Source organism: Panthera tigris, chromosome B2 (genome assembly GCF_018350195.1).
Source record: "Panthera tigris isolate Pti1 chromosome B2, P.tigris_Pti1_mat1.1, whole genome shotgun sequence".
Lineage (NCBI taxonomy): Eukaryota > Metazoa > Chordata > Mammalia > Carnivora > Felidae > Panthera > Panthera tigris.
Genome location: NC_056664.1, coordinates 89,465,712 through 89,609,890, shown reverse-complemented (window position 1 = coordinate 89,609,890; position 144,179 = coordinate 89,465,712). Strand labels below are relative to the sequence as shown.

General features: G+C 38.1%; 1 long non-coding RNA gene across 10 annotated transcripts; it reads right to left on the bottom strand.

Annotated features, from left to right (window-relative positions):
- Nucleotides 1-41,165: 41,165 nt before the first annotated feature.
- Nucleotides 41,166-124,707, bottom strand: LOC122238695. 10 transcript variants are annotated; one of them, XR_006217762.1, is made up of 9 exons: nucleotides 124,568-124,707; nucleotides 123,266-123,323; nucleotides 90,128-90,278; nucleotides 82,843-83,208; nucleotides 81,150-81,311; nucleotides 76,235-76,287; nucleotides 69,237-69,281; nucleotides 67,102-67,235; nucleotides 41,166-41,398 (listed from the first exon to the last, which is right to left on the bottom strand). It is a non-coding gene; the product is annotated as an uncharacterized LOC122238695 (long non-coding RNA). The 10 variants fall into 10 exon arrangements; XR_006217764.1 differs by lacking the exon at nucleotides 69,237-69,281; XR_006217770.1 differs by lacking the exons at nucleotides 81,150-81,311; nucleotides 82,843-83,208.
- Nucleotides 124,708-144,179: the final 19,472 nt, after the last annotated feature.

The window sequence follows — 144,179 nt, the reverse complement described above, 5'->3', positions numbered from 1 at the left end:
GAGATGTCTTCCATTTTCAAACTTTTCAGAGCTTGTCACTATTAGATGATTCTATAAGAGCAAAAAGCCGCAAAGTAGAGCTTTCCTTCTCCCTTGCTGTCCCCATGATTAGGTGAACCATTTATTTCATTGATTGTACTCTTTCTGATTCCCTAAGTGGAGACCAGGCAAGCCTTTGCTCACTTTCCCTCTTAATCCTTTTCCTTTTAAGAAACCTTTTTTTTTTTTTTTTTCCTTTGCCTCAGGGAAGCTGAACCGATTAGTCGGAATTCTCCAGTGTTCTCTGCCGGATAGAAGGTCTCCCTGGGCCCAGGGCAGAGTGGCAGCCGGCAGCCAGAGCAGCAGCGGTGAGGCAGGCAGGTCCCATGGCCTGGAGCCTCCAGCAGCCTGACAGGCTGCCTGCGCCAGCCCCAGGCTGGAGGCAGCGACAAAATAGGTGGCCTGGCCCGCCAGAGCTGGGGGAGGCAGGGGGGGGGGGGCAGGGGCAAGGCTGTCAGTCAGTATCCCAGAAGTGCAGACAGGGTAAATATGATATCTGATGGAACTCTGTCACTTCCAAGAATTTAAGGTGAACCATGGGTGGTCGCCTGAGGCTGAAATGCCTAGTACCTCAGGATTGTGAGTTTGGACACTAGGAGCTATAGGTAGATTCTCCCATTTGAGGTGCATTTGGTGGATTTCAATTTTTATACCTTTACCGATTAGTTTCTATGCCCAAGTAGCTAATTCAGTGCCATCAAGAATGTCTCTTGACATTTTTATGAGCACTGTTTTTCCTTTTGTATAAAATTGTTGATATGCCGTGATCACAGTGATGACAATCCTCTTAGATCCCTTCCTTCATGGTGCTGTCTTGTGTGGAAAGCCCTGTTCGGTGTTTTAAAATACTTTTTTTTTTTTCTGGTGCCTACCAAAGCGTAACTTATAGGAAGATAGCAACATACAGTTAAAGAACTTAACTCTCTTTTCATACAGCAGTACATGAAACTCTGAAGCCATTACATCTGGTATTGATGGATTCTCACCCAACACTTTACCACAGAGTGAGATTTTGTGGATAAATGACAAATCTTTGGGATCTGACAAAGCCTATGCTACAGTGACATATGGTATAATGATATAATAGTCTGTGCTACAAAATTAATTCTCTTAGTCATCAAAAATTACATCCATGGTAAGGAGCAAATACTTTGAACCAGCAGTAAAAGCCCATCTAATTAAACTCCATGTTCATCAAAAATCTTATAACAGAGCAGTTAAAGAATATCCCACATCTCATAAATGCAAAACAGGTGACTATAATTCTATAAACCCCTTATTGTAGTGTTGCTGCTTAATGCTTCTCACATTATTCTACTCTTCTCCTTCTGCAGTGTTATAAATTTGAAGCTTTAAGTGATAGCGTAATAGCTATTTCTGCAGGAAGACCCAGCTGCATGGTTCTGGGTAATAATGATTACTTAAGATAGAAACCATTGGAGGCCAAGCTTGCTTGTCACTGTGTCTGATTTTTGTAAAATGTTGGTTTGCAGGAAGAACTGAGATGGAAAAGTGAACGGTAACAGGAAAAACAAACAAACAAACAAACAAAAACCAATGTGCTGATATTCAGTAACTCATTTAGGAATCTGTGACTATTTCACTTGAGGGAAAAAACACTAAATCTTAAGTGACTGGATAAATATGATCAACAGAATATATTACACTTTGCCCATCACCTAAAATACATACATCTAATCAATACTTTCTTTTTACAAAATTGTTTGGTTTCTAAACTGTGTCATTTTCCCTATTGCCATGTTAAGTTTAATGACAGTCAACACTGAATATTGAATGTGTTGTTTTCTATCCATCTGAAGATTACCGCGTTTCAGAATCTTATAGTTTTATTTGGCTTTAGCTAAATCATGTAGAGCCTGATGTGTATCAGTGTGGGGATGAAAGACCTGTTCCTTTTCCTGCTTTCACCCCCAGAGGATTCGTCTTCCCCAGACATGAGGGGTTGCATTCTTGAAAGGTCCAAAAGGCTGGACTCTGACTTGGTTCCAGTAGATAGCTCAAGTGTTTTCCTGTGAAGGACTGGTAATTATCAAGGTGAAAAGGCAAGGATGGATGGTTAGCTGAAGCATATGAGCGAAGTGGTTTACAGGAAAGGAAATGGTTCTAAGAAAATGCTACAAAATACTAGTTAGGGGCCTTCACACCCAGTAGGCGGTTATTATTTAAAAAAAAAAGACTAACCACTTCGCACCCATGAGATGGCTGCTAAAAATATAGCAGACAATGACAGGTGTTGGCAAGGATACGGAGAAACTGGAACTCTTATGTACTGCTGGTAGGAATGTAAAATGGTGCAGTCACTATAGAAAACAGTATGATGGTTCCTCAAAAAAAAAAAAAAATAGAATTACCACATGATCCAGCAATTCCACTTCTGGGTGTATACTCAAAATAATTAAAGGCAAGGACTTGAACAGGTATTTGTATACCCATGTTCATAGCAGCACTATTCCACCAATAGCCAAAAGTTGTAAGTAACCCAAGTGCATATTGATGGATGCATCGATAAACAAAATGTGACATATACACAAAATGGGGTGTTATTCAGCCGTAAAAAGTAAGGTATTTTGACACATGTTACAACATGGATCAACCTTGAGGGCATCAGGCTAAGTGGAATAAACCAGTCACAAAAGGACAAATACTATATGATTTTACTTTTATGAGGCATGTAGAGTAGTCAAATTCTTAGAGACAAAAAGTAGAAGAATGATGGTGCCAGGTGCTCAAAAGAGAGGGGCATAGAGTATTATTGTTTAATGGGTACTGAATTTCAGTTTGGGAATATGAAAAAAGTTTCGGAGATGGATGGTGATAATGGATGCACAACAGTGTGAATGTACTTAATGTCATTCAACTGTGCAGTTAACAATGGTTAAAATGGTTAGAGTTGACCTCAGTTAAAACATACTAGCTAGGAGATAACCCACAGAGACATCTATGACCTTCATACATCTCCTCCCTGCGTTTTGAGAAGAGGAAAGTAGCAGTCACCTGCCAAAGTACATGCTGCATTTTTCCTTTTTATTAGGAGCTCAGGCTAGAGGAAAATAGTTTTCATTCTTGTGCTGCTCCTGATTGCCAGGGAGTGGGGTTTGAAGGTATGCCGAACAAGGAGTTGAATTAGTCATGCTTACCTTGGTCAGCTTTCTGGAGTAAGGTTTACAATTCACACAGGTGGACTTTGCCTACTAAAAGCTTCCTCTACTGCCTTGGGGGATCACAGTAAGAAGACTTGCAACTTTCACTGTTCTACTTTATTCAGCAAATATTTACCAAGTGATAATGTGCCAGGCTCTGTTATAGGTCTCACTTTACCCAAGACCAAGTCCTACATCCTCAATATGAGTCACGGTCATGCCCACCCTTGCCCAACACTCTCTATACAGATTGCCATGATAATGCTTTTTGTCTGTCTCAGCAGTTAAGGCTGTAACCACAACAAACCAGTGTCCTTTAAACACATGTCATTGGTCAGTTAGTGCCGAGATTTCTAATTTTTTTTGAAATCTCATTTATGTTTTTTTTCTTGGCCTTATAGGGGACCAAAGTTTCACTTGTTCATGAATATTATTGAGTGATCATGGCGAATATTACTTCTTCAATGTGTATAGCACCTGGAGTTTATATAGACTAATATCCTAAACTGACCATCCGGTAGTCTTACATTTTGAGATTTGTGTTTCTTATTCATATATTATGTGACAGACTTTGGGTCCAGTCTTTATACACTGGAATTACTTGCTTTTTATCCTCATTTAAAAATAATAAAGTATGTGATATGTTCAAAAGAATTTATGCAATGTATGTGTAAATTATGAAGCATAATAATGAAATGAGTACCTGTGAACTGACCATCCAAGTTAAGGCATAGAACTACATCAATATTGTTTAAAACAACCTTCTTACTTCTCCTGGATCCCATGAATCCTTTCAAGAGTAATTCTAACATAATTTTAAAAACTATCCTCTTCCTTTTCTACTATATAAGTATATATCCTTAAGCAATGTATTACTTTTCTTTTGTTGTGAATATTTAAAGCGGTACTATTACATACATGGTCTGCGACTTGCTTTTCTCATTCATTATTATGTTTCTGAAATTCATCTCTCTGACCTGGTATCTATAATTCCATTCATTTTCACTGATGTAATAGTATTCTATTGTATGAATACACCAGAATGTGTTTATCCAATCTCCTATTGTTGGATATTTAGTATGTCTCCAGTTTTTGTTTCTATTCTACTGTGAACATTGATACTATGAACAGTATTGTGCATACCATCTGGTGCACAAGTTTTTCTAAAAGTTTTTCTCTGCAAAACTTTTTTCTAAGATGCAAAGTTTTTTCCAAGGTCAGGAGAGAAAATGCTGGATTATAGCCCATGTTAGTATCAGTTACCTATTTTTTTTTTTTTTTGCTAGAGATAAAACAAGTGGAAACTGACCTCTAATTCTCACCACATATGCACCACTTCTAATCTGTTTCCCTAGGTTTTTTTAAATTTATGTCCCCTTTAATTTGCCTTTTATAAACTGTGGTGCCTCCCCTTACTCCAAGGAAATACTTTTCCATCCTAATCTTTGTTTTTCCCATAAATGAGCTCTGCCTCCTCAGATTGTATGTTTCTGGCTGATCTTTAAGCCCAACTGAAAGCAATTCCTATCCTCTGTGCCTAACCTCCAACTATCCCAAAGCTTGTCAATAGAATATGTCCAGTTTTTAAAGGAAGTAATTAATTGCAATTGTTATGCACTACTTTAGTACTTATATTGAATTTAATTAATACCTGGAAAAAGAAATAATTTAGAAATATGCAAGTAAATTAAATGCAAGCTGCTAATATTCTAGCCAAGAGTTTAAAGCATCTGTACTTCAGTTAGGTTTTTTATTCGTTTAATCAACTCAGCTTGCTCTAGGATGGGCGCTGCAGTAACTACTGAGGTCATAGCAATGAACAACACAGACATGATTTAGAAGACAGGTAATAACTAAATGTGATTGGTTTCATGAGGAAGAGAAGTGCAACGTGTTTTAAGACAGTGGGATGGGGGACCAACCATGTCTGCAGGTATAAGGAGTGGGGGCCTGGGAGTTCTTCCCAAGAGAAAGGTCACTCAGATGAGATGAGCAGCAGGATGTGGGATGGTCATCCAGGTTAGAGGGGCTTGGGGCAGCTGGTGGTAGAAGCAGTTTCCCAAAGCCCTAAAAAGCTGTAGGAGTTGGGGGTGAGAGGGATTTGAGATTGTAACCTAAAGAGGTAAGCAGGGGTTAGATCACACATGTGTTCAAGAACAATGACATACTTTGGCTTTTTTCCCCCAAAGGTTAGCAGAATGATCTGATGGAGTTAATGTTTTAAATCTGTTGTCTGGTAGCTATATGAAAAGTGTATTAAAGGCAGGTGCCGTTGTTAGGAGTGGAGAATCTATTAAGAGATCTCTTGCAATGAGAGAAGATGGCACTTGGGCTGAAAGGGTGGGTGAGGGAATGAAGAAGACTGGATATATTTGAGAGAGTTTTACTTTTTTTTTTTTTTAAAGTAGGCGTCATGCCCAGCATGGAGTCCAACACGGGGCTCAAACTCACAACCGTGAGATCCAAACCTAAGCTGAGATCAAGACGCTGGTGCTCAACCTACTGAGCCACCAGGCACCCTGCGAGTTTTAGAAGCTGAAATCAGCAGGGCCAGAAGATGACGATGCAGAAAAAGTTAAGGAAACTTTCAGATTTCTGGCTTGAGTATTTATTGCCTTATAACTAAACACAAAGCAAGCAAAAGTAACATTTTAGGATTCTACTCTGGCACGAGTGGAAAAGAAACATTTATACTACTGGTGCAACAAGGAGAGAGGAAATTGCTGACATGTTTCACAGTGGAAATCATGCTAGAAATCAGTATCTGTCTTTGAACACTTTGCTTCATCTTTTTCTGAACTTGCTTCACAATCCCCACCTGTTTCAGTCTAAACCCTTCCCTCCGCCAGGGCTGTTCCTCCAACACCACCTCCTCAGCAGAATGGGTCCTAATCTCTCCACAGACAAATCTCTCTCCACAAACCCCTCAGCAGAAGGAGCTGAGCTTTCCTGGCGTTTGCTGCCTCCTCTTGCTGACACGACTCATCATTACTAAACTGGTTTATTCACCTGACCTGACTGTAAGCCCTTTGAGGCAGAGACCATGTTTTACAAGCATTTCGCAGCTATCATATTCTCTGCTTCCTCCTACCTCTCTCTAGTCTGGAACCCTGTGCCTCCTGATGGAATTGCCATCAACATTGGGGATTAATCTGGAGACCCGTGATCTCTTGTTTTGTAATCTTCATGGTCACCCACAAAGAGATAGATTTTGAATGTAAGGTTAGCAATATAATAATATTATCTCCCCAAAATAAGCCCATTTTATTGCTATCTGTAAAGTAAAAGAATAATCGCATTTCAAAGTATCTAAATAACTAAACACCAACCACTTAAACCACTTTATGGTTGACTCTTTGCTCAGGGTAAAAATACAGCAAATATTCATATCTATTTGGTTGTGGGCAAAAGTTTCTGGAGAAATTTGAACAGTTTGCATTTCAAAATAGCGCACATGAACCATGTATTTTTCTAAGAAATATTTTGTAAATATGATTCACATTGCAATGAAGAATTATATGTCAATAGTCCTGGTAGTTTTCTTTAAATTAAAATGAAATAACACACATGCACACACACAAACACACACACACACATAAACACACATACACATGCATACACACATTCATGTTTTGTTCAAAGATAAAAGGCAAGAGGTAATTTAAAGTAGTGATGTGATGTGTAATTTAAAATTTAGATTTATAATCTAAGTTTTAAAATTCAAATCTACAGGGCCACCTGGGTGGTTCAGTCGGTTGAGGGTTGGACTTTTGGTTTTGGGTCAGGTCATGATCTCACGGTTCATGGGTTTAAGCCCCATGTCAGGCTCTGCTCGACAGTGCGGAGGCTGCTTAGGATTCTTTCTCTCTTCCTCCTTCAAAATAAATAAACAAATTTTAAAACATAAAAATAAAATTCAAATCTACAGCTTTAGGTTATTTTCTTCCCCCACTTAGCAGAAAAAGTGTACCCGCAATTTTATAATGCGTTTTTGTATTAATAGTCAGTTTATGCATAGCCAACAGAGTCTTGAAGGAGAAATATTCTGAGGTGTTTATGATACCCATGCTTCATAATAATGTAGTGTTTTGATTTAAATTTGTGGTTAAGACCTTGTGAAGGAAGAAGCCACAGTTTTACCAGCTTTTTGGTTTATACAAGAACAGCTAAGATAATGAAGGTTCAAGCCACATTCTTAAATAAACTTGGAGAAGGACTGTAACGTCTTCCCTTTCAGGCCAGTAATGCTTTTTCCCACTACATTTCACTACTGCCTCCCTAATCTGTCTTGGACTTATGTTTCTAGAGTCAGATAGAACTTAGGGATGACTCACTGAATCAAATTTTTTATGAAGACTTAGAAATGGAAACCATTCTAGATTTTGGTCTAGCCCCAGATTGAATTGGATAAAATAAATGCTGGTTCCATTCAAGTTGGTTTTTCAGAATGGCAAAAACTTTTAAGATATCAAATTGTTTTCTTTTGAAACAATAGCATGAAATCCAGTAGGATTTTATAGTTTGAAAACCAAGGAAGACATTAATTTAGTTAAAAAGAAAATACAGGGGTGCCTGGGTGGCTTGGTCGGTTAAGTGTCGGACTTCGGCTCAGGTCATGATCTCACGGTCCGTGAGTTCGAGCCCCGTGTCGGGCTCTGTGCTGACAGCTCAGAGCCTAGAGCCTGTTTCAGATTCTGTGTCTCCCTCTCTCTCTGCCCGTCCCCTGTTCATGCTCTGTCTCTCTCTGTCTCAAAAATAAATAAACGTTAAAAAAAAGAAAAGAAAAAAAAAAGAAAATACAAAAATATTTTCATTATCTAGAAAGTGAATGTTAAGTATTGTATTACTTTCAAAGAAATAATTTCACATTATTTATATTAATACATTAGTAGTAATGACAGTTTCTTAGTAAATACAAATTTTTGTGAAACTTATTGTAATAGAAATACACAGGGGCGCCTGGGTGGCTCAGTCAGTTAAATGGTTGGACTCTTGATTTTGGCTCAGGTCACTATCTCATGGTTTGTGAGTCTGAGACCATGCTGAGGGCACGGAGCCTGCTTAGGGATTCTCTCTCCCCCTCACTCCCTGCCCCTGCCCCACTTGCTTGCTATCTCTCTCTCTCAAAATGAATAAATAAATAGTATTTTTTTAAATATAGAATAATAGTACCAATAAAAAAGTAAAAATCTCAAGTGATGCCCAGGAGCAACGTATACTTGTGTTTTGTTTTAATTAACTAGAGTTATATAGGAATATCTCTAAACTTCTTTTACACCTTCCTGAAGCATCAAGATTCTTTGATAGTATGCCAGAAAAAGTGCATGTATTTCATATATTAGGTGTTATCTACCTATAAAAACCTTATGTCATCCTAGCTAAGTTATGTATTTGTATATTGAAAGTGTTAATATTACTACTTAATGTTAACACACATTAGAAGAAATGATTTTTTTTAGTGTCCATATTTATTTTATTTTTTACATATTTATTTTTTGTGTGTGATCTCTCCACCCAACATGGGGCTCAAACTCATGACCTGGAGATCAAGAGTCACATGCTCTTCCAACGGAGTCAGACCAGGTGCCTCAGAAACTACACAGGCATTTACGTATGCATCTTGTGTTGATAGGGCAAAATATGTCCTTGGATATGCCTTCAAACAACCTAAAAGCAGCCTTTTTAGCAACATTCGAGTCACTTAGCATCTGCCCCTAACTGCAGTGTATATGGCATCGTGCACTCTGACCATAACATTCCAACCAGCCAAGGAGAGCAACAAAAATGGGCATGATGTGAAGGGCAGAGATCCAATGGCATCTGAGTGGTATGGTCCTCTGCAGCTGGATTCCGTTCTCACACCGAAAGGGCTATTAGAGAAATATGGCCACCAGTGGCTTTATCCAGCATAAAAACTACAGAGCTATTCATAAGGAGATTTTGAAGCATAAAATACATATTAATTTGTAGAAACAAAAGATATAAAAGAGAAAAGACTGATAGCCATCAATGGATAAAATATATTAATATTACAAAAAATACATATTTTTGATGAAATGTATCTTTTAGCAATTGTGTCAATGTAATTTCAATAGTTCAGCTTAATATATACTCCAGTCATTATGAAAGATAAAGTGCTATACCAACAACCCAGTTTTTCTTTGATTTAGCTTTTATTTATCTCCCTTTTTTTTAGTATATAAAATATATACATTTTAACATTTATATAATGTCATCAATAAAATACCGGTTTTATCTTCACTCCTGGGTATGAATACTCCTTGACTCATTTAAGGATATGAATTATACAAGCCACGGACTCTTCCTTCCCTGTTACATAGGATGCTGGCTTGCCTTTTGTATTTTCAATCTGTATGCTGAATAAATTGGTGTGTTTCTTTCCCTTGAAGAGGCTACATATTTCATACATATGTGGCAGTTGTAGGTACATATGTCTGCTGTAGGTACAACTCCCATTCATCGCAAGTAATTACATAGAAAGGGTTATAGTGAGCAAAGTGAGTTGATAAAAATGATAATGCAAGGCTCTATATTTATTCATTTGCAATGATTTCCACATCAACTTCACTCAGTTTATAAATCTAAACATTAGTTCTCTTGCTGTCAGCACTTCAAACTCCACCTGGGATCAGTCAGCCAAGCTGTGCTTTCTGCCTCCTAGAATCATCATGCAAAATAAAGATTCTGCATTTGGAATGTAGCTGACAGGTTGGTTGATGATGCACCAGACAAAAAGGAATGCACTTTTCCTCCTCAGCTGTATAAGCTCCTCTGTTCCACGGGCTTATTTCTTTAGTAAGGAAAGCAGATGTGACTTAAGGAGCAGGGACCACGGGGTGGTGGGGAAGGAGCTACCCTTTCATAAGCACATTTTTAATTGCAACACATTTTTTTCAGCTCACCTTATAAGATATTAAAATTTCCTGGTGACCAATAGCTAATTAGGGCTGATATTTTTATTCCTGAAAGATAAAAAATATATGCAAGTTTTGCATATTTAAATGAAGGGCATGATAACAAAGTTACCAAATAATCAATTTTGTCCAGGGTGTAATTCTTCTCCTTTGAAATTTCTTTTTCTTTCTTTCTTTCTTTCTTTCTCTCTTTCTTTCTTTCTTTCTTTCTTTTTTTTTTACATTCTAAGTTTTGTTTTTTGTTGTTTTTTTTTCCTGCAGCACTGACTGTGGTGGAATTTATCAAGCTGTTTATCTTAAACATGCTAGTCATGTGTTACCTATCTCTGGGGCCAAGAATATTAAATTCATGTATTCTTCTTGACTTGAGGCTTTGATGACCATTCGTTTGTACATTTTTTCTTTTCTGATGAATATTTATATTTCACAAAAAGAATTACCATTAAAACATGGTGTTTATCTTGCACTAAGCAAATACGAGATCTCAAAAAAATAAACTTCAAAAGTAAAGAATTATTCAGAATTAGGTTGCTAGTTGCTTCTATGTCAAAGAGGTAGACTTTATTAAGCAGAAATCTGGCCTATATGGGGTTTTGTTGGGTATCTGCAAATGTTACAGGTATAACAAACCAGTAAGTTGACTGCATACATAGCAGCTAGAAACTCATATGAAATTTTAGGTATCTTTGCCCATGGGCTTTAGCAAGCTATGAATGGAAATGTTTCCATAAAGGAACTATCCCATTTGTATATTTAAAGCTTACTTTTGAATCATTCTCTCTGCTGTCTCTCCATCTCCTCTTTTCTCAAATACAAGTTAATCTGTTTATTTAGATTAGACAGTCGATCAAATAAAGTACCAAATAAGAGTCTGAATAGCCAAGGAGAGTTGAAAATTACCCTGCAGTCGAAGGTAGGAAAATAGACTAATAAAAGTAATGCCTTGGCAATATGTAATTCTATTTCCTTTTCATATTTTGCCTACTACATCAAACATAAAATTGTCTTGGATACACTGTATTGTTTTTTTAACTCAGTAAATTTGTTATTAGGTTGGTATTTACCTATATAATTTTTATGTTACTAATGAAAATATTTTTATAGCATTCGATTGTATCTTAAAAATATCTTTCTCGCCCAAGAAAGGCATCTCCATTTACAAATGGAATGCAATGTATACCTCTAAATGTGTCTTACAGGGCCTATTGTTCTTGTACTGACCCTTTGGAAAGTCAGTTCATTAAACAATTATTCTGTGCTGTGTTCTGAGCTTCTAATAGAGCAAATTTAAAGAATCTAAAGCAAAGATAATAGTTCTGACACAGAGTCAATGAGTTGTGCATTAGGAGGGGTTCACTGACTATGCATTGCAGTGGGTTATCTCCATCCCGGGTTTCTCATGCCATTGGGGTTCATATGATAGCACCCAGGGGAGATCTTGTTTCATCCTTTCTTTCCTTTTGAACAGCCAAGATTAGGGATGATTTCATTGCTTCTCCTAACAACTGCACATTGACAAAATCCACAAACTGATCTTTCCTTGGAACCATAACATTAATGGAAAGCAAAACAAAATAAAAACAGATCCTGACTGCTTTGGTAAAAGAATTAGGTAGCGATTGGTGGATGGGATGGCCTGGTACAAATTGGTACTCAATAAATATGTGTTGAATGAGTGGAACTTACCAATAACATCAGCAACTTTTAGAAACGGCCCTGTGATTCATGTTTTATCCCCAAAGGGGTTATTTAGTCATTCAACAATTATTTCCTAGGTACCTATCCCATGTAAAGCTGTAATATCCATTCTAGGGAATATAAACATGGATAAATCATAATATAATACATACTGATAAGTGAATTATCATAAAATTTGCATAAGGACAAATGTAAAGTGGAAAGAAAATGCTATGAAAGAAAGCCAGATAAAGTTAGTGTAAAGATAATTATTAGTTATTCCCTGCTGTGGTTAATGCACATCTCCCGCATGGTAACTATCAGTATACCCCCTTAATAAAAGTTACTACTGGGGACTCTGGTGGCTCAGTGGGCTAAGCGTGTGACTCTTGATTTTGGCTCAGGTCATGACCTCACGAACCATAATTTCAAGCTCCATGTCAGTCTCCATGCTGGCAGTGCAGGGCCTGCTTGGGATTCTTTCTCTCTCCTTCTCTCTTTGCCCTCCCCCCTCCCCACTCAAAATAAATAAGTAAACTTTAAAAAAATAAAAAATAAAAGCTACTATTTATTTAGTGCCATCATGAATTGCCTTCTCGATGTCAGATACTTTGCTTCTATTTTCTAATTCACACAACAATCCAGCATGGAAAGCATTGCTGTCCTCATTTTATAAACAGGGTAATGGCAGCTCAGAGAGGCTAAGAAGAACATTTTCTTGAAGTCACAGAGCTAATCAGCTCCAGATCCAGTGCCTCTCACTGCTGCAAAGGAAAGACCTACTGAGTTCCTGCCTCTGTTTCCCTCTTCTTTCTGCAGCCCAGACCCTTCACTTTTAACGGCTCAACATGTTCCCTCTGACCACTCACCCCCTGCTCCTGCCTGCCAACTCCTCTCTCTAGAAGAGAGAGTTAAGAAACACTAGTTCAGCATTCTGAAACTCTGCTCCAAGTTACCTCCAATGCTTGTTTGGGAGAAACAGAAGAGTTCTGGATTTCTTTCTTGTCCCTCAAATCAGTCCCCACAGGATAATCTCTGCCCTCTTATAGCCAGTGCCCAAGTCGTGCCTGGATTGTCTAATAGATTAGGACCTACTAGGACGAGGGTCGTGACTTGCCTGGGTTATTTCTTTCTGTGGACTGGAATCCTATCCTTGAATTCCAGCCAGGAGTCTGAGGCCCTGCCACCTGGCAACAGAGTTCCCTGAGAGTCTCCTGGCATTTCCTGCTCGGATCCCTTGGGGCTGCAGATTACCTAACATGGAACACAAGGCCTTTGATGATGGGGCTCCTGGTCACCTGTCCAACCTCACCTTCATACCACCTCTCAGTCATGCTGAACTACTGCAAATCTCTGAATTTGGCCCATCCATTTTCCCACCTAAGATTTGGCATAGATTGCTCCCTCTATCAGGTTACTTTTCCTCACTCTTCTGTTTTCTGCTTTGCTCTTATTCAGAGCTTAACGAAGATATCACCTCCTCCAGGAAGTTGTCCTAGGCTTTCCCAAGGCACTCTGACTTAACTTCTCAGTCTCCTTACTAGGATAAGAATGATTTGACTCCATCATCATTGTATTTACAGAAACTAAGCCAGGACTGACACACTACAGACACTTAACAAATATTTTTTCATTGATATAAATCTATTCACGAGGCAATTTATAAGGACCGTAAAAATCAGACTAGTAGCACTTGGATGACACTGATTTTCAGTTCCCTATTCTTTGATACTGTAATTTCCCCCTTGATGTGATATTCTGATATACTACCTGACTCTTGTGAATCTTTCAGGCAACCATGAGAATTGCACTTCTAGTAAGTACATGAGAATTCTAAGTCCCTCCTGCTGGGAGAATTATTTCCACTCATTGTTGTTGCAAGGACTTACTGGGTACAATAGTGTGATTTCCAGGTGAGGAAGCTGGGACTTAGAAAAGTGTGCCATGCTGTCGTGATGAGCCTCATTAATGGAAGATTTGAACTTTTGTTCAAATTATACTTCTACTGAGATACAATGTCAACATCTCAGCTATGGTGTTAATTAAGATGATTCTATGCCTGTGAGTTTTATGTATGACAAAGCACTTGGAAATTTTAGAAATTAAGTAGCTATATTCCTAGGAAAAATGTCAGTCTTGCCAACTCTCTGTGTCTGCAGTGTGGGTAGTCTGCTCCGTCTCCGAGCAATGCCATCTGAGGAGGGAAAGGATCTTTGTCTGGGAGGGGTGATGGCAAACTCGGGAGATGGAATGAGCATCTTACGTGGCATGGAACTATTGCAAAAGGACTGGGACGCTGGCTGAAATGTGGTAAGACTTTTCTGGCCACATTCTCAAGTGATTAGGAACCTGTCATGCCTTTTTATGCTTTGTGGAAATCTACTGTGTTGTTGTCATCCTTTAAATATAAATTGCCTCTCTTTGCGTGGAAGGAAAGGATTTCTCTGTTTTACATTGAATTGTGTTCCTTGAGGTTGCATTTGCACACAATGCTTCCTTCAATAAGCAGTTCCTGACTGTACCATTGGAAGAAAACAAAGAGAAAGGTCAAGTTTTCTGGCACACATTAGCTAGCACTAACATTCATTTCACATTCATTAATTTAGTGATGTTCTAGAAACCTAGATGATGCCAGGCACTGTGCTGGACACAAGACATCTGGGTGATACTGTGGTGAGCAGTGAGCAAGGGACCATCACTGCCTCCAAAGGGCATTGGGGTCCTGGCAGTGGGGAGTGAAGAGGATTGGCTGTCATTAACCAGGATGTGTTTTTCCTTTTGACCCAAGGTTTTGGTTTTGGTTTTTGTTTTTTTCCCCGGATTCAGAAGGCAAAATGGCCCATCAAGAACAATACAAGGAATAAAATCCTTTGTTCACCTAGCTCTAATTTCCTTCTTAAATAAACTGGTAACTCTCAGGTTGTTCTGCAGATTCTTGATCATTGGTGAGGGAAGATTCATAAATTGCCACCCTGCCAGGAAGAGTTGGGCACATGAGTCTACTTTCCACTCTGCTTGCATTCTCCGTGAGACTTCTGTGCTTGGGTGAATTTCTGTACAGAGCAGAGAGACACTTCATTCTTGCATGAACTCGGGAGAAGTGAATTAGCCTCCACATTTTAGATATATGAATTATTCTTTAGTCTTCTTTATAACATAAAGGGAAATACATTTCATCCCATGCAAATACATATTCAACCTTTTTTATTTAATTGAGTGCATGAGTCAGTCTCCCATTCTATTTTTATTTACTTATTTGGTAGTTTTGAGGAAATTCTCCATTTTCTAACCACTTTAAAATCCTTCTTCAGATTAAGATCAACATCCGAGGCTAGAATTTAAACCCCAGAAAAGGTAGTAAGTAAAGAATCTTTAATTTATGAAACTGAACAAGTTGACTTATCCAAACATCTCTAGGGCTTTAATGGGGGATATCTATAATTCTCTGAATTGTATTCCTTTCACAGTGATATTGTGTAATTCCATTCTATTACCCTTGCTTAACATTAATGAGATAAAAAGATCACATTATGGCGATTGATGTTCTTCAAATTGAATGCACGTTTCCATGTACAAAGCTGGCTGCTAATTTAAAAAACATAGCATGTAACATAGAATCATGACCATGGTCATCACTCAGCTGGGACCAGATAGCATTTTTTATCTATTCATTGGATTTAACAAGGCATGAGATGGAAGCAGAATACAAAGTGTGGGTAGATTATCCCATATCCCTCCTTTTGGCCAATTCTTGGCAATCTCAGCAAGGAAACTGAGGCTTCATGTTTCCATGGAAATAAACCTCAAGGTCAAAGGGGCATATGGAAGGTCAGACAATGACAAAGGAACATCTGAGAGGCCATCTGGATGAGTGACCTGACATAATTAGTCATTAATCCCACTCTGGGGAACAATAGAGCTGGCAGAGAGTGTGTTTGGGCTTTGATCGTGGTCTGGGTGATCTCATGGGGAAGAGGGAAAAAAGCTCCACTTGGTAACTAAGCAGATTACCCCGGCATGCTATTAACTAAAGACGGGGTGGCCGAGGAGGCCAGTGGGATACGCATTTTACATATTAGACTACATTTCCCTTTACTTACCACAGGCCCCTCTAGGGCCATGTGGCTTTCGGATTAGCTTCTGGGTAGCATTTTTTACAGTTTACAATGGAAAGAGAGCAAGAGTCCCAAAATGCGTTGCTTAAAATTCTCAGGCAACAGATGGGAAGATAGCTGGAGAGCCAACGGCATTAGCCAGCTTGGTTTACAGGTGTCAATATTTACTAAGCAAAGTTTGCCAGGGTGCCTTTTGGGAAAAAGCAGAGAGAATAGTTAATCAGTAAAACAATAGCAATCAGTCCGTTGTCTGTTTTTAGCAGAATGGTTAGAATTATAAGTTGTCTTAAATGGTAAGAAGTACTCATCGGCATCTGTCTTTCTCTTTGGCTCTTCTTTTTCATGTTTATTAGTCTTAGCTGACTGTGATCAGTTACCCCTCACATGTAGCTGGAATCCTCCTATTTGAAGAGTTGGTGATGTTTTGAGATTGATTGTGTGCATTTTTGTAGGATGTGAACATGCTAGCAGTCTTTATAAATGCATGTATTTCGGCACCTGCTGAAATCACCCTCTGCCCCCCAGGGATAACTGATTATACTTGCTGTGTAAAGAATGGTGGCCAGATGAGGTAGTAAATATATTGGACCAAAGTCTCTTTATTAGAACAGCTTTCTGAATAATGAAATTTAAAAGTCATTGTGAGGATTTTAATTTTGAAACCAGAATCTGCTTAGTCATTTGGGTGTTATATTCTGGTAAACTACATGGGGCAGTGGAAAGAGCACTGGGCTGAGAGCTGGGGAGCCGACACAGAATGTTATACGCAGTCTGCCACTAATTTGTCATGCATTTTGTGAGCATTTCTTCGTCTGTGAAAGGATGGGTTGTGCTATATCAAGGATAGCAAATATTCTCTTTCTTGTAATGCCAACGATGATAGGTGGGTAGTGGCTGCCTACACATCCACTGAAAGTTGAGAAAGACCCTGAGGGGTGTCTATGCTTAGTGGGAAAGAGTGATTAGTAATGTCTGCCATTTGGTGGGGAAAGACAAATGGCATGAGTGTTAAACATGTATATCTCCAGATTTGAGTATCTTATATATCGCTCTCAGCTCTATTTTAGAGAACTTAGGGGAGGAGGCTATTTACATAAATACTTTAACAACTATTGAAAGTTGTGGCACACATTACTGTTATCATTATTCCCAGCAGTGGTAGTAGCAGTAATGGGAACTGCAACCCAGACTCTTGCATTAGGTCCGGTCCAGAAGTGACAAGGATGAAAAAGTCAAATGAGTTTGGTTACCAATATTTAACTGTATTTTCTCAAGCAGAATGTGGGTGCCTGAGTCACAGAATGTACTGACAGAATTAAGATGTCAAATCAAGGCTGAATGTAACTAATGACAGAAAATAGCTCTTATATAGTGACATGGACAATTGTTTTTTGGTCATGTTTCTTCTTTCCGTGTGAAAGGTGAATTTTGAACGTACATCTTGAAAACTCTAATTGTGCATTCAGCTGTGTTTTGAGTTAACACTAATCCTCAAAGGCTGCTCAGAGTGGCTAGACATAGATAACACAGGTACGTGTCCATGGACGTTTTAAGTTTGATGTGAAGTGTGGCATACAGAGCTTTCTAGATTTCTTTCTAGATTGCTTTCACTGAGGATAAAATGGAACTGAGCATCCAAGATTTTGTTCTCCCTGCTTGTCCCTTTAATCTATTATATCAGGAGTCTGTTTCTCTGCTGACATGTTAATTCACATGAATGATTTACTTAGGCATTCTTGCTGATGCAAAAGATTTCTGAATTCCCCTCTATGATTAGAAAGTACCTAAAATCAGCATGAAATATAACTCGAGTTATATCATCATAATGGCTTGAGTTATTCAAGGGAGTATCCTAATATCTTTTATTTATGGAATGTCTACATGTGGGAATTTTTACAGAGTTTCAGGTGTTTAAAAAATTTTAATACTCAGGGTGCCTGGATGGCTCAGTCGGGTAAGCTTTCAACCTCGGCTCAGGTCATGATTTCACAGTTGGGGAGTTCGAGCCCTGGGTCAGGCTCTGTGCTAACAGATCAGAGCCTGGAGTCTGCTTCAGATTCTGTGTCTCCCTCTCTCTCTGCCCCGCCCCTGCTCACACTCTGTCTCTCTCACTCTCTCAAAAATGAACATTAGATTTTTTTCAAATTTCAATACTCAATTTTCACTGAAACTCTCTTAGGAGGTCACCTAATCACTCTCATGTTTGAGTCTATAAGTTCTAGGAAAGTTGTCTGAAGATACCCACACATGGAAAGTGCTGGGGTTTGCTTCCTTGGCCCATGTTTCCTGGTGTGCACCTGCTTCAGCTCTTTACTAGAGAAGTTCACAAGTAGATAGAAATGTGCCTCATATTCTCTTTTTTCCCCCAAATTATCGTGGTGTAATTGACAAATAACATGGTAAAATATTTAAAGTTCACATCAGGGTGATTTGATGTACAAATACATCATGAAAAGATTTGCACCATCTCAATAATACATCCATCATCTCACATATTTATCTTTCTTTCTTCCTTTCTTTCTTTCTTCTTTTTGTTTTTGTCTTTGTTTGGTGAGAACATTAATGTTTTACTCTCTTAGCAAATTTCAATTATATAATACAGTGTTGTCAATCATGTTTTTTTTTTCTTTGACCTTTTGTCATTTAATATTCAAAACCTTTAAGTAATACTCCCCCAGTACAGGTATGTAACCCTGTGTAGCTATCATGTTTTGGGTTTTTTTTAAGTAGTCTTTACACCCAACATGAGGCTCAAATCCACCACCCTGAGATCCAGAGTCACCTGCTCTCCCAACTGAGCCAGCCAGGTGCCCTTATTGTCATTATGTTTTACATCAGGTCTTCAGAACTTATTCATCTTACAGCTGGAAGTTTATATACCCTTTTACCAACCTCTCCCTATTTCCTTAACCACCCCCAGCCCTTGGCAACCACTTTTCTGTCTTCTGATTCTATGAGTTTAACTTTTTTTCTTTTAATTCCACATGTAAGTGATACGATGCAGTATATGTCTTTCTCTGTCTGGCTTATTACACTTCACATATTGCTTTTAAGTTCCATCCATGTTGTTGCAAATGGTAGGATTTCCTTCTTTCTCATGGCTGAAAAATATTCCTCTGTGTGTGTTGCGGGGGTGTATGAAAAGTCTTAAAAATATGTTCGGCAGAGATTCACAAAAATCCCAGAAAAAATTCACAATTATCACACAAAAATTCATCATAAATTCCAGAAATTGCATTACTACCCATATTTTTATTTCTTTAACATTGATTCAAATAGTTTTCAAATGTCTCTATAATTGCAAACATCCACTAAAATATTTTCATCACAAAACTGATAAAAAAAATTCTGTCACTCTTGGTAAAAGCTCCCAGAGTTTTTCCTCTATGAAAGTCAGAGAAAATGGCTGGCATTATTTGATCCATTTTTAGAATGAGTGTCCAGGTCTTGGTAAAAATAATTGAAACATTCAAACATGGCCCTTTGATTTCTTCTGATAATGAAATGCCGTCATCTTTTGTCATTTGTCCTGCCACTCTTCTTTAAAATTGGATTCTTTTTTCTATGAAATAGTTAATGGCTTATTTCATAATTTCTGTGGACCAATCAAGGAGTGATTGTAAAGCTTGATGTTTTTATTGTTCATTGTTCAAAGTGAATGTCAGCTCTTTGTAAACATTTCTTTGCATCTGATTAACCTCATTTATAACTTTATGACTGAAAAAGATCTTTCAGAAAAGAAAAATTTATATAGTCATCGCTGTTTATTTCATATTTACTGTTTAGTTAGAGGACTATGTAGCACCCTAGGGGTTGCAGAGACAAATTACACCCAAAGTGAGGTCAAAGCATTTCAACCTGTTAAGAACTTTTGCATGTAAGTTGAGCTTACATGTATAACTGAGTCTGTGTATGTTAAAGGATAGCTCGGGGGCGCCTGGGTGGCTCAATCGGTTAAGCGGCCGACTTCGGCTCAGGTCATGATCTCGCGGTCCGTGAGTTCGAGCTCCACGTCGGGCTCTGTGCTGACAGCTCAGAGCCTGGAGCCTGTTTCGGATTCTGTGTCTCCCTCTCTCTGACCCTCCCCCGTTCATGCTCTGTCTCTCTCTGTCTCAAAAATAAATAAACGTTAAAAAAAAAAAAAAAAAAAAAAAGGATAGCTCAAAAACTGGGAACTCTCTAGGCCAACTTCCACGTAGGAAACAATGCTTATGAAAAGCTAAGTGACAAAAATATGCTCATTTAAAGCTTTCACATAGGGGTGTCTGGTCAGCTCAGTCTGTTAAGCGTCCAGCTCTTGATTTCAGCTCAGGTCATGGTCTTGCCGTTCATGAGTTCAAGCCCCATGTTGGGCTCTGTGCTGACAGCACAGAGCCTGCTTAGTATTCTCTCTCTCCCCCTCTCTCTCTGTCCCTCCCTCCAATCACACTCTTTCACTCTCTCTCTCAAAATATATAAATAAACCTAAAAAAATAAAGCTTTCACATATATCATTGAAAGTCAATGGCAGCCACACTAATTGTTTGGAACTTAAACAAATAACAGATTTGAGGGAGAAGTGTTTTATCACAGATGCTGTTAAGAATTGTCCATTTGAGGTGATAATGAAAAGTGGACTAATTTTTCATCAATGTTATTATTTTTAAAAAATTCTTTACAATACACCCCCACCATATGTGTCTTTACTGCCGGTAAAGCCCCTGCCCCCCATACTGAGTATGAGAAAGAAATGGGTGACTCCATCACAGGGCAGTTTTTTCCCACCATACTCCTGACGTGTGAAAGGTCTCTTGGCCCAATCGGCAGGAAGATTATGGGGATTTTAATATAGTGAGATGCACATTGTTTCCCAAATTATTGGGACATAATTGGTATCAAGATCTCCACTTTCTCAATTCTTCTTGCTTCTTGTTGGACCTTACCCGATTGGGTAGTAAGGCCAGCTACCCCTTTTACCTATGGTTCTCACCATCGTGTCTCTTTCCCAGCACAGCACAGATGCTCTTCCTACTTCATTATACTTTGTCACAGGACCTCCTCTCTTCAGTTCTTAACTTTTGCAGCTCGCTCGAATGTATTTTCTATTGCTCCATTTGACTGTGGTATTCTGTATTTATCATTTACATTGACTTCTTAGTAAATTAAAAAAATCCAAACACATCCAAGTTTTATCAAACAAATTCAAATTTCTCACTCTACTTTTCAGAGAAGCCTGCCCAGAACCCTGGCTAGAATTATCTCCTTCCTGGACTGAGATCTGAAACTGTTTTTTCTGACATCTCTAATGTAGGTCTTACCACAAATATTGTAATGATTTCTTATATATAAGTTTTTATTTTCCCCTTAGTATGTGAATTCTAGGGGAAGAAACAATTTTTTTCTCTTTCTAACATCTTGTACAGCTTGAGACATAACCAGTGATTAATAAATTATTTTGAAAGTAATGAATAAATGAAGATTTTAGTTGGTGTTGTCTAAGAATAACTCACTGCAATCTTCTTGTTCTGTAGATTTTTTTCCCCAAATATATTCCCCTTCTTTTCCTCAAAAAATCATACATTGACTTATATATAATTAATGCTGTTATATTTCCCCGGCAATAATTTTTGTCCGATCATGTAAACATTCCACACCTTTCCCTTCACTTGGGTCAGAATCGTCAAGTCCCAGACAATCAGACCTTGGTTGTCAGAGGTGTTGTGTAGAGAACCCAACACAATACTAACTGACACAAGCTATTTCATGCTTTTGAAACCAAATAATAGCAACTGGTGGCTTAAGTAAGAATCAGGGAGAGGCTAATGAACCAGAACACAGAAGCCCATATTGTTGGTTTACCTAAGAAAACATATTTTTTCTCAACATACATAAGACAAAATGTACTTGAATGCACGATCATATTTTTTAATGAATATTCTTTATTAAGAAGCTTTGCTTGTTTCATTGGCAGAGATTTTGGATTTCTCTGGTAATACACTTCAGGAGAAAGTGCCGAGCTAGATAATTCTTCATGATATACTTGAGTGATTATCATCATTGAACAATTTCCTGCAAAAAAACAACTATGAACATAGTACTCAGTTCAGTGTTAGGAAATATAGAAATAATATAAGATGTAGCCTTCTCATGAGGCTAATAATCTTTTGAGGGGAGACGTAGCACATGTAGGAAATGATTTGAAAACAATGCAGGGGGATAGAGTAGTATTAAATCATGTAATACAAGCACTTAGTACTAGCTTGGACTACAGAGTATTGGAAGAAGATTCTCTAAGGATCTGTGAAGTTTCTGCCTGTCTTGCAAGCAGAGGCACTGACTGCCTTTGTTCTAAATTATCTTTTCAAAGATGTTTGTATAGTGAACAGACTTGGAAGATAAAGATAGGGTCTTCGTAGGGGCAAAGAACACACTTGCTTACAGCCATTATTGAAAAGCAAAAAAAAGATTTGGGTCCCTAAGCACAGGATTTCTCTCATGTAATACAATCCACTGTATGTTTAGGCACCAATTTCTTTCTCCGTGGAACTTGGGAAGAAGAAAATTTAATGCAACTATAATGATACTCAGGATTCTTGGCTTTGTCTTGAGTAATGCAGTCCTTTATCTCTGAACCCTGAGTCTCATGTCCTCTGCTAGCATCTATGAAGTTATAGCAGGCTAATTTGTAAGCTTGCAAGTAGGGTAATGTCTTGGGACTTTAATAGCTCCTGACAGAGAATAGGAATAAAGCTTTATGGAATAAATAGGATTAAAGATGTACCTGAAAAATGAGCATGGTTTGGTAGTGAAAGAATGTTATTCCCAAACAGTGCACTATGTAAAATGGGCTCAGATTTTGGAGGTTCTTAAACTAAGTGACGTGGTTGGATTTGTTCTTACATACTGTATATTTTTGAAGAGGGTGATAAGATGAAAGAAATATTTTAGTAACAGTCTGTGTGTTAGAAAGGAGGAGAGAGAATCTAAAATCATGGAGGTCCTTTAGGAATTGTAGCAATCTTCTAAGAATAAGAGTATAGGGAGTGAACATGGTAAAATCGGTATCGTAAGAGAAAGAATATGAGAAAAGACAAAAAAAAAAAAAGAGTAATGGGAGACCGTAGCTTCTTATTTCAGGTTAAGCCTTTTAGTGACTAATGGTGAGATGAGTTTTAAAATCAGATAATACTAGCAGTGTGATCTTAATCTAATTAGTTAACCTTTCTGAAACTTAGTCATGAACAAAATCTATCTCACACCAGTTATTTGTACAGATTAACAAAAATAATGTAGGTGAAAGTGAAGAGTCTTCATTCTGCAGTAGTCTTAATTACATAATATAATGCAAATAAAGGGTAGGATAGGAAATAGGATATTTTTGTAAAAGTTGCTGATTTTAAACTAGGTGCTTTTATCAAGTCATTCCTAGATAAAGGGTTTGATTATTTCAAGGTAAGGAAAATAAGGAATAAATTTATATTTAAGAAAATTTTACTAACAATCATATAACCAATTAAAATATAACAGAAGAAAAGTCTTTATTGGAGGGGGGCGGCACAGACAATTGCTTTGGATGACCTTGACTAAGATTTTCAGTTGCAAATCACAAAGGTTTTTTTTTTTTTCCCCAGTTACTCAGGAAGAAAAGGGGAAAGAATGGAAAAACCATTGGACCACTATGTGTCAAGGTGACCCTAAACTGGTGCTTTGCCAAGTTCTCCCAGAGATGACTATGATGATTTCATGGGATTTCTAGACTGTTCCTTTTATTGTTTACATCTCATTTTTATGCCTATTTCCATTTCTCCATGTCCACCACATAGCCATTGGAAAAGGAGAGAGCATCAAGTACACATCAAGCTGTTTTGTTACTACGTAGCACCCTTAACAAAAGCTTTGCTTGTTAAGAGTCAGAATGAGATCAGGCAAAAGGCTCCTGGGTTTCAAAATCCTATCCATCCCTACCACCCAGTTCTCTATACCAAGCACCATGACCAGGTACTGTGCTCTTTGGCATAAGAACTCCCTGTAGCCTCCACTTTAATTTTGCATCTCTGTTTTCACAGACTTAGGTCAGGTCATGTGTTCAATATGCTCATAGTAGATATCACTGAAAAACAGGTGACTAGTGATTACTGAACAGAGATGCAAGAGAATATGAAAAAGTTGAAATACTGCATGTTAAACACTTGCAAAAATTAGTTATTTCTCATTCTGAGAAAAATTGATATTGGCTTTCAAATTCTAGAAAGAATGAATAATGGGATAGATTTATGGAAATTTCACTTATACCCTTGGACTTGTCAAATAACTAGGAAGCAGCCCCCACTAGATCGTACAGCCTGGGAGTACTGGGGAGTATGTTCCCTAATCCCAGCACATGCTCTCACTCACCTCTGCTGGATTTCTCTTCATAGTACTTACCACTTTCCAAAATATCATTCACTTATTTGTTATATTGTCTGTATCTTTCAGTGGAATCTAAGCTCCACGAGGGTAAGCATGAGCCAGGGCACAAACTTTTGTTTTTGTCTCCTTTGTTCTTCACTTTATCTCCGGCACTCCCTGGCCCAGAGTATGCCCAAGGAAACAGTTGTGGAACAACTGCAAATATGGAGACCAAAACATGGAGAAAACAAAAGGATACAAATTATGCGTGCTATCGGTGTTTTTCCTCAAGTTAGCAAAATTCTTATGTTTCTTAGGAAGAAAAAGATGCAAAGAAGGACGAAATGGGTAACTGAGTTAGAGTTATAGCAGAGTTGAGAATGTGCTATCAGGACTGGTCTCTAACATCTGTGACTTCTGCTTTCTGGCTCACGTACTAAGGAAGGACCTCTTAGAACAAATTGTGAGAACTCAATAAGTGTCAGCAGGACAGTTTTGCTGCAGCTCCACTTGGATACATCCCACTGTCCAATCTCCACCACTAGTGCCCCTCCTGCCAGGCTTTAGCACATCCCCAGGCACATTCAGTGCAGAGGATTCTGGAAAGCTAAAAATTCCCTGTGCTTGTTTTTATTTTTATTTATTTATTTATTTTTTTAAAGATGGGTTTTTTTTTATTTTTTTTAACGTTTTTTATTTTATTTTTGAGACAGAGAGAGACAGAGTATGAACAGGGGAGGGGCAGAGAGAGAGGGAGACACAGAATCTGAAATGGGCTCCAGGCTCTGAGCTGTCAGCACAGAGCCCGACGCGGGGCTCGAACTCACGGACTGTGAGATCATGACCTTGAGCCGAAGTCGGACGCTTAACCGACTGAGCCACCCAGGTGCCCCAGTCCCTGTGCTTGTTTTTAAAGGGGAGTCTCTCTTGTTCTCTTTCTCTCTTGCTGTTGATGTTACATTTTTTTTTTACCTATTACTTAGGACCTGTCTCCCTTATTGTTATTTGACCAGTGATTATTTCTTCTTTTGCTCTTATCAGACACAGTTAATCTTCCACTAAAACCTGATTATATCTCTTTAACATATCTTGCACAGGACTCTCCAAGATATGACTCTTTCCTATGGCCTCAGTTCTGACCTCTTACTACTATATCATGTTCTGGATCTAGGACCTCAAACTGCATAATTCAGCCAGAAAATGTATTTTACCTGGTTTTGGAGACTTTTAAGCATCGGGAGGTTTCATAGAAAGCTGTGGATTTCCAGTGACTTCTGCAAAACCCAAGTTGGCCATACTTTGTCTCCTTTATCACAGACAACATTCAGCTGAAGTTCTGTCATTACTATGACACAGAGTGGACATGTTCATTTCACCAGCTGCCCTTCCTTTCTGCCCCAGCTGGTGCTGATTATCCAGTTTACTGTTAAGACCAAAAGACATTGCAAAATGAAGAGGGCCAGGGATGTGCCAGGCCACATTCCCAATGACCTTATTACTAATATTTACCCATTTTGAAAGACTTAGATCAAAAAACTTCTACTCTATGACATTGCCCTGCTCTTCTCCATGCAAAAATGTATTCACTCATTTGAAACATTTATGGAGGATCTACTAGATAGCAGTGAGGATTCAGCAGTGAAAAGTTTGGAAAAGTGTACAGACTAGGGATATGAATTTGGCAGTCATCAGCATCAGAGGGTATTTAAGCCACACGATGGGGTACTGTCACAAAGAGACAGAGTAGGCATTGGGGGAAAATGGGAAAAGGCTTCCCAATGTTTTTCTCATGTAATTTTCATGATATGTGGCAATTATTCATTTTTCTTTTTCCAATAATTACAAAAGTCCTCAAATATTTATTTCAAAATAATTCAAACCTATGGAAAGGTTGCCAACTGGTACAATGGATAGCCATATGCCCTTCCCCTACATTTGTGGATGGTTAGTGCTTCATCGTATTTGCTTTCTCTCTCCCTCTACCCCCATCTCTCTCTCTCTCTCTCTCTCTCTCTCTCTCTCAATCATCTGAGAATTATTTGTGAACAACACTGTGTTTCACTCCTAGATATTTCAACACATCTCCTAATGAGAATTTTTACAACCAAGATCACAAAATTTAATATTGACACTATTATCTAATATGCATGTCCCTATTCAAATACTCTCCCATTGTGTAATAATTTCATTTATAGTTTTGTCGATTGGTTGGTTGGTTGGTTGGTTGGTTTTAGTATCTGATCAACAATCACTTGTTGTATTTGGTTGTTATATATATTTTTTTGTCTTTAATTTCAAACAATTTCCTGGACTTTTGGTGAGGGGGGATGAGGATGGATAGAGAGGAATCTTTTGTGTTGACATGTTTTTGATTTTTTTTTTTTTTTTGAATCCTGGACAGTTGTTTTCAGAATGTCTGTCGATTTGATTCTATCTGAACTTAATGTTTTTTTATGATTAAATGTTTACTTATTTTTGAGAGAGAAAGAAAGAGCAAAAGTGGGGGAGGGTCAGAAAGAGGGGGACAGAGGATCTGAAGCAGGCTCTTTGCTGACAACAGCGAGCCTGATGTGGGGCTCAAACTCACAAACCGCGAGATCATGACCTGAGCTGAAGTTGGACACTTAAGTGACTAAGCCTCCCAGATGCCCCTCTTTATGATTAATTTAGGTTAAGAATTTTTGGCAAGAATAATATCACATATATGATATTATATGTGCCTTATTGAATCACATCAAGGGTACATGGTGTCAGTTTTTCCTATTATTGTTAAATTTTGTAATCTAGTAAGATAATGTTTCCAATTCCATTTGCCTGTATACTGCTCCTAACAAGGTTTCATCCAATAATTCTAGCATCTGAGGATGACCCTAACTGAATAAATTATTTTTATAGTGCTAGCAAAATGATGACTTTCTATTTCTATCATTCCTTCTGTATTTATTAGCTGACTTGTAATAAAGCAAGCATTTCCTTTTCTCCCTCGTTCTCTCTCTCTCTCTCAAATTAAAAAAAAAGCTTTTAAAGTATCACTTGGGATTCATAAACTTTTAAGAAACATTTCATTTCTTTCTTCCATTCCTGTCATTCTTCGCTTTGATTCTCAGAAGTAATTATTTACAAGCTGTCTCCCATTTAACTGTGAGCCTTTTGAATGTAATAGAATCATGTCGCAATGGATCTTTTCCCCTAACACACATGGAAACCTATAGATGTTTATCAAATGAATGAATGAATGTAACTACCAAATCATCTATCAAATTTGCTCATAGTCTTTAGCAATTAAAGCAACGAGATATATATATTATTTATTAATTTGACAAATATTAAAACATGTATCCATATTTTATATTAACATGTGTTAGGGTTTTAAAAAGGATATTCATCATATGCTCCTGGAGGATAATTTAGTAACATGTATTATAAGTATTTAATGAATAGTGGATAAGATTACAATGGAAATGATTAGAGTTAAAACACCTTTATAGTTTATAAAGAACAGATAAAAAACACATTTCCTTCAACTCAACAATTCTATTTCTAGTGGTTGGTACCAGAGACACATTTTTGAAACATCAAACCAATGTTTTATGTGGCAATCCCCTTTTTAGAGTAGACCTATGCAATGGATCAGTGGAATTCATTGCCTTGTGGAAGTGGGGTGGGGAGCTGCCAAGACCAAGGGAATCATTGCTTGACTGTATATTTCACAACAGAGGTTGTTGAATCCATTCTTAATTAAAAGGCTAAAACAAGTACTTTTGATTTTCAAAAGCCAGACTTTAGTGACAAATGGGAAAAGTTTGTATGTTTCAAATGAGTCAGAGCCTGAAAGACTGATCACAGAATAGATAATAAAGCAGGGAAAAATCTAGACTATTATGCAAGCCTTTCCTGGGGCACGAGAGGAGAAGCCAGAGAGAAGGGGATGGAAGTCTTGGAGTCAAATGCCAATGTCCGTTTGAACATCACGGAAAGGAGGTGGTTTGAATGGGAAGCCAATGCATGTGCTCTGTTTTTCATTTGCTATCCTTTCAGGACACTTGCAGAATGCCCTGTGCCAAGAGGAGAGTAGAAATGGCAACACGGCTAGCTTAAAACAGAGAAGGGTTAGGTCTCCATGGGCTGCCCATAGCTGTCAATAAGCCAGAGGTCGTCATAGGCCCAAGGAAGAATTCTGGGCACAACTGAGAATTAAAATTGTGCATCTTCCAGGGTATCATGATGGTAGCAGGCAAAGGGAGGACCCAAAAGTGGACTGACTCAGAGGGTGACCACCAGGGTGTGGAGAGTGGGATGTGGACAAGCTCCCAGACCTAGCATTTGTCCTAAAATAATTTTTAAATGATATTTTTAAATGTTTAATGGACTGCAAATACTTTTAACATGTATAGTAAAATTTTTGGCCTTAAAACTTTTTTATATACATTATTTAAAAAATATAGGGACAGTTAGTGTTAGGTCTCACATTTAATCCTTTACCAAGAACATCTATGATTATTAGATCCTAAAGGTTGAGTCATGAAACATTGGCAATTATATTCTTTATATTTAAAAAAGATTCAACTGACTTGTATATTTTATACCCCTGTATTTGTTTCTTTGTCCAGATTCACTTAAGGGCCAAACTATAAGATGTTCCTCCCATTTGTAACAGGTCACAAAAGACCTGTTAGTCAGGCCCATCTACTATGAAGTCCCATGCTTAGTGAAGTTAATACTTTCTACTTTGTTTCATTTAGTTTAAAGGAAAGAGCAAGTTAATTTTTACTACATAGCTGTTTGGGAAAATTTAATTCTGCTCTGTCAGAAATTTCCTATTCTTATTGCACCGGTCTGAGATCACAGCCAGGTCTGTAGGGAGTTTTGTGGTTGTTTGGGGGTGGGGAATGGATCAGTCATAGCAGCTGTTGGCATTTAACAGGAAGTTTCCGTTCCATGCCCTACCCATCAAATTATAAATGAGTGGATGAGATGCGATTGGCTAGAAAGCCACACCTGCATCAAAACTTAGAGAATTGCTGATGTGCACAGTTCTCAAATGACTATATTTTTTCCTTTGGGAATGCTGTGAACAATTTGAGAAAGTTCAGTTGTGAAATATTTTCATCATGCTAATGAATGGCTTTTGCGTTTGCTGCTTTGTTTTTTCTTTATTTGATTGTTAAAGTAGATGTGCCTTCAAGTTTTGTTTACCCTTACAATAGATATTTTTGCTTTAAAGAAACAAAGTTTATAAAAATCTTACAAGATATTTTGATATCAAATGGCTCTTACAAATGACTAGCTAATTCTTAGCTAATCAGGACATGTGGGCTAAATTTCTCCTCCTTAATACCTATTGGTTTAATATCGTAAGAGACCTCAGGATACCTCAGCATTTTGTGTTACTTATTGTATTGACTTTCCAAATAGCAATAAAGTCATGGAGGAAATACTAATTTAAGATTTAGGTCCCTCTCCCCAATTATCCCAAACTTTTTGAAGAATAGTTTATATGTAGACATTTATACATAGGCATAAATAGCAGTTAATAGGACAAAATTTTCCTAGTAAAATGCTTTATTTAAAAATGCCCTTTCTGGAAAAGATGCTCTACATCATCTTCAGGAAAATGCAAATCAAAACCACAATGAGATCACCTCATACCTCTCAGAATGGCTAAAATAAAAAAGACACAAGGAAAAAAAAACAAAAAAACAAGTGTTGGCAAGGATGTGGAGAAAAAAGAGCTCTTGTGTACTGCTGGTGAGAATGCAAACTGGTGCAGCCACTCTGGAAAACAGTATGGAGGTTCCTCAAAAATGTAAAAATAGAACTACTCTGTGATTCAGTAATCATACGACTATGTATTTACCCAAAGAATTGGAAAATGCTGATTTGAAAGGATATATACACCCTTATGTTTGCTGTAGCAGTATTTACAATAGGCAAACTATGGAAGCAGTCCAAGTATCCATCGATAGATGAATGGATAAAGAAGATGTGGTATATATATATATACTATATATACATACATACATATATATGTATTATATGTATATATATGTATATGTACATATATGTATATATGTATACATATATATAAATTGTTGAATCACTGTATTGTATACCTGAAAGTAACATAACACTGTATGTTAACTATACTGGAATTAAAATAAACACTTACTGAAAAAAAAAATGCCCCTTCTGTTAGAATAGTTGACATAATGACTTACTCTTCTGAGGAGATAACTTCACCAGGCTTTCTTGGTTAGAGTACCTCCTGGCATTACCTGCTAGTATACTTTTTTTCAGTGATATTGATGTGCAGTGCTTGCTTAAGTGAAATTCTCGTCTCACATGACACATTTTGTAGGAATCATGTTTCCATATACCAGTCCATAGACTGATGCACATAACCTTGATCCTGAAAAACTAAAGTGTGTTATCTTTGTGTCAGAACAAAGCACTGAGAACCAATACAATTCATTTCTATTTTTCTCTTGTTTTTTTTTTTTTAATTCTGTACGAGTATCAGCTGGTTTGTGTCTAGAATTAGTCCCTTATACATTTTCTAGAAGCTGCTAATGTGTGGCCATTCCTCAGTTTGACAGTTGGCTCCACTGTGGCATTAGCACACAATGGTACATGAGTCACACTAGCAAACTCTATTTTCAAATGAATTCATGATATAAACACACAGATTTTGATGAATGTGTTTTCTTTTACACTAGTGTGAAGTAAGAGCTGAAAACCAAACCACCTGCCATGACCTGCTGGGCCCTGCATGATCTTGCCTGGACCCACGCTCTGACCTCATTCTGCACCCCTCTCTGCCTCACTATTCTCCAGCTACACAAATTTACCTTCAGTTTTCCACACACAGCAAGTGCATTGCCACCTGCCTTCCCCAGGCTGCAGCACTAGTGGGGCTCAGAGATGCCTTCCCTGTGTACCTACCCTGTCCACCTTCCTTTCCCTGCCCAATGCCTTCCCTATGGAAAGATGTCACAGGTCTCCTCTCTCACTGATCTCCATCCACACTTAGATTTGTTTCCTACATTGCACATAGACTACTGAAATTAATTTAATGTGTTTCCGATCTGCCTCTCTTTGTTAGAAAATCAGCTTTAGAGGAGAGGTCATGTTCATTCATCCTATTCAATGGCATGAGCAAGGGCTTGGCACATAGTAGATTCTACATAAATAATGTATAAACAATGAGTGAATGAATGAATGAATGAATGAATAATACTCTGATATAACCCTTGCAGAAAACTGTATAAATTTCTTAGGCAAATTATTTGCTATAAAAAAATAGAATAAAAAAAGTTTTAATGCTGGGGACTCTATGAAACTGAAGGCTCTCAGCTTCTGCATGTTCTCTGGTCAAGAAAATTTTACTGCTGGGTAGGGAAAGGCCCTGTCCCCACCTCAGCATGATGCCCAACAGAAAGGAAAGGTCTCTAGGACCATTCCTAGAGAGATGGATTAAAATTATCAATGACCAAAGGGCAATGTCACAAGATGAACAGGATGTTGATGAAGAGGTGATGGCCAGGAAAGCCACACCATAAGTCCCCGAAGCATCTAAGGGAGGGAGTTACTCACAAGAAAGGCAGGCATGGGAGGTCTGAAGCCTTAGTGATTTCACTTGTGGGACTGACAAGCATGGAAATTATTACAAGTTTTGAAAATCATTATTATTGTGCCATTTCTTAATTTTATTCCCCATCTTGGTATATTCTGGCAAACTCCACTGCATATTTTCAGAAGACAACTGCCCACCCCGCCCCCACAACACTGCTTCAAAGCACAAATATCTCCAGGGTTGCTACAATTACCCTCCTCTCTGTGTGAATTCAGTACTCCACTTTTAAATATATACTCCTCTCTCATCTTTTAAAACATTTCAAAAATAAACTGACCATTTTTAGGGGTGTGATGGGTCCTCCCTTTGTGTCTCTGAAAGAATTAAATTTGGGCAGCAAAAGTAATACTGTTTCACAAAGTTTTTCTTTGCACTTACAATTAGAAAGTTTTCAGAGTCTGTGGATTATGAAGATTTTTGCCACTACTAATTTCTATTTGAGGGGTTAAATGTATTTGTATTTGGGAATAATAAAGCTAATAATAAGCAAAGTTCTTGCCCCCCCCCCAAATAATGGGCAAAAGAATGAAGAATGTACGTTTTCTCTGTTTGTCTTTCTCTTTGTTATAGACAAAATGACTTACAGATGGTAACACAAAGTGAAAGACGCATTTCCTCGTTCAATTTAACTTAAAACAAATCACGAATCATTAATTAAAAAGATACAATTTAGCAAAATTAAGATTTAAACACTTAGCAGTCTGTCTGTGAAAACAAGTGTGCTAATTTCCATGACCATATAACATAATTTGGTGATTGAAACTGACCTTATTTGGTGGGCAGTCCAACATCAGACAACAGATCAGGGAAGAATCCAAGTACAGAATAAAGACAAATGAGAAAAATCTAGATGCTGTTGGAATAATCCAAATTGTCACTTTTCTTTGGTTTAGAGGATACTAATGGGTAGCATTGCATGAAATGAAAAGTTTGATGAAAGTGGCGATTATGGCACTGTTCTAAATGTTTTATTTCTTGAATTAGTGGGTCATGTAAAAGAGAATGAAAGAGAAGGGATGATGGTGGCAGTGGAGGACCAGTCATCATGGAAATGAATGATTACAACAAAGGGACTAGGGAAGATCTCTCACCTGTGTTGATGAAGGTAAGAGCTGTTATTTGAGCCAAGCATTCCTTCCTCAGACTCCATTTCCATTTTATTTCCAAAATGCTAGAGGAAACAGCACAGGTGGCTGTGGCTCCAATAGGGCACAAATCCGGCTTGCCAGAACCCAGGATAGTTGAAGCAGCAAATCCTTCTGAAGCTCTGATATTTGTATCATTAATTAGTCACTCTTCTAAGGTCAGTGGAGCAGCCGACCAACTGCATGATCAGTTCCAAGGTCAGGGGCTCTCCTGTAGGCCACCATCTTAGATCTACAAGTTATATTACGTATTTTTAAACAATAGCATAATCATAGTGTATCACAGCTGGATAATTCTGAGATGTGTGATATGTTAAATGTATTCAATTATGACTTTAAACCTATTAAGGTATCAAATTGTTTTACATCAAAATCTATTGTTTTAAAATACATTTTTGAAATCCAGATAATGGCATGCTTGTTTCAAATAATGTTTCCTGTCATATTTCTACAAAAGGTCTTTGGACAGTAGCTTAGAGCTTTTTGCAGTGAGGTTTGAATTACCCATAAAAATCCTATGCAGTTGACATGAAGCTACTGGTGAGGAAAAGTTGCTATGGAGTCGGTAGCAAAAATAATGTTTCAACTTTCTATTTTTACACAAATAATTCTTTGAACTTATAATTAGAAGAAAGTCTAATAATCAGACTAGTAGTAAAATTTTTATGTGAACTGTCCAGGTAAGTCCATTCCTAATATGCATACATTTCTCTATTGGCATTTACACAGAAAGAATATATGTAGACAATGAGGAACATTCTTCATGTACTCAGTTTTAGACCTGCTTTGCCACATTAACTCTGGCTTTCTTCTCTTTTTAAGGAAAATAAAAGGAACCTGAAGGCATAGAAACAAATATAGAAGGGGAAAAAAACCTTTCTTTAACTAAAAGGAATAAATAACTTTCTAGATGACAATAATGACATTGTTTTGCTTTTTTTTTAATTTTGTTTTTGTTTCTGTCTGAAAAGATAATATCTGTCTTCAAGTCACATTTCTGTAAAGGTTTGCATTGAAAAAGGCTTTATATGCAAGGAAAGTTTGGTCAAGGAACACAGAGGACCATTGAGGCCTCTCTACTCTGTCAGTACAATGGAAGACTGAGAGCCCAATATCCTCATAAAGGTGCTTGTCAACTGGAGTAGGGCTCACTCACACAGGGTCACCTTTGGTGCTTAGTCCTGCCTCCACTGCATTCTTTTTTTTTTTTTAATGTTTATTTACTTTTGAGAGAGAGAGAGAGAGAGAGAGAGAGAGAGCAAGCATGACTGGGGGTGGGACAGAGAGAGAGGGGGACACAGGACTTGAAGTGGATTCCAGGCTCTGCGCTGTCAACACAGAGCCCAACACGGGTCTTGAATTCACAAACCCCTCAGGACAAACCTTGAGATCATGACCTGAGATCATGAGTCTGACTGAGCCACCCAGGTGCCCCCTGCCTCCACTGCATTCTCATTGATCTACCACGTGCTGTTTTTCTATACTTTCCACCCTGGTGTTACATTGGCCCAAACACAGAATGCAGTTCGTTTCCTTGTTTCCACACACGTGCACGTGCACACACCGCATATACCATCTACTGACAAAAGACCCTTTTGGAATTAGCAGACTTTATTGAAGATTTGGGGCAGAAAGAGAGTGGCTTATATAACAGAAACTCAAACAACTTCACCTTAACATTTAGATGTCATAAACCCTTTGCCGTGCCCTGCCTATTTGCTTGCTTGTCTCTTATTTATACTCTCCCCTCTTCTCCTATTTTTCTGTCTTTCCATTGCTCCAAATTTCAAATGCAGAGCAGTTTAATCCTTTTGTTGTTTGTCTTCTGCCAGCTCTTGCTGACATGGTTATACTTTTCAATTCAATCAGTTTATAAAATATTGTTTTCCAAAGCACTCACATCCTTCAAAGGAATTCTAACACTATTTTAAGGGATTGTTTTCTCAGTCTGCTATAGTTAGAAATAAGATGAATATATTCACATGTTAAGATAATTAAGTGTAAAACAGACTGCCAAATGAGAAAATATATAGAAGATCCTTGAAATAGAAATGCACTAATTTGTTCATTCACCCAAGAAAATTTATGTGCTGGGTTATTCTGAAAATTGAAGAGATAGCAGGGAAAAGGAAAGCAAAGAAAGACCTTGCTGTCGTGGAGAGAAGACAAGCAATAAATCTACAAATAAATTAATACAGAGAATATGTCAGATAGCGACACATGTTATGAAACAAATGAAGGTGTGTACCAGAGAGTAATGGGGATATGTGGGTGGATATATGTGTGATATTTTATATGGGGTTCAGCAAAGCTCTGAAGGAAGTGAAGATGTAAGCCATGCCAACATCTGGCAGAAGATTCTGGGAAATGGAAATCGCAAATGCAAAGATCTAGAAGCAGGAGCATAATGGTTTTGTGTTCAAAGAATAGCAAGAAATTCAGAGTGACCAAAGCAGAGTAAGTGACAGATAAAATCAAAGTGTCCAATAGCCCCTTATCACATAGAGCCTTGTAGAGAAAGATTTTAGATTTTATTCCACATGAGATAGAAGCCATTGAAAGATTTTGAGCAGAGAAATGTCATGATATTAATTTTGTTTTGGTGTGGCTGCTGTGTGGAGACTAGATTGAAGGGGGTGGATAGGTGCAAGAGTGCAGAAACAGGGAGACAAGTTAAAATATCACTGCAATAATGTGGCAAGAGATAAGACCAGCTTGGGCCAAGTCAACAGTGACGAAAGCATGAGAAGTGATCAAAACATAAGGCTGGGATTTTTCACTACATCGACTGGAAGGATGGAGTTGTTATACTGCAAGAAAAGCAGGTTTGGGGAAGAAGATGAAGAGTTCAGTTTGGGACACGTTAAATTTCAGAAGTCTGGAACACCAGTCAAAAGCTGTCAAGTGAGCAACTGTATACACACTTCCAGAACTAAACAGGGAGGCTGGAACTGGATATATAGACTTGGGAATCATCACCATTTAAATGTTATTTAAAGGCACAGAAGACTAGATGAGATCACCCAAAGTGTGGTTCTAAGGATTGAGCCCACAAGAGACTCAAAAGATGTGGCCAGTATTGAACACAATCACCCATCATTCCACCAAATGAGACAGAGAAAAATATTCTTTAAGAACATTTTTCAGCAGTAATTCTTTAATTTACCCTATTTTACAAGTGAAGAAATTTATGGTTGGGAATCTGGGAATATTTTTCTAAAAAAGATGCCGAGAAAAGGATTCTCTGAAAAAAAATGGTTGAATTTATGAGAGAGGGTATAATTGGTAATGTAAATTTCTGAGGGGTTAGAAAAGATCAAATCCAAAGTGCAAGTACAGGGACTGGCTTTAGGATCAGAAGAGCTCCTCTACTGTTAGATTTAAATGCTAGAATAATAGTCCATTGGATAGATACACCATCCTTCCCCTATTGTTAAATGAACCTTCCTTCCCCACTTCTTATGCAGTGATAAGTGCTACAGTAGAGCTGGGCATAAAATCAATTAAAATTAATTAGAATGTATCCATTAGGATATTGCTGTAACAAATTCCAGAACAACAGCAACTTAAGCCAACTGGTTTATTGTCTCTTACTTAATAGTCTGAGCATCGACAGCCTGGGGCTGCTATGGCAGCTCCACAGGGTTTAAGACTGGAGCTCTTTCCATCCCACTGCTTGCCAGTCTCACATGTTGCTTCTCTTTTTGTGGTTTGAGATGGCCATTTCATCTCTATAATGACTAAAATCCAGAGAGCAAGAGGTGAGGGGTTGGGGGAGGGGAGGACATAAGCCACCTTTAAACAACCAGAAAGTGGCTCCAAGCATTGGGATCACATATCATTGGTCAGAACTTTGTTCCACAGGCACAGTATGGAGGCCAGAGATGTAACCTCCAGCTGAGTGGCTTATGTGCACAGCTCCATTCGGCATGGTGCTGCTGAAGAAGGAAGGATCCATGCCAGCCTGGGTGAAAGAAAAGGTCCAAGAAGTTATTGGCAAGACTGAGGTCTGAGCTGAGAACTTACTTTGAGAAAACAGCCTTGGATTTAAATAGTATTTTATTAATGACAAGTGATTTAATGGCAAGTGATTATTCAATACTATACCCATAGCAGCCCTGTTAGGTAAGCAGGGCAAATGCAATGATTCCTGTATTACAAATCAGGAAACAGAGGCGGGTTAAATGATTTGATGAAGGTCATATGTTTAATACATGATCCTAAAATAAACCTATGTTTTCTGACTTCTCAAATCCAATGTTATTGCAGAGAACACAGCAAAATCTGACTAGTATCCAAATGGAATGGTGCTTAAGCAGAATTATGTCTTATTTCCAGATATTTTCTGCTTGGGAATTTTAGTTGCTTCAGCAATGTGGCATCCAAAATAACAGTCTCTTAAGCGTAAGTGGACTGAATGATAGAAATAAAAATAAATATCTATCTTTTGAGTTTAATTCATACTGAGAAAACATCCAGTCTTTTCCAAATGGTTTGCCTTGGGAGGGGAAGAAGGAGATTGGGGCAGCTGAGAGGTCCCGGTGATGAGTCATGGCTCCCTGCCCTGGCTGACTGCTTCTGTTCAGTGTGAGTCACTTCTTTGCACAGATGACTCTTGCTGCCAACCGCTGTCCTCTAGGGAGGCTATGGCTGTGGGTACCAATGTGTGAGCATCGCTTTCACACCTTCCATAAGCAGAGACTCAGTGGCAGCTGCTATGTGCAATATAACATTGGCTCTGACTGCTTTCGTAAACTCTTTATTTCAGTAGTGTCTTGGGTCCTGAAAACCTTGCAGGCAAAAGAGTTTTTTTAAGCAGGTATCATTTATCCTCTTTTTTGAGGTGGGGTTTCAGTGTGCAGAGTTTCTACCTTCTTGTGGGGTCCTCACTTCATATGACACATCAGTGTATGGGTGGCCTTTTGTAGCCCACACTTAGTATTTTTTATGAGTACTATTGCTTCCAAAATAAAAGACAAACTTTTACCCAGTTTCACAATTTTTTTTGTAATAATCAAAAAGAATGAAACCCAAATCTATCTTGGGATGTGTATGCTTCAGCTTCCTTTAGAAGAATGTACAATAATAGCCTTACTCCTGGACCCCAAATTCTCCATGTGCTTTTTTTCATCTTCTGCTTAAGAGTTTACAGTTTAGAAAGTCCTTTCTTTGTGATATGATATATATCAGAGAATATTTATTCAAATGGATAGAGAGATCCATGAAAATGGATTCAAAACACGGTAAAATGTGGCCGATGCTATGATTAATTCATGATTGAGAAGTGATGGAGAAGATGACAAGGAAAAACAGAATGTAAGTCTGAGTTAACAGTCAGAATATCTTTTCGTCTGACACCTTATGGAGTTGAGAGAGAGCGTACCCCGAGAGTGGACTTTCCTTTTACTCAGTATAATTTTTGCATTATGGTAACATCTGCCAAACTCTCTTCTCCCCTATGCTTTTCTTTTCTTAATATAGGGATATGGTATATTTTCACAGAGGGAAGGGAAGAGCTGCCAGTGTATGGGTGCCCCCTCCCCATCATCTCCAGTACAAAGAATCTTAAAGAAAATCCCATGCGCATCCCCTAACTTTTGTTCTAACCAAGGGATATGATGGGAAGGGACACCGTTGTAATCTAGGAGAGGCATGGGTTTCCTGTCAAAAGAACTTGAAATCAAATGAAGGCTTTCCATCTGCTGCAAAATGCTCATTTCCTTGTGGGTATGTTTTTCCTCCCCTTCACTTTGGTGTCACACTCTAGGGACTGCTGTGGTCATTATTACCGTCATCATCATTGCGGGACATGCAAGACTTCACAGATCCCTTGATCTTTATACCTTGTCCCCAAGGGAGGATATGGTTTTCCTCCTTTCTGTCATTGGCCAGCTCTCCTCCTCAGGTAATAAATAAGGTCACAAAGCTGGTCAGCAGCTGCTCTCTCTCTATTTGTCACAACTAGTTGGGTTCTTTCTTCTGTCCCATTTGGCTGGAGACCTTCGCTCACCCCTCACTTCCTTTCTTATCAGACTTCACTGCTTCAAAATTCTCTTGGCCAATACAGAAATTCTCCCAGATTCTACAGTGTTTTATTATTTTTGACTCAAAGCTCAGAAAAAGTAGGTGATTTTTAGATTAAATTTGCTAAAGATGATGATAATGAAAGTATTTTTCAGAAAAATGAAAAACATTTTCAGAAACTTCATTCGTTTTTCATCATCCGTTTCCTAGTGATTTTTAATAAATCATAAGGCCTAAATTTTCAAAGCAATTGACCAATTACGTCTTACATCCAGAAATAGTAGTATTTAGTTTGATTACCAAATCCAACATGTAGGTCTGCTGAGTTAGCACTTATTGGAATTTTAAAAATTACCAATTCATGATTTTGTGTTATTATCCAAAGACAGTTTTCAAGAGTTCTCCTTAGGAAGAAAATACCATATGATTTCACTTATATGTGGAATCTAAAAAAACAAAACAAATGAACAAACAACCGAAGAAACAGACGCATAAATACAGAGAACAAACCAGAGGTTGCCAGAGGGGAAGGACATGGGGTGGGGGATGGGTGAAATAGGTGAAAGGGATTAGAAGGTACAAAGTAAATAAGTCACAGAGATGAAAAGTGCAGCATGGGAAATATACTCAAAAAATAATAATTTTCTTTAGTTACTAGATCGATAGCTTGCAACTTTCTACGGATTTATGTATATGTCCCTAATACTTATAAATGGAAATATTTTTTTCTTCATTTAATATAGGAACAGAGTGTTAATCACATAAGGTATTTTAACTCTGTTGCAATCTCATATTTTATTCACCCCTATATTTTCCTTCAATTCAACTCACCATCTTAAATGTTGGCCTCTCAGAAGTATTTTTCAATGATTTATATATTTGACATATATATTTATATATATAGCTGGTCTGAAGAAGGCAGGTAATTGATGTTCTTTGCAGCCTGTGTCTGATGCTATCTCAGGTACATACAGTCTTCTCATGGCTGTTGTTTCTTGTCACCTAGGACTCAGCTCAGACATTACCTGCTCGAGGAGGCCTTCCCTCTGCATCCAATCCAGCTAAAGGAGTCTCTGGTCCCCTGCCTCCATGTGCTCTTTGTTATCATTCTGATTTATTTTCTTCATGATCCTAATTTCTTTCTGATAGTATCTTGCTTCTTGTTATTTATGGGAAGCTCTCAGCTACAGTGAGCTATATTATCCATTTAATTATCTGTTTTGTCATCATTATGTCCTCAGTGCCTATAATGGTGCCTGACACCAAGAGGGTGTGCAATAAAGAAGTATTGAAAGAATATGTATTCTAAGTTGCTGTTAGGACCAAGGTCACAGAAAAAAAATATAGAACTGGCACAAAATTAGAAGAGAGGGAACCTCTCCCAGGCTAATGATATTGGATAATTCTTTACAAGCCACACTATTGTGCACCACAAGGGCAAAATCATTTCCTGTCCTATCTGTAGTCACCACTTTTAAAGGAAAATGGGACACTAATTAAAATTGTTATGCCTGAAAAGAAGTGGAGAAAAATCACTTTTAAAATAACAATTTTTTAGTTTATTTATTTTTTATTTTTGAGAAAGAGCACAAACAGGAGAGCAGTAGTGAGAAGGAGAGACAGAATCTCCAGCAGGCTCCATGCTATCAGTGCAGAACCTGATGTGAGGCTTGAATTCATGAACTGTGAGATCGTGACCTGAGCTGAGATCAAGAGTCCGATGCTTAACCGACTGAGCCACCCAGGTGTTCCCAAATAACAATTTTTACAAAGAGGAGAGGGGCACCTGTATGACAGTCAGTTGAGTGTCCACCTCTTGATTTCAGCTCAGGTCATGATCCCAGGGTCATGAGATCAAGCCCCTCATCAGTCTCTGCACTGAGTGCGAGCCTGTTTGGGATTCTCTGTCTCTCCCTCTGGCCCTCTCCCACACTCACATGCTATCTCTCTCTCAAATCAATCAATCAATAGAGAAGAAAATGAGGAGGAGATGGTATTCCTGAAGTGGTAAAAGAGTTGACATAAGTATTTTAAGAAGACTATAAATGATTTTTTTAAGTAAAGATTATTTTTATCCTTTTAACTTTCACTGGGGGAAATTTCATTTTGAAGCAGATCCTCACAAATCATAATTTAAATCCTACACACACAAGGACCTTTCTGTTTCCTTTGTCAGGTCCCATTAACCCTTTGGAGGGCTGGGGAGACCTTCACACTTGGTCGTGGCTCTCTTTTCTCCTTTCCCAATGGCACTGCCCTCTTCCTGGGACAGAGATGGCCATGCTGAGCAGGCAAGTACCACCTGGAAAGAGAACACACACTGAGTAGCGCCAGGTCCAAGTATAAAGGAAGTTGGAGAAGACTAGGACCCAGTCTGAAGGAGGGCTAGAAGACAGAGAAAGCCAGCAGGAGACTATACCTCATTTTTGTTCTTAACCTTTTACTCAAGGGTAATATTATCAGAGAAAGTCCTAAGTCATGTGTATAAGAAGATCAACTTTTACAGACAGAGCACCCCTATACCATGCCTGGAAACAGAGCATGCATGACCAGTGTCCCGGAAGTTCTCCTTATGGCCCCTTCCTGTCACTAACCCTCCTCACCAAGGGTAACCACTCTCCTGTTTTGCTTAGTTTTATACTTTAAATAAATGGAATTATGCAGGATGTATTATTTGGTGTCTGGCTTCTTTCATTCTCTATCACGTTTATGAGATTCATTCACATTTGTCATGTATTATGTTTGTTCCTTCTTGCTGCTGTGCAGTGTTCCGTTGATGAACACAGCACATCTCATTCATTCTGCTGCTGACAGGCAATTGAATAGTTTCCTTCCTTGGAGAAGGGGGTGGGGGGCTATTCTGAATAGTCTGTTATAAACATTCTAGTACATCTCTTTTGATGAAAGTATGCACATACACACATACATTCCTGCTGGAGATAGAGCTAAGAGCAGGATTTCTGGGTCATAGGGTGTGCATATGTTCAGATTTAGCAGATGAGCCAGTTTCCAGAGTGGTTATAAGTATTTACACTCACACCAGTAACACACGAGCATTTTAGTTCCTCTACCTCCTCCCAATATTTGGCATTTTCTGTTTGTTTTCATTTTTAACCATTGTGGTGGATATTCAGTGAATGTGTTTTAATTTCTATTTCCTTGAGGTTACCTTGTTTTTAATTGCTCCAGTCACAAAGTTTTGGTATTATGTCCTATACTGAACCCAAAAGTGAGCTACCCAGGAGATTATACACAGAATGAGACAGGCCAAATTCATTCCAAGACAGAAAGGTTAAAGGTTCTTGGACTCAGAACCAAAAAGAAAAAATAAAAGAGGGCAGCAAGGTTACTTCTGAATCAACTTCACTTTTCCCCAGCAGTTCATCAGACAAGGCAGAACCCATCTTTTCAGATAAAGTAACTCTCTATTCTAAGAAAAAGAAGAGTCGACTAAAAAAATCTTCAGTCTTCACTAGAGAAATGGCTACATAAATACTAGACTATAAAATTCAGAAGAATAGTTTCATGATGGACAGATATGCGACAGACTTTGTCCTCACGCTTATGACCATTCTAAAGTACCCAGAAATTCACAAATTAATGTCCTTGATAAGCCTCAGAAATCACAGTTCTCATTAACATCTCTCCAGGAGTAAAGCGAAGAGATATTTAATCACCACTGCTTGTTTGTTCCTGCCTTTCTCTTTGGCTAATGTGTCAAATTATGGGCCGAACTCATTTGAGGAAGCCAGATGGAAATACAGAACATTGTAGCCGAAATTCTGAGGCTACCCAAAGAATCACGACATTTGGTTTCTGCTTCTTAGAGACAAGCAGTGGGGCTGGATTTTGTGTCTTTGTAAGGGTCCTGCCTCAGAAGTCACGGGCTGGTCAAAAGTCTTTTCACTTTAAAAATCCATTAAAGTGGTGCAATTATACAAGTTTTTTCCATGGGAGAAGCTGGGCAAAGCATACACAGGGCCTCTCTATTTTGGCAACTTCTTGTGGGCAACAGATATTTCAAAATGAAATTTAAACATCCTAAATGTCCGTCTTCTAAGACAGAGAATCCATAAAAATGAATCTCTTTAGATTTCCAACAGATATAAAAGTGTTCTGCAATTTTAACAGCAATCACGTGCATTCCTTTAGTGTAGACATAGTAGAGAAACTCCCGTCCAAAATGCCTCTTAAAAGATTTTTACACAAGTTGGAAGCATTGGTGCACTAAGCTGTGATAATACTGGAGCACGATGTCGCAAGTGCTCTGGTTTAATGATGGATATATGATAGTGATTTTCACCGCTTTATTTCTCCAACATGAAATTGCCACTTAGCTTTCATAAAAATTTTAATGAAAAAAATAAGAACATAATCAAATAGTCTGCAAACAAATCAGCAAACTAGTTGGATATAATGGCTTGCGGTAGGTCAACTATGTTAGCCTCACATAAGAAAGATAAATAGAATTATTTCTAAACTCCCATGAGATGCTGATTGAACAGGAAAATACAACCAAATTATTCATCCACCTCCTTTAGCTTCTAAATTATTGCAATTTTAGTCGTTCCGACTTAACTTTAAAAATAAATGACCAGATTTTTAAGTGTGAAATAGGAAGCAATTAAACACTTAACAACTTTAATTGCTTCAATTAAAACTGAAAATAAAATAATGAAGATTATGCATTTAGATTTCCCTGTGACCATAATATGAGAGTTTTCTTTTTATAAGCTGTAAAGGAAAACAGAAAACTTTTGAGAAATTAATTATTCTTTACTGATTTTTAACACATGAATTTTTCTTCAGGAATAATCTGCTATGTCTCTTTGTAGAGCTTGCTTTCCTGGAGACTCTCACACATCTTTTTTTTTTCCCCCCCAACAGATACTTGTTTTCAGTGAGGAAAGGCAAAAAGGAAATAAACAAAGAACGAGTGATTAAGTAAATGCCTCAGTGTAGATAAGCACCTCATAAAAAGTGATAAATATACCAGACATCAGGATGATTTAGTGGAAATGCTATGCATATTGTAAAACATATGTGAATTTATCCATAGGATAAAATAGAGTGAACGAAAGCTAAATATTCCCACCAGGTAAATAATACATGTGAAGTTGGATAATGCAAACAAATTCTAAATATGCATAAAACATAACCAACTAAATACATATTTACTTAAGAGGTCCCATAGAAATGTATGCTATTCACTAATATTCATATAATATTAGTATGGAACATATTAAAGGGCATTTGGTCACACATACCAAACATGCAAAGACTATGATGAGTGTTATATATCAGCTAATGTTAGCTTTTCACAAAGGAATGTGAGACCCCAAGAGAGGTAATTAGACATCATGGTAGAAGGAGGTGACTGGAGCATTATCTTACAAAGGAAGTAATACTTGTGGCAATATGATAAAGTTATGAACACACTTGCTCTCAGAGTCAAACAGTAGGAGCCTCAATCAATACAGTGACCTTGAAGCACTGATGGAAGCAAATTATTTTTAGGTAAGACTGAAAGAACCACGATGTGTATTTAATGTCACTTTCGTTAGAGGAAACTTGCATTTCTTTGCTTTGAATGCTGCATATGTAACTAAATTTAAGGCTCACTTACTCTTTTATTCATTCATTCACACATTTGCTCATTCACTCAACAGCAGTGAACAAAATGACAGAAATCCCTGTACTGTGAGGACAGTAAACAAGTGGATAGTAAGTCCTACAACATAGTATGTCAGATGGGGAAAATAAAGCAGGCGGGAAAGTGGAAAGGGGATGGTTTGCAATTAAAATAAGGTCAAGGAAGTTGCAATCTGTGAGGCAAATGGAAGAAGAGGGAGGGAGCCTGGCAGCTCTCTCAGAGAGTAATGTTCTAGGTAGAGGGAACAGCAAGTGCAAAGAGCTTGTGATGGGAGAAACCTGATGTGTGTGAGGAACGGCACTGGGGGTGGGGGGCAGTGGGGCTGGAGTAGACTGAGAAGCAGAGATACGGAGGACAGAAGAGTAATGCTTATATGGTATAGTGCATTTGAAAGGCTTCAGCTTTCACCCTAAGATGGAAGAATATGTTCTCTCATGGAAAGCAGCAGGTGGGCTGGTGGCGAGGGACAACTTAGCTGGAGAGAAAAATTAGGGAGGGGGGGGCAGTGGAGACCATGGCTGGTTAATCTGGTTTTATTCTGTTTGAAAGCTTATCAGTTATCCCTAAATCTACCTTCATGGGGATGAGTGAAATCATAAACCAGGGGTCCAATTAGGAGATGTGAGTTCCATTCCCAACCAGGACACTGATACCTCTCTGCCACTTCCCTATAGCCACAGGATTCTTTGGTTCCTCCTTCATTTTTGTACAGTAGAATATTGTGGGCAGGTGGACTTTCTTTCCCCCGTGGATTTTTAGTGGCCTCCCATGTAGAAACATTAACAGACAGCAAGCAAATATATCACGCTTGCCATATTTCTTCACCCAGACATACCGGCAGATTTTATGTTGATGAAATAGAACTTAAAGATATTATTTCATTAAAGTTGAGTTGCTGTGCACTTTCGCTCCCTCTGCTGGTCGTGAGGAATGTGAATAACCACAACTCTTAACACTGCTCTGCTAGAACAGTTCAAGAGCCACCTGCCAGATGTGGTGTTGCCATGGTTTAAGCTAGAGGAGACAGAAAATCGAGCAAGTAGTGCGTATTTAGGCAAACAAGCCCACGAAGGAAAGATTCATTCTCTGACCTGCTCATGATAGAGCTGTGGAATCATGTGGAGCCTCAGGGCCCCAGGAACTTAGGGGCAGAGTCAGGTCTTGGAGAAATGTATTCAGTGCTCCTCATAAGTAAGAAAACCTCACGGGTAGTGCGACTGTGCTGTTAACAAAGAGTTAACGTAGCTTTATTTGGAGGGCCCCTTTCTTGTGAGCTGATCATAATTTCAAGGTAATAACTGGTGGGAAGGAGTTTCTCTTGATGTTCATTTTTTAATATGTTAGTAGGGCAATAAAATTCTAGGTTAAGGTCATTTCAATTATTCTCTGACCTCATTTAATGACCACTTGGATTGGATCTTAAAAATATAGTTCCATAAAAATAAGCAGAGTCCTAGAGTTTTTCTTGGGTTTTAATGCGTTTGCTCTGTGAGACCAGAAGGAAGTCATCACCACCAGCAAAGCATTTATTGTCAAGTCTTGTGTGTGCCTGGTGTGACCTGAGGACGTGTGCCAAATTAAATAAAAGAAGTTTTGACATCATTTGGGAAGAAATTAACTTGTATCCTTATTGTTTTAATAGGTCAAACATTCCCTACTCCCTCCCATCCAATGACTTACACCAACAATAAAAGCAGATCCATTGAACACACATCACACTTCCTGGGAAAGCAACAAAGACAAGACTTGCATCAGTCAGGGTCTTTGCGCAGTGTTTGTGGCTCTTTTTATCTCTACAGGAGGCAGAGGACTGGAGGAGCTCCCGCTTCCATCCTCCATCCTGCAGGTGACCTACGGGTCGTGTTGATGCAAGTGGTGAAGGAGAAGAAAATGCCTGACCCTCATTTCTTGACAGCACTGCTGGCTTCAGGAGTGATGGCATTGTTCTCATCAGTCACATGGTATGTTTTGCCTTCTTCCTTGTATGACAGTTATATATATATATATATATATATATATATATATATATATATGGATATATATATCCAAAGCATATATATATATATATATGCTTTTCTTATCCAATTTCTTGGTTATAAACTCACCATCTGAGTGACGGTTATAAACTCACTTAGGTCTGATACAATGTCTTATTCCATACAGCCCCTAGTATGCACTAGTTTCCCAGAAGAGAGGTTGAATAGCTAAAAAGTTATTTACTCAGTTGTAAATAAATGTTTGTTGAATGAGAGAATTAATAAAGTTATTCATTTGAGACTTTTCCAAAGTATACCAGAAGTTATGGATTGCCTTTAATCAATAATAATGATATTATTATTAATAGCTACATGCGGTAAGCATTTGTAATATGTCATGGACTGTGCTCAACTTTACAAATACTCTCGCACTTATCCATATAGTTGGATGAAGTAGGCCACAGTTATTTATCTCCATTTCACAGGTGGGAAAAATGAGGCTTAAAGAGATTAAATTACTTGCTCAGGGCTAGTCAGCTAAGGACTGTGCCACAACCCATTTACATCTTCCTTGATTATTGTCTTATGAAATGACTTGGCCCTATGGGGCAGTGGTATCAGGAAAATGGGGTCTCGTTCTACTAACCTGAAACTGCTTGAAACCCCATTCCAAAACAGAACAATCAAGGATCATAGTAGCAACTAGAGTATGAATATCTTTGGATTTATAGGGATCCAAATATCTGGAATGCCTTCTAAGGGACTTTTATCACATGTTCACTCATTTAATAAAACTATCTTGCTGCAGATAAAGTGCTGCAGATACAGAGATGGTAGCGACACCTCAACTCTAATGATTCAACAATTAGAATTGCAATCCAGTATGCTAAGGGCTTAATTCGAGGTGTGTAAGAGGCACCACGACAGCTTAGAGCAGGCAGCACGAAACTCTCCCTGAGGCTGGTCTAGACAGCCTTCTCAGGGAAGAGGACATTGGAGAGGTGTTTCAAAGGGCAGCTGATAAGGAAGGAGGGGAGGAGAGGGAGGCACACTGACAGAGGGCCAGCGTGGGGAAAGGCAAACGTGTCCATAAAATAGAAGTTGTCTCCCCTAAACTCCCCATTCAGTTCACACTTTTAGCCATCCTTGGTGAATGCAGTGCAGTATGTATTTTGTAAGGATACTCAAGAACCGCAGGTGCAGAGTGCTTTCTCGGATAAGAAGGCTTTTTTTCTTTTTTTCATTGAAAAACCCATACAACCACACATAAAATGTCTTGCTAAAGGCAAAATAAGGAATTGTTGAATGTTGGTGGATTGATTGAGACTGGTTACCAAAGTTGGCTAGAATACTTTGTAGAGGGGTCAGTATGAGAGCCCTTCCTGTGCCATTGGTCTCAAAAGAACCAGGTGAGAACAGGTAAATGGCACTGAACAAATGCATCCTCCCATGCCAATCTCAATACAAGAACAACAACCACATATATGTCTTTGAAAGAGTTATCGGGATGTTATGAAATAGCAAATGCTAACATTTATTTTTTGGCTACTGTGAAGCAGTAAATGAAAACTAAAATCCCTATGGCCTCTCTCTCAGTTTCTTGAGAATAGCCTCTATACTGATTTAAACCTTTGGAGTTGGCAGAATAGGAAAAGTACAGTTTTTAAAGATAATTAGCTATGATTTTAATGTTTCTTTTCTCTGTCACCTGTAATTAAAAATGCATATTTATTATTCTTTTGTATTTAAAGGTATGCTAAAAGCTGATATAGATTAGATAGATAGATAGATAGATAGATGATAGATAGATATCTCCTTGGACTAATGTTTGAAGTTTCTTTGTAAAGCCTGTGAAATCTGACTGCCCTATTTCCACATTATTTAGATACCCTTTCCTGCCCATAACTTTAATTGGCCATTAATATTATTTTTAAACATACCTTTTTTCATATTAGAGATGAATACTGCCTTAAATGGAAATGCATGCATAACCTGTTATGATCTCTACATGAGATCATATCCATGTGAGCCAGACCTTAGTTCAGCATGTGTTAAGGTGATGTATATCAATTTCACCATGCTCTGGTCAAAACATTTCCTGGACATCGTTCTCACTTTAGATGATAATTAGCAAAGCATCAGATTGTTTATTCCTTTATAAATTATTAAACATCAGTGAATCAGGAAACTATTTCTCAAATTGTATTTATAGGTATTTATTTTCTGAAAGGCTCTAACCATAAGATTTTCTATGCGATAATTATTAGTATAATTTCTTTGCGGAAAGACTATTTGCTGCACATTTAACACTAAGTAGTGTAAATAATGTGTAGATTGTAGGCTGTATGGATTTTTAGTAAACGTTAAGTCTAATTTCCCTTAACAAGTCTAGTTGAAAAAAGCACGTTTCAATTGATAAAAGAATATGCCACTTTCATTCTTCTCTGGCAAGTCAAAGGGCTTGTCCATTTTCTTGACATTGTATTTACTTAAAAGAGTTTATCTAAAGGGAAAGAGCAAGGTTGCAGGCAGCTTAGAACAATGTTGTAATTGTCACTAATTAAGTGCCCTCAGCTGTGTCTATACTGGGCCACTGTTTACTTGCCTTACACATACTCAGCTGTAGGTAGCCACACTAAAAATTCCTCCACTTATTACTTTCCTTTCCGTTTTCATCTCTATGTGGTGAAATATTGACAAATATGTCACATTTGACTTTCACACTTTGTTTTGTGAGTAGGTAAATTGATGATGCAACTAGTCTCCCTTACTTTGAATTATCTGTATAAAATATGGGTTGCAGTTGGAGGACACTGGCAGTTGCTCACGGACTTGACTGATGAAATGTTTCTGAGGAGCAGAAATGTAGCAAAATTGTCCTTACAGTATGCGGACATGTTCTCAAAAATCCTCTTTATAGCCATGGCAAGCAATGCCCAAAGCCGGCTGGAAATTGAGCCAGCATCCAACCACCAACAAAGTTAACTGTGACTTACAGACCTAATCCCTTACTGGGATCTATTTAGCATCATATTTTAACCACTGAAGCTTTCAGCCTTAGAGACCTGTAGGAGTTAATTTTTGCCACCTTGAACAATTCTTAAGCTTGTTTTTTTTTTGGCCTTAGCTGCCATGTCTGTACAAAAAAATAAGGGGAGACTAGACCACTATCCTCAAATTTTAATGCACAGGTGAATCTTCTGGGTATCATTAATTCACATTTGGATTTGAGAAGCCTACAGTGAAGGTGGAGAGTCCACATTGGTTCCCAGATGCTGATCCATGAATGCCAAGGAGCTAGCTGATTTCTAGTGAGTTCCTCAACTCTGACATTCTCTCATAGGATCTTTGCTTGTGAAATATGCTTTATCCCAGATTAAGTGATAAATGCGCATTTCACTGATTCTTTGGGGGGGGGGGTATCATGTTATACATCATCTTATACTGTCAGTGAACAAGATAATGAAAGAGCAACTGAATTTAACTTTGGACTGTTTTCTGAAGTCTTTAAATTCATAAATGTACAATAATTGTAACTGTAGAAATTGAATACCAAAACTGTGTGCTCATGATTGTATCACTAAATACTAAATGGCAGAAAAGTAGACAGCATCTTCATTATCATTACCATTTCAGAACTTCCCAGGGCTGTATGAGGTACCTATCAGTGTTAGCTATTTCACTTCCTTCATTGTCGATACAAATGCATTTTGAGAATAGAATGAGCTTTTGAATATTTATTTCTGAAATGTTTCATGGATTTCATTTTGATGCATTGATTTTCTTCAAGATACCCAGAACTCTGGACATCTTAAATTTTTCTGCAGTTTTGCCTCTGGCCACATTTCTCCCATATACCACAATACCACTCCACTCAAGCTCCCCAAAATCAAATTAGGTGGAATTTTATTGAAGAGAACTCTCCTTCTGGAGTCTTTTTATTGGATTCAATTGAACAGGTAGGTTTCTAAGAAGAGCAGAAATACACTCACAAAATTTAAAAGCCTCTATACTTCTTGTTTCTTGGGATGTTATTTTAGCATCTGCACTCAATTTCAAAATCAGCTTGCCTATTTCATATTCTTAACAATTTTATAAACCTTGAACAACATTTATCCATCTTGCTCTCTTGGTTTTATTGTACCAATTGCTAAGTGATGGTATGGAGAATTTTAATAGAAATATTCATTTCACATTTTTCTTTAAGAGATTAAATGCAGCAGGGGCAAATATTTTTTAAAAAGTCTTTCCAATGTTGTTCAAAGCATAATATGAAAGGCCAGAGTAAGGGTTTATGCAGATAATGCATTCATGACTGAACTATTTGTATATTAAATATGGTCATGGGATATAAATTAACTTAAGCTCTTGAAATTTATAGATGAATTCAAAAATGTAAATCTTCTCAGAAAAAAAGCTATTTATCTCATCCGTTTGTATGGTAATTGATGGTTCATAATGAAATAATCTGATGCACAGAGTCCAGCTAAATTAGTCTGCCCATAATGCACTATCTTGAAGTGACTTCACATTCTCATTAGAGCCTTTCTAATTTCTAAAGCAAAATTAATGCAATTAGTGATCAAATCAATACATATTGATCATGAGTTTCTTCAATATGGCATGAAAATATCAGGTCAAAAATAAAGAGCTTTTTTAAATCATGGAATTAATATAAGAAATTTAACTTATGAAAAAAAAAACCCAGCTTTGTGCTATTTTCCACAGTAGCTATTGTTTATGAGAAAGTAGCAATATTACTTTTACCATTGTTTGGGTGAAATTCAACATAATGTGCTATGCCCCCAACCCTTCCCCCCAACACATCAATACTGTATTCATTGTCCATATGGATTTTTCTCCCCATAAATATCCAAAAGCAAATTTTTTCCTCATGGTGCAGAATTTCAGATGACTAATTACTCAAAAGCATTTCTTTCTTTTCACATGCAAATGTAAGCAAGATTCCAAGGAGAAGTACACCCCCCACAACCCCTCGACCCAGTAAATGTACCAGTGTTGGAGTGGGCTGCAGTTAAATGTATGCAGGAAGGAACTTGAGGCCCAGAATAAAAAATCAAAACACATTTGTGGAAATCAAGAGACTGTTGCTTTTCTACATACTAATCAGCTTATTTCAGTGTGAAATAAAATACTTCCAAGAAAAGAAAAAAAAAAAAAAAACACCTCAGTCCCTGGAGTCCCTTCCATGCCCACCCAAATGGATTCTGAGATGAGTTCAACTAGTGTCTACGGAGGTTGTGAGGGCAAATTAGGGGTGGACTATCTCAGCCGTTCAACTTCTGGTTCTAAAAGTCACCAGATTGTGTAGACTGTGGAGGAAATTTCTGAGTAAACTCAGAGAAAGGGATCATAGTGTTGGGTCACGTCTACCTTTGAGATTTTCCAAAGGCTAAGCTGGAGAGACCTGATCCAAGGCCGTAAGACTATGGACAATAGCCATGGCCACAAGCCACTTTTCCTAGGTCTTATTTCATGACGGTATTTCGAGAAGTTTTGTGACTTGTGAATAAATTCCCTTTTTTGTCTGTGATTAAATTGCTTTGTTTTAAGAAAGGTAATTAATTTGAAGTTTCTCCTGCAATTTTTACACCATATGAACATGAATAAAGCTTTTCATGGCATGTAAATTTATAAACTGTGATTATGGAAATGAATGGCAGTGACAGGTGTACATTTTATTTTGTTTGCAGACTAGTCCCATTTACTTGAAAGTGATTTCACAGATTTTGGGTAAAGTTCAGACACGTTTTCACTGGTATGAAACTCTGGTGCTTCTGATGAAGCAACCTGGCAGAATTGATTTAATATCCTCACCAATGTCACAGTTCTTGAAATTAGAGAGTGTTTTGGTGAAAATAACGGATTTGTATTTGCCAAATCATTTTTTAATTCTCCTGAGGGAAACAGTATATATGTTTATAGTGTTTCTAGAATAGTATTTTAGAACAATATTTCCCTAAATGCGTTCTATGGTCGCTAGCCCTATGTGATGCTTTGGTGAAAAAAAAAATGATTCTATGGATAAATATGAAATTTGGAAATGCTTCATAGACTTCAACAGTTTTCAGGAATTTACAGTGCACATTAGCATAACAAAAGCTCTGAGAAGCCCTGCAGTAAAGAAATCTATTTAATGTTTATTTAGCTCAGCCTTTCCAAATTAACTTGGCACTCAGGTTTTTAGTATTTCTTCTTCTAAAATCTACCAATGTCCCTTTGGATCTACTTTGGGATACTTTGATTTTGATTTGGTAAGTGGCAGGGAAGTTATAAAATCTGAATTCTGGGAATATGCTGAATGACAATAGCCACTTCACATTTGATTTTGGCCATCAGGAGACAGCTGGCAAATCCAGTTCATGAAAATACTTCTCTCCCCAATATTAATGTCTTGTTCCTCAACCTGAGATACTTCAATCAAATCAGCACTTTAAAAATCCACTAAGACTGGGGCACCTGGGTGGCTCAGTCGGTTAAGCGTCCGACTTCAACTCAGGTCATGATCTCGCGGTCTGTGAGTTTGAGCCCCGCGTCGGGACTCTGGGCTGATGGCTTGGAGCTTGGAGCCTGCTTCTGATTCTGTGTCTCCCTCTCTGCCCCTCCCCCGTTCATGCTCTGTCTCTCTCTGTCTCAAAAATAAATAAACGTTTAAAAAAAATTTTAAAAAATCCACTAAGACTGACAATAATCTTTACCTGTACCACCTATTCTCTAATCTCCCATTTTCTGAGGAAAATATAAAATAGCTCTTAAAAGAAATTAAGTAATACATATTCATTATAGAGAATACAGATAAATGGGAGAAAAAAATTCCCCATGATCCCTACAAATGTATTAATGTATATTTCTCCTGTGTTTTTATTTGAATAGAACTATGTATTCAATTGCATTTGGTACATACTATTTCATAACCTATTTTGTTTCACTCAGCAATACACAGTGTATACGTTTCCATGTCATTCATCGTTTTTTTATAGCGTCATCGTTTTTTTATTGTGCTCATGTGCTATACCTTTTAAATGTTTATTTATTTCGAGAGACAGGGAGAGCAGGGGAGAATCAGAGAGAGAATCCCAAGCAGGCTCTGTGCTGTCAGCATGGAAGCTAACATGGGGCTCGATCCCACAAATCGTGAGATTATGACCTGAACCCAAATGAAGCGTTGGATGCTTAACCAACTGAGCCACCCAAGAGCCCCATACCATATGTTTTAGAAGGTACAAAACATACAGTGAGTAAAGAGCCATGTGTTGAAGCGCTCCTGTGTGCTCCTGTTAGGTATCAAGCAGGGCAGGTCCTGTGCAGACATCACTGCGTTGCTGCAGGGGCTGAGGGATGCAAGGAGGTCTGTTCCTCCTGGGGGCGAATCCCTCCCTCAGTAGGGGGAGATCAAAGACCAAGCAGAAGCTGAGCACACTGTCGGAGTCGCCCCCCCTCCCCCCAGTCCCCTTCTCCCTAGCTCATCTTCCCAAACACCTACCCTGGCATGGCTCTCCTTGTAAGTGCATCTTCCTCACAGGTCGGAGGTGACATTCACCTTAGAGATGGTCTCTGCAGTGCAGAGCAAGCACTGCCCTCCCCTCACAGTCACAGTGCAGGATAGTCAGTGTCTCTGCCTATTATGATGTCTGGGATGATCAGAGCACCAGCCAAACCCACCAGCCAGCTAAAGCTGCTCTGGAGATGTCTGGTGGCTACTCTATACCAGAAGCCCCCATGGATTCCCCAGGATTGGACCTTGGTTTCTGGTCAAGCTCTGGAAACCTGTGTCCTGTTGCTGTGGGCTCTGATCTTGCAGTGGCCTTGGCAGGAGCTAAGGGTGGTACTAATTTGATTTGATTTGATATTTAAAATTACTCCTTGTGGACATGCTGTGCACACTTATGCCCAAGGTTACAAGAATGCTTGCAGTAAGACAGGGGGATATATAACAGTTAAACAGGGGGGGACATATAACGAGATTTTCAGAGGAAATGGAAACCAAAACTCATTATCTTTTTGAAAAAGGTTTCTCTAAAGACTCCAGTCTGAATTAAATGCTCCCTTATTTACATTTCCCAACTATTTTGCACATTCCTATGATTCCTGCCACCCTATAGTGTTTGCCTATCCGTCATTGTCCAGGCATGTGAACAACTGAAGAAGATACCACCCTGTCTTATTTGCTTATTTTTAAATTTTTATAATCCAGCAGAGACCCTAGACGCTAGTTGTGGAGTAGGGAGCTTGGGCTCTTATTCCAGCTTAGAGAAGTGGTTAAAAGCACAGACCCTAGAGTTCAGGTCTCAATCTCTCTCTGCTTGGGTTTCCCCATCTTAAAAATGTAGATGATGATAGTACCTGCTATTCTGAGTACTATTCCGAGTAATAATGGTTATTCTGAGTAATAATGAGTTTGTATTGATAAGGCACTGCAAATAATGTCGTATGGCTATCAATTTAATTGTAGTCATACCAAATTGCTACTGAAGCCTCTGGTTCTTTACAGGTACAAGTGAGATATATTGGAAGTGACCAGCACAGAACCTGAAACATGCTACAAGCTAGGTGGATACTTTCCGGGCCACACTTACAACCACTGTGTCTGCTCGTGAAAGTTTTAGATGGGGCAAGAACGACAGTACCTAAAGATGTGCCCTTCAGCAACTTCTTGGGCCTCTTGCTTCCCAGCCCTCTTTCCTGCACATCTGTAGTTGGTCATGCAGTTGGCTACGTCAGTTAAGTTAAACCACCAGGTTGTTGTGGTCGCTTCTCGTGAAAGGAGAGATCAGAAAATGTATGTGTGTTGGGTGGGAGTACTCATGTTAAAAGAGTAGGAAATGCTCAACCATGTCTTCCCTGAACCCTTTCTCTCATAAGCCGTGACACTCTGTAACGTAGGCAAGACAAGAAATTACAGTGGGGTCTTCAGACGGGAGATGCGAAGGAGGCCCATTTTTAATGGCATTGAAATAAGAGGTGAGCCTAAACCCATCATTGCTTATTTATGGCTGTAGTTATTTCTCTCTGGTACATCCCAGAGGGTTACTTTCTGTTGTTAATTGGAACTTCTAAGCCGTTTTTATTTACAAAGTGTTTTACAGTCATTGGTATTGATGACTTATAATTCCCCTATGAGTTAGGTGTCAGGATGAGGCATTGACACAGGCTCCACTCTCAGGAAGCTGAGACGTGAGGGTGGATAAATCTGCCGGCCCCCTCCCACACAGCAGCCATGGGGTCCTGGTTTGCTTTGTTGTGGCTTGTCGGAGGCATATTACCTTCTCCATGTGCTCTGATAGCAGCTAAGATCGGATTCCTGGATAAAGGGTCTTTACAGGAGGGACGGAGAGAAATAGCAACATGGCACGCTTATTTTGATTTTTAAAGAAGTAAGACAAATAACTGCCCGTTTATTGTTAAATTTGTAGTGCCAGTCATGACAAGCATAAGGATAGTAACACTTTTGCCAGCAGGGTGCTTATCTGTTTTACTAGTTCAGAAGGACTTGATTGATGTGAAAGGCCAAGGTCTCAGTGAAGATAATTTAGCCATTTCCATACAGTTTATGCTTGTGTTAGTTGTATCCTGCAGGGGAGTCCCAGGGGGTGGTTTCCCTGACCTCCCCTCTAAAAGGTAACACATAGGAGATTCCTGAAGGAACCATCGTCTAACAAGACTAATGATGGCTTCCATGCCTATTATCATTCAGAGACATAGAAAGAGGCTTTAGAAATGCAGTTTCACATTCCTCCCTTGATGTTCCACATGATCTATTAAGGCGTTATGTGGCAGATAAATTAATCATTAAAAACTTACTGTTAAGTCTTTACAAATAATAACCAGGTGTACCTTGATTATCTTTGATCTCAATATATATTTTTTCTGTCACTAAACAGATGATACATGGCAGTTGGTTTTACTGACAACTTTTCTGAGCGACTCAAAGAAAGAAGGCTATTTTCCTCCAGCGCTTTTTTTTTTGCCCCCCCCCCCTTTAAGTTAGAAGGGCTACAAAGAAGTTTTTCACTCAGTAATAGCTCATGACAGCCAGGATCACTTTTTCATATTGCTTTTCTGGGATGTTAGTATGAAGCCTCTCCCCTGTTTATTATTCCAGCCACCCTCCCATTTGATTTATTTCTCCCACTCACTGCTACTTAGTATTTAAAAGTTCTGACCAAGGGACATGCTCCACATCTTGTGCGCATTAGGTATTCCGTGATACACTGGATTCCACTTAATGCCATCACTTTGGATTGACGTGGATTTTTTTAATATAATGTGTTTTTCGTCACATTAACCACTTCCAGAGCTAACATTTTCTACATTCCAAAAAAGAAAAAAAATGATAATATGAAATAATACAAATGCAATAATCAAGGTGTGTGTATATATATATATATATATATATATATATATATATATATGACTTAATGATTAAATCATTCTTAAATGATTTAATATGCTTCTGGGGAAGCTCATGTTAATAGAAATTGTTTGAGTAACTGATAGATTCAGGAACAGCACCAGGAATGTGGTGACGGAGATGAGTGGTAACAGGAGAGGAAAAGGTGTCCTTCTGTAGGCAGTAGGCTTTGTAAAGCTTAAGGCAGGAAGTTTTGTTGAAATTCTTGTTCACACCACAGATTGCTACAATCTACTCCATTAAATAACGCATGCTTTTTATTTACAAAGTATTTTTATTGCCTCAGTTTAAATATCTTAAAAAGGTATTTTTATTGCCTCAGTTTAGAGACGTAAAAATTTTAATTTGGCATTTCAAAAATTCCTTCAAAAATCTCTTCTTTTGGAGATGTGTGATCTCCTTTTGTATTTTTTTCAATACCTTCAGTAAGGACTGCTTTATGGTTACGTATCAAAAGATGGGGATTACTTGGGAGGGGGAACTAAAATTCTTTTTCTGATCTGTTAAATACAATATATGTGAAAAGGGTATCTTTATTTCCTCTGAATTCTGGGAAATTGATAATGATATGCATTTTTACTTTTTAAAAGTTTATGTAGAACATGATTAATAGGAAGCAAAAATAACCAGATCTTCATAAAGATGTTGATTACAACAAGAACTTACTAGGGATATTGATATAGTTTAATGTTTTCTTTAAAATAAAAATGCTTTTGAAGGGACTAATGGCTATTATTAACTATGATAATAGCTAAAATTTATCAAATATCTATGTGTCAAGACTGTTCTAAGTGCTTCACATTTGCTACATCATTTTATTATCATGACATCATAATCTAGTAATTATTGTTTTTCCCTGTTTACGAAGCAAAGAGAGATGAAATAAATTTCTTAAAAACATAGGACTCTTTAAAGAGTAGGGCAATGATAGATGAGAAAATATATGTTCTCTTCTGAACACGATATAAGGCCTTGATAATGTAAGTTTTTCTTTTTCTTTTCTTGGTAAGACTGACAATCTATCCAGTACCATTTTGGCATATATTGATAAAACTGAGGTCCAGAGAAGTTAAGTGATTTGCCTAAAGTCACACAGCAAATTCGTGGTAAACAGGGAAAGCTCTTCAGCACCCTACCACACTATCTGAATTGGGTTTGTTTGGCAGCCTGCACTAAGACCAGAATGGTACCAGTGGTGAATGGATCCCACTCTCCAAGATAAGGAGGGAAGGGTATTTGGCTAAATAATATCAACCCCCTCTTCAATGAAAAACAAGACACCTTGGGAGTAGAGTAGAGCATAAGTCAGGATGGATCCAAGGTTCATTTATGGGCAAATGATATTTTTCTTGGATATGATCCTAACTTCCTACAACTAACTATATCCCCATTTTTTTTTGCGCTATACAGTGACTTGAATTCAGATTCATAATGCTTATGCTGACTGAAATCCAGTCTCAACATAAGAATATCTACTCTAAAGTCTTAGTGCTTTAATAATCCCTTTCTGGGGAATTAAAGAGACCAGCTAAAAAGATCACTGCATGTGGATCTTTTAAGTATTTTAGCATCTAGAGACAAACTAATTTAACAGAAAAGAGTTTTTTTCCCAAGTATTCTTAAGTTCAGATAATATAAACAATGAGCTTTTCCATTTGTGAATATGTCTGACCCTAAAATAGTAATGAAAATTAGGGGGGGAGCATTTACAATATGTATACTGTAATATGTATTTACTTTAAGACTATCTATCTTTGAGATGCTCAATCATGGTCAGATTTTAAAAATAAAATCACCCCTTAGATTATTATCCAATATGGTAGCATTAAAATCCCTGAAGATAAAATAGAAGCATGGGGAAGTTGTTTTCCATAGAAAAAAAACAAGGTAAAGGTGGAAATTTCCTGATTCTCATTCGCATGAACCTTTATGCCGATTTCTTTAGTTAGAGTTGCATGGATGGGAATAGGCACTGGGGATAGATACTCTTGGACTTCAAACTAAAATAATTACTTTGAGTTCTTAGATTTCTGGACTGCTCTGACTAAACACTAATTTTCTAGGTTCTTTTTCCTGTAAATGAGTGAACATTCACATGGAGAATACAGACTCACAAGCAAAAATCTTATATGACTTCCTTTCTTCCCTAACCTAGTGAAGAAGAAAAACCTTAAGAAGGAAGCATTTTCTCTTTACTACAGACATAAAGTTGTCAGATTTAGTAAAGAAAAGTACAGGACACTCAGTTATATTTGAGTTTAAGATAAAGAATGTATAATTTTTTAGAATTTATTTATTTATTTATTTATTTATTTATTTATTTATTTATTTATTTTAGTGTGAGTGCATCCCATTGAAGTATTTGGATGTACAGTATTTTATCCAGCAGCTCTAAGGAGGAACTCTCAGCCCACTCCTGGTTGAACATGGGTGTGGACATTGACCAGCAACCTGTGGGTCCCTGTGGAAATGGTTGCCTCATCGGGGCTATGGAAGAAAAGCACCCTGGTCAACAGATCTTGGTCCCTGCAATTGCAGAGGCACTGTCCCAGTGTTTGTCCTGTTATCTTAGGCTGCACCTGGAGAGATGGTCATTTTATCGTCTCCATGTATTGAGACAAATTCATGTGGGGGAAGTGGCCAAGCATGCAGGAACTGGGCCACGAGGCAAAATTAATCCTTCAATTCTTTTACACTATTCTGATGGAGGCCATTTTAAGCACGGCATTGATGTCTATATTCAAACGGCTGCATGGTAATCCGGTTGCATTCGTTGGATTATATTCAAGGTCTACAGGCTTCATCGAATTTAGGGCATAATTTGCTGACCAAAGAAATAAATTTTATGACAAAGAAGTATTTGTTGTGGGCCTTCTGCACAGTCTTCCAAAGGGGATTTTTCCAGGTACCCTTCCCAACTCTACAGTAACCAAGCCAAAATCATTTGTCCTTCTCAGTCTTGGCTTTCTTACCTCACTTCTATGCAGTACAGGAAGTGAAGTGGTTTGAGATATAAGACTTAGCTGAATATTATAACCAGAGCTGAGAAGTGATGACTTATCCAGCAAGTACTCAAATGAAAATCGGTGCGGATTTTTTAAAAGAGGTAAAGCCGTTGTCCCAGCAGTGATTTTATTCCCACCACTGGCTATTTATGATTTTTTTTAAAAAAGTAAATTAGAAGATGCAAAACATTTATAAGGAATTTAAATGTGTAGTGTAAAAAAAAACCCTCAAACCATCATCCTATTAAAAAAAAAAAATCTGATGAGTTATTTTAGCCAAGGACACTAAATTAACACAAATTGACCAGTGGTTTGAACAATAAGAATGATAACATTTTGACAAATCAATACACTAAAAGGCATGCCAGGAGCATTAAACAAAAGAGAAAAGCCAAAGAACTCTACGGAAAGGCATGTTTTCCAGCATAGCTGTTTCAATTGCTCAGTGTTCTTTTTTGCAGCATATGAAGGACGCCTAGTGCCCCCTAGCTGAAGAATCTATGTAGTTCCCCGCCCTTCCCCCACTTAAGGGACAGCTGACATTCTGGGTGCCTCTGCCCCTGCACTCCTTTAGCCCTTGGAAGAGAGCGGCTCTCCCTGCAGGAAAGCACAGGGCTGATGTAGGCTCTCTCTGCCTTGTCTTTTATAAGTTGTAGCAAGCAAAACTAACATCTTGTCTCTTTTTTAATGATTTGTTTCTCTCCAACACTTAATCCAAAAGGAAGATGCTCAGAGTGTTAAAGTGGTCCAGAGCCTCTAATGTTGCAGTAATGAGGTATGAGGAGCATGCATTTCCCCCTGGAAATCAAGTGCATTGTGAGTCAGGGCTTCCAAAAGCAGCCCAGTGTGTACCTGCAGGTTTCTATACCAGTGGCTGCTATTAATTTGTTAGAAATTAAGACAAGCGTGTCTATGGGAAAAGCTTTTTAAAAAAATCTTGCAAGAAAATAGACCAAGATGGATGTTTTTGGCTGAGAGACTACAGTTGGTTTTTTGGACTGGTATTTGCTATAATTTAAAAGTATTCTAAAATGAACACTTATAACTTTATAGGTTAAAAAAATAGAGTAAACTTAAACAAAACAAGAGTAATTGGGGGTTGTGTATTCAAGTTTGTCTTTCATTAGGTTTCAGGAGTTCTATATAAACCTGATACCTTTGTGAGCTTTCATGGTAGTATCAACTCAGTCTATCAACCATGCAGGAGCAGTTTCTATACTTCAAAGACCTAAAGCAGGAGAATATTACAGAGACCTCTTGTACCCCTACAGCCCTAGATACAGAATGTAATGGATGTGCCTCTTGAATTAAGAGAGTAGTTTTTAGCTCTAAACCACCTGGGCTGAGCTAGCTTTGTAGCAAATCATGTGGCAGCTGGAGAACCAATGTGGAAGTCGCTTTTGAACATACAGAGATGGATCCCTTAAATGAAATGCAAAATTACTGGTAGTAATGCGTTGTCCAAATACACTCCATTCTCCTTTCCTTCTTGAGTGTTGCAGAATCTCTGTATTGAAGTCAGGGACTCTATGTATCATGACTATTTTCCCCCAGAAGTGCCTGGCACATAGTAGACATTCAGTGAACTTCTCTTGAATGAATGAACTGTGAATCAAAACTGAATCAAAATTACATCGTCAGATCTGATCAGAATCCAATTAAGAACAAGCACAGGTTAAGACATCTAGCACAAATCCAGAACAAGTGTAGGCACTCAGTAAGTGCTAGATAAATATCCTCCCTCTAGACCTCAGGTTTTTCTGCTGTCTACAAATTTGTGCTCTTTCTGCAAGATGGTAGTTACCAAATGGCAACATTGTGACTTTGAAGATGTTAACAAGTGGTTAAAGAAATAAATACAAAAGCTCTGGGGCCAAATAAGTTTGGAAAATGCTGCTTACCTTATTTTGCCCTTAGAAAAGTACATCAGTTAAGCAACTTGTTTAACAATCTTAAAAAATCCTTTTATCTTTATGAGTTATATATGCATATAGTTCTACAGTGTTTGTTATAGAAAATAGAAACCTCTCGTCCCAGCTTTACATTTCCCATTTTCCAGAGGCACTTTTGATTCTGTTGATATTACTTTCAATATCTCTAAATAGCCCTAAACAACTATTTATACTCCTCTATTTTTTGATATATTGGTTTTAGGTACTATCTATTGACTGTGACCATGAAAATGTTAAGAAAAGGGCTCAGGCAGTGCTATAGCATCGAACAGTGCAGGCTGAAATTCAAGGGTGGAAGGACTAACAGGATACATACCCACCCCAGTCTCTTGGCATCACGTGGAGAGGGGTGCTTGGGCAAGCATGGCCTGACAAAAGGATGTGCTCTGGAGAGGGACACTTCTATTGCTCCGGTTGCTTTCTTTGTATGGGGGGTTTGGGTGAGGGAGTGTGACAGTGACATTTTATACAGATGAGGGTGGTGTTGCCAGTAGATATCAATACCTTGCAGCTTTATGCCCGTTGCCTACGGTAGTCACATTGGTCCCAGTTGACTCACTGCCAGGTAACCAGAGAAAACTTCGGGGTTCAACAGCAGACAATCCAGTATTGTCTTTTACTCCACCCTCCTGGTAGTTATTTCACACTTCGGTTAGATCAGTATTTGGTGTGTTCATTATTATGGCCATTTGAAATGCTATTCATGGTTGAGCTATATAGTCCCCTTTGATAAATTTCTCCTCCTGTACAACTTCTAGTTTTCTCTGGAGTTATTTAACTGTTTTATGTTGCAAAGTTTTCTATGTACCTATGACTAATTTACCCCCAAACTCTCCCTAAGTTGCATAACCTTCCTCTCAATATGTTCAAACACAGTCAACATTCCCTTGGGTTTGTCTTCTTGAAGACATCTCTCCCAGAGCCTTCAGATCTTCTCTAGTCTGGATGGCTTGCCCTCAGTGCCTGTCTCACAGTTGTGGCTGGCTTAGTTCCTCACCCTCATAGTGGTCACTGTTGGTGTCCTTGCTCAGATCCCCTTAAAGGGCTGGGGTGCCCATCCTGAAGTTGCTGTGTATGCTAATGCTTCACAGATGACTTTTCTCCAGCAAATTACCTGAAGTCAAATGGGAGCCACTTCAATCGATAGGTTACACCCTTCCCATAGTCAATGCTGGATTGATGCAGGAGTACAGATGTCTGGCCTCCTTGCCTTGAGGAGCAATTTATGCAGCTGAGCTCCCCATGGGATTGGGCTGAGCTGTTCTTCAGCTGAGTCCACATCCTTGTTTGCCTCCTTCCCCTGCCCTATCCTGCTTCCCTCTTTCCCTTTATCCTGAGAGCTCTTTCTCAATAGATCTCCCTCAATAAAGAACATGGATTCCTGTTTCAGGCTCCACCCTAGGAAACCTGACCTAAGACAACTATCATCCTGAGGAGCCCTTTCACATTTCTCTTGAATTTCTCACAGTTCTCCCTCATCTTCTGAAATTGTATCTTCTTCCGTCTTAGTTTATTTCCTTGGCTAAAGGCATCCTTTTGTAATTTCCTGAGAAAGGTTGCATGGGAGTTAAGTTTTAGCTCTTGAATGACTTAAAATATTGTAGGCTACTCTTACACATGATCAATAGTTTAGCTTGGTATAGAATTTTATATTGGAAATCATTTTCTGGCAGAATTTTAGAGGCGGGGTTCCATCCCTTCTAGTTTCCAGTGTTGTTAAGAAGTCTGGTGACTTTTTGATTCCTGAACCTTCTTTCTGTCACCTTTTTTCCCCCTCACTGGATTCTCTAAAGATCTGTTCTTTTCCCTAGTGTTCTGCAGTTTCTCAGTGATATGAGTTGATGCAGATCTATTCTTTGTTCATTATTCTGAGAGTGCAATGAAATCTTTCAGTCTGGCAACTTATGTGCTTTGGGGAAATTTTCTTGAATTATTTCTTAGAAGGTTTCACACTTAAGTTTTTTCTCTTTTCTTTTTCTGTTTGCAATTTCTATTATTTATATGTTGGAATTCATGAACTGATTCTTTTTTTAAAAAAAATCTTTTTATCTTATTTATCCTCTCTTTGCCCTTTGCTCTGTTTTCTGGGAAATTTTTTTTTCAATTTTATCCTCCAGCTCACATTTTTTTATTTCTGTAATCATATTTTTTAATCTCAAAAGCCATAACGGTCTCTGTTCCATTTTTAAAACATCCTTTTCTTGCTTTTGAACTCAAGATATTTACCTTATCTATCTGGAGTACATGATAAGTTTTGGATTTTTTTTCTGCATAGTTTCTTTTTTCTCCAAATTTCTTTCTTATTATCATTATTATTGTAGTTGTTGCCTCTGTATTTTATGATAGCTCAAAGAGCTCTCAAATTTCTGGTGGTGTTGGCTGACCTCTTAACTTTGGAAGTAAAGCTCTGTAAAGCTGTTTGGTACCTCCATGTGCTTGGGCAGGGCTCTTCAACTGTGTGCTTCCCTGTAGGGTTACTGGGCTGTGCCATTTCATTGGAGAAACATCTTACATTATTATATTGCCTAATATATATGTTCAGCTACATGTAACATAAAATTTTTAAAAAGAGTAGCTTAAACAAGGAAAAAGCTTATTTATATCTAATACAGGTTTGGGATTAGCATAGCACTCCAGAGTGTCCCAGACCCAGACATCCTCTACCTTGTTGATCTACTATTTTGTGGATGTTACACTGATTGATACAAGAAGGCTCAGTACCATGTCTACATTCTAATCAATAAGAAAATGGAAAAAGGGGGGCGCCTGGGTGGCTCAGTCGGTTAGGCGGCCGACTTCGGCTCCGGTCATGATCTCGCGGTCCGTGAGTTTGAGCCCCGCGTCGGGCTCTGTGCTGACAGCTCAGAGCCTGGAGCCTGTTTCGGATTCTTTGTCTCCCTCTCTCTGACCCTCCCCTGTTCGTGCTCTGTCTCTCCCTGTCTCAAAAATAAATAAAACGTTAAAAAAAATGGAAAAAGGGAAGAAAGTATATATATCCTATTCCTGTAAGTTATACATATAACATCTGCTTATATCTCAATTGGCCAGAAATATTGGCCCACATCTCATGGCAAAGTAGGTTGGCCTTTTATGATATACACATAGCCATATGACTAATTAAAAATTATACTACTATAGAAGAAGAGAATAATGGATATTAGGATACAACTAGAAGATGATGGCATAGTCAGTATATTTAAGGCATTTCTCTTGGGCAGGTCAAATCTCCCAGGAAAGATTCTTCCAGAATCCTGACTAGATTGCTATAACTCTGGCTGTCAGAGTTCTAGGAATTGAATGAGACAAAAACAAACAAACAAACAAACAAAACAAAAAACATAGAAGTAGCAATAGTGATAGTAATGGGGTCTGGGTCTCGTTATTTAGTGTGTAAACTTGTATTTAACATAGATAATTCTGGTTTTCTAGTCCAAAGACCAGTGCTCCAGAAATAATCTAGCTTTTGGTTGGGGGTGGGGGTGGGTTGGTTGGGTTGTTGAACAGTCAGCCACTTTTCTGCATGGAGTGGTAAGGAGGTTTGAGAATCTAATTTTCAACAAATCTTGGTTTTCAGTCCCGTCTTCACTTCTAGTTTCAGAAGTGTTGCCTCCAACTGCTGAGTACAGGAGAAATTGGGTTGCTTCTCAGCTTTCCTCACTCTTGACTTAGAATTCAGTTTTCTCAAGTCTCCCAAGTCATTAACCACTCACTCATCTGCTTTATAGCTTCAAAATTTTGTTTTTTGTTGATTTCTCACCCATTCTCTTTATCTGAGAAGTTTATGTTTAAAAAAAAATCCCTTACATTTAAAACAATCTCTTAACTTCTGAGATTCAACCCATTATCATTAACCGAAAACCTGAATTGTTCTTGAAAACGGTTCATTTTGAAACCTCACTTCTTTTATTCTTGGAGCATCTATTAACATTTCCTAAGGAAGGTACAATTTGGTGTGATGATGACGGTGATGATGATGATTATAGCCAACACATACTGAGTTCTTACTGGTATATAGGTAATGTACTAAGTACTTCACCTTTTATTTCCGGGACTGACATGAAAAGCAATTATACAGGTAGTACTACCCTTAGACCTAGGCATGCAGGCTCCTGCACCAGACCCCAAGATCAAGGGGTTCTGTGCTTTGGGAGTGACTTCTTTGACAATTTTTAAGACTTTATCTGGGCTTTAGGACCAACCAGGGCTGGCACTGCCACCCAAGCAAGGTATAGCAAACTCTACTTAAGACCCATGTGAGTTCTGGCTCCAGTTTCTCCCATTTAAGGCATTCTCTGGCCCTCTATCCCTTGTGTTAGGTTGACCAGATGCCCTAAGGTACTCTATAACTCACACCCGTAGAATCATCCCAGGGCCTGGTGGCCAGCCTGGTTCCAGTAGGCTGCCCTGGTGAGCTGATCCAGCTGACCAGAGCAGCATTCTTTCACAGACTCATGTAAGATTAGATCAGGAGAATGTGGCTGACATGCTAATCTGTGGGAATTCTCACTCAGCCACAGAATAAAGAATCTGGATGTGCACTGCTTATGCAGTAAACAAATAATGCATATTCCTTTTCTTTACCATTATTAAGTCTTCATTGATACATCACAATACCTCACATGAGCCTGTAAAGATTCTTCATCCTGTGTCCAACTGTGTAAGAGTTACCCCAAACCAGTACTTCAAATCCAACTCTTACCAAGTATATGAGGAAATGTAAATGATAGTTCATTTTATGGCTATTTTAAACTTACTATGGCTATTTCAAACTTAAAATATGGCTATTTTAAACTCCATAGTGTAAAAGTAGAATGATACATCTTCCAACCATGTTTCCTCTTGAATTCTTTAGACTGTAATCATTGCACTCCTAAATTGTTATGTCTCTCAACTTTGACTGCATCTCTGCCTTTCCATGCTGCCACCAATGGAGAAGATAAGGCAAGAAATCTATGGGCAAAGTGAGAAAAATGGTCTCTATACATACCTATAAGCTCGACTGGTGATTTCTGCTGGTTCTGATCGTTGGGTGCCCTGTGCCACCAATCGGTATATATTCTGAACATCAATCCTTGTTACTTCATGTAACTTTGTTTTATTGTTCTTATTGCACTAACATAACTGAAGGACAAATGGAAGAAATATTTTGCTTAAGTTCTCAAGCTAAGAAGTTAATGGCAGAACAGGGATGTTAGCCTAGAGCTGTCTGACTCTAGAACTTGGTTTCCAGGCTACACTCTACCACCCATAAGATCAAAAACATAGATGCAGGGTTTACACATATTTTCCCCCAGAAGAATCCATTGCACTTTTTTATATTCTCCACTCCAATTAAAGTCATTATAATAAAGTATAATACTTTAAAATGATAACTCCATTTATCTGAAATCTCTGAAAGAGCGAATAAGATAGATTTATATGAAATGGTAAAAGGCTCAGAATGTGGTGCAGTGAAAATTCTTGGGCTTTTGATTCACAACAAAGTGAATCCCAATTCCAGAAAATTACTTCGGCTTTCCAAGAGTCATTTTTCTCATCTGTAAAAGATGAATATTAAATAACTATCTCAGTAATTAATATTGGGGATTAATAAGATTGCATGGATAAACCATAGCAACTGTACATGTAGGCATTCAATGAATGCCAACTCCCAAACACACACAGTCAAGGATATGGGTGATTCTGGTTTACAGACCTATCTAGAAAAACCAACCTCTGGCTGTCAACATATCCCCTTGAGTCCTATCAAAGATATATAAAATAAAAGTGTCAGGGAAATAATACATAGTTTCATATCTTTTACTTAATTTTGCCAAATGCTTTGATCCAATGACACACCTGAGTTTCTAGAAAATTTGTTGAGTATAACCTATGGCTGAGTCACTGTTTTTCAATATTTAGATCTTGGAACAAGGAAGAATAAAAATTTCACAGAATACTTGTTAAAGACAGCTTTGAAACTTTAAGAAAAGGAAAAGAAAAAAAGAATGGAATTTTAGAACATATATAATTTTGGAGATTTATTTTGGAGACATTTTGAGCATGGAAGACACAATGAGGGCAAAAGTTATTTTTATGGTAAAATTGCTTTTGGTGAGTTTGCAAAAGCAAAGTTGGAGAGTTTTTTGAGATCCAAGTGCCAAGATTTATAGACAGCAGCTGGCTAGTATTATCCTCATATTTCCAAGCACAATAGACATATAGAAACAAACTAGTTTATGAATCTAACCTTGAGAGAAAACCAGTCAGAAATTCTGCTGCTACTCACTGGCATGTGAGTTGCCCTTTTCCCTCTCCTGCCACCCCTGTCCACTTGTAGAACATACTATACTGGTCACCAGGCCTATGAGAAAGGTTTTTCACATTGATGCTCCACTGGCTTACCCCATCAAATGTGAAGGTCAACTCCTCATGGAGCTCTCTGCTCTCCACAGGCCTGGCCATGTGTGCAGAGAAAGAGTAATCACTCTGCAGATCCTACGTGGGGAAATACTTTTGCTGAATATTTACTATATGAAAAATAATATTTTATTGTTTAATGGTAAGAAGACTCTTTTGGGGCTTCTAGTAGAGCTACATTACATGAATTTGTAGCCTTTTTGCATGGGAAAATAGCATTTTTATTTTTAAAATAATATTCCCAATTTATTTTACTTCTTAAAATCTAAGTCTTCATACCCAGTCATGGCCACCCTGCTTTACCCACAGAAGTAAAAACATTCATACTCATGATGATTATGTTCCAACTATAATTTAGTGAACAAGAAAATATTCTGGGAGAGAGAAATGTATCACTCTAGAAGCACTGTAGAAATAGAAATTTTCTTTTAGTTTGTGGTTCTAACAAACACATTCTGAATAGGAAATAACTTCTACAAAGGCAACTCAAGAGGCCTAAAATTAGGACCATCCTTTGAGTTAAGTAGAATATAGTATCCAAAGGTTAGAATATAATGAGACTACACATTTTCATATCTGTCCTTTCATAAGGGAAGTAGAGAATTGAAAATTAAACTCTTACTAATAGGATTCTGGATATTGGCTTTGTATATTTTGAAAATATAAGAGAAATGAAATTACAACTCAAAGCAGCTTTTAAAGTCTCAGTGGAATCATGCTTACTTGAAATGTCCATGCGCAGGCTCAATAGACTGCCCATAACATTATCTAGCAAAAATAAGAGTCGGAGAGAAAACTGTTTATTGTGTGGAGTTGCTAAATACATATATACTTCAAAACAGGGCGACAGATGTGGAACAGCTGCTCATTACCCATAAGGAAGGGGGAGTCTGTCTTCTTTGAAATTATTTATAAGCTGCTTCATGTTCAGGTCTAATATTTTTTTCTTTGGGGTAAATAGAATTAAGCATTCATGATCAGAATTTTAAAGTATATGTTGATTTGCAACAACAACACTCACATATATCACATAATCAAAATGCTTCACACTTTAATTATAGCAATATTCATGAGGGTCCTGTTACATCTAGTAATTATAGTAAACACCTATCAAATGCTTACTATGTGCCAGGCACCACTCTAAGTAATTCAACTCTTTTGATCCTCACAACTACCTTCAGAGGCAGGTACTATTCTCATCTTCATTTTACAAAGCTCAGAGAGGTTATTAACTTGCCTAAGATCACATAGCTAGTAAATGGTGTTTGCTGCCTGGATTCAAACACTAGCATTCTGATTCCAGAATCTACACTTGGCTCAACCATCACATTATATATTGCTGTTCATAAAACAAAATATAGACTATTTCAGGCATGTATGCTATGTAGTGTGTGACAGTCATCACCTTAAAAGAGAAACTTTCTGACCAAGAGGATTATCAGTCAGAATAGGCTTGGCTAAGATGCGGAAACAAAAGTGACACAGTAACGTGACATGCCCAAGGTCGGTCAGCAAGAAGCCCTGCTTCCCCAGTTACCTAGGGACCTAGACCTCAGTTTTCTCTGGCAGGGGAAGACAGGACATGGCAGTGGCACCACAGTTCCTAAATGTCTCCTCTCAGAAGTCTCATATTTCAGAAGTAGAAGGAGGAGGAGGAGAAGGAGGAGGAAGAGGAGAAGAAGGAGAAGAAGAAGTCGTCTCACATTTCACTTTCACTTACATTTCATTGGATGAAACTAGTTGCTTGGCTGCACCTACCTGCAAAGCTGTTGGGAAATGTAATTAACAGCAGAAAAATATTAGAAAACAGCCACTGACCAAAGAAGAATAAGAAGATTGTAAGAAGCATTTAGCTACTCCGACTGTTTAGCTACTGTAAATGTTACAGAAATTTAGGAGACACGGTATGGCCATATTTCCACAAAGCATTTGACAATAGTGTCAAGAGGACAAGACAAAGAAATGATGACCGGAAGGTCTTGTGGTTAAAGAACAAGGATGGCGCCTAAGGACACAAGACACAGGGCAGCCCCTTGCAGAGGCCTCAGCCTGATCACTGGTTCTAGGTCCAGAAGCAACAGATGGCTGGAACACCTGAATGTTCAGGTGTCTCTCTGACAACAGTGATATTTAAATCAGATTGCTAAATTAATTGATTTATAGTAACAGTAAAGGTGGAGAAATCTTCTTATTTTGGCAGATACATTTGGTATTCTGGCTGATTTGTAAATTCCGAATGATATATAAGTTCTGTATATGCATCGTATAAAATCAGAGAATATATGAAAAGAGCAAGTAGAGAGAATAGATTGTTTTCGTTGCCATTGGCTTAAAACTAGGAGAGCCCTGAGCTATGCCCGACTACCAAAGCAGCTCCACATATAAGAACTGGTGAGAAGGGCATCTTGGATACAGCCAAGCCTACTTTGGGTCAGTCTGCCATTGCTTCAGCTGTCAAGTGGAGGGAAGGGCACACCAGATCAGGGATTCATGAAGGAACAAGAGGATGTGGCTCCTGGTCCTTCTCTGGTCCTCTCAGAGACACACCCTGCTGTCTGAGCAGATTATGAGAAGTAAGTGTGGATTCTGCCAGCTTGGAGGATCCCAGAACTTGAAGTTCACTGCCTTCATGCAGTCCAGGGCTCGGGAAAGTGAGTAGCGGCGGGGACATAGCCGTGCCACAAGGACTTCACATCTGAATTCCAGACTCATCGTTTATTTTCTTTTTAATTTTGGTAAAATATACTAACATAAAGTCTATCATCTTAATCACTTTTAAGTGTGCAGTTTGGTGACATTAAGTACATTCACATTATTAAGCAACCATCACCACTATCCATCTCCAGGACTTTTTCATCATCCCAAACTGGAACTCCACACCCATGAAACCATAATTTCTTAATTTATTTTTATGAAAGTATAATTGACATGCAATACCCTATTCATTTCAGATGTACATCATAGCAATTTACTATTTTTATACATTACAAAATGATCCCCATGAGAAGTCTAGTTACCATCTGTCACTATGCAAAGTTATTACAGTATTATTGACTGTATTCCCTATGCTCTACTTTATATCCCCGTGACTTATTTTCACCAAAGTTACAAAAACCTAGGTACCCCTGTGTTTTACTTCTTGTCTGTCTGCCGTCTGCCACAAGGCTGTACTCATTTACACGTGGCTATACCTACTTGGAGGACTGAACACTCGTCTCCTGGTTAGGGTTGTAGGCACACAGAACAAATTTCTCTGCTCCCTGACTCTGTTCCCCAGCACATGAACATCTGCTCCCTGCGTGACCACATTCTTTCTTCCAAGTAAGTATTTATTTATAACAAATTTGGACAGTAAATACATTCATTTTTAGTCCATTTCTGCTATAACAAAATACCAGAGACTTGGTAGCTTATAAACAACAGAAATCTGTTTTTCACCTTTCGAGAGGTTGGCAGGTCCAAGGTCAAGATATCAGCAGATTTGGTGACTTGCAAGGGCCTGTTTTCTGGCTTATAAACAGCACCTATTGCTGTGTCCTCACAGGGTGGAAAGGGGGGCAAGGAAGCCTTCTTGGGCCTCTTTCATATGGGCACTAATCTCTTCATAAGGGCTCTGTCCTTATGACCTAATCACTGCCCAAGGGGCCTAAGTTCCTAAGACCACATCACATGGGGTATTAGTTTTCAACATATGAATTTAGCCAGGGAGGAATACAAACATTTAAACTATAGCACGTTCTTCATAGAGGCTTATGCCTTATTTATCACAATAAGGGTTTCTCAAGCTATCTCAGGTATTTATTCATAGATTACTACTACAGAAGAACAATCTTATTCTTATATGTATTTGTTTTCTAATCTAATTTTGAAAAATATCTTAACTGGATGATAGGAAAATACTCTGTTCCTCCTTCCATTTATTATCTACAGATCCTAGGTCAGTTAGACAATCCAGATCTGGTCAAACAGCACTACAGATGCTGATGGAGAGGGGGAAACCAGCCTGGACTACACCCTCTGGAGGCATGTTTTAGGTAAGACTCAGTTCTTGGCCCTGTTCAACTAAGAAGTTTATCCCTTAACTGGATAAAACTATAAGATCAATATGGATCAAAATTGTTGAATAACTTCAAGCAAGGAAAGAAATGTAAGATTTCAGAATCAGAATCTAAAAAGGGCTAGTGAGATGAAATGATGACCTCTAACACTGAGACTGGATGGTGGTGGTAAATTCAAGGTTCTGAACCTGGATCCCAAGCTTCAACTACTCAAGGGCAGGGCAGGGGTCATGGGGTTTGTAAATGCTCACTCATCTGACTTTGCTCGTTTATACTTACCCGGCTTCCTTGTACTTAGGTTTGCTAGTGACTGATTCTGACAGTGGAATGTGAGTGGAAGTGACATATGTCACTTCTAAAATAAAGAAGCTAAAGATCAGGTGTGCCTTTCCCCACATTCCTTTCCTCCCTTCTGCAGCAGGATGATGCCAGGAGACCAAGAAATGACAAGTTGGAGGAGCCACTAGATGAAAGCAGCATATTTCCTTAGTCACCTCTTTGAAGTGAGCAGCTCAAGTCTCCCTGGAATAGGATGTGAGGAAGAATATACCTTGATTCTGTTAAGCTATTGAGATCATGGGGTGGTTTGTTTACATGTGAAACGCAGTTAAGGATTTTAGTTGTCAGTAACTTTATATGAATCAACTAGAAGGATGCTTCCTATTCTTAACTTCTCAGTAGCACTTGACCACCAGCCCCTCCCTCTTAATGGAGATACCGATTTCCTCTGGAAATCTCAGCACTTTCTAGGTTTTGTTCCTACCTTGCTAGCTGCTCCTTTCTCTTTCTTTGCCTTTTCTTCTCAAAGGCTATTAATTATGGTGAGTTTCTCTAGGTTCAGTGTTCTGTCCTTCCCTCTTTTTATTTGATGTTCTTCCATATGGATTCAATTACCATCTATATGCAGAAGACTCACAAATTTATTTCACCATCTGAGGACACTCTTCTGAGCTCCAGACACACATAATCAAACTTTCTACTTGATATTTCTTCATGGACTGTTCAATGACTCTTCTTACAAAACTGTACTCATAATCTTTCCTCCCAAATCTGGCCTTCTTCCAGTGTTTCCCACCTCAGTGAATAGCACACCACTTCTCCAGTCACACCAGACAAAAGCTGTACATCCATGAATCCCTCACCTTTATCTAACCCTTCCCTTCCCCATTTTATACGATCCATTATCAAGTTCTACCAATTTTCCTTCTAAATACTTCTCAATTCCATTATCCTCTTGCTAGCTACACCAAGCCACCTTGCCACTATCTGTTACCGAAGTTCCTGCAATAGACTTTTCACTGACCCACGTGCATATACTCTGGTGTCTTCTCAATCCACTCTTCATGGTAATCTTTTAAAAATTAAAATTTCACCTCCTTCCTGTTTAAAACTCCTCACGGTTTCCCATTTGTTGTATTAGGCTGAAGGTAGAACAGAGCCTTGAAGATTCTGAGTGACCTGGCACCCCCTACTTTCTGGCTGACCTCACTTCCTACAGCCTTCCTCTTTCTTTGCTCCATTTGTGTTGGACTTCTTTCCATACCTCATACCTTCACAAGGGTTTTTCCTACCCATTCCCACTGCATATGCTTGTCTCCGAGACAATTTTCTGTCTTCTCATCACCCTATTAGCTCTATCCTTCTTTCAGCATCCTGCTCAAGAGAAGTCTCTTTGAGCTCCCTGATTAGCTCAAATCCTCCAACTACAGGTTTTCATAAGACTGTATACCTTTTCTTAGGACTTATCACAGATGCAATAGTACATTTATTTGTCAGATTATTTGTTCTTCTCTGTATCCTTCACTAGATTATAAGCTCTATGAAAGTAGTGGCCATGGTTTTTTTTTGCTCATTTTTATCTCCAGCACCTAATACAGTGCCAGATATAGATTATACTCTCAGTATTTGCCAAAGGAAGAAAGGAAGGAAAGAAGGTAGAAAGGAAAGATGCAAAAAAAGAATAAATGAAAGAAAAAAGAAAGAAGACAGTTGCTTTCTTCTCTGTAGTTGCCAATTTGCACCTGGAGAATTGGGTTAGGTTGTGAGTACCATAGTTTGAGACAAAAACAAACTAGAATATATTCAGAAGAGAGAAACCAAAAAAGTAAGGGAAGGCCAAGTTGGGAATCAGCACCAGATAGATAATTGGAGGTGTTTGGTTTTTTTTTACAATTTCTTATAATCAAGGGATTCTATTTTAAAGAAAAATATGATGTACTATTTTATGATGTGAAACAATTTACATCATTTCTCTTTTGCAAATAAAGGAATTTAAAAGAAAAACACCTTCAGATTTATAAATAACCTTCAAAATCTATTACTGGGCAAAAATACATGCAAAAATTCTGCAATGTCTCCATGCACACATACTGATTGACACTTTTGTCCCCTTTTCCAGCTTCCTATTTCTATACTAATATAATGGAATTATCTGCTTCAATAAATCTCGTGAGTAGTCTCCTGTGAACATCTGCAGTTTAATTCAGGAGGGATAGTTTATAATAATTATCAAAACCATTGTTTTATGTTAGGTAGAATTACTGCCTGATTGCTTCTGAGTTTGATTTTTTGACTTTTAATAATATTGCATATTAATATGAAAGTTATAGTCATGTAGTCCTTAATTTTTTAAAAAAAATATATAAATACACATGCACATGGTAGCAAAGTTAAAATTAATAACCAGGTTAGCTACCAACTTGGACACTGATAAAAGTGAACCAACCAAATTATAGAACCATCTGCGATGGTCATTTATTGGGAATTTCCAAGTTACTAAAAGTTGTTGATATTTATCACAAAATACATTATATGCAAAACATATTTTGCAGTTTTTTCACTTATATTTCTTTTTTTATAATTCAAAATTTCACAACGCCAAATATATCCCTTTCACCACTTCAAAGCCTTTGAACTGCATACCAGAGGACCTTTTTTTATTTGTTTGTTTCACCACCAGTAAAAATAGAGGAAGAATCAAATGACTTGATTCTGCATTAAGGAAGGATCTTATCTGAATCAAAGGAAGGATATATACTCTGCAGCACTTAGCTCACAGCAGAATATCAAACTGGATCACCTCAGTCAGTCACCAAGGGCTTCATCAGTGACTATGTTAAGGGAGCAGGAACAAGACTGCGTTCCACATGGCCAATCACATTGGCAGGAGAGCGGGGCCCCCACCGTATGTGGGGAAGAGGTCTGGATTCAAGCATTGCTCACAAGAACATGGTTGAGGAACAACTCAGAAGTCACATGGGACTGGCCTCCAGCTTCAGATCTCCAAATAGGTAAAGGTCAAGGATAAGGCAAGTGGAAGAACTGGATTTCAGCCACTGGCAAAATCTTATGGGATTGTTTTAGAACAGAGTCCAGATCAGCTGCACTCCTGAATGGATCAGAGTCAGAAGGAGCCAGCACCATAGAGTCAAGAGCAAAATTGCTTCAAATAAGCCTTAAGTAAATGGAAGGAATTTAGAATCTCCCCAGGTAGTGGGCAGAGAAGAATGTGAAAATAAAATGATCGCATTGAGCTATGAAAGTCATATGTGAATCAGAAAGTTAATGATTTTAAAAAAACACTTTTGTGTCAGTTACATTCATGTATCTTATGAAAGTATTCTAAAGAAATGAACCTTGACAATAAAAAATTGTATGACTAACAGACTCAGATCCTCTCTTCATCATTCTTGCACAAATCTGGCCATTGGCAGCATCTATGGAATGAAGAACAAGGAATGAAGATTTAAGGTTGCAAAAAAAAAAAAAAAATCCTGAAATCCCTTTTAAGAAATATTTTTTAAATGTACTTGGCCATCTTATCAGAATAAATACATTTATAAACATTGTTACCAGGTAGCAAGAGGTGATCCTGTCCAATGTTTGCAGAGATTTTAGGGTTGGCAAATATAGTGTAAAATTTGCAAAGATACTGGGCTAGGAGTATGTTTACATTGGATAAGTGAAAAAGCCCAGCTAATGCAGTGAGCTTCATTAATGTCGACAGTCAATTTGAAAACTATAGGCCCCAAAGTTCACTCTGCTTATCAAAACTTTTGGGTCAAAATTATTAGGAAAAAATATTTCAACTCACACCTCTCTTGGTTTTTAAGGGAAGGGGTGTTAAGTTTATTAAATATCAAATATTTGTTACTTGAAAAGATTAAAAGAAATTCCACTTAAAAATGCTTGCTGGCAACATATTCTATGATTGTTTTTAAAAATCCATTAATGAGGTGTGTGTGTTGGTTAGGGGGTGTTTAACAGCCTTAGACCTTGTAAGCTTGAAGTAGTCACATATAACTTACAGTAATTCTTGGAAGTAACACATGTAATTCAACCCTGAATCTAAACCTCTAATCATTTAGTTTTGACAACTTCTGTTTAGCGTGTTCTGCCAACAACATATTAATTAGATGTGACCCAATGGTTCCAGGTCATTGCAGGAAAGCAAACAAAGCTTCAGAGATTACATGCTAAAACCCAACCATCTTCTTGGCTGCTTTGTGAAATGAAGGGAGTGAAAATCTAAAGTAATTCTCATAAAGACCAGCAACATGAGGACAAAGAAGAGACCAGGGACGCATGGATTACTATGATTATATGTCTCTATGAATTGTTTACGTTGCCTGCATAAACCTATTCAGAGTGGTCTTCACACACTCCCCACACAATCTGCTGAGTTTCTAAGGAAAACATAGAAGACTAAATAAACAACTTTGATTCTGCAAAACAGTTGGTATAGAAAGAACACTTACTGTGGTGGTCATTGAGTAATGTATAAAATTGTCAAATCAACATGTTATACACCTGAAACTAATATGATGTTGTATGTCAATGATATTTCAATTTCAGAAAATCCAACCATTTATCTGGGCATATTTAAGTGTTCTAAATATGAAACAGTATTAGTTTGCTAGGCTGTCGTAACAAAGCACCACAGATTGGGTTGCTCAACCAACAGCAATTTATTATTTTTTTTAAGTTCACTGCTAAGTAATGGAAGCGAGTGTGGAAAACATGTGTGCACCACAACAAGGAATGTAACTTAGTCACTTAGAGGAAAATTATTACATCGTCTGTCCCAGTCATATTGGTATTTCATTGGTATTTCAAAGTAGTTATTCCCCCAAAAGATTAATATCAAAATGATACTTCTCATCTTTATTATTATTATTATGGCAATAAGGGTCACTGGTGAAAATCAGTATTGATCAACAACATTGATTTGAATTAAACTTCTTGCAGCAAAAATCTTGGCAGTAGAAAAAAAGGGAAGTGATAGCAACAGGATTTCTATGATTGTAACGTTAATGATTAAAAATAAAAACACTAATGGAAAATAAATATCTATAGTATATTTTGGTTTTTTGTTCCTAGATCATTACAGTAAGAGGTATCCTGACCTTTTAAGCAATTTTCCTGTCAGAAACACTAATTTCTTTCTATATTCAGTGCTGGGCAGGGATATAGATGCTTTTGCTTTTCCCAGCATGTGGTATTGACTTTGGAGCAAAACTTAAATGGAACCCAGATGTTTCTGCCCTTAGCCCCAACTCTTGCCTCCAGGCCTGCGGTCTCCGGGTTTCCTTAGGCCAACCCTGATTCATAACTCAGCACCTTTTGGAATTCCTGGAAAAGAATCTACCCACTCAAAAGTATTATTGAGATATATAGACTTTATTGAAACCTCTGAGGGAATGGTTTGCTTTTCAAACTCCGTAACAAGCAACTAAAAAATTAATACAAAATCTTCTTCTAAGCTCTTAGACACCCTCCCCCGCTTCTAACCATCCTGGCTGAATTTTCTGCCCTCCTTCTGGAAACTCTGACAATTTCAGATTACTCCCCCATCTCCTGTGCAGTGCCATTCAACTCTTCCCGCATCTTCCATGCCAAACGTGGTACACTTAAACGCAGCATGGCATTTAGGCAAAGGGCCCTCCAGGTAACAAGACACACTTGCTTTATAAGGCAATTTATTGACCCATTAGGATCTCATCTTTCATACTAAGAAGTTCATCCAAGTGGTTTTTTTCCCCTATAAATATAAAATGTTCTCCCCAAGAAAAATTCTGTAGAATAAAAATTTCTCCATTTTTCTTAATAAAAGTCACTTTCCCTGATTCAGAAATTCCAATAGCCTATAACGACACCATAAGAAATAACAAGGAATGTGACAATCCACAAACATATCTATCAACTCCCTAGAGATCTCTCTCCTAGAATAAATTCTAAAAAATTCTAATTTCAAAGTATAAATTTCCACATATGTTTTGGTCTATCTAGAAGATCTGGTGTTAAACAGATATCTTTGTTTTGAAAATGACCTTTGATCACCCAACATCATTTCCCCATTCTACTCCCCAAGATTACATATACTTTTTAGAAGAAAAGCCTCAGAAAATTGTATATCTCATAAGTTCATGTCAATAGGATCCAAAATTTTTAAAGAAGCAGATTCATCTAGTAAAATAACTTACTCAAAGATCCTCTTTTCTTGTAATAAACCATAGCAAAGAGAATTTGGACTTGCAAACGTGTGTGTTATGGCATAACTAAGATATAATTAACAAAATGAAATAAGCATTAGAATATGAATCTAAGAAGGGCCTTGGTGGAGTGATGAGGAGTGGGGGTAAGGGTAGCATGGAGTGGGTGGAAATTACACCTGTTTGATTTTCCACTTGTGTGCTGTGACACCATGTGAACTTAGCGTCAGAGCTTCAGGTCTGACTCTGGCTCCCTCTATAACATTAGTGAATTATGTCATCTTTTGAGTTCCAATTTTCTCATCTGTCAAAGAGGGCTAACAAATCCTACCTCATAGCATTATTGTGAACATTAATTATATGAGTATTTTACACATGGGAAGACATTAAGGCAATGCAATTGGAATTTCATAGATGCAGAAAGTGAGCCTCTTCTTCCTATGCTCAACTTGGGGTGCCTCTTTGTGAGCCCCCCAGATCATCTGTGCTTAACACTCAACAAGCTTCCATGGAGATTGTTTTGATCCAATATTTTGTCTAAAATTTGCTAGGTTAGCTCCGGGGCCACATTCTGACTTTCACGGGCCCAGGCACTTTTGCCCTTGTGGGCTCCTTCCTCCATAAAAGCATATTCAAAATTATGTTTTCTGAATGTGTTGGCATAAAGATGAACACAACCTGGGCTTGATCTATTTTTATATACTTATTATTATAATACTCATTTTTCTTCTGATTTTTTTAAAGGAGTGAAAACATTTTTGTGGGCCTCTAAAAGTATCTTGGGCCCTGGGCACTCTACCTACTAAGCCTACTGGATAAGTCAGCCCCAGTTAGCTTCTTGCCCCTCTTGGAGGCTCCAACTTTTCATTTGTGGTACTTTTTCTCAAGTTTTTAAGGAAAAGTCTCAACCCCCTCTGTTCTCTTACTCTTTGCTGTACACATTAATTTTCTCTAATCTCTCTTCATAGACTCAAACCTCTTATCCTTTTATCATCTGGTTGATTTCCTTGGGTGCCTTTGAATTCTAGCCAAGGTATTGATGTTTCTCTTTGGTTAAGTGTAAAACTGTATATGATATCCTATGCCACCTGATGTAGGCCATATTGAACAAAATGATTTATTTCCTCTCAGACATGTGAAACTCTACTTTTTGAACTTTTCTAAGTGCATTTGGGCTTTTTAATTTTTATTTGTTTTTAGTAGCTGTCAAGGCATATTTAATTTCTTCTGAACTCTTACCCTCAGATTTTACTGCTTCCCAAATGTCATTGTTTCATTTGTTCCTTTTTATACTTCATACACAGAATATTCTCAAATCAAAACTAATAATAAATCAAACACTTAGCCATGGAGATTCGGCATACCATCACCTGTCTCCAAAGTGTAGCCATTAAAAGAAAGGGGCAACCTCAGCGACCCAGGTTTTAAGAGTGTTTACAACAGAATGGCACATGAAATATGACACAATTCACCTTTCTTTGCTACATGGTGATCACTTAAAACATTCACTTTACATTTATCTAAAAGTCATTTATACTAGTTTTTGCTTTATATTAATTTAAGTAGTTTAAATTTTTATTTTATTTCTGGTTTCAAAATTCTAGATGCTTAAAAAATGGTTTCTCTGTTTTCTCTACAGTTTTACTAATGAGTATTGAATTAACATAATTCATTTTTAATTATACTGTGTTGTATTCTAAGAAAAGAGTTAAGATCTATAAAGATGCATGCAATATGGTATCACAAAATAAATTTGAAATAAATTAAGAAACAAAAGTAAGGAAATAAGTTAGAAAAAGAAATAAGGAAAATAGAAAAGGAAATAAGTCAGAAATGTATGATAATATATGCTTTGAGTGCACACACTCTTGCTGGAAACTGGCCACAGATTTGACTTGAAGCACAGTTTTTGAATACTAGGGTAAGGCAAACAATGTATGTCTCAATTCTTCCACCCAAAAACTGATAAAAAATATTTACTAGATACTTACTTGGGATGAATAAAAATAGTATCAAATAATTTTTATTTGATCACATGGCTAGGACTCCTTTAAAGGGAAGACAAAATGTTATATCATAAAGTTTACCTCTGTTCCATCCCCCTTAAGCTTCCCATCTGCCGCTTCTGATTTCTCAGTAACACAAGGAAAATTGTCAATTATCTACAGCCGGAAATTCTCATCTGCTTTTTAAAAATCATCAGGGCTGTCAAGCTGTGCACTGCCAAACTAAGGGATGCTCTTCACAGGCTATATGTTAGAAATTAGAAAACAAAAATATAAAGACTATACAAAAGAGTATAAGATGCATCTTAATTACACAGAGACAATATCTGTTAACACTTTGTTCATCTTTTATTTTTTTAAGGACAGCTTCCTACAAGGGGAATTCTTGCATCAAAAGATATGCTTGTTTATGGGGCACCTGGGTAGCTCAGTCAGTTAAGCATCTGACTCTTGATTTTGGCTCAGGTCATGATCACATGATGGTAAGACCCAGCCCCACGTCAGGCTCTGTGCTGAGTGTGGAGCCTGCTTGGGCTTCTCTCCCTCTCACTCTCTCTCTGCCCCTTCCCTGCTCCCCTGATCGTGCGTGTTTTCTCTCTCCTTCTCTCTTTCTCTCTCAAAATAAATAAATAAACATTTAAAAAAAAGATGTGCTTGTTTTTAAAACAAAATTTGTCAAATCAGCCCTCAATCTGTAGTATATGAGGATGGTCATTTCAGTATATCCTTGCTAAATTTGTGGTTCAAGTGTTTCCTTTATTAACATGAAGATAATATTATCTAACAATAACCCTATTAGCTCATAGGGTTACTGTAAATAATAAATGAGTTAGCAATACATAAAATACTTAGAGCAATATTATGCACATTTTTTCCATTATTTACAAATTTCATAGGTAAAATTGGTTTCTCATTTTTTTCATAGTTATTAGGGATATATGGAATATATTTTCATATATTTATTGGACATTTTTTCTTTCATTAATTGTCTATTCAGATCTTTAGCACCACTTTCTAATGGTTGCTTGATTATTTTATGCCTTCTTTGTATATTGAGGATATCAATTGTGTACCTGACATAAATGTTTCAAATATTTCTCTCAGTTCCTGGTTTTTTACCTTTAGTTTTGTGTTTCTTTACAAATATGTTCTTTACAAATTTTCCTCTTTTTATATAGAATTTAGGACCTATATTAATCCAGTATGACCTCATCTTAATTTGACTGTATCTGCCAAGACTTTATTTCCAAATACAGTCACATTCACAGGTTTCTGTGAACATGAATTTTGGCAGAACAGTATTCAACCCATTACATGAAGTAATTTTGTATCCCAAGATCACAAAAATATTCACCTATATTTTGTATGTATGTATGTATGTATTTTTACATTATTCTTTAATCTATCTGAATTTCCATTGTTTTCTGATGTAATTAATGTTAATCATTTAGGCTGGGTACATTATCTTGAAACTTTTTTCAAGTGGTAATGGAAAGGTAAAATATCAAATGTACCATTTAAATAAAAACTTAGAAGTTTCACACACACACACACACACACACACACACACACACACACACACACAGTGAGAGAGACAGAGACAGAGAGAGAGAGACAGAGAAATAAGAAAAAATTAAGAGGACAATTTGATGACCCAGAACAAGCCAAAGAAATACCAGGCTTACCCATTGCAAAATAAATGTTCATCACTCTTGGAAATCTTAGTATTCATCCTAAATCTTAGATTTACATAGTTTTATGAGGATGAACTCACACCGTGATTTATCAGGGGGTGCTCAGCTGAACAGAAGACATTCGTAGTACAAAATGCCTTTCAGTATTTTTTTGTTTTCTATGACATCACATGTTTGCTTTCATGTCACACTTTCCCTCAGATCTGGCTTTCAGATGCATGAACGCTCCACCTAGTGCACTGGCTTCATTCATTTCCATGTTGTCCCTCCTCATCCTGGAGCAGATGTCCTGGCAGAACTCTGCTTGTTCCCCATATACTTTCCTGTAAGTCACATTGGATTCTTCAGTGATCTTCAATTATACCAGCGTTTAATGGGATCCTCCTTGGATTGTCTTGCTGTCTGTGTTATGTTACAGTTTGCAATGCCTTGTGCTTTGGTTCTCCCTAACAGTAAAGAATATATATATTTTAGTCTCTGAGACTAAAATCCTCTCTATCCTGCCTGAAATGTCTGTGAGTAGACTGGTATGCTAATTTATCACACACCGGTTATTTTTTTCTTGAAAACTGTATACTTCTACTGAAGATTTTAGGTGGTTGTATATCCTATTAAAAAGATTGTATTCAAGGGGTGCCTGGGTGGCTCAGTCGGTTAACCGTCCGACCTAGGCTCAGGTCATGATCGTGGGTTGGAGCCCCCCATCGGGCTCTGTGATGACAGCTCAGACACTGGAACCTGCTTTGGATTCTGTGTCTCTCTCTCTTTCTGCCCCTCCCCTGCTCACACTTTGTCTCTCTCTCTCTCTCTCTCTCTCTCAAAAATACATAAACATTTAAAAAAAAAAAGGATTGTATTGAAGAAATTGCATCCACTGCAGTAATTTCTGGGTTGTATAGCTTCCAATTAACATAAGATTTAAGTTGTTCTTCAAATTGATGCATACATTGAATATTAATCTACCTAACAGCAAAATTGGAAGAAATTATTTTTCAGTCAGTTACTAAATACACCCTAGTGAAAATACTCCTTTTGGATCTAGACTTCTGGGTTCTGGGAAGAAATAGAAGCTAAATCAATAGGCTAATATTAAGTTACATAAATATTAAAACAATACAAGAAAAACCATTTTTTGGCAGAATGAATCACCTTATCAATAACTTTTATCTTATAAAGCTTAGTTTAGAAAGTAAATGGCTAAGTACTATTAGGACACATGGACATTAGAACTCTTTGGGTGTTCATTATTTCATATATGAATATATCTAAACATTGTTATATTTAGACACAAAATTTGCAGATGTATGCCAGGCCCCATTCTCAACTGCTTCTGCAAGACCACCAGCAAAATTGTTTCTACATATAGATATTACCATAAGCTCTCTGGGCTCCCCTGGGTTTTTCTACATCATTGTCATCATCAATACCCAGTCACTGGAGATCAACTAGGTGCTTTCCTTGGAAACAAGCTTTTACTCTACAACAGTTATGGATGCTGACAGAGGGCTTTGGTTCTGGGTGAGACAATCTATCCTAAATAGAATATTTAGTCTAGAGATTTTAACAAATTTCTAAAGGTTTTGTTCTGTAACCAGATTGCTGTGAAGGCCTGGTTATCATTATGACCCATCCATTCTATTTATCCAACAAATAATTATTTAATGTCTACAATGTGCCAGGCCCTGTTCCAAGTATTAATGCACTAAACAGAAAATAATTCCCTGCTCCTATAGAATGTACTATATGGTAGATCCTCTTTAACCAAAACTGCAAGTTCCATAATCTCTTAAGACGAACGTTCCAAAAAGGATGTTGGAACACCAGAAATAAACAGACTTTTTATTGAGATCTGATAAGAATAACATTTTTTGATACAAGAATAAATAGGAGATCTTAATCGTGTAGGTATGAGTTGTGAGAAGGAAGAGGGCCCATATCAGTATTTTAATAACAGTGGAAAAAACTATATGAGGTCAGGTGTTACTGTCATCGGGGTGAAATGGCTGTATAGAATATATGTTGGGTCAAAGAAGGGTGTTGGCCAGTTGGACCCCCTCTATAGTCATTGGAGGAGTATGTTCATTAATGGGGCGGGGGAGGTTCCAAGCAGCAATGCAAGACACAAATCAGCTGGTTTGGGGTTACACATTTTTGGAATTCTAGGTTATGGGTAAGAACAGCACCAACCCAAATGCTGTGCTCATTTGGTCCTTCCTTGAATCTTTTTGTCCAACAGTGGAATGCTCAATGACAGGAGAAAGCCTCTTCATAAACAATAATGATTTGTGTCTGATGTCAGCTGCGAAGCCATCTAGAAACAATCCCTTACCATCGCCCTGCTCAACTGAACAGCTGCCATTTCCCTGGCCTAGCTTGTACCCTTGTAGATCTGGGCAACACAAACAATGGTCCTGCACCTGCTGCCAGGCCTGCCAGAATGACGGTGGTGCCATCGTTCAAGCCAGGAGGAACATGACCATAAAACACAGACACGCGCCCTTGCTAGCTCAGCTGTTCTCCTCCCTGGTGCTCTCTCCTGCCAGACCAACAACGGGTCCAGTTTGCCTCACAACTGTGGCATGGACACAGAGGCATCACGGGAAGCAGACCTTCTGGAGAGACAAAAAATAAATCCGGTCAAGTCCAATTTAGCTTCATTAACTTCCCGTGGGAGAAAAAATGTAACTTGAGTGTTAGACAGGGTCACACGTGAGACTCCCTATTCCAAATGCCGGTTCTCTTTGTTTTCTTCTTATACTTTCATCTGTCGTTTCCCTTTGTCAGCAGGATTGGGCTGAGATATAGTCTTATTTACTGGACCCAGGGAAGGGAGATAGGGCTTTCACGATTGCTATCTCCTCCTTGACTCTCTCTTCCCTGGTGATTTTCTTGACATCCAGGCTGCAATCACCACTCCTCCTGTGATGACTCCACCAAACTATAACTTCAGTTTAGATCCTGGACATTTGGTGCTGGAAGCAACCATTGAAATTATCCTAACTCCCAAATTTTATAGATGAGAAAACTGGGGGGCACCTGGGGGGCTCAGTCAGTGAAGCAGCTGACTTTTGATATCGGCTCAGGTCATGATCTCACAGCCCGAGATTGAGCCCCGTGTCAGGGGCTCTGTGCTGGGCGTGGAGCCTGCTTAAGATTCTCTCTCTCTCTCTCTCTCTCTCTCTCTCTCTCTCTCTCTCTCTGTCCCTCCCCTGCTCATGCTTGCATGCTATTTTTCTCACAAAAATAAATAAATAAACACTTAAAAATTTTTTTAAACATGAGAAAACTGAAGCTGTGACATGTTATGTGACCTTCCAAGCTTACACAAAGAAGGCGCTAGTAAAAACCAGATTACCACCTGGACCCCTGACTCCCAATTTAGTGCTCTCTCCATCCTACCCTGTTGTCTGTGGTATCTCTCACAACAGCTCATCCCCTCCCCTTATTTTGATTTCTGTTGCCACTTCTGTGTTCCAAGTGGTCATTAATTTTTACATGCCTCTGTAATAGTTTTCTGGCTGATATCCTACCTGCATTCTCAAATCCGTTCTAAGATAAACAGTGCAGATTACATCTTTAGAATCTTTAAAAGAGCTGGGTTTTTTTGTGATTATTCTAACTCAAAAAACTTTAATGGTTTCTTATTGCCTCAAATTAGGTCTAAAGTGGATTCAACCCACTGTATCTGCCTACCTCCAGTTCCCTATTCTTGCAATGATGCTCATGCTTTTCTATTTACTGCTCCTTCTAGTTGGAAAGACCACCCCACATCTCTGCCCGTCAATATCTCCCCAGCCTTCAAAACTCAAATCAACTGTCACCAACTCCATCTATTATTCCTCACATTGACTGTGCTTTCCCATGACACTTAATTTTCTCTCTCACATGGCATCCAAGTCCACAGTGTAGTTACTGGTGTATGTATTTTATCCCTTCAAGTAGACTTCAGATTTTTCCATGCCTGAGATTCTCTCCTATACAGTTGTATACTTGCCTCCCCCCACCCCCAACAGCACTTGATACACTTAAATATGGTGGGCCCTCAATTGAATGTCATACTATTTGAGCAAAATGTGACAACAATATAGTTTCTTAGCTTAGAAAGTTCATTTTGACTTTGTAATCTGCACTCGTAGCTGCACTGTATCTTGGAATTAGGAACCAAGGCTTAAGAAAAAGGGATTTTTTTTTCCTTTGTGTCTTATTTTTAAAAATTTTTCAGCAGGCAGTATCTTTTTAAAAAATGTTTCATGGGGGTGCTTGGCTGGCTCACTCGGTTGAGTGTCCGACTCCACCTCAAGTCATGATCTCATGGTTCATGAGTTCGGGCCCCACGTCGGGCTTGCTGCCGTCAGTGCAAAGCCTGCTTTGGATCTTCTGTCTCCCCCTCTCTCTGCCCCTCCCCTGCTTGCATTATCTCTCTCAAAAATAAATAAATATTAAAAGATAAAAAATAAATAAGTAAAAATGTTTTAATTGCAGTAAAATACACAATAAAACAAAATAACATAAATGTACTATCTTGACCATTTTTAAGCATAGTATTAAATACATTTGTATTGTTGTGTTACCGTCATCACCATCAATCTCCAGAACTCTTCATTTTGCAAAACTGAAACTCTACCCGTTAAACAGTAACTCTCCAGTCCCCTCTTCCTTCAGGCCATGAAAACAACCATCCCACTTGCTGTCTCGGTGAATTTGTCTACTCTAGGTACTTCATGTAAATGAAATCATACATTATTTGTCTTTTTGTGATTGGCTAATTTCACTTAGCATAACGTTTTCAAGTTTCATTCGTCTTGTAGCATGTGTCAGAATTCCTTCCTTTTTAAGGCTGAATAATATTGTTTTTTTAATTTTATATTTTTAAGTAGGCTCCATGCCCAGTGTGGAGCCCAATGTAGGGATTGAACTCATGACCCTGAGGATCAAGACCTGAGCTGAGACCAAGAGTCAGATGCTTAACCAACTGAACCACCCAGGGTCCCCGAGGCTGAATAATATTCTATTGTGGGTTTATGTCACATATTATTTATCCATCCATCCATGGATGGACACTTGGATTGCTTCTATCTTTGGGCCATTATGAGTAGTGCTGCTATGAACATAGGTTTACAAATACCTCTTTATGACCCTGCTTGCAATTCTTTTGAATATATACCTGGAAGTGGAATTTCTAGATCATATGCCGTTTTTAATTCTATTTTTAATTTTTTGAGTGACTGCCATACTATTTTCCACAGCACTTGCACCATTTTACATCTGAAAGTGAGATTCCTTTTTTTTTTTTTTTAATCTTCCAAAAGTCTAAGATGTAATAGAACAACTGAAGTAAAAGATAATAGAAACTGCAGCTCTACGATCCAAGCTGCTTCAGTCAGATGAATCACAGCTGGGTGTTCGGAAGCCAATTCCATGTGAAGAATATGACACAGAACCCTGGAGTTCCTGAGCCTGACTGCGCATCCTCCCACCAGATATCTTGAGCTAGAACCTCTGGGAACCTGCAAACACATAGAACTCCTCCGGTGGTCATATGGCCCGGGTGTATGTGGAGAGTTTTCTCATGGACTATGAATATGCCCACAAACTTGTTTTGCTGATGGTATTGGGGCTGGCAGAGAGGAATAATGAGTTAGTATTTATTTTTAAATATCTACTTGTTTAAACAGATTCATAGTCATAGTCACACCTGGGAACAGGACCCCTTCATGTGCTTAACTCCAGAGTGGTGGGGCAGATGGACTCTGGGGCCACATCCTGCAGGGAAGAATTGAATGGAATAATAGATGGGTGTCCAAGAAATCAGTGACTGGGGAGTTGATTGGCTCTCCGTGTGGTGGACAGAGGATGGTAGAAGAAGGAAGGCAACAGAGAATCCAAGAGTAGGCAGAACTTGGAAACCAGGTAGTTGGGAAACAAGTTGGATCAGGGGAATTCATCAGTAGGGAGCAGGGGTAAGATAAAATAGAGGGTAAAGAAGAAAAATCCTAATTCTAGAGGGAATGAAGTTTTTGGAAGTTCACAGATTAAGAAATCAGGCATAAAATAATAACAAGGCTAACATTAAAGGTGACATCCTTCTTTCCATAACTTTTTCATTTGGTCGCCCTTTCATCTATGCAGCGACAATCAATGCAGACCTTCTTGGTGCTTGGCATTATTACTCTGGGCCCAGAGTGCTCTCCCGGAATCCTCCGATTCTTGTTACTCAAGGTAAGGAATGGTCCAGCGGACTCACCATAGAATATTGTTCCTAACACCCTATAAACTGGTTGATTCGCTTACTTTAAGTAGTGTGTTTTCCAAACAGTCCTAGCCTGTAAATAAAAAATGGGCGCTCTTTCAGCAGACATTTCAATAGTACCATTAAACAAGGGCATTTGGGGCACCTGTTGAGGCTCAGTCAGTAAAGCGGCCGACTTCAGCTCAGGTCATGATCTCATGGTATGTGAGTTCGAGCCCCGTGTCGGGCTCTGTGCTGACAGCTCTGTGCTGACAGCTCAGAGCCTGGAGCCTGTTTCGGATTCTGTGTCTCCCTCTCTCTCTGCCCCTCCCCCACTCATGCTCTGTCTCTTTCTCTCAAAAAATAAAATAAACATTAAAAATTTTTTAAAAATATAAAAATAAAAAGGGCATTTGGTCTTCAGCATTATTTTGATTTCTAATTTTGCTGACACACCCTTGATTAATTTAGGGAACCATTGCCTAATCAGTAGATATTTTCCCCTGATGTTGTTTTGTCTTAAAAAAAAAAAACCTCTCTCCCCTGTGCCCTGCTTTATGCACTTTCATTGCTTATTAATGTGTGAATAGGAGTAGGAAAAATAACAAAACTAAAATTAGTCGTGTTTCCTACTTTTAGCAGCAGTGATGTGATTTACTAGAGGAGGAAATTGGAACTGTGAACTAAAATTAAACTCTTGAATTATCTGAAGATTTCACTCATTCTTGTTATTCCTAACCCCAGGAAAGAACTCTGTGTTTACCACGAGGCAGGAAGCTTCATGCAAGAACACAGTTCAATTCCAAACACTTCCTGCCAATTCTGAACAAGCATAAATTGTGTTTATATCTCAAACATTTAGGTTAGCAATCTTAATTTAAAATATGCTTCCTATAATTTCATCACTTATGTATTTGTTAATTAAACTGGTAATGTTATAAAAGTCAAATTGAGTTTCGATTTAGTTTTGCAATTATATTTTTCACCACCTAAAACAGTTTTATAGCTAAGTATAAATACAGAGCATTCTTTGAATAGATAATCATCATTACCTAAATTAAGCAAGTGTTTGGGGGTTCCTTCAATCTTCTAATGGCACATTATTTCTGACTTTAACTGACAAGAGGCTGACTTACCTGCCCCATGGTAAGTGAATCACCAATAACTTTAATTGCATCCAATATTCCCTCTGAAACTGTGCTCTTTTTTTTTTCTTCTTGATTTGTACTATCTTCGTGACAACTTGGTTGTTAAATAGGTGTTTAGGGTTATCACCTCTGAGAGTTTCTGTGGAAGACATTCAATGCATTGGAAGTAGAGACAGAAATACTTATTCTGCTCTAATCTTTGTTATCTTAAGCAAAAATTTAATATAAAAATTCAACAGAGATGCTTTGTAATGGCAAAATCCAATGTGTTATGACTGGTCCATCTTTTTATTTCTAGTCCATCATTTGTCAAAGTTGTTGTAAGTATCGCTAACCCACAGGATGCTCCACAAAAAGTGGTTCTGAGGTAGAAGACTCTGGAAAATGTTGAGCTGCATTCTCATCTTTGGAGAGGTCCAGGCCAATTAGTGTATTACAGATTGAGTAACCTGTGTAAATTTATTCGAGTCTTTCCTACGGTTATTCAGAAAATCTCTTTCTCCTCCATGGAAATAATATTCCAAAAAACACTGCTTTTTTTTCATGCTTAAAGCACATTTACTAGTGTCTGTGTCATGACCCTATGGTAAACCCATAGCACAAAAAGAAACTGCTTTCTGATCAACAAGTCTTGTGTTACCTTTAAAACACAATGGGGATTCCCCATTACATGGCATATCCTTCTGTTCAGAAAGTTGGCTAGATGATGCCTAGCAAATAATGCCAGGCGGTTAAAATTGGGTTGCTGAGGAAAAGTACAACAATCGAAATATTCCTTGGGTTTATAGCATCTTCAATAAATTATAAATCAAATGTATACATGCTTGAAATTACTATTAGCTTCTTGCAGAAAGAACAAGTATTCATAGGGATGTTAGCATTGATATGTCTTCCTTCAATGAGACGAACCATTAAGTTCTAGTTCTTGTTATAGACCGTCATTCTTGCCAACACATTTTTAATTCTTATAACTAAAGAAGTGACAGTTTTCTCCTTCTCTGTTTTGACTTTTCCTTAAACTGATACTACTTTTCAACAAAAATTTGCTGTTTTCCTCTTACACAAATGAGTTCTTACTTTACATGGGACTGATATTTGCAGGAGCCTTTCAGCTGTTTGAGGACATAGCACAGGATGGACATTGGCATCCATGCACTTCTGTCCCAGTTTTGCAAACAAACCCATTTAGCCTCTTGCCAAATTTTCACACTGTGGACGCTGATGCAATGGACCTCAAAGTATCCAGGCTTGGGGAATAGATTAACGTTGAATGTAAAAGATGGAAGTCACCTCAGAAATCATTCAGTTCAGGAGCCCTCAGTGCTGGGCAGCTTGAACACAAACAAACCAGCAAACAAACAAACAATGCTTAAGGGCCCAGCACATGAAAGGTTTAGATTTAATTGATCTTGGGTGGAGTCTCAAGTCTGGGATTAATTTCTTTTTAATCTCCATTGGGGAGGGGAGATAAAAGTGCAGAGCAATTGAGAGCAATTAATCATCACAAATTTCATTTTATGAGTGAGGGATTTCTTGAGCAGTTAAATGATTTGCTTGCTTACTGCTGCAAAATTAATTAGCTCATTTGAATCAGGACACATTCAATCCAGATCTTCTGACTCTTCACCAGTACACTTCTGTCATATGGAGCTACCTCTCCTCACCACTCTCCTTAGCTGTGTGACCTGGGCAAGTCATACAACTCCTCTGTTACCTTGTCAATCGTACCTGACAAGAACCACCGCAGGATCAACTAATCAATGGAAAACATGCCTGTGCAAATTTAGATAGCGTCGCTAATTCATTATAAATGATCCAAACCACATTGTTCATTTGCGCTGATTAGTGCAATGCTTCCCATCAGCTTTCACTTGGAAAAGTGTTTTCCTCAATTCGTATTTGAAATACCTTGGCATGTTATTCACTCCCAGATTCCGTGTCTTTCTGGAATCTACTGAGAGTTTTTCACACTTCTGTGCCACCATCGAACCCACCCTGAGACACAATCCCTTTTTAATAGTTTTTCAAAGGGAAACAAAAAAAGGAATCCTTAAATAAGTGTTCTACCCCCGTGTCCTGGGCTATGACAGTGCTTTGCGATACCACAAAATAAGAAGCAAGAACAAGTGAAGAGAAAATACTTTCTCCACACTTTCCCGTGGGGACCCAGCCAGCAGCCTGGCCCCTGGGAAGTGGCCCGCGTGCTTTCCTCACCTGCGGCATTCCTGCCCCCATGAGCTCAGCACGGCCCGTTATCCACACTCCCAGCTGCTGTCTCCACGCCAGCAGAGTGTCCATTCTCAGTGGGTCAGCTCTACACCCAGAGGAAGACTACAGCAGAGGACAGAGGAAGGCCACACACGGGGTTGTGTGCGGGACCGCCAGTGTGTCTCTGCAGAGCGTATGAACTGGGTTGCCTTGATGCTGGAACTCTAGCTAGTTCTTGGAGTACCCTTTAGAATCTCGACATTGTAGGCCACTGGGGATAGTTGGGTTGTCTGACCGGTGACTACCAGTCTAAGCTCTCAGCTACTAACCTGGGAAAATGCAAAAAGTACCACTGACAAATGCCTAACTGACCCCTGGATACACAGACCCAGAAAGTGCCATTATTTCTAGGCCATCAGGATTTAACTTGATGTTCCACTGGGAATTACAGGGCTTCCTGTGTGATCCTCATTACCGTGAATAACTGAATGTTGGAAGTATGTCAGAGAGTTTCTGTGGACAATGTTTTCCACCTATCTTAAAGTGATGGCGGTTTGTAGGAAAATCATTTCATGGAAGGTTCCTAGAACGTGCTGATCTAAGCAGCTAACATCCGTCTCTCTAAATCAAGTCATGCCATGGTTTCAGCTTAATTACCGGAATAGGTGTTCAAGCTAAAATCAGTAAATACCAGAAAGTAAGTATTATCGTAAAACAGATTGCAGTTCCAGTAAAGGTGCTGTCTATGAACAGCACCAGTCTATGAAATGTGCTGATTACAGATGTCCATCAGCCCCAATCCTAAATGATATAGATTATAGAACAAAAGGGGAGGGTGCCCACAGTAGCCAGGACAGATGCTCCTAGTAAGGCACCACAAATCAAAATCAAATCTAAATGTTCACAAATGATATGTTGTGACCAGGAGGAATAACATCAGACAGACTCGGGTTTTATAACTGCTGTAGGTGACAGTCTTCTTCAGGAAAGAAAGGGGGAGCTCCATTTTTAATTCAATGCCTATTTTAAAAATTTGTTTTATGTTTATTTAGTTTTGAGAGAGAGAGAGAGAGAGAGAGCAGGGGAGGGGCAGAAAGAGAGGGAGACACAGAATCCGAAGCAGGCTCCAGGCTCTGAGCTGTCAGCACAGAGCCTGACACAGGGCTCAAACCCATAAACCCTGAGATCATGATCTGAGCCAAAGTCTGACTGAGCCACCCAGGTGGCCCAATTCAATGCCTGTTCGAAAACCTTCATCTACATCTATATGACTTGCATACAGCAGGCGCCCAGTGATGTGAGCTAAATGAATCCTGTAGATAGGAAGAGGAGAGAACATGTTCCAAAGAGCTTTCCATCAGCCTTGTTGCTCAGCATTGTCTGCCTCCAACTCACAGAGGAGGACTAGTGGAGGGGCAGGTAGGAGGGAAGGCAGGTGGTTGTTTTGCTATGAGAATTTGAATCAAGTTTCCTAAACTTCTGTCCAGTATCTTTATGCAAAGCTGGTATCCCTTTCTGGGAGTCTGATCTTTTCACCATTTATTTCCTAATTTCTTTTCCCATATAGGGGGACATAATGATCTCTTTGAACCTGAGGATGTGTTAGGCCTTTTACCCTCAGGCTGTAAACCCCCTGAGAGGGTAGCTGTATTTCTTTCCTAGCATAATAGGTGTTCAACAGATAATTGTGCATTCATGTTAGATGTATGTCTTATGCAACGGCTTCACCAATGAGGCCACTGTCAGCCAAGAGATTTTTCCGTTCATGCCTTTATATTCTGGACACTTTCCCATCGATACAGATGTGCTTCATTTCTCTCTTAATTTATCCTCCTGCCCTCCCTCCCAGTGTCCTCCTCAACCTCACCCCCTTCTATAGCTTAAGGCTCTAAGTCTCACTGCTTTGGGGAGAATTAACTCCTACTTCATTGATATGACTAGAGCTAGTGATAAAGATGTACACAGCTTACCTTGAAAATTTGTTTCAACTTCTAAAAAGTATAATGCCCGTGCCTTCCTCCTGAATTATTTTATTACAATTAAGTTTTTCATAAATGAAAGGAAAATTGGATTGATCCAAATTGGATTGATCCAAATTCTTAGTTCAAGACATGGTCACTATGGGCTCACGCATAGTGTCATCTTAAAACCTTTTGTTTATCTATTTGATAACGTAGTGAACCTTCAAGAACACACTGCCTGACACAAACCCTGGAATGTTGCCAATAACTTAGGTCAGCCAGTGTGTTCCAGTTACCGCCTCCAGTGCACAGGAGCCACTCTCCTGAAGTTTGTCTTTATCTATCATCCCTAGGCTTTTGCAAATGTGGTTTTCATCACATATATGTCTAGATGATATATTGTTTAGTTTAATTGCTTTTTGAACTTTTTGGAAAGGATATCCTGTTGTCTGAGGTACTCTCGCACTTGCCTTTGTCACTCAACACTACCTTCCAATGATTCATCCATGAATCTCCTTTTACAACAAAATAGATTTATCTTTAAATGCAAAAAAAAAAAACCCCACAAAAGCAAAACCCAAAAACCCACAAAAAACAAAACAGCAAAAAAAACCCCCCAAATCACCACCTAAAATGCTTATATATTCTCTTGCTATAAATAGTAGGTCCCTGAAATTTAGGTTATGTTAAAGCATAAGACCAACTTCTGTAGAATAATATCTAGAGTAAAATGTGAGACTTTGTCTCATTTATTCTCAGTAACTTCAAGTAAGGCTAATACAAGAATAAATGACCCATTAATGTTCATCTATGTGTCATGCTGTTGCTATTTTCTACTACTTTTTTTTAAACATTTATTTATTTTTGAGAGACAGAGCAAGACAGAGCATAAGCAGGGGAGGGACAGAAAGAGCAGGGGACACAGAATCCCAAGCAGGCTCCAGGCTCTGAGTTGTCAGTACAGAGGCCAACACAGGGCTTGAACTCACGGGCTGCAAGACCATGACCAGAGCTGAAGTCAGACGCTTAACCGACTGAGCCACCGAGGGACTCCTCTAATACTTTCTATCAATTTGTTACACGAGGTAGGATACAAAAAATAATTTTACTTTAGGGGTGCTTGGGTGGCTCAGTCATTTAAGTGTCTGACTCTTGATTTCCGCTCAGGTCATGACCTTACCATTGATGGGTTCAAGCCTTGAATCAGGCTCTGCAAGAGACACAGTTCAGAGCCTGCTTAGGATTCTCTTTCTCCCTCTCTGCTCCTCCCCAACTCATGGTGTCTCTCTCTCCCTCAAAATAAATAAACAAAAGTTAAAAATTATATATATATATATTTTTACCTTAATATATACAAAAACTTTCTGTGCATCTTTTTAATATGATGCTCAACAATTTGATTCAAAAGATTTCTCCTGTTAGCCTCATATGTAGTCTTTCTAGATTATGAAAATACATCTCAGAAAGGTATTTCTGTTGCCATTTCTTGCCCAAACAGTAGCAAACACCCCTCAAACTTTTCTAGATAAGTTTTCTAGGCTCCATACTATTATAACTCAGAATTAAACTCCCTGGACTCTTTTGGGATTGCTCATTGGAACTTAGTCTTTGAATCTTCTGAGACTTGGCCATTAATAATCTAAGCTGATTCTGTCACTCAGTAGTTGCCCAACTCACCACAGAGCTGCAGCAGCAAATCAATCTGGCCCCAGACGTCCACTCTGCAGGCCTGGAGGAAGCTGGACAACTCCTCATTCTCCAGCTGGAGGACTCAGACCCTCACACACCAGATCTCTCCTGCCAGGCTATTTGCACAGCAGCATGGAATTCTGATTTAAAAAAAAAAAAATTAAGCCTCAGGAGCTGGTGTTGAGGTTCTGGCTGTATGAAAGATGAGTCTGAGATATCAGAAATAAAAATACAGGATGAATGGCTGAAAAAAATCCAGAGTCTAGTTCTTGCCTTGGTAATAGTACAGAGGAAATCTCTAAAATGTTAACCAGAGACTGTGATTCTAACAAAAGAGGAAAGGTTTCTTCGTTTCCTGTGGCCTCAAAGAATAGCTGTAGTTAAGGAACCAACTTTGAAATGAATTACTTTGATTATATGATTGCAGTCTTCTTGTGTGTTTGGCCAAGACCCTGCTGTGTTCAGCATTCTAGTGGGTGCTGGAGAGGACCCAAAAGGAAGAAAAGAAACTAACATTTATTACATGACCAGCACTGTGTGAGAGACACTTCTCCTTTACAGCTGGGGTAACTGGTGGCCAGACAGGTTACCTAACTGCCATGCTGTATAATAGTTTCAGCACTAGGTCTGAGTGCAAAGCCCATGTTCTTTCCATAATAGCATTTCCTACTCTTAAGTAATTTTAGAATCTAATTGAGGAGAAGGGTGCAGGTGGGCACATGCACACACACACACACACACACACACACACACACACACACCCTATAGTATGTTTATTGATGGCCAGGAGACTGGATTGGACGAGAATTGTCACTGGAATGAAAGAAGAGAGGTAGAATCCATACGGAGAAATGCTGGTCCAGGGTTCAAGCTCAAGCTAATAACCATCAGGCAACAGAAGAGAGGCTTAAGTAGGACGGCTTTGTTAAAGACGGATCTTAGAAAAGCTAATCTGATTATAGCAGTCCAGATTTGATGGCAGTGATCATACGACAGAAGAGAAAGTGTCCCATAGGAGGGTCCCATTTTTTTAGAACATGGTACATGGTAAATAAAGGTTTATTAAATGAAAAATGGAGATATTGTGAATGAGGATGCGACAAAACTCAATATATATATATATATATATATATATATATATAGAGAGAGAGAGAGAGAGAGAGAGAGAGAGAGAGAGAGAGAGTCATTCAAAAACAGTGCAAAGACAGAAATTGTTCCTTTTATTTCTTTCATATCTTCAGTGCCTATGGCCATCTGGGCACAGAGGGGGTACTTAATAAATACTTTTCTAATCCACTAAATGTCTTTGCAGCATAATCTAAAAAAGACTTATTTTCGTTTACGCAACATCAACTCACCACATGGAAACTCTTTATCCTTTCTGCTCTCATCCACACCCTGCTGGTTGGAAGACTTACAGTTAGAGTTCTAAGAGAGTGGGATTTTCTAAAACTGTGGAGGGAACACAGAGCCACTGTGGTGCTATGTTGAAATAGTAAAAGATGCTTTGCAGAAGCCTTAGGGAAGTGTTAATAAAAAACAAAACAAAAGAAAACAACGACAAAACCCCAACCCTCTCTCTCACATGGTCACTACTTCCATTTTTACCTTATGTATTATCTGAAGCCTCACCTCTTCTTCCTTGTGGATATAACTGGTTTGCCCAGAAGCATCCTTTTCTTTGTGGAACCTAATTTCACCTTTCCGGGTGGTTCTGGTGGGGCTGTCAACAACATCTCCTCATTGCTGAAAGGTGCACTTGACCTGTGAGGGTCAGTCAGACTAGCCACTCTCCCAGCGGAGTAATTTAGCAGCATGAAGCAGGGCCAATTACAGTCTTTCATGAGTCTTGTCTCCAGGCCACCCGGCCACAGAGGATCTCTTCTGGAATCACACATTGTAAGAATAGGCTTATAGATGCCCTCAACTATCTTCCCCACCATATGAAAAGACTTCCTTCAGAATGAAGCCATCAACAGAGAAGGCCAAGTTGAGATACAGGAAGAGAGATAGATCCTGGCATCATCTGAATTCCTGCCTCATTCTGTGCTCACGGTAGGTACCACCCCTGGACTTCCCAGTTACATGGTCCAGAACTCCCCTTTCTGCTTGCTCTATATAGAGCTTGAGTTCTGTTGCACCTAAAATAAATCCCCGATGACAATCCTTCCTCCTTTCGCCACCCCTCCCGATCTGATTATTATTACCCGTCTCTCCTGGTTTCTTTCACACCTCTGCTAGAAGCTCTTCTGTCAGAAAAACTTCTCTAAGGGTATAGTTAAATTTCCTATTTTAGGACGCAGAAGCATGTAGAATAATGCACAGTGTGGTAGGTGCTGCTAAATGCAGATACTCTTCTTCGCCTAGATCTGATATATTCCATTTCGTCTTAGAGTGGATTCTCCACCAAGTGCTTCAGGGAAGATCTGCTTTCATCCTTGGGGCTGAGCAATCAGGGGGCTCCTTTCCTTTATGGAATGCCCAACCTTTAGTTCTGATTTAATTTTATTTTTTTAAGTTACTTTTCTCCATTTCCTTTGCTGCCCCTTTCTAGAACTCATTTTAAAGACTTTGGGATCTCCTCGAAGTTCCCCTAATTCTACTGCATTTTATTCCCTGTCACTAGCTTTTTGTTCCACTTTCTGGGGGGAGATTTGAACTCTATATTTTATGTCTTCTTCTGAGCCTTTCATTTCTGTCATCACAATTTTAATTTCTAAGAATTCTTTTTTGACCTTGAAAGTTGTTTTTATGGCATTTGGGGAATCATACATTGCATAAATCATATTTTGCTGAGGATATCAATGATAGATTTTAGGGAAAACTTTTATTTCCTCATGGTTGTTTGTTTTGTTCTATATCATTTATGTTGAAGGCTTTTCCACAGGTTCTGAGGATCTGAGGTATTTGCTCACATTTAAGGAGGAGGCCCATGGTGCTTGGGCAGAGCTTGTCAAGGGTGGACCCCCTGCAGTGAGACAGGCTCTTATGTCCCCCAAGGACGAGTTTCCAAACACCAACAGGAAGGCGTCTGCTGGGCTGAGCCTATGGGAGCTGAGTGCGAAGAAGAGCTAGGGGTGTAAGTGATCAGTTACGGGTTTGGTACCCTAACCTTCTGCTTTACCCTCTTTTCAGAATAAACCTCCAATCTCTTGCTTGTGTGGAAAGGGGCTGAAATCCAGGTTATGTGTGGAAGAAGATGAATATGGGGACCTAAATACTTCTTCAGCTGAACTTCACTAGCCTTCTGTTATTAGCTCACAGAAACCTCTCACGCCTGAGCCTTTGCGGGGAGTCTGTGGTGGGAGTCAGGTGGACCGTCCGCTTTCCCTACTCCTGGTTTTGGTTCTGACTCTAAAGATTCTGCTAAGTCTTCCATCTGCTTTCCATTTTCTAAGGTTTTGTTGTTGTTTCACCTCCTCTATTTTCTTAGGCTTCAGGTTTATGCAGTTTTAAGACATCCCTTTTGCCAAAATCCAGTCAAATATTTTCGAGACCGAGAGGGTAGTTCTATATGCCATTTTTACCTGAAAGTCTTCTTTCATTATTTTCATGGTATGGAGATCTTGCAAAGAAAATACATCATTTAAGTTATACATATCATAGGTTTAACCCAGACTGGACAACATCTCAGAAGGCAGTGTCTCCTCAGGCTTCACACTCATTTTGAAACAGGACCCAGCGCCAACCCACATTCCTGACAAGCCAGCTGGATCCCATGAAGCCTTAGTGATCAAGATCACTGTTTTCGTACTTTCAACTGAAGACGACACATTGTAGCGAGTGATGCGATTAAAAAACAAAAAATGAAAGTTTTCATATGCTGTATGAAGAAAAAATAATACTAATTAGAGATAAGATAGAGATTATGGTATGGGACTTAGAGAATAGGCAGATGTGTTTTGACAGTGATTGTACGATGGAGTAAATGAAAGCTCAAAGCCTCAGCCACCACAGGGCTGAGAATGCCTCTGTAGGGACACATAGGGACCCTGGAATATGAAGCTGAGGAGCTGAGCAAGCACGTGGCAAGGCACACTTCATACTACGGCACACTGAAACCCACGGCTGTCACTGCCTCACTTAGTCCAGCTTTTTTATACTAATTGTACATTCTAATTATTCATAGTTGATATTTAGGAATATAATTGATTTTGGTGTAAGTTTATATGCAACTACCTTGCTAAATCATGTACTCTATTTGTTTACTTAATTGTAGATAATTTTGAACTTTCTACATATACATGCATGTTATCTGCAAATAATTCATTTCTTCTTTTACTATCTTTATACCTTTTTTTTTTTTTTTTTTGTCTTGCTCCATTGCACTACTAAGGACTTCCATTTCAGTGCTAAAGTAGTGATAGCTGATATCGTTTTGTTCCCAACCTCAGGGGAAAAATTTTCAGTATTTCAGCATTAAATATGATGTTTGCTACACATTATCATAGATAATCTTTTATCAAATTAAAGAGCTTCTCTACTATTCTTACTTTGGTACATTTTTGCTTTTTGTTTTGTTTTGTCTGTTGGTCGTAAGTGGTTGTTGGATTTTATCAAATGCTTTTTGTTGCATCTATTAAAATTATAACATAATGTTTCCCTTTTATTCTGTTAGTATGGTGAATTATTAAGATCAATTTTTTAAATATTAAAGCAAACTTGCATTCCTGGAATAAGCTGAACTTAGTCTTGATATATTATCTCTATCCAGTAGGGATTAAATTTGCTAATATAGTGTTGGGATTGCTCATGAATCTCTCATGAAGTCTATAATTTTTCTTTATTTTAATATACTAATTCAATTTTAGTATAAAGGTTACACAGGCCTCATAAACAAGTCGAGGATAAGGAAGTGTTTCCATTATTCTTTCTCTGGATGACTTTGTATAAAATTAGTATTATTTCCTCTTTAATTATCTGCAAGAATTAATTGTTGAAGCTACTGGAGTTAAATATTTCTTTGTGGAAAGACTTCTAATTATACAGCCAATTTAGTTAATAACAGATACTCATCTTCTCTAATTTTTAGTGTCAGTCAGTATTGGTAATTTTTTGTGGGGGATTTTGTCTTTTTCATCTAATTGCTTTAATGTATTGACATAACATTTTTCATAATATTTCTATACATATTTTATGTCGGTAGGTTCTGTAGTGTCCCCTCTCTCATTCTTGATATTGGTAAATTGTTGCTTGTCTTTTTTTTCTTGATCAGTTTTACTATATGCCACATAATTGTATTAGTTTTTTCAAATAATCAACTTTTGGCTTTTTTGCTTTCATTAATATACATCTGTTTCCTATTTCAGGACTTTTCATTCTTATCCTGATTTATTTCTTCTTACTGTTTTTCAAACTTTTACTCAAGTTTGAGTGTATTATATTTTAATTATTTTGATCAAAATTACTCCTAACTTCTGATGTGATTCCTTTGATCAATGGGTTGTTTTTGAGAAGCATATTGCTTAATTTTAGAAGAGTTGATGAATATTCTAGTCATCTTTTTTATCTTGATTTCTAGTTTAATTCCTGGTTAATAAATTCTGTGGTGAGAGAAACTACTCTAAACTCAAAGCTTTGAAATTTGGTAAGACTTGCTTTATGGCCCAGCAGATATTCAATTCTTGTCCAAGTTCCTTTTGAGTATTTTGTTGCTTTGTGTAGTGTTCTGTATATGTTAACTAAATGCAGTTATTAATCATGCTGTTAAGGTATCATATATTTTAATTTTTTGGCTTTTTTTTAATCAGCACTGAGAGATGTATTAAAATCTCCCACTATTACAGTGGATTTGGTTATTTCTTCTTGTAGTGCTAAGTTTTGATTTATACATTTTGAATTTATGTTATCATATGCTTACAAATTTAAAATTGTTATATTTTCCTAATGAATGACCATCTATCTTTAAGAAATATCTCCCTTTATTTCTAATACTACTACTTTCTCAATCTACCTTTCTTTGTAATTAATTTCTAAAGTAAGTAATTTATAGTTGGGTTTTGCTTTTTAAAAAACCCAGCCTATCACTATATTTTTTCTTGAAGTTATTTTATAAACCAAGACAGTATATATAATCACATACTCTCTGTTGTCTCTAAAAATGCATATAGTATGAATCCAACAAAATTATTAAATTCAACTCTCAAATGGCAATAAAACTCCATTTATTCTCTTCTTTTCCTTTGTGTAATTATTGTAATGCATTTTGTGTTTAGGTATAGTATATTTATAGCATTAGATATTTAGGTATTATAGGTAAAATCTGTTTATTTCTTATTTTTAAAATCTTTTTATATTTTCTATTTCTCTTCAGCTTTCATCCTTTGTGCTAACTGCTCTGCTGCTATTTCTAGTTTCGTGTTTGCTTTTGGAATTATCTTATCCTTTATTTCAAATTACTTCTTGAATTCTGTCACTTCATTACTAAATTTTTTCCATTCTGACTTATGTTGTTCTTTCAGATCTTGCAATATATTCTCAATTTTTAAAAGATTTTTTGAAATAGTATATTACAATTTTTTTCTGTTTTTAAATGTGTTTGTAATATTTAACTTTAATGATTTGTCTCTCATTTTAATGTGAATTTAATATTCATGAACTTTTATAAAGAAGCAAACTTCAAGATAGATTTCAGAGTTTCTTTTCATGTTCTTGTGTCATGTTAAAAAAAAAAAAAAAAACCTGGCAGCTCTTTTTGAGGTTTTCTAGCTCGGTTTTCCTCCCCCATTTTAATCTGAACCTTGTCTTTCCTTCCTCTCTATTGTCTCTGTCCTCAGCTTTTATTCAGATCTAATTTTTTTCTCCTCACTGTGGGGTTCTGTCATGAATGGAATCATGACTAGTCCATTTTAGGAGTTCGCAAGGACCGGCCTGCTCCGTCCCTCCAGTCCTTATCACCAGACTGTTTGCACTGCTGTTGAATTGGGCAAAATCTCTCCTGGCTGCACTTGTCATGAATATGAATGAATGTGGTTTATGTGGGGACGCTCTGGTCCTCAGGTCTGACAGATGTCTGGTACTTCCCTATGCTTCTTCTCACATGGAAGCTAGTAACTGCTAGGTCTTGTGACTATTAGTAATCTGTTCCTATATTCTTGTATTTTGAAGTTAACAGGGATATTCTGTCACCCATTGTGTTGTTTGTGGATTTTTTATGTTGCCGTCTAGTTGTCTATCTCTTTTTATGTGGTATTTGGGAAGATCCAAAAATTATGTTGCCACCTCTGCCCCAGTCATCTCAGATTTCCTCCAAATAAGTTAGCAGTTCAAATGTAGTTTTTCTCTCTAAAGTCCTTACGAATTACATAGAAAGTTCCCATGACTTGGAAACTTATAAACATTTTTTAATATCTGCATTTATTACAGGAGAAGCTTTATTGCCTTGGGAAAAATTATAAAATGAATCCACAGTAATTTATAGTTGATTCACAACCCACAAATCATAAATTACTACCTAAAATGAGTTTTTAAATAAAATTTTTATTGATCTTTAGGATAAGGGAAATGACATAAAACCCAACAATGTCAGCAACGTTGTTGCTGGCAATTAATATTTTCTCAGAGTTTATATGTCCTACACACGTTCTGATTGGATTTATATGGATTGATTTATTTAATCCTCACACCAATCTTATAGGACAGGACTTACTGTTATTTTCATATTATGGATGATAAAACTGAGGCACAAGGAGTTTAAATAGTTAGCAATAATCACACAGTCACACAGAGGTAAGTAGGTACCAGCCCACTACTCTACTGTCTTCAAACATGTACTATCAGAAAGAAATATCTTCCAAAAATGGTTTAGAGGGCAAATTTTATTCTTCAGGTACTGTCATTGGAGTAAAATATGCATTTAAAAAATCAATATGGGATTTATAGAACAGAGTTGAATGTAATCCTGAGTAATTCTGCATGTATCTTGAGTCAAGCTAGAATGCTCTCCTAGGCACACAACTTCCTCTCTTCTTGGCTTTTTCTACACTTAGAACAACAGAAAATGGCATCAAGAGTAGGTAGGGAGTCATGGCAACCTTAATTCAGTCGCTTGATCCTGAGAACCAACATGTTTTCTGCCCGGTTTTCAGAAGTGTATAAAGAGGAGTTAGGCAAGCAGCAGGGAAATCGATGTTCTCACCTCACCTGAAACTCTGGGCTGTGCCTGCATAACAGCAGACCACCAAGATTTCAGGTGAACAAGTTCCTCCTTGACTCATACAAATGGGTCTTGACTTTCAATAACAAGGGGTTAATTTAGACAGACATCAGAAACCAACGCAGGCCCCAGTCACAGAGAGAGCCAGGAAAGACCAGAACCAGCAGCTTCTCCTGCAGAAGGCTGTGGTCTGCGTTCCACTCATCTGTTAGTTTTCCTGGTATGTTTTACACATCTTAATTTGTCCCTGTCTCCAAACAACCCACAAAAAAAGATAAGAACATTTTAAATATATATTTCCTTAAGCTTTTTAATAAGAAAGCATACATGACTTCTCTGCCCCTAAAAGACTTTCAAAGTCTGTAGGCTTTGAAGATACAGAGAGACAGCAAGGTAGAGGCAATTAGAAGAGAATGGGAAGACTCTTCCCCACTCTCCTCCACACAACTTCCCTCAGACCTCTCAGCCTTTATCTACAGATATTACGGAAATATGCAAGACAGAGTTCCTGAAAGGGGCCCTGGAGAGGAGTGGGTTCTGAGTGATGGCATCAGAAAAGGAAGGAGGGGGTAGCACTGTGAGTGAAATACCCACCCAGGTTCGTGTATGGTGGAAATGTATGCATTTCATTAATAGATTATGTCTTCTAATGAGCTGCCACTCTAGGAATTTTGCTTCTTTTTGTGCATCTTTCTAATACCCTAATTTTTGGAAGGAATGGAGAATACGTTGGCAGTAAGTCAGAAGATGGAGTAAAACAACTTTTTATTTTTCCTCTTAAATTGCCCATCAGTCCATACTAAAGCCATCATAGCTCAATGTCAAAGATCTCCTTTTCTGTCTCCCTCTCCTTTAATCACCTCCCAGACAGTTCAGGCTACATTTTCACCTCTCTACCTCTACCCCAAGGTATTAGATTTCACTAATGTTTTACTGTCTGGATTCCCCAGCTCTTTCTCATGGAGCTAGGGAGTGAAGGTGGGAGGGTTTTAAATTCTTCAGGTACTTTGAAGCAACATTTACAAGGTAAACATACCCCTATCTCTTATAATATGACCACTTCTCTCAGCATAATGCTAAGGCATTATTGTTACATGGTACCTTTATTCCACTGTGTCAAATATCTACTTCTAATGCTCTAGATTGACATGGGCAGCACTCAGAGAGATAGATGAGCCAGCTCTTCCCCCTGCCCCGCTATGAAGAGGGTTCAGGAGGAGGAAAGCCCTTCCTACCTGGTGCAGCCTTTGAAATCCAGCACAGGTGTTTTGCTAAAGCTCACCAGCCAGGAAATAATTTCCACAAAAGCTAGAAAACGCAGGTTGCAAAGTTCGTCCAGGTTGCTCATGCAAAGACATGGAATACACTAGTTAAGCAAAACAGACCTTCTAGTCAAATGGCAGAAAAATTGATTTGGGGCGGTGATTGACAGGGCTAATAGCCAATGATGGAAGCCCCCTGGACAATTCCTTTTCCCCAGGGTTTTCGCCTTTTCTGCTAAAGGTTTTCCTGCCTTTCACCGTGGACCATTTTTATGAATCCCTATGCAGTACCAGGTGCTTGGTACATGTTAACATGCTTATCTGTGGAATGTCATCTTTGTAAATTTGAAGGCTGCTTATAATTAAGGGTAGTTACACCAAGGATGGAATATATAAAGAAGCACGAGTAGTAACAGAACACTCTTTAAAAGATTAGCTCCTGAATATCCTATGTTTTTTCTCAGACATATAATTGCATTATCTATGCTTTCTTCAGGAGACCTAAGTGTGTCCTAAAGTAACTACTGTATCTGAGGCTGGAAATAATAGCCACATCATCCTCTTTCTCCCCTCTCTGCTGCGTCCCAGGAGGCTGAGGCAATACCGGTAATGGAGACACTGGGATATGGGCAAGATACACATTTAACAAGTCCCATGAAGGAAAGCGTGTTTGCTGTGTCACTATGCTCTTCAAAGTCAACTGGGATGATGGCAAAGGGCAACTGTCTTACGACCCTTTACTTTAGTGCAGGAAAACATCCTCCGTGGTCAGAGTTACTCACGTTATACAGGGCAATCATCAAAACACTTCTAAATATCATAATTCACCACTATAGAGACTGTGTTATTAGAGAAAATAAAATTCTTAAGGTAGAATAAGAGGTCAGAGTTAACATGTCATAACAATGCACATATTGCAGTGACCTGAACTTGCTGTTTAAAAGGAAAATTGAGTATAAGCTTTTTCTGTTACATTAACAATCATGTAATCCTCTAAAGGTGGCTTTTACACCATGAAAGATTTAACATTTTCTAGTACATATTAGGAATATTCTTAAATTGAATCTTTTCTTTTATGAGTAGAATGACACCTACTCTTTCTTAAAGCTGCTCCTTTGGAGACCAGTGAGCATACTGGACATGTATTGGTTGACCACTGGTATAGAAAAACCATTCAATTGGCTAAGCACTTTTCAATAAGCATTTCTTGACCACCTACTTTGTGCTGAGCACAGTGAGTGAGACAAAATGAGTCAAAGATCCAGAATATATATGCCTTTCCGAAGAATATACACTCATTGGGAAAACAGCAAGTGTTAAAAAAAATAGAACGTAAGACAAGGCAGAATATGGAGTAGACATAATAAATACCATGGGAGACATTGCAATGAGGAGACCAGGAATGTTAGGGGAGGCCAGGAGTTTGGCAAGAAGGTAGAGAAACCATTCTGAGCAAAATGCCAGAGGGCAAAAGAGCATGGTAGTTGTAGGGCACAGTGAAGAACCTTGATAAATAAGGTTATTCTCATAAGGAAGGGTCAGATGATAAGAAAATTTCAATTCCAGAAAAATGGATTTTTCAGTTGATCCCATAAACAATGGAGTCAGAGTAGTGAAAATGAACCATGCAAGTGGGTGGCAGTGTAGAGAGAAGAGACTCAAAGATTAAGCATGAGCAAACATGAACATTTAGAGCAGGGCTTTTGCGGTAATATACCCATTACGTGAGTAGACGTTATGGTGAAGTCCATGGGGCTAAACAGAAAAAATAAAACTGGGAATATGAGGGAAGGGCTGATGGATGACAGGGTTGAAAGAAAATCAAGTGCTAAAGATCAGTCCATAGGACAGGGCCTGACAGAGTTAAACAAGGGTTTTTCAATGCAAGGTGTTTGAAAAGGTGGCTAAGAAGTAAGTCTCAGATTCTGAGCCGGGGCGGCTGAGACTTTGAGAGAGAATAAATAAGAGACAGTAGTGGCACAAACACCCTCATGTTGGCTCAGCTGAGACCACACGAAATTGAAATTATGATTACCCAAGGTCAGTTCACTTAATTCAGCAAATCAGGTTTTTAAAAAATCCATCTGACTAGTTTAAGGATACCTAGGAGAGACAGCCGCTTTCCCATACTCGCCTTCTTACCCCCTTGTTTTGGGTATTGTGGAGAACTCGAATCACGAATGAAGAAGGACAAAGCCTTATCAGGGACTGTGGAATATGCTAACCTTTCCTACATTCTCTTCTTTTACAGAAAAGATTGCTGATAGAGCGGACCATATACTTTCAAGGAATAAATATTCTCCATAGGATCATTTGCAAAGGCCAATAAGAAAGAGGACTTCTCATGGAACAACGTGTGGCTTTTCCTAAGCACAAGAAGCCGTTCCTGCCAGGGCATTTCTGCTCACCCCTCACTAGCCTTCTGAATAGCTGTCACTCTCTCTCTTTTCCTGCTCCTGCTTTTAAACCATTTCTTTACTGTTATTACCTCGGCTCAAAGCTCCCATAATAGCTTTTTCCTTAAGCACAAGGACATGGAAATCAGAGCGACGATCACAACCGAACAGCTCTGCTGGCGTGAAGGATGGGAAATGCTGGCCTGTGATGACAAACGGGCAGACACACAGTATTATGTCAGAACGGGAGACCCAGGCCACAGCCTCATTCTCGCAATCCGATGCTCTTGTTTTATTTTCAAGCCTGTAAGCTCACAATATTTCCTTGAAGGGGACTGTTCTCGTATGAAAGTCAAAACAAGCAATATTTAGTCTGAGGCTATCAATCATTAATAATTGAATACTGCTTGCACAGCTCCAGGTTGCTGGTGCCATAGAGGTGTTATTCCTGGATGCACTATTTGTATGTGGTCACTGGATCCTCTAATTAAAAACTTCAATAGGGGAGGATTTGAAAAGTATGAAGGTGCTGCCACCTTGAGGATTCTTCCTGCCTGGTTGGAGATTTACCTTTAAAGCAAGGGTAGATTCGGGGTGATATCATTTTATTCTATGAAGAAATTGAACAAACTTGGAATTCCCCAGTTGGGGATGTTGCGGAACCTGGGGACAAGCATCCCGAGGGCTGGCTACACTCTTCAGCCGTACGTCTCAGCACTAGGTGCCACAGGCACCCATCAGAGGCAGTCTTTTGAATTTTCCTTGCCGATGACGGCTCAGACTCACACAAATCTTATCATACAACCCCTCTTTTTTTCCCACCTCCACCTCCCACTTCTCCCATGAGAAGTATAAAATGGCTGGAGAAAAAAAATGATAGGATTCTATTTCACTGAGGCTGAAAATGACATAAAACGAGCAGATAATTTAAAATACAGATTTAATCACAGATAAAGAACTACAAACCCCCCACCTATCCAACTCTCCTAAATGCTGTCAACTCTTTCTGCATTAGTGCTTTAACTACAATAATAGTGCCCTAAAAATGCCCTGCTCAGAAAACAGAGGCATTAGAGATGGATGGGATCCCATTCCCTAAATTTATAACAAGGGGCAGGATGGTTGCCAAATTCATTATCATCTACAAATGAAAAGGCAACGAAGTGTATTATCAAAGGTATTCTTTACCAACTAGCCCCCATTTGATGAGATTTAGTTCTATGTACATTAGACTGATGTATTTTTGAAAAATCAACCTAAACAGGAGGCTGTTAATTTGGGGGAAATTTTTTGTATTTCTTGGCTTTCAGAAGCCCTACTCATTAAACCTTTAGTATGTTCCCCATGAATTCTTCAGAACATGTTTACCAAGATGCCTGCCTTCCGCTTGCTGAGAAAAAGACTTGAACTTCTATTGAACCTGAGGCTTCAGCACAACTATGGGGCAGAAGTGGTTCCATTTCCCCATTAAAAAGCTTTCATTTGCAAGCCACAGATGAAATTTCATCTGCTTTGCATCAGCGTAGTTTTAACTTGAGAGAACTTGGCACCGCAAACCTCACCCCCATTACTGGTGTTCCCCTTCTGATGGGAAATAATACATTTACGGCTTAGTCTTTATTTTGTTTGTGTGCAAAATAAATAAATTAATTAAACACAGTGGTGCCCTCACAATTTTTCGCCACTCATTCAAAGCTTGGTCTGGGCTGCTCTCAACTGAGTGTCTCTAGAGTAACAGCCACATGTGGTTTTTGGTCTTTGCGTACTTTGCCAAGCAACCTGGAACTCTGTTGGCACCTACAAGCACCCTCTTGGAGGGCTGAAAATCCACTTCCACAGAAAACACTGTTTTTTATATATGGAAATAAAATGGCCCATTTTAAGTTTTTTCTTAGAAAATGTAATCACAGGACAAATAAGCTTTCTCTTTATCCATGTTCTTTTAACAAAGGTGCGACCCAGGGGGTACTTACTAGACCCGAAATGCAGTTTAATTTGAGAGGCCCAGAATCATCTTAATGGGACACTGATAGCCATGTACAGAGCTCCTTGGGGATCACTGCAGGACACATCTACGCAATAATAAGTTTTTTGAGAACAGGAGCTGGTCTCTCGCATTTGGAGACTATGTATTTATTGAATAAGGATATAGAAGAATGAGAGAGAAAAAAGAGAAAAGAAAGAGTGCTACTTGCTGGAGAGTGGTTGAGTGCTACCACAATTACCATTGCTCAGAGAGCGCCAGGCACCGAGGGGGGGGGTGGGCCCTGAATGCCTGTCTTCATCCCTTGCCCAGAGCAATAGATTCAAGAATTAACCATTTCCAGTTCTCTATGTATAGAATGCAGAAGTAATGGTAAAGTGAATGCACAAGCAACTGGAATAAGCCCCCATTTCATTCCTGCCTTCCTCTTTTGGAGAGGAACTTTTCATCTTCCTGAACCAAGTTCTTGTAACTTAGCTATCCTTAACCATTAGCATTTGCAACTTACCTTAGCTATTACCATTAAAATAAGTGTCTGAGTCAACGTTTATTCTTCCAGGACAGAGAAATGGTTTGGCCATAGAGTATTGAGCCGAACTGAATAGATTTTATCATATAACAGAAAGAGGGCAAATCTTTGCAAAGAGTATACTATAGACATTTTCCACTCAAGTGAAATTTAAAAAGCAAAATGTTCAACTTGTTTTGCAAAGCTAAAAATAAAAGAAGGGAAAAACGTCATCATTGAACTCCTTGACAGATTAAGTCACACTACATCACGGATAGTGTGACTCACATTCCAAACTGTTATCATATCCCACTATTAGAAGCACTTCTTAAAATATCTTAACATTTAACTCAGTGATAAAATCAATTACATGTTATTCATTCTATCTCTTTTCTTCATCTGAAAACAGAAACAAAATGTGACTTAGAATGTAACCACCAATGCGGAGAGCCAGAATTATGAGAATTTCAAGATAAGCAATTCACTTAATCCTATGAATTTATGTCACTGCGTTTAGATTATAATAACATAATAATGGTAACTGGAACCAGGTCTTGTGTGAGAAGCTTCGGGTCCACCACCTCATTTAGTCCTCGGGCATTCTGAGGAAGTCACTCTTACAATTTCATTTTCTTCTGACACTCAACGAGACCATACAACTTCTCCTGAGTGATACAACAGTAAATGGCCAATCAAAATTCAGACAGCCAGAGTCCAGCACCAGAAACCTCCCTGTGAGCCTCCACGCAGTAAAGATCACCCAGTTATAATCACTCACCTACTCTATTTCCATTTCAAGATTCTTATTTACAGTGACTATTAACCTTAGCTCACAGGGTCCTTTGAGTGGTGACTTTTGGCATCTACCATGCCTAAATTCGTTTAGGGAAGTTCTAAAAGAATTTGCTCGTTTTTTTTCTTTTTCTAAGTTACTGGGAATGGAGAAACAGATCAATTTAAACTACCAAATCTATAAAACATCAAAAGAATTTTATTTTAAATGAGCCAAGTCTGCATAATATAGTTTTCTTTAAGTGTTTATTTATTTGGGGCAGGGGGTGGGGGGAAGCCAGGGCAGAGAGAGAGGGAGAGAGAGAATCCCAAGCAGGTTCCGAGCTGTCAGCGCAGAGCCGGACTGGGGCTCAAACTCACGAACAGTGAGATCATGACCTGAGCTGAAACCAAGAGTTAGATGCTGAACCGACTGAGCCACCCAGGTGCCCCTGCAGTATAGTTTTTAGGTCTAAAAGAGGAAGACTGAGTGAAAGAACCAGCAGTTGAACAACGCATTCATTCTGCACTCTGTTAAGCTTCCAAAAAAAGGAAAAAAGCTTAAGGATAAAACTAGTAAACTTTGTTGTAGTTTTATAATATTGGCAAGAGGGAACAGCCTTCTGGCTTTAGAACTGATGCTAGTTAGGAAGAGATCCCTAGAACATTGTTATAATGGTAATGGCAGTACATCTCTTACAACTTTGTCATACGAAGAACAAAGGGAACTACATAAACCCCATGTCCTCAACTTACTCGTGTGGATCATCACAGCCTCAGTCTACCCACGAATTTGTAGCATGTGTTGTAATTAATGAGCAGCGTTGTAGTGTGCCTCTTACAGATTTATCATTCATTGTAGATGTTAACTACCACAACAAGTAAAGAAAGAGGGTTGAAAGAGTTCCAAAAAATTGTTCACGGTTCACATAGCGGACAGGCATGTGTAAGGTCAATTTACAACAGAGGGCAGAGGTTGCCATGAGAGCTGTTCCCTTCATTTTATTAAAAAAAAAAAAAATAGGCACGGCAGACTTAGGAAGTCATTTTAATGACCTTATTAAAAGCTTTATTTGGTAAGTAGGGGTATACAATATATTTTAGTTTTTCTGTAACTAAAATAAATAATAAATAAAAATTCTTAGAAGTTTTGTGATGGCATAATAAAAGCAAACATAAGAGGTTTTGTTCACCTCAAAATGATCTATCTAATGCTTTTTACTCCCTCCCCCCAGTATTGAAGTGAAGGTTTGCAGGGCGCCCTCAGACACAAACATTTTCCACTAGGAAAAAAAAGGATCTTGATGCTCTTCAAAAGTAAGATAACATTTAAATTTTTTTTAATGTTTATTTTTGAGAGAGACAGAGACAGAGCTTGAGTGGGGGAGGGGCAGAGAGAGAGGGAGACACAGAATTGGAAGCAGGCTGCAGGCTCTGAGCTGTCAGCACAGAGCCCGATGTGGGGGCTCGAACCCATGGACCATGAGATCATAACCTGAGCCGAAGTCGGACGCCCAGCTGACTGAGCCACCCAGGCACCCCCAAAAGTAAGATAACATTTAAATGCAGATTGCCCACATTGTTTTCATATATAGAAAAACAAATGTGTGTGTGTGTGTGTGTGTGTGTGTGTGTGTGTGTGTGTGTGTGTGTGTTTCCACAAAACACTAACTCCATTCCTATATTTCCTGCAGAACCCTGGAGAAATATCAACCCTTCCTTGCTTTCTCAATATTCCTTGGCTTCAAGTGGCTTCCAGTACTTTTCATATTCCCCTCAAACCCTGGGAGAGTTTGACAACAGTTTCACCGACTAGAATTTTAAATATCAAATTTGTGAAGATCATGATATTATTTATAGACTATGTATAAAATGTACCTGAAACATTTTCCTACCTTTAAAATTAGATGAATGCGGTCTAATTTTAAATTATATTTGGCCAAGGGTGCTTTTGTTGCTTGGGATTTTATTTATGATCTAGGCTGTGGCCATCGTTTGAATAAGATGCCTTGCCTGTGAAGAGCTTGGCCTGATGAAAGGGATAAATCACCTCTTATTCATGATGCTGCATACAACATGACATAAGCCACCTTGCTGCTTATTCTGGGCACTTCATTATTCCCATTGCTGTCAGACTCCTTGGTAATCCTGTTTTAGAAACCTGAACAAACTTGAAGAGTCACAGAGCACTGAGACACTCCTTCCCTGAAAGGTAGTTGGATAAGCCACCTCTTCTCTCAGACAAGTATAAGGAACTTGGCTTATTCATACACTTGGCCATCTTTAACCATTTTTAGACAAGCAAGCCCACCTTCCCTTTGCAGGGTTTTGAGGGTGAATTTTCTTGCGTGTTTGCACTGGCTCCTTCATCGATGTATTTTCCTTTCTAACAAAATACCATCACCTTGTGTCAGCTTCTTTACCCATGGCCTGACTCTTCCGTAAGAAATGATTCCTGGGATGGTCAAAGGGGCGGTCTGTCTCACGCATCATCATGAAGAACTCTTCAATCTGGAAGCTATGTTTCAAATCCTCCTTCCAAAATAATTGGGTTTTTTTAGAAAATAGCCAACAGTAACTTTCACTACTATGTTTTACTGAAAGGAAGTCTCCTGGCCTACACAATAAAAACAGAGAAACAACTCCCTCCCTGCCAAAGACACAGTTAAGTGACATCCAGGAGAGGCAGTGGCCTAAGGTGGAAAGAGCTCCTGAGTAGAACACGGGCTGCCTACTAGACTGGGTGACCTTGAGTAAACACTGAACTACTCTGAGCCTCTAGAAAATGAGGATCTATGTGAGGTGATCCCTAAAACTGTCTCCAGTCTTATATATAAATATAATAGCTTTATAAATACGACAGATGGCACAAGCTTTGATGTTTGACTGTCTCCTGTGCACACATACCTGTCCTTATTTCACATATTTATTCCATAACAACTCTTCTATTTTACTTCTTGTCTGATAACTAAACCATGCAGGTAAATCCAATTAGGGACCGGCTTTCTCTCTGGGCACCAGCAGAGCAACCAGCTGCTGATCATTAGTGCCCCTCCACATCTAGGTAGTTCTACTAAAACTAATTAGAGGGCTTATATCAGGACTTTTAACAAAACGATGTTGTCTTTGAATAACTCCAAAGTGGTATGGACAAAATGATAAGCGGCTTTCTTAGACACTGAGTGAAACACTGAACAAATTACAGTATCCGTAAGTGAGCCAGCTGTTGGCAGCTGCAATTTCTCCCCCCATATCCTTCCCTGCTAATGAGTTAACCCATTTCAACACGCTTCTTCTGTCTTCTTGGGTGCCTTCTTCACGAGGCTCTCATGAGTTGTAGTAGAGGAGGCTGGGTGACACCGTCTGTCCACGTTGGTATGAATGCTGAGGGCACAGACATTTCTCAGTTTGCAAATTGCATGATTATTGTTGGAGCTATTTGTGGAAAATTCTTATGACTTTGTTCCTCTGCCTCTTCCGTCTGCCCTGTTTATAGGCAGCTGTCTTCTGTGTTCTCTCCTCCTCTGGACTCTGGCTTTCTGAGACAGCCTTCCCCACACTCTGCCCTGTCCTGCCCTGCCCTGCCCTGCCCTGCAGCAGACAGTGGCTGCTTCAGCTCTCTTCCTGCCCTTTTCTCCAATATGGGCGGGAAATCATCTATAAAACAAGAAGCTAAACTAGGTAATTAATAAAACCCAACCAGCCTACTTACGTAGGTAACCATTTGGGGTTGTCCACACAGATTCCGAAGTTCTTGGAACTTACTGAGGAGTTGAGGTTCCTTACCACTCAAATGATGATTTGGTGGGAAGGACAAACTCTGGGGGCATGCCAACATAGGAAAAAAGATGCCTCTTGGAAGCTGAAAGGAGTTTGTCTGTAATTCATTTTTCTTCATTTTAAAGCATTCCCAGACCATATGAAAGTCCATAGAGTCTTCCTTACCAGTACATGTAGATAATAATTATAAGCAATGTTTTTTGAGCACTTACTATGTGCCTGACCCCATACTGAGTGCTTTATTCATCCTCACAGCCAGCCTTTAAGGAAAGTACCATTATTATACTCATTTCACAGATGGTAAAAATGTGGGTCAGAGAGGTTAAGTCATTTGCCCAAGGTCACATAGTAGCAAACAGCAGAGCTGGGCTTCCAAATTAGGCAACCTGACTCCATGACATACACCCTCAAACTCCTTGCATTCTACTGCTTCTTCATATGAGTTTTGTATGCACAACAATTTGGTTGGAATCATGTGTGCATGTCATGGGGGGGGGGGTTGAAATGGTATAATTCCATCGAATAGCAAGTGATTACCTGGATTCTCTTTCCCCCTTTCAAAACAACTGCTTGCCAAAAGCACATCTTATTTGTTTAATTTATTGGTTCCTATAAATCTAAAGTTGGCAGAACTGCTCTTCCAAAATTATCCATCCTGATTTGGGTTGGGAAACAAAGACTTTCATCTGGTTTGGGATGGGTACAGGAACTTTAAGAGGGTGCCATGTGAATCACAAGAAATACAAAAATATAATAGAAAGAGACTTGATCTTTTCTTATAGGAAAGAAAACTGAGGCCCAGGAAAAATGAGGGACCTGTCTGGGTTCAGAAAGTTTGTTAGTGATAGAGCCTAAATGTCCATCAACTGATGAATGGATAAAGATGTGGTTTATAAATACAATGGAATACTACTTGGCAACGAGAAGGAATGAAATCATGCCATTTGCAGCAACGTGGATGGAACTGGGGGGTATTATGCTGAGTGAAATAAGTCAGTCAGAGAAAGACAGATTTCATGTTTTCACTCATATGTGGATCTTGAGAAACTTAACAGAAGACCATGTGGGAAGGGAAGGGGGAAAAATAGTTACAAACAGAGAGGAAGGGAGGCAAACCATAAGAGACTCTTAAATACAGAGAACAAACTGAGGGTTGGTGGGGGGGTGAGGGAGAGGGGAAAATGGGTGATGGGCACTGAGGAGGGCACTTGTTGGGATCAGCACTGGGTGTTTTATGTAAGCAATGAACCACAGGAATCTACCCCCAAAACCAAGAGCACACTTTACACGCTGTGTGTTAGCCAATTTGACAATTAATTATATTCAAAAAAATAATAAAACACTTTGAACTTAAAGAAAAAGAATAGAATTAGAATCACTGATTTTCTCCTTTAAAATTCTTTCTAGAAATGGATGGTGCTTCTTACCTGGTAGAATCTGAAAATATCTAAAATAGCTACAATAAATGCCATAGCCCTGCTACTGTCAAAGGACTTATATTTTTGATAACATGGTATATCTTTTCCTTTCTTTCTAGCATCAGTGTCCAAGGGAAAAGAATATGGGAAACCAGCAACCATAGCTACTGTACCTCTTTTGTCACCGCGACACTGAGAAAGCAGTCCCTCACACTCATTTCTGGACCAGAGAGGTTACGGCAGATACTAGAGTAAGGGAACATGATGAACAAAGCAGAGCCAGATTCACCACCTGTGAGCTGGCAGTTGTATCACCTAATCCAGTCATATTCATGGCGCATTTCCCTTAGAAGTGCTCTTAAATCTTACCAGGCCTTTTATTAGTCAACCTTCCTGGAGTTGAATCAGGAGAAAAAGGTATATAAAAAAACATACTCCCTCTGTCCCCAAATCCTCAGTCTCAGATATGCAAATAACCCAAGTCAATTATTAGACCTCCCTCCATGCCTTCGTCCCAAAGATAGGCACGAAATCCTTTCCAAATTATTTGTCTATGGAAAAGAATTTATTCAATAAATTTAATAATTTACTCATTTCCTCAGCTTGGGTGCCCCCATCATGCAGCTTGTCTGTGATGTTCACTTGCTGTGTTACTGGATCTGCTCTGCTTCTCTCTGACCTTTCAGTTCAACCTCTGCCCCCCAATAATTGTAGTGTACCTGTCGCCATAGCCCATTTCTCATGAGGGAGAATCTGGCCAATCAGTGAATTGATAGACCATGGAGATATGTCCATCCCTGGTCCAAGAACCATAGTGGCTGGAAAAGCAGCAAGCCTGCTTTAAATTCAGTAAATTTCAACGAAAAGTATTAAGACATCAAACTGAAATGAAGAAAAAGATATGAGTAGTATTATAATGCTCTTAATAATATAGTTCAACCCTTTATGCTGGAATAAGATCAATCCCAATATATATAAAACCAGATAGTCTATTCAAAGTACAGCATCACTTTATGTAAAGAGAAGTATTCTAGAAACTCTCCAATTTTTACCTCATGGGATTTTACTGTGCTTAAATACAAAAAGGAAGGACAAGAAGCATTTACTCAGTCTGGAGTTCAGAGCCAGAAAAGGACCATGTGGCTTTCAAGGTATAGAGATGGCAGTTCCATTGTTTCCTGAGGACTGGTGTTCCCCAGCTCCCATCTTGACAGTTATATTCTCTTCCTTTGAGTTCCTTAAGCTATTCCTGTAGTCTTTAAATTATTCCCCTTTTGCTTAAGTCAAGTAGGCTTGTGGAGTTTTGTTTCTTTTTAACCAAATTCTAACTGGCAAGTCTACATGATCACCCCTATTCAAAAGTTTTATTTGTTTGTTTAATCATTCTTTCACTATAATGGTGAAACATGGGAGTCTCAATTAGAAAGAGACAAAGTTAAATGCGTCCACAATTTGAAAGGTCTTTATTTTGAATGTTTCTACACCAAATCTATGTCCGTGTGTGAAATCAGATAAATTAGCAATATGGTTAGTGTGAATTCTGCTACCATCACAGAAGTCATTTGTTGAACAGGAAATACATGTAATTTCAGGCTTCAGATTAAACTAGTTATCATCTGGCAAAGCTGAATCTCCACAGCCAAACTCAGAGAGCTCAGGTTCAGTAAATAGAAGCCTAGCACCTGATATTTCCAAATCAGAATGTATACTATACTTTTAATATCAGGCATCATAAATATAAAAAGCAAAGACACACACACACACACACACACACACACACACACACACACACACACAATTTAAGAGTAAGCAGCACCACATAGTGGTAAGATAGGGAATAGCCACTGTGGGAGAGATGCGCGAGCATTTGTTCCCTTGGAGACAGAGGACTGGTTCTTTGTTATTTTTCCAGAGCCTTAGATGTGATCAGTGCAGTGTTATTTTCTGTGAGAAACCATTTTTATGGTGTTTTCACTTCTTGACCTCTGGACAAAAACAATTGTTGGCTAAATTTCAAACTCACAGATGAAATGCTAACAATGAAAAAATAGTTGTCGTATTTTGCCATGTGTGTTTGTGTTTATTACAACCAACTGCATTTCAAAAAACAAAGATTGAAAAAGTGTTATTGCCCGAGGACTTTCCTTTTATGCTTTGGGACAGAGAACATTTTACTGCTAAATTTAATCTACTGAAAATCAAATTTAATAACTGAAAAATTAACAGAAATGTAACCATGGGCATTATAGTGATCACATTAAATAAATGAAAGTAAAATACACCTGTAATATGGTAAATTTAGCTAAAATTTGGCTTATAATTTATTCTGTGTATGAAGTATAAAACAATGATCTGAAAAACATTCCTACTTCTTTCAGTCTAAAGATATTGCTTCTTCAGTCCTTTGAAGTATAAAGACCATAATTTCTAGAATGTATTCTGTTTGTGTCACAATGAGATGTTCATCTTTCCTCAACAATGCTTGATCTCTTAATACCTTCACTGACACCCTCAGTGGACAGCCTTCCTAGGCATTTCTCCATAAGTGAAGAGTTTTCAAGAGAACTTCAGCAGAATCACCGGTGTCTAAAGAGTCATTTTCTCATTATTTAACTTTTAAAGCCTTTTTGCTATTGAAGGAAACATGATTAGCATCAGAGCTGCAAAATAATCTGTAGTTGAGAAGAATGCACGGTCAGGACCAGCAAAACTCTGATAGCATCTCTGAATGGTTAAGAGAGCATAAAAGTAAAGACAGTCCTTAGCACAGTTGAGTGACATACTGAGTGATGCCAGCCGAGTGTTTTCAGTACTTTTACACTCTTCATATCCCAGAACACAGAGAATGAAAGGTCCTGTATTGTCCACATTTCCATATTTTCTCTACATTTTTTGATGCTCTGGAGCCTCACCAGCCATGGGGAGATGGCCCCTGGGGGCAATCACTTGTCTGTAAGAACCCCTTTCATATGCGAACCAACCAATCCAGAACCCTTACTCTCCAATTACCTCTTGAACTGAAATTTCAAATACCAAGCCACCACCCACCCTACTGCCCCCAGTCACCTCAGGACTAGGCAAAAGACAGTTCAGAACAACCCATACACCCCTGAGCCTGCTGGAATTATTCACACTAGCCAATCCTAACCCTGCTTACCTTGCTTTGCGCATTCTTTCCCACAGAAAATACAATAAAGGCTTTTGCCCATTCTTTCCCTTGCTTTCCCTCTGCTTACTGACAGACTCCAGTGCTTCCCATGTGGACCTGCGTGGCATGCCTAGCCTCCTGCTTCTAAAGACCCGTGAGTATAAAATTTCCTTCCTTCACCATAGTCCTTTCCATGTCTATGTGTCTTACCATAAAACAAATTAAAACAGCTCCTGGGTACATTTTAAAGCAGGTTCCTGACAATGTAGTGCTCTTTCATCTCCATCATTTTCATTTCCTGATACCTCTCTAGTCTCCCAAATTATGTGAAAGTATGTTTTGTCCAGGACTGTGTGTGGATTTGCCCAAGAGATGTATAACGAGAGGATGATTACTCTCTTTGTTACTTTGTTTGTGGATCTTATTTATGCCATTGAGAAAGTTCTCCCATAAAACTTAGCCCAAACAGGGATTCTGAAACCATGCTTTCTGGGGCTTTATGACCCAAATTTAATTTCTTACTTTGAAATTTGATTATGGCTCTGGTCTCTGTATTAGTTCCAACCATTTTTTATTGCACTGGCTTTTAACTGATTTTAAAGTGCTAAAACAAATATAAAACTGATTAAATAACCAAGGCATTAATTTGGTGGTAATCAATAGTCGTCACATTTACGTATTTGCCTCATGTGGCTTGATGCATTTGGCATATTGTGACATATTATATTTTGACTAAATAATTAACTTCCAGTCACTCTCCTCAGACCTTGTGCCCAATTGACTCTGCTGCCCAATTTCCTCTCTTGGATTCGGAGTGCCCCAAGGCTCAGCCTGTTTCATTTGTGTAACTAAACACTGTTCTCCTAGGGTTACATTTAATTAAAACAGCGGTATTTAAGAGAAATATTTCACTTCTTAGGTCTAAACCATCCTTTGCTAGTATAATTACTTCATAAAAATCACACTGTGGCAAGATAGGGAAAAGACAGATGCAATTATGGAATCACTCTCTGAAAGCTGGAGAATAAAATCATCAGGAAGCAGCTGTCATTTTTTTTGCCTTGTTTCTACTTAATAAACTTATACCCCAACTATATTAACAAAATACCATCCACAGTAGGTGCCCAGGTCTTTCTTGCTGAAAGAAAACAGCTTCTGAATCTTATATGTGTGTAGGTGTGTTGTACGTGTGTATGCATGTGTGTGTATGTGTACTCACGTGTGGCTGAATGAATGTCTGTGTGCGTGTGTGTATGTCGAGGGCACTATCATTAATTAAGCTCCTCCTACACACAAGGCACTTTGCTTAACCACCACACATTTTTTCTCTTATTTAATTCTTACAATTCTAATAAATATTATGATTCTTACAATCACAGCCCTGTGCAATGAATTTTCAACTTTAAATGTTCTCAGTAATATAAAGATAAACAAGAGTGAATGTTTCTGTTTAAATAGAGAGAAATTAACTGCTGAAGTGAAAAATGTCTTAGAAACTCTACTTACTTTATAAGGAAGTTAACATTTCTGTGCCAGGCCCTACGTTAAGAATTTTATATATGTTTTCTCATTTGAGGCTTTCAACAATTAATGAGATGGGGTTTATTATTCTCTTTTTATTGTTGAGGAAAATCAGGCTTCCTACAGGTAAAATGATTTTTTACGTTTATTTAATTCTATTCTCCTGCATTTTTTGTCAAGGATGGTGAGGTAGACATCTTCGTCAAGATGGTGAGATATTTTAAGATCTTAACTGAGGTTACTTTTTGTGAATTTTCTTGATTTGCCTGTGGGACTCATGGCTTCAGGGGAGTGAGCAGACACTGCTTTCCAGAGCTCACAGAGAAGCCCAAGCCATGGCCAAGATGGCGCCTGAGCAGGAAAAAGCAATCATCCAGGCCAAGACTTCCCAAACTCACTCTGGTGAAGGACCAGTTACTTTTTTAATAAAAATAAAATAATATAAATAAAATAATAAAAATGAACTTTCAGGTATATGAGATAGAAAATCCAAAGATATCAAAAATACAAGCCCCAAGTTTTAATTATTAAATTCAGATTTCTACAAAAGTTTCTGAATGTTTACTCTCAATTCCTGTCTGATCTCATTGATAACTAGCAACAGTAATTTAAATAGTTTTATTTACTAGTATCATGTCCATATAACACCCTTTTTATAGCCCTGGTCCAGGCCACAGGCCTTAGTGTAGCCATTCAGAGTTCTACTCACCTTAGTTTGGGGTGGGGACCAGTCAGGGATTCCTGGTCCGTAAGAAGACAAAGAAGAAGTATGTAAAGAAATGATAGACTAAAGAACCCTGTGACTGGGTCAAGAAGGACACAGAGCATGGATTATACAATTGGAAGCCAAAGTAGAACCAAGCATCCATGGAAGACAAAGTGGAGGCAAAAGTCAATCCCTAAGACTTGGTGAGGTGAGTCACACCTCAGGGAAGACCTCTGAGGGCAGGAGATCACCAGGGATAAGAAATGTACTCTTCTGGGAAAGCAAGCTGGTGCAGCCACTCTGGAAAACAGGATGGAGTTTCCTCAAAAAACTAAAAATAGAACTACCCTACGACCCAGCAACTGCACTACTAGGCATTTATCCACGGGATACAGGTGTGCTGTTTCGAAGAGACACATGTGCCCCATGTTTATAGCAGCACTATCAACAATAGCCAAAGTACGGAAAGAGCCCAAATGTCCATCGGTGGATGAATGGATAAAGAAGAAGTGGTATATATATATATACACACATACAATGGAGTATTACTCGGCAATCAAAAAGAATGAAATCTTGCCATTTGCAACTACATGGATGGAACTGGAGGGCATTATGCTAAGTGAAATTAGTCAGTCAGAGAAAGACAAAAATCATATGAATTCACTCATATGAGGACTTTATGACACAAAGCAGATGAACATAAGGGAAGGGGAATAAAAATAATATAAAAACAGGGAGGGGGACAAAACAGAAGAGACTTATAAATATAGAGAACAAAATGAAGGTTACTGGAGGGGTTGTGGGAAGGGGGATGGGCTAAATGGGTAAGGGGCATTAAGGAATCTACTCCTGAAATCATTGTTTCACTATATGCTAACTAATTTGAATATAAATTTTAAAAAATAAAAAATAAAATTTAAAAAAATTTAAAAAAAGAAACACACTCTTCAAATGCAACACCATTCCCCTCAGATAAGCCTCCATAAGCCCAGAGTCTCTCAAAAGGAAAGGAAGAAGGGGGTAAAGAATCTTGAATGGCTGAGTAGTAAATTTCCCAAAAGACTGAGTTTAAAACCAGAGGTGACTAAGTTATCTGAAATTGGCAAGATTCAGTTTTCTGCTATTGAAGAGAAAGAGGGTATTGTGCAGTAAAACAAATGTAATTCCAGAAATTTTTTAATTATATTTTTGAAACTTGAGTATGTATTTTGTAAAACATCATATCTCCTACATAGAATTATTTACATTTTTAACAGAAGACACTGTTCTGATCTAGAAAAGTGAATTTTTTTTTAGAATTCATTTATTTATTTTGAGGGAGAGAAACAGCATGAGTGGGGGAGGGGCAGAGAGAGAGGGAGAGAGGGGGAGAGAGAGAATCCCAAGCAGGCTCTGCACTACCAATGTGGAGCCCAATGTGGGGCTCAAACCCATAAGCCGGAGATCATGACCTGAGCCAAGTTGGATACTTAACTAACTGAGCCACCCAGGCTCCCCTGGAAAAGTGAATTTTTAACAGAAGAATGTCTAGTAACAATCATAAGTCACCAGGAGAGACATTTTTTTTTAAACAGGGAATTTTAATCTCTTAAATCACAATGTCACAGAGAGTCACTTACCCGTATGTTGAGGCCTTTTGAGAAGTTCTGTTACGCCCCACAGAAATCATTGGCAGATCTGTAATAATAGATGACATTGTAGGGCTTTGCATTTTAGGAATCATTTAGTATTTCATTTGTTTAACTGAGAATTAAGTGTGATACACAGTTAAATATCTGAGTGGTAAATAATCCATCTAGATGAGAATGGAAATTGCTCTCTCAGTCAGGTGTTTTGCTAGTACGCAGACTATGGCATCAACATATTGACCTTCACTGTCTCATCACAGTGTTCGCAGCTATGTCCTCTAGGCATGGCTCCTCACCCATCCTGCATGGCAACAATAGTGAGTATCCAAACTTTTTAGCCACCAGCTTTTCTTTTTTTCATATAAAACTGAATATAGAATTTATAAAACAGAGACAAGAGGAATGAAAACACATCCACCAGTAAACTCCTCCTCATGTCAGTCCCTGAGGCTATGCAGAACTCTGGGTCTCTGAAGAACAAATTTGGAAACCAGCTCAGGGGCTCCACCTATGCAGATGGCTGCCTCCTCTCCCTAGAACAATAAACTATGGGCTTTACCCAGCTGTGGACTTTCCTCATATTTAAAGTGGTCAACAGTCAGGAGACACTTTGGTGGGAAAAGCTTTGGCTGTTTAACAACAGCTGATGAAGAGAATGTCTTACCTCTGAAGACATGGCCTGTGTGATATTGCAGATTGGGGCTCAACATAAAGCCACTGTTATGTGGCCATATCATTGGACTGGAATGAAAGATGCGGTTGGTTTTATTCATTATGGTTTGATAATAAGGCAATGCCTTAAGGCAAAAACCTAGAAAGTCCTGCGTTCCCATCTTTACTTGTTGACACTGACTTAGCTAAATGACATCAACAACATGTTTTTAGTCCCATATTTTCAATGATATATCCAGATTTACTATTTTGATTTCTTGTGATGACATCTTGTGACAACATCTGAAACAAGTTTTGAAAAGTAATGATATGAATATTTTATGCTGTCTTCCACTTCCTGTACTTTAATCTCCATATTGAGGGTACAGTTTCTTCCATGAATCATCCTCCTAACTTTCTGTTTGGTTTTATAACGACATATGGTAGCTATTATCACAATCAATAGCAAAAATAACCAAAAATGTTCAATTTTAAACATGACCACTTTCTCAAACCATTGATTTTAAAAGATATTTTTAAGACAACGTATTTATACTTTGTTTAAAGTCATGAAAATAAGCCATTATTAAATTCATTCTTTAACTTCACATTATTTTAAATATAGATTACTTGAACACTTACTTTATATGATGCCCTGTTTTGAGATAACCAAAGTGAATGAGCCATGATTGACCTGAGCTATCCACAGTTTAGTAGCATTGTCAGAGATTTAGAAAAGAGTGGGGTGCACATTCTCTTCCTAACAGAACCTTGAGTCTCTCAGGCATGCATTTTGGTCATAATTGACCTCAGCTCTATTCCAAGGACAGTCTCTGATTGGCTTAAGCCGTTCCGCATAATCCCATTCTCCTGACCTAGTCCCAGAATGAAAGACACAATCTAATTTGATCCAATCAGAGTGAAGCCCTCCTTGGAGCTTTTTACAGGGATAGGGAAAGAGAAGCTTTCTCTTCCTGGGTACTACAGTGATGGCAAGTGTGACAGATTGTATTATCACCGTGAGAGAAGCGGCTGGAGGACAAAACCTAAAACAGAGCTGAGAGAACTTAGAGAAACAGAATCAGAACCATGATCAAACCGATTGTATAGGTTTTTATTGCATGGGCAACAGACTATCTGGGTTTTCTGTCACTTTCTACAAAGGCACTCCAGCTAAAACAATGTCAGTAAGTGTCAACCTCAGGGAAGGTGAGAAGTTACTAAAACTATAGTCAGAAGTTTCCAAAATAATCTTACTCCTTTAGATGGCATCTAAAATGAGCTGATATTTGTCAACAATTCTAAGTGATAAATTTTCCTCTAAAAACGCAGGAACAAATATTCCAATACATCTCTCCAAAACAATGACATCTGTAAGGAGTTAACTTTAGGATCAATGATGCTCTTAGATACCATCTTATCTTTAGATAAATGTTTTACTTAAGTTCTTCCTTAACTTTGGAAATAGTTTAATATAGTTCTAGAGTTTGAAATCATGTGAATCAACTAGAAAACTTGTGAAAACAAATCACAGCATATTTACAGTGACCCCTGTTATGACCATCGCCCCCATCAACTAGGACATCCCAGCTCTAGCAGTCTATGATTTTAAGTATCTGTTAGGCAGCTACTCTGGACTTGACATTGTGTGAAGCTATGCGAATTCCAAACATTTTGGTGAAATCTGTAGAATACTAAACATCTCAGCCATGACCCACATGAAGTTTACTAAAAATAACTGGTTGTTTTCTTTTGGTAAAATTAAAAGTTGAGTTTAAGATATAATTTTTGTTTACTCCTAATCCATTGGTATGAAAAAAATTTAATTAAAGAAAAACCCTGCTTTTCTACTCTAAAATATTCACCCATGAAACACAAACTTTATCACTTTATTTCTTTTCTGTTTTTACTTGAAATTTTAACTTATTTACAAATTCTCTCCTATAAACAAAGATGCCATTCTATCCCTTTAAACTAGTGTAACTGATTTTTTCCAGAAAACCATTTACATAGTTTTAATCTTCCTGCACATCACTCTCTTAAAGAGAATGGGCCAGAGACATTGTATAACCACTAGGTGGCACTATAGTTTGAAATAACACTCAAATAAAAGACAAGATATTTATGAGAAATGGTAAAACAGAAGAAAGAAAACCAAAAGAGTATAATAAATCCATATTTAAGAAGAGATTAAACACTGAAGTCCTTTAGTGTTTATTAGAGAAAATGAATTAACCTTATTCAGTTAATAAATTAACTCAATAAATTAACTTATATAATCTGTCTAATCAAAAATCTAAGCTTTTTCCTCCAGTTGAAATAAGGCCACTGGAAGGCAATAACTAATTAAACAAGTCATAATTATTCAAAAATATTTTTGTTTTTCCATATGAAGTCTAAATTTAGGTTCTAGCTTATCTACCAAATTTTACAAATAATTTTTTTCTCAGGAAACAAAAACAAAATATCTACTGGCATTCCTTGGTGAAAGAATAAGATGTTACTAAGAGGTTAAGTATATGGTTTATTTCTTTCTTCTATTTGGAGCACAGGCACACAGGTAGTTTATATCCAGCACACACAGTAAATTATAACTTTAATAAATTTAGGATATTGCCTGAAGTATGAAGTTACTTTTATATACCTTATTATGTATATAATATTTATAAATATATAAATATAGATGCAGTATTTTATTGATCATGCATAGTCTTTGTTAACCAGCTTGTTGGGGGGTGGTGGGCTGAATGGATGATGAGTACTAAGGGCACTTGGTGGGAGTAGCACTGGGTGTTATATGTAAGTGATGAATCAATAATTCTACTCCTGAAACCAATATTACACTATATGTTAACTAACTTGCATTTAAGTAAAATCTTGGAATAAAAAACCCTGGAAGAGCACACAGGAGTTATTGGCCCCCTGAGTAGTCCATTGGACTCTACCTTGTCTTGGACCTTGAGCCATCCAGAGATCTTGGATAGTTTTCAAACCCATGTCTTCTGTCCTTCAGACCAGTCTACTTATATGATATCAAGCAGTGGAGAACTCCTTCTCCAAGTCAAAAAGTAAAGCCTAAGAGTGAAATAAAATTGATTTTTAAAAATTTAATCCGAATATTTGATTTCATGGATCAAAGGCAGAGTTAAAATGTAAGCTTGTTTTTGCCCCATTTAAGAGGGAAAAAAAAGTGCTCCCTATTTTAACAGGTCACTTTGTCCTTTCTAAATGTTCTCTGCCAGGCCCCATTCTCTCTTATGGAAAACAGTTCTGTTAAGTCACTAGGAAGAGATATGTTCAAAGTAATTAAGTAGGTTCTGTTAGGGATTTCTCTAATAGTGCTTGTCTTTGCTCACAAAATATTTCTATTGTGGCTGGATAAGCTTAGACTACATCCACTATCTAAGGCAGAAATATCATTATCATAGCATAAAGAGGCCAAAATAATTAAGCATGAGATTTTTAAAATTTGGACTAATAACATATTACTTTATTTTATTAATTTAAGAAATGAAAATATTATATCTTTGGAGCCAGAAACTTGAGTTATAAACAATGAAAAAGAATACAGGATATCCAGAGTAGCCAAAAATCACAAATATATATTGAACTCTCCTATTTTTAAGGAACAATATTAAGGATCATGTAACATACAAATTTATAAAAGAGAGTCCCAGTCTTTTAAGGAGCTTATAATTTTGGAGAGAAAATCTATAAGCACTCATAAAGTTAACTAACAATTAAAAATATAAATAACAGTTTAAGACAGAGATACATAAGAAATTAAAGGTAATACCTAAGACTTCTTACATGAATAGTACAAATACAAAAGTGTAAAAGTAGTTCAGAGATGAATATATTTATTAGTTGGGGTATAGACTAAGCTACTGCAGGAGAGAGAGAGAGAGAGAGAGAGGCCTAAAACTTTAGAGGCTCAAACAACACAGGCATTTAGAGGAAAGGTGGCCAGGGGAGATATATAACTTGTCTCCACTGGATCATCTGGGAACCCCAAAACCCCTTCTACTTAGTTCTTTCACTGCCTTTCAGGGTATCATATTGGTTAGAGTGATGGTAACATCTAGGGTAGATAAAACAAGTATCTCGGGGCGCCTGGGTGGCGCAGTCGGTTAAGCGTCCGACTTCAGCCAGGTCACGATCTCGCGGTCCGTGAGTTCGAGCCCCGCGTCAGGCTCTGGGCTGATGGCTCGGAGCCTGGAGCCTGTTTCCGATTCTGTGTCTCCCTCTCTCTCTGCCCCTCCCCCGTTCATGCTCTGTCTCTCTCTGTCCCAAAAATAAATAAAAAACGTTGAAAAAAAAAATTAAAAAAAAAAAAAAACAAGTATCTCAATGCCACCACACGATCATTTCTCACCTCCATAAAGTCTGGAGGGTGGCCAGAGTGGGAGGACACCTGCTTCATGCAGACATTTAAAGACCTAGGTTGACTGAGGCTCTTCCATCTTTGGCAGCATGGACCTGGGCATAGATATCCAGCAGTGATTGCTCATGAAAACCAGAAGGCTCCAAAGGGTTTTTATTTTATATTTTTGTCATTTTTTGGTTTCTTTGACAATAGAAATCTCTCAAAACCTTAGTAAGCTTCTAACCTATTTATTCTCTTCAGTTCTAGGCAGAATTCTAAGCTAGACCTCTAACTTCTCATCCTACCATGTACATGCCTTATATACTATATATAGTATATAATGCCACCTTGAGTTTGGGCAGACCTGTGAATATGATAGGACATCACTTCCACGATTAGGTTATCAATCAAATGACTGAGTTAATGAAAGGGGAGAGAGTATCCGGATGGGCCTGACCTAATCAGGTGAGCCTTTAAAAGGAAGTGAGCCATTTCTGAAGTCAGAGATGCATGTGAGGGAGATTCTCTGTTGCTGGCTTTGAAGATAGAGGGGGCTACATTTCAAGAATCTGATAGCATCTCTTGAAGCTGAAAGCAACTCCCAGCTGGCACTCAGTAAGGAAATTGTGACCTTAGTTCTATAATTTGAAGAAATTGAACTCTGCCAACAACCCGTAATTTTGGAAATGGACCTTGAACCTCAGATAAGGCCACAGCCCCAGTCAGTACCTTAAATTCAGCCATGTGAGACTTGAGCAGAAGATTCAACTATACTATGCCCAGACTTCTGACCTACGGAATGATGACATAATGTTTTTTAAGTTGCTCAATTTGTGGTAATTTGTTAGGCAGCACAAGAGAGCTAATATAATTCCAAAGTTGCTTTGTAATTCTCAAGCCCAATTTCTTTCTTTCTTTCTTCCTTACACTCACTCTTTACTCCTCAACTTAAAGTATCTTCCTTGAGGTCACCAGACTTGGGAAAAAGGGCCACAAATGGCCTTCTGTTACTTAAAAACTTACTTCTTCCCTTTGAAGCTGTCTGAGTCAGTTCAGGCTGCTGTAACAAAGTACCACAGACTGGGTATCAACAACATACATTGGTTTCTCACAGTCCTGGAAGGTGGAAATCTCAGATCATGGTGCCAGTATGGTCAGATTCTAGTGAAAGCTTGCTTGCTGGTTTGCAGCTCACTGTCTTCCATTGTCTCCTCACATGGCAGAGAACAGAGATAGGAAGGAAGCTCTTTCCTGTCTCTTTACAGGCACTATTCCCATTCCTGAGGGCTCTACCCTCACAACCCAATTACCTCCAAAAGGCCTCACTTCCAAATACTTTCACACTGGGGATTAATTCAGCATACAAACTAGGGGAGGGGGATGGGAGAGATGGGCACAAATATTCAGTCCATAACAGGGGCCTGTAGGCAGTGGGTATTTCCAATCCCTCTAAATCCTAAATTTCTGGACTGACTCTAGGCCCCATCCTTTCTCTTGCAAACCTACTAATTCTTACTTATGTTATTCTCTTTCTTATTAAACCTTGCTAAATGAAACCAGTTACAACCACACACGCTACTAACATTCTGTTTTCCAACTATATTTGAAAAACTGAATAAAAAGGATAATTTTCCAAGAAAAACATATATTATATAAATTTGTCAATAAAAAGGACAACTTGTACAAACAAATAGAACAAAATGACAGTTTTGAAAAAAACAACCTTGAAAATATTGGCTCAGATAGGGTTTTTTGGTCCAATTTCAATAAAACCCATAGGAGCAATTACTCTCATCCTATTTATATACTTCTAGAGCAGAGAGGAAAAGAAAACTTCATTTTTCAAAATAAGCTATTATAATTTTGAATCCCAAACTTGACAAAGATAGAATATAGATAGAATTTGGACCAATCTCATTTTTTATAATCCAAAAAACCTGGCAAAATATATATACATTTTAATATATATGTAAAAATCCTAAAATATTAGCAAAGAATCCTGAAATATAACAAAAGAATAAAACTCAGTCACCACAGGAGGGGTATTAAAGTACTGTGAGCATTGTTGAATATTAGCATTGGTTAGCAAGATGAAAATACATACTATTATACAAATAGACCAAAAAAAAAATCAGATCTTGATAGACTTTTACAAAGACGTTTCGTGAAATTTAACATTTATTTCTGATTAAAGTTCTCAATAAGATTGGAATATAACATATATCCTTAATAGGGGAGAGGTTTATAAACCTATTTCCAACCAACAACCAATGTCATGCTTAGTGTTAAGATAGTAGGAGAGGGGAGCCAGGGTGGCTCAGTCAGTTGAGCATCTGACTTTGGCTCAGGTCATGACCTCACAATTTGTGATTTCAAGCCCCACGTAGGGCTCTGTGCTGACAGTGTGGGGCCTGGAGCCTGCTTTGCATTCTGTCTCTCTCTCTCTGCCCTTCCCTTGCTCATGCTCTCTCTTTCTCTCTCTCTCTCTCAAAAATAAATAAACATTAAAAAAATTATTTTTAAAACAGTGATGAGAGAATCAGGACTATTTATTATCACTATTATTGTCTAACAAAGTCCTATAAGTTCAAAGCAATGTCATTTTAGCCAAAAAACTATAAATATGATTGTAATTTGCAAGTATACCTGAAAATGCCAAATAATCAATTAAAAAATATTAAACATAAATTTAATTTATAAAAACATTATGGTTAAGGCAACAGATTAAAAAAATAAACATACAAAATATTCTAAATAGCAATTATAATCAGTCAAAATATAGTAGGTAAAAGGCTTATTCATAATAACAACACAAAAGTAAATACCCAAAATGTACTTAAGAAATGCAGAAAATACATGGGAAAAAAGCCTACAATGATTTTTAAAAAATCAATCAAGAAAAGCTGAAGTGTTATTGACCAAAACAGGACATTTAGGACACATTGATAACCACCTGGAAGCATTTGGAAGCTCCTTACCTCATAATTTAAAATGTAATGTCTTTCAAGCTAAACTAAAAATTAACTATAAAACATAAGATTATAAAACTAAAATGAAGGATCAGTGAGTATTTTTAATTTTGGTGTGAATATGAACTTGTAAACTTGAATTCAAAGGCAGATTCTTCAATGGAAAAAAAATTGGTAGTTTTTATCATATAAATTTAAAAACCATCAACCATCATTTTCAAAGGAGAGGAGGGAGTGATCAAAAGGCAAGGCCTCTCCCATAGACAGAAGCATATCAGAATCTTCATGTATATGAATTCTAAAACTACTCTAGCTTTGGTTTTTATTTTTTAACTGTCATTCATTGAGTGTTTAATATGTGCCAGGCAATGACCATACAAGGTAGACATCACTATTCTCCTTTTAAAGATGAAGACTGACATTTAGAGATGTTTTTATCATCGGTATTATTAGTACCAAGGTAACATTATTAGCAGCTTGCATATTCTGAAAACAGTGCTGAGTACTTTATAAGGATTCTCACTTAAGTCTCATAATGATTCTATGTGATAGGAATTATTAGTATTCTAATATTCAGATAAGAAATCTCAGTTCAACGAGGTTAAAGAATTTGACCAGGCTTGTAAGTGGCAGCCTGGAATTGAGCCCACATCTGCCTTCACACACCCCTCCCCCACAAGCCAGAGCTCAGAGCATTAGTTATGCTATTTCAATTGTGTTGAAATTCTCAAGCAATCTTAAAGATGGTTTTCATGTTTTTCAGAAGCAGATGTTTGTTTGAAGATGTCAAGAAACACTGACTTAAAACTTCTATGAATTCAAAAAGTATCAATGAATAATGTTAAGATATAACATAAAAAATTAGGAAAAATTATTTGTAACATGTAACAAGCATTTATTGAATGCCTATTATGGGTTGGATACCATTTTAGGCACTGAATATTTAGAGAAGGAATCAATAGGTCCCTAACTTTCCTTCTCTAAAGGGACTTTAAGTTCCCTTAAAAGTAAGGTTAATGTTCTTACAAATCGTTAAAGAAAAAATGGGCAGCCATCCGATATAAAAAGGAATAAGGATGGAAATAGGCAAGAATGAAATGGATTTTTAGGAAAATACACTCACATTCTTATTAGTAACAAAAGAAATGAAACTTCAACAATAAGATTCCAGTTTGGATCTATCAGAAGAACAAAGATTAAACAAGAATGATTTCATGTAGTGTTGTGGTTCGTGTGTGGAAGGACATACTCTACCAGTCAGAACATAAATGGGCCCAGAATTCATGTGAAGCTAGTCATGGGTACAGGACTGTTACCAACTCCAAAAGTTGGATGTAAACAGCCAACAATAAAGAATAAAATAATACAATGGAATTTACATATAATGGAACATATCCAGTGATGACACATGATGATTTGATCACTACTTACCAAAAGGAAAGATTGTTAAGAAATGAAGAATATCATTATGTGAAGGAGTTATAGAGAAAAATATATAAAATGAACTCATTTTTTATGAATCAATGTATCTACATCCTGTGACAACATTAGGATATTTTTAAAATTTTTGCCTACCTAGGATTTAATCATAATAGTATAATTTCTATGCTCTTCAGGCTGTACCTACACCACACTAAAGTTGAATAAGTCTAAGTTGAATAAGTTGAGGAGAAGGTCAGAGACTCACTCAGCTGTTGGGATCTTAGAGACAAAAAGCCTAAGGTTAGAATCTCCCTGCTCCTGTTCTATTCTGCCTTTGCACATTGGCTAACTTTTAGCAAACCTGTTACATACAGAGAGATAAAATATACTAGAATTACAGGGCATATTTCAAAGCATTGTCCTCTAGAAAATAGCACAAACCACAATTATTCAGCATTTGTTAGTCTCTAAAAATAGAGTATTACTATCCATGTCTCAAATAGGCATTAAAGATGCAGAAGCTCTGAGTCATGCTTGGCAGGTTAAATATCTCATTTGCCCCTAGAACTTGGACCACGTCTTTATATTTCATCAGGTAAGCCAAATATGGCATCAGGGGAACAGCTAATTCCCTCTGCTGTCCTAGGTCACTGTTGATATTAAATGACCCTTTCATCACTACTCAAGTGCTAAGGAACTGACTGAGGCAACTACAACTTTGTTTATTTTGGGAATGATATAATTTGATAAGCTCAGGACTTGCCGAATTGGGGCTACTGGTCTAAACGTTTATTCAACTGGCAAACCAATTGAGGGTGCCCCCCACTAAATCAATTTTTTTAATCAAGACAACTGCCAGTGGTATTGGCATCACATAGATATAGTCTCAAATATTTTATTAACAAAGGATCCTTTGAACCTAACAAGAAGGGCATTTCTATTAGAGAAATAATACATCAGCTATGTTTAATTTCTAGCTGGAGATTGCCATCTAATCTTAAGCCAGAGTATTGTGTTTATGAAGAGTAGAAAGCCTTTAATTGTGGGAATGCAGGGTTTCCCCATCAAGAAAAGGTACGTTTTTTTTTTTTCATAGTACTCAATTCTGCAAAAAGATGTCGAAAGCTGTAGAAATGGGTGTGCTAAAGCCTCACAAGCTGTTGACTAGCTAGCTAACTTCTCAAAAGCACCAAAATTTAAATTTCATGGCAAGGTTTAACTCCATATGTCAAATTATTATCTAAAGCTTTTACTTAGTGTCTTACAGTTCAGAGGGAACTTAATGTAGTTCTCATTTGAGATCATTCACAAAACAACTCTTGCAGCTCAGGAAGGTTAAGTGCCCTGTCCTGAAATATTCAGGTAGTAAGCAGCAAGGTTCAATTCAAACCCAGGTCTTCTGAGTCTATATTTGGTCAGTCATCTTTATATGCCCTACGTTTTCTTTGGGTTAGCTTTGACCCGATCACAGCTTTGAGTAAAATGCCCCATAAATCTTCCATGCCCATCACAACACTAGGCATTAAGGCAAAGAGCATGAATGACAAATAGCTGACATTTATGCTGGCTCTCCCCACTCTGACACTGCACTCTTTCCTGCTATTCCTGGATGTGGCCTCAGAATCCTTCACAACACAACCCTCCATGCATCCACTATAAATTAATCAGATTTGGAATGCCAGAGGAAACCTATTTTTGTCATCCCTGCAATAATGTTCTGCCATGTTCCATCCTCTTAATTCTTAACAATTATAAATTCATAAAACATACTTCTGCGCATCTGGAATGAAAAAATTCTCCACAATTTTAATCACAGATGATTATTTCTCAACTTTTGAATTTCCCCCCTCCTCTCATTCCACAAGTCTGTTTTCCTGAAGTCCTGTTTTTGTTATAGCACCTCTTTGTTTAAAAATCCTCATTGCTTCTCCAATGTCCACTGGAGTCCAAACTCCTTTCCCCAGCACCCAAGTCTCACTGTCACTATTGCACAACATGAACATCGTTCCCAGACAATTGAGACCGCTCATTTTTGAATACGCACTCTCCTTAACACCACCCTCTTCTCTTGATGAGCTCTATCATTTCTGATTTCATTATCTTACTCCAACTTTATTCATCAAAATCCCTACTGGTTTTTCAAGTTGACCAACTGCTATATAATTTCTTATTTTGGTTCTTCCACTTATAAGCAGGTTACTTAACTTTTTTGTGCCTCTAATTCGCCATCTATAAAGTGGGAACAATAGTAGCTCATGGGGTTGTTATGAAGATTATTCCATGCAAAGATCTCAGAACAATGACTGGCACATAGTTACGGGCTATGCCATTCTTGTTATCAGTATCATCATTATTATTTAAGAGTGATTGTTTCTCATTATACTCTAAGCCCATTAGGTATTATCTTCTGATAAGATATCGCATACTGCCTTGATGCATTAGTATTTGTATATATGCCCTATAGGCATATTAAGTTCCAGTAGAGAAGTAACCATGATGTTAAGACATTTTTATTTCGCAAAACCAGTAATACAGGGCCTTAAACACTGTAAGTAATAAATAGAGATCTAATGAATCCCATGTTTTCACAAAAGAATGCTATGCATAGTCATGATTTAATAAGTATCATATTTTCAAATTCTGTTGACTTCTTCCACCATACATATAATAAGAAGTAAATTATTTGCTAGAATCTCAGAGCAGACAATGAACTTGAAAAGGATTACAATTCACTCTCTGACTTCTGGTTTAGGGGAATCTAAGCTATTCAAAACAAATGACTACTTCGCCACAGTTAATTGATCTCAAAGGACAAAAATACTTCAATCACCCCATTTGGCTTATTCCAGTGTTTATTTAGCTAAATGTGTTTCCTCAAGTCTAGCCAAGTTCTCTTGACACAGTGAATATCTCCCCAAGATATTATCTTCTCTGTCTTTAATCCAAGCAAAGCAAGATTATTAGTTTCTTCTCAAAGGATCTATTTTTCTTGTCTTTAAAATCAACTTGAATCCTCTTTCAAGATTCATTCTTATTCCTGCACTGAAAGAAAATACAGAAACCAGTGCCAAGAATCAAGGATGAATGACTTTCTGGATACATTAAAATATTATCTCGTATTTTTCACAAAAGCTACATTCTTGCTCTGTGCTCACTGTGATTAATAAGACCCTTGGAACTTGGCTGCATTTGTGTGGATTTTGTCCATCCCAGAGCTGTCTGACTTAGTTTTAGTCCCTAAGTGAACTGTTTTGCAATGGGGTCTATAAACCACTCTCAAGTGTATCAAGGAAACTCTAGGAGGTGTTATTTGCCCCAGCTAATTTAGTGTCATGAACAGACGTGATGAAATCTCAATTTCTTCATCCAGGTCAGAGTTATCCAATAAAATCAGCCCTTGAGGGGCTCCCGAGGAGCAATTCCTAATGGGTGATCTTTCAGCCTGTTATTTTATGCACTAGCAGGGGTTTGGTCTAGATTTAATCTTTTTAGCTTGTAGACAAGACTATCAGAAGGCAAGTAAGTGGTAGTGGTGAGGGAAAATCTAAATCCTTATTAAAATCAGTCAGGATATGCCAATTATTCCTCCTTTGCCTGAATGCAGCCCACATCTAATATAGCACGAACACAATATTTTATAACATGACTCACTGCGCAAAGAACCATGCCTCTCACATCTAATACTTTGTGTTCATTTACATCATTGGAGCAGACAATTGGATCATTTTTAACAATTCAAGAGATTTTTCTATTATTTTTAAGGTTGTACCAGTCTAGAAAACTATTTTAAGAATGCTCCTATACATTATAGCAAAGACTAAGAAGTTTACAAAATAGTGGATGAGTTTGTGGTTGAAAGCCTAAAGTGATAAATGATAACCACAAAAATCCCACATGTGAGGAAATACTCTGTTCTTTTTGGCAAAGGAAAGGCACTAGGGAAGATTAGATCTAAAGTTTTCCCAAAGGCTTATGCCCTGAAAATTGGAAAAAGACCAAACTCTGGAAACTGTTAAGATTTTTTTTAAGGGATTAGGTCTGAAAGCAGACTGAGGGATAACTACTCTAAACTGAGAGATGGATTGTGCCCAATTGATATCAGATGTCCCAAGTTAAACACCAAGTAATCTTTCCATTTACTTTTCATGATAGTGACAGGCAAATCAGAATCTATTTTTGATGCTCTTTCATGGCAGATACTAGAGAATCTGTCCTGCCTTTGTACATTTGGTGTTTATGACAGGTCATATTTTCTTTGAAAGCCATAGGGATTGAATATATACTAACCCAGGAAGTGGCATAAATGATCCAATAGAGATGTTACTCATCCCTAAATGGTATCCATAGCTTTGAAAATCTACAAAAGGGAGTAAAATAACAGCAGCAACAATAATAATCATAAAATACTAATCCTTCAATGCAGCTCATTTTCACTTGGAAGGAAAATGTGTTGTTTCGCTTATTTTTGTAATAATAAAATTAAATAATAAAAATAAAACATTACAGATATTCACTGTTTACTAAAAATACTAAGAAAATGAAGAAAATCACAAAAACATAGAGTAAAAAACACTGACAGCCTTTCATTCAGATAACTACTTTTAATTTGTCTGTAAGCATCCTTCCATCTCTATGCATACATTAGCACATGTAAAATTGTATTTCCAAGTTTACATATACAGGATCATATTGTGCAATATATTTTCATTTAACAAGATAGTATGCATATTTTCATGTTGTTAAATACATTTTTACATGGTTGCATAGAATAGTATTGGATGTACGTATGTTTAGGTTATTTGATATTTAAGCTATCTTAAATTTTTTGCTATTAAAATTAAGATTTGAACAAGCAATCTTTAGTGTATATATTGGCAGATTTGTACCACTGTGTCTTCATGAAAAAGGACTGTCTTTACATTTTAATACATATTGCCCTCCAGAAGAGTTTTGTTTATTACTCTCAAAGCAATGTATGATCAAATTCATTTACTTTTCTAACATGAAGCTTACTGTTGCAAGCACTAAGTTCTATTATTTTTTTCGTCTTTGCTAAATTGATGGGTGAAAATGATATCTAAATGCTGTTTATATTAATTTCTTGAAGTCATAGTGAAGCTTAAAATAGTAACTTGAATTCTTAATTCTTTTGTCAATTGTCAATTTATTATGGTTTTGGTCATCTATTTTTCTATTATTGATTTCAAAAAGCACATTTTTACAATATGTATTAGGGATTGTCAATTTTGTCTGCCTTGCTTAGTTGTTCAAATACTTTTGTGAATTGTTATTTGCCTTTCAGCTTGGTATACAGTATTTTTTAATTGTATAAAATTTGTAGTCCATATAGTCAAAATTGTATGCAGTCAGTTCCACACTTCTGATTTTCACATCATGGCATGCTTAAAAAAATTCTCAGCCCTAATAATTTTATGTCTTACTTTTCACATTTAAATTTTGTGATCCATCAGGGATTGATTTCCAAATGAGGGGAAAAACAAGATTTTTAAAATTTAAATGGCTAAACAACTGTCCCAATATTCTTCAGTTAAAAAAATATTCTTTTGGGGTGCCTGGGTGGCTCAGTTGGTTAAGCAGCCGACTTCGGCTCAGGTCATGATCTCGCGGTCCGTGAGTTCGAGCCCCGCGTCGGGCTCTGTGCTGACAGCTCAGAGCCTGGAGCCTGTTTCAGATTCTGTATCTCCCTCTCTCTGACCCTCCCCCGTTCACGCTTTGTCTCTCTCTGTCTCAAAAATAAATAAACGTTAAAAAAATTTTTTAAAAAAATATTCTTTCGCTCATTTATTGAAAACCTTCTCATTATACACAAAATTGACACAGATACATGGTCATCTTTTTGCAGTCTCCCTGCAGCTCAGTTGGCATGTCTCTTCTTATAGAAGCACCACCAGCTTTAATTACTACAGCTCTACGGTATGTTTTGATACCTGATGAAGAAAGAACTCTTCATGATATTTAGAAAATATTTCTAGTTCTTCTTCTTATGTATTCTTCCAGATGAACTATAGAAACATGTAATGAAGTTCCAAAAATGTTCCCGGATTTTTAATTGAGTAAATAGATGAATTTAAGTAGAATTAGGTAGAATTTAAGATGTTAAGTAGTGGTTTGTGATGTGTCAAGTTGGGTAGACCAAACTACCATTATAAGAATTCATTTTCCTGTATGTTTCCCATTTGCGTGTATCCTGAGAGAGATTCTTGGGTGAGATTTGGGGGGTGGAGGTGAAGTAGCGGCTATTTTGCAACTCACACTTTATCAGTGATTTGCTGACTCACTTGGTTGGCATAAGGCAGCTCTGGACCTGCAACTGTTCTACCTTCTCTTAGATCCTTCTTCAGCTTCTCTGACTCCTAGAACAAGACTAAGGTCCCTAGCGTCTGAAGCAGACCACACCAACAAGATCTGAAACGGATACCACTAGGGTGAGGAAAGCAAGGCAACTAACGAGGGTGCCAGACTCTCAGATTTGTGCAAGTACCACTTTATGACTGCACACACCTGAGCACGCACACTTCCTTAATTCTGCACTCTAGGATCCCCTTACCTCACCCTAATTCTAACACTATGTGATGCAACAAGAACTGTCCCAGGCTTTTGTTGGTCCCCTTGGGCTCCTGATTTTGTTTGTGAGTTCCAGCTTGTTCTTGCTCTGTCCCCCCTTATATTCACGCTCTGGCATCAGACATAAAGACAACTGCTAGGTGAACTAGTTCCCATAACTGTACAAAGTCAAATCCCTATACCAAATCCTACACACACACACACACACACACACACACACACACACACACACACCCCAGGAAAATACTTGAACTAATTATGGCAGGCAAAGTTGAACAACCCTAAAATACAAAAATGCTCTTAAGAGTCAATACTAAAAAAATAGAGAAATAGACCGAGGACATAAGAAAACAACAATTCATGAAAATCCAAATTAATATTTTAAGCTTCACTATTCATCAAAGAAATCAATATAAGCACAATTAAACATCATTTTTCACCCGTCACATTGGCAATGATGATGTGTAGGTATTCTCCCCTGCTCCATCCCATTGTCCCCTCCTTCAATAATCCAAACCCTATGATAACTTACGTTTTATAAATGAACACTACTCATGATTCCATGTTGCTACAGTCATCTGCAGAACTCCAATGACTGAAGATTTTATCCCCTGGCTCACCATTTTCTCTGCTACTAATGCTGTCATCATTCTTAATGTCTCACAAATTATCTGTCCAACACCCTGGACTCTCAGTTCACAGAAATCTTCCCTCTCAAGGATTTTGCCCTTCATGTCACCCCAGCTACTCTTTCTCACACTCACACCCTCTCCTAGACTATCCCCAAACACTGCACCACATCAGAAATCTTGATGTCAATCACTTCACTGTCACTAAGCAAGTGGTCAATTCAATGTTTAACAATTATAGAAGCAAGGGTTTAGAAACTTAAGTAATGACCTCACAGTACTAGGGTTTTGCCTACTACTGGTTTTCATGCATCTTAGCTCCCCAATTATAGTCTCTAATGCCATTCTCTCTCCAAAGGAACCAGGAAAATGTGCTGATCCCATGACTTTGGTGAGGAATAAATCCAGATAGTTAGGTCTACAATATATTGTTGTTTCCAGAAATCACTTTTTAAAGTGCTTAAACTACAAAGGAGTTGCTCTCGAAGACTGTTACCACAATTTAATACCAAAATAGGATAAGTATTTGAAGAAATTTAAATCTGTGAAATGCCATTAATCTATAGTGAAATTCACAAAGGGAGAAGTTAATATGATATATTTTTAACCAGTTATGATATAAAGAAAGGTAGCAAGATTAGAATATGGCCACTTTTAAAATTCCATTTTTAAAAATTTGGGCTTTTGTATATATAGATGTTGTTTTTTCTATACTTACATAATTGTCTATGAAATGCATTATTAAATCTGAAATCGATGGTCATTTCGACTCACAAAAATGGCAATTTCTAGGGCACTTGGGTGGCTCAGGTCATGATCCCAGGGTCATGGGATTGAGCCCCACATCGGGCTCCATGCTGAAAGTGGAGCCTTCTTAAGATTCTTCCTCTCCCTCTGCCCCTTCCCTCTCTCTAAAATAATTTTTTTAATGTTTTAAAAACTGGCAGTTTCATGTGTTCAGCCAGTACATACACATTTATATGTATCTGTGTAAGAAACAAAGGGTGTAAACAGATACGTGTAAATGCCACAAATACTAGAGACTAGTCAAAGAATTGTAAAGAATGATTTTCTTTAGGGCTCACTCAAAAATAATGGATTAGCCCAATATCCAGAAAAGAGAGCTCCTAGCACACAATTACCTCCTCATCCTTTGGATGACCCTAATATTTACAATTAAATAGCAAGAGTGCCCAAGAAAGTGAAAAGAGGAGACATATCTGACAAATCCTTGCTGAGAATGAAGAGAGAAGCATCATCAGATGTCAACAGATCTGGTTTGGAGTGTCCCATGTAAGTAGTAACTGTAAAAGGCTTTGATCTGAGGTAACAATCAGATCCTCATAGGAGAATGACTTACCATAATGCCTTGGTGATATTGCAACTCTTCATGTAAGTTACCGAGGCAAAGCTTAACTGCAGTTTGACCAGTCTTGGCAGAATGTCCCACAATTTTTCACACAGCAAGGGGAAATGTGATGAGGAGCCACCAGGAGACGGTGCCTCATCACTATCACGTGAGAGACTGCCAGTAGGCTGTTTCCCATCCATCTCCACAGCTCCAGCTGAGCACAGGACTTTGATCTTGACCCTCCCTTAGGGTACAGCTGCAGGCTTCTGTGTAGGACTATCAAACTGCTTGGCTGTGTTTTAAAGTTGGCTCCTCTACAACAGAGCATGCATGTAATCTGGACTCTCATTTGGTGCCATCTTGTGGTTCTAGGGAAACAGGAAGCTGACACTATGCTGCTTGCTTTTGCTGTCTGAATCCATCTGGATTCATTGCTTTCTTTCTTTTTTTTTTAATGTTTATTTATTTTTGAGAGAGAGAGAGTACAGGTGAGGGAGGGGCAGTGAGAGGGGGACAGAGGATCCAAAGAGCGGTCTGTACTGACAGCAGAGAGCCCGATGCAGGCAGGCCTCAAATTCACAAACCATGAGATCATGACCTGAGCTAAAGTTGGACACTTAACCGACTGAGCCACCCAGGCACCCCTCATTGTTTTCTTGCCAGCTGAAGCTATGGGAGGTATATGGCAAGCCAAGCTAACAGGTACAGTAGTAATACTTGTGGCCCATTAGCCACAGTGCTGCTGCTTTGGGAACACCCAACTGCTTGGCAGTCTTCTGGCCCAGCTAAGAACCAGTTGTTCAGTAGTTCAGAAACAAACATCTTAGCTGGTCTGAAACATTATCCTTTTTGTTTTGAATCTGACATGATTAATGATACCTTGAGAAGTAAAGAAATAAGTACAAAGAAAGAAAAGAAGCAAACCTATCATTTTACTACTTCGAAATACCATAAATGAAATAACAAATGTTTATCATTGTAATAATTTGTGTTGATGTTTAAGGTAGAAGAAGCACTTAAGAAACTGGTATGTTAAATCACGATATTTTTTCTAATGTTTAGAGATTTGTGTGTGTTTGAAATTAACATCTAAATGTTTAAAAGGAATTTATTTATAACTAATACATTTTTGCTTTATTAATAATGTATTAGTTGTACTAGTAGGGTTTAAATTTTTAAAACTTAACAGATTTATAAATTATTACATTGAAAATTGGAATAATCATAATTAGTAGCAAGTGTTCTTTCCTAATACAAAGAAGCCCAGACATTATAGATTCCAATTACGTCATTCCCCTCCCCATCCAGCCTCCTTACTCTAAGGCACAGTGCAATTCTGTGACTCTGACAGCATTTGGGAGTCCATTGACCTCAATAATTTGCACTTCCCATTACCTCCTTGGTGTTCTCATATCTCTCGTTCCTGGATTAGAGTCTGTAGTCCATCACCAGGATTACTCCTTTGCAAACACACTCCATTTTCATATTCTCTTTCTACACATACTCAACTGGCAAAAACATAGGTACAAGGTTCACCCAAGTATTCCCTTACTTCATGCCTTACTACAAGTGGCTGACTGGTCATACTTTAAATATATGACTAAAACTCTAACATGGGCCTTTAGCATTGCTTAGCGATTCTAGAAAATTCACTCTCAATCCAAGAGGACAACTTTATACTTCCTCTCTATTTCAAATCTCCAGTTTTTGGGGTTTTTTTTCCATTTCAACTGATGACCTTGCTTTTCTGTTCACTGGGAAACCAGAAGAAAATGATCTCATCTTCCTGCCAGCGATCTTACTAACATACCCATTTATATTGCCATAAACTCTGCCTTCCTCCTATTGTTGGGGATGGCCACTACCTCCATTTATGAATTTAATTGAACACTCTCTTACCTGTTCAACTTTTTTCCTACAATTACCTGCTATTTTCTCCTCCAATTACCTGAATCTCTTTGCAGCAGTATAAAAATGCACTAATTTTCATAGTTAAATAAATCCTTATTGACTATAAATCTTCCTCCAAGCTCCATTTTTCAGCAAAACTCTTCTCAAGAGTTTTCTATATTAGCTATCTTTCTTTCCTAACATTCATTCTCTCCATTTATTTAGTCCAAATCACTTCACTCGAAGGGTTTGTGTCAAGGCCGCCAAGGATGATCTTGCTGAATCTAATGGTTAATTTTTACTCTTCATATTCCTCCAGCCTCTTGGCTTATCTCCTTCTTGACTTTTGTTGCTTAGCTCTAAGGCTTCCATACTCTTCCTGTGTTCCTATTGACTATTGCTTCTTCTCAGTTGTCTTTGCAAGCCTCTTGGCTTAGTTCTAGGTCTCCTTCTCTTCTCCACGTCTTGCTCCCTAAAATACCTCATCTAGCTCCATATTTTTATTTTTTTAATGCTTATTTATTTATTTTGAGAGAGACAGAAAGAGCAGGGGAGGGGCAGACAGAGAGGAGGAGAGAATCCCAAGCAGGCTCTGCACTGTCAGCACAGAGCCTGATGTAGGGCACTATCTTACAAACCACAAAACTATGACCTGAGCTTAAATCAAGAGTCAGACACTTAACTGACTGAGTCACTCAGGCGTCCCTCTGTCCATATTTTTAAATACCACATAGATTCTGAGGAGTCTCAAATTTCTGTCTCCATCCTGACTTCTTCCTTGAGTTCCAGACTCCTATATACTGCCTTCTCAGTTCACTTGGATGCTCCGTAGGTATATTTGTCAGGATTTCCCAGAGGAACACAGTCAATAGGATGTGTATATACACAGAAACACATTTATCTTAAGGAACTAGCCCATGCATTTATGACGTCTAGCAAGTCCAAAATCTACAGAGTGGGACAACATGCTGAATACCCAGGAAGAAGTCCATGTTGTATTTTTAGCTCAAAGGCCATCTGCTTAGAATTCCCCTTGCTTGGA